General features: G+C 43.1%; 4 protein-coding genes across 7 annotated transcripts; 2 read left to right on the forward strand and 2 right to left on the reverse strand.

The window, feature by feature from the left end:
* The first annotated feature begins 2,000 nt into the window (after positions 1 to 2,000).
* Positions 2,001 to 6,066, forward strand: lysmd3 (LysM, putative peptidoglycan-binding, domain containing 3). 2 transcript variants are annotated; one of them, XM_039013163.1, is made up of 4 exons: positions 2,001 to 2,100; positions 4,264 to 4,524; positions 4,669 to 5,348; positions 5,517 to 6,066. In XM_039013163.1, the coding sequence occupies exons 2-3, from the start codon at positions 4,270 to 4,272 to the stop codon at positions 5,341 to 5,343; spliced, it is 930 nt and encodes a 309-aa protein (XP_038869091.1). In that variant the 5' UTR covers positions 2,001 to 2,100; positions 4,264 to 4,269; the 3' UTR covers positions 5,344 to 5,348; positions 5,517 to 6,066. The 2 variants fall into 2 exon arrangements, with proteins under 2 accessions (XP_038869091.1, XP_038869090.1); XM_039013162.1 differs by having other exon boundaries at positions 4,669 to 6,066.
* A 7-nt stretch (positions 6,067 to 6,073) lies between these two features.
* On the reverse strand, positions 6,074 to 17,746 carry polr3g (polymerase (RNA) III (DNA directed) polypeptide G). Of its 3 annotated transcripts, none has more exons than XM_039013165.1 (8): positions 17,643 to 17,746; positions 14,546 to 14,701; positions 14,033 to 14,162; positions 11,870 to 11,932; positions 11,130 to 11,189; positions 10,955 to 11,022; positions 10,589 to 10,708; positions 6,074 to 6,436 (listed from the first exon to the last, which is right to left on the reverse strand). In XM_039013165.1, the coding sequence occupies exons 2-8, from the start codon at positions 14,657 to 14,659 to the stop codon at positions 6,347 to 6,349; spliced, it is 645 nt and encodes a 214-aa protein (XP_038869093.1). In that variant the 5' UTR covers positions 14,660 to 14,701; positions 17,643 to 17,746; the 3' UTR covers positions 6,074 to 6,346. The 3 variants fall into 3 exon arrangements, with proteins under 3 accessions (XP_038869093.1, XP_038869094.1, XP_038869095.1); XM_039013166.1 differs by having other exon boundaries at positions 17,413 to 17,746; XM_039013167.1 differs by lacking the exon at positions 17,643 to 17,746 and adding an exon at positions 17,159 to 17,207.
* Positions 17,338 to 22,185, forward strand: mblac2 (metallo-beta-lactamase domain containing 2). The gene is made up of 2 exons (XM_039013164.1): positions 17,338 to 17,924; positions 20,593 to 22,185. The coding sequence occupies exons 1-2, from the start codon at positions 17,483 to 17,485 to the stop codon at positions 20,979 to 20,981; spliced, it is 831 nt and encodes a 276-aa protein (XP_038869092.1). The 5' UTR covers positions 17,338 to 17,482; the 3' UTR covers positions 20,982 to 22,185.
* Positions 22,186 to 25,346: 3,161 nt separating this feature from the next.
* LOC120063047 (rhotekin-like) lies at positions 25,347 to 115,616 on the reverse strand. Its single transcript, XM_039013168.1, has 12 exons — positions 114,790 to 115,616; positions 44,603 to 44,817; positions 44,340 to 44,401; positions 43,506 to 43,559; positions 39,075 to 39,192; positions 37,221 to 37,445; positions 36,851 to 36,945; positions 36,301 to 36,407; positions 31,158 to 31,289; positions 29,012 to 29,177; positions 28,577 to 28,681; positions 25,347 to 27,605 (listed from the first exon to the last, which is right to left on the reverse strand). The coding sequence occupies exons 1-12, from the start codon at positions 114,883 to 114,885 to the stop codon at positions 26,914 to 26,916; spliced, it is 2,067 nt and encodes a 688-aa protein (XP_038869096.1). The 5' UTR covers positions 114,886 to 115,616; the 3' UTR covers positions 25,347 to 26,913.
* Between the last annotated feature and the right edge of the window lie 28,563 nt (positions 115,617 to 144,179).

Consider the following 144,179-nt stretch of genomic DNA (forward strand, 5'->3'; position numbering starts at 1 on the left):
ACTGATGGCCACACTTGCACAATGCGAGCTTCTACAGTAGCATATGCGTAACTCAATGTGAGCCAAGATTACTAATGACCCCAGTGTAAGATTAGTCAACAGGGCCTTTATGAGCGGGTCCTAGCTCATGCGCACCATGTGTGGCGGTTCCCCGCGGATTGTTGTTTTATTTCAATGGAAGAGAGAGGAAACACACAAAGCACAGTGTCCACACTGACGATCCAGAGAGTAACCATGGAACCGTTTGTCTCACTCTTCAATGGGTTACCCGGCCATTCATTTAGTAATTTTACTGTATCAATATTTAGGCTTTTCAAATATATTAGCCACTCCGAGGGGATTTTGGCACTGTTAAAAAATAAATTAGTAGTGGCTCAATACTTTAATTGTATTCTTACAGTGTTAGACAATCCCTCTGCATGAGCTGTCAGGTGATGACAGTAAGGGGCACAAATTCATATAGGACTATCTCTGACCTAGGGTACTTCTGATTACTATAGAGTACTAACATAACGTAGCATTAAGAAAAACAAATACAATCTTATGTGACAAATTGAGAAATTCGAGCCCCTGCAAGATTCTATAAAATTGCCCCAATGAAAGGTGCGCGTATAAGGCCAAGAATCCTGCAGGAAAACGGTTTTATTAGTCAACTTGCGGTATAGTTAATTCAAACACCTGTTCACAAAATTATGAAACGTATCCAGACTTACCTGACACCTTGCTGGCAATCAGTCCAAGATAAATTATAGAAATACCACTACTGTTGAGGATAGCATCGATAACGCCTATTAATAATCTCCCAAAATGTCTGTTAGAAGACGTTATTGGTCAATGAATGCATTTTGATACTCGTAGCCTACTCCAATTCTTGGGGTGCTCTTGACAGCTCTCGGTACCCCCAGCGAACAACCACACATGAAGCGTCACACTCGTGACGGAATATGGCAAATAACTAACGGTATTTCCTCTGTGTACAAAACGGTGTAGTGCAATCGTTTTTTTGTTCAATCCATCTGACTGCTTAAGGGTTGGCTGAGAGAAAGAACATACGCAGCCATGTCGATCAGCCTCACTACTGTCTAAACAAAACTACTATGCGGACTCCCCGCATGTCGAGGGAAGGCGAAATGTGCTAATCCTAATCGCATTTGCCTCGGGGAGCTCGACAGAAGTAGCGGACAGCTCCACCCAGCGAACCGTTGTCCTTACACCCAGCTATTTCGATGGGCCTAGAAGTGCATGCTCAAGATGACCTGAGGTTCACCATAAAGAAAAGTGACAATTACGTTTGGGATTCAAGTTTATTGTTAGAATGATGTGTAGATTGACATGTACCGTAATTTGTCTCTTCCTATTAATTATGAAATGTTCACTAAGAAACTTCTCAAAGGTGTTCCTATAGCCTAACAGCCCCTAGTTGGCACAGTGATTGCTGCAGATCACGTTCATTAGCCTTACATCAAAATGATCCCATTTCTCCAATTGTGGACACTTGCACTTGTTCATTTTCAGAAGAAAAATAGTCAAGTATAATTTGTAGGTGTCTAGGCCTAACACTTTAAATACCATAGATAGGAATTACTATCACAAAAAGAATAGCCCTATCAATTAATGTTTTCAATTACGCTCAATAAGGCTACTATGATAGAGGCCAAACTAATTGGACCCAATCATAGGGCCTAGCCGTGGCATCTGATAAGGAACAGCACTTGCGCCATCTAGTGGTTTTAACTAGTTACCACAGCCACAACGTCAAAATGTCATATATCGTAAAAATTCATGAAAATAAAAATGTGCTTTTTAATTTGAGGTTTGGATTAGGCATAAGGTTATCAGTGTGGTTTAGGTTACGGTTAGGTTTAAAATCACTTTTTAAGAAGATAACCTGTAGAAAGTGGCGTGGTTTATGACTTCGTGGATGTGGTAACTAGTGACGACAACATCTAGTGGTCAATGCAAGAATTGGAGTTCCTATCCACGTACGTCATCACGTTAGTATTCTGTTGACGTGGCGTAGCTAAACAAACGAACGCCAGTAAACCGGGTGAAGAATGGATGTGGCTTAGGTCGTCAACGGAACAGTGCTCATGTTTTCAGGTAAAGTCTGGGTGCTTCATCGCTTATAATTTGCAAAAATTAACACGGATTTGTACCAGCAACAATAATCGCGAATGTACTATAGATAGCTAAAACACTTAGGGTACAGATGTTAGCTAAGCTAGCTCTACGTTAGCTTGACAGGCAAGCTAGCTAACTAATAGTTAGCTAACTAGAAACCTACCTAACGTAGCTATCTGGCAGCTGCTTCAGTCAGTTGGGACAACAAAGTGTTTGGTTTACTAATGTAGTTAAGTGGTGTGGTGAGAGCACAATGTACGTACCTAGCTAGCTGGCAAGTTGTTTTCCCGCAGATGGCTAACGTGTTAGGTTACATATGGATGGGATAGCCCATTCAAATAGACGGTAAACTTTATTAAACGTTAGGGAGGACTGCTGTAAACTGGGTATACCCCACTTGGGTTCTCAGAGAGCTAGTTTAAGGTTAGCCAGAGAACTAGCTAGCATTTACCTCCATGTTCCGTAACGTTATGCATTTGCATTATAAACGCAGCATGTAACTAAAAGTGCTGGTCCCATGTTTCATGAGCTGAAACAAAAGATCCCAGAAATGTTCCATACGGACAAAAAGTTTCTCTCAATCTTTGTTTACATCCCTGTTAGTGCCAAGATAATCTATCCACCTGATATCAAGAAGCTGACTAAACAGCATGATCATTACACAGGTGTACCTTGTGCTGGGGACAAAAGGCCACAATAAAATGTGCAGTTTCGTCACACAACGCCACAGATATCAAGTAGAGGGAGCGTGCAATTGCCATGCTGACTGTAGGAATGTCCACCAGAGTTGTTGCCAGAAAATGTAATGTTAATTTCTCTACCATAAGTTGCCTCAATGTAGTTTTAGAGAATTTGGTAGTACGTCCAACCGGCCTCACAACCGCCAGCCCAGGGCCTCCACATCTGGCTTCTTCACCTGCGGGATCCTGCTCAGGAGTATTTATGTCTTTAATAGAGCTCTTTTGTAGGGAAGAACAAATTCTAATTGACTGGGCCTGGCTCCCCAGTGGGTGGGCCTATGCCCACCCATGGCTGCACCTGTGCCCAGTCATGTGAAATCCAAATCAGCAAAGTCTCTGACATTGTTGCGTTTATATCTTTGGTCAGTATATTAGTGATAGCGAATTTACGTTAGTATGGTTATTTTGTTGTGACGGTTATTAACTTAGCTAGTTAGCTAACTGTGACTTCTGCTTAAACTTTAGCCAAAGATTTTTATAACTAAGTTAGACCACAGCCTGTCGTTTCCAATGGGAACAAATTAGTCATAGTGGGCAGAACCAAGCACAAGCTAGCGTGATCCTATTGGCGCGTTCTAGTAAACATTTGCATATTTCCATTAGGGAACTCCTACTTTGAAGTGGCAATAACTCAAATTACCTTTGCACTCTTAAACAACGCAATAATAAAATGAAAAAACTTTGGCAAAGAGTAAAGACTACAAAACTTTGTCCACTCTGTTCAGCACATATTTTAGTTTTGGGAACAGAAAACTGTATTGAGATGAAATGTTTCATTGAGAATTTGCAGAATGTCGGCCAAAATCCACATCGTTCCATTTTCTCCCACTGCTGGCCAATGGGCTTCCTCTCACTGCCATATTTGGTAGTGAGTGGAAAGGCCGAGTGGATGCTTCACATTTATACGTTCTGTGAAATGTCTCGTTGTTCTCTGTGCTTTAGCCCTCTGAACGTTAGCCAAAGTTTATCAAGATGTTATCTGACAAAAAGCTGTCACATCAGCAGCTGATGTTCCTCTCTGAATGTCAAATGGAAACAAATGCCAACGTTATATAAACAAGGAGCTTCAGTACACTGCTGTCTCCCAGGCATCAATCTTATCAGTCAGTACCACTGACTAAACATACAAGACTGATGGACTTTAATCACCCCTATGAAGATCATTCAACTGGAAGAGTTGGATTGAATGCTCTGTGCTTCACATGCAAGATACATTTACTATTGCACGTTTTGAAGTGTGTCAGATCTTGTCTATACATTGAATGTAAATGAATGTAGGCTAACTAGCTAGGTGTACCTTAAAAAACAAGCTGATGTAATATACTTTGCTAATGCATCTGAAACTTGTAACTGAAGCTGTTGTATAGCTATCAATAACAATGTCTCGCTCCTCTCTTTGAAGTGAAAAATGACTGGGAGAAGCCAGCACTATGGTTTCCAGTCAGCCACGACCATGCAGCCTGCCAATGGAGGACATGCCTACCTATTTGGGAACAGCGCTGAGAACGATCTCGCTGAGGATGGAGAGAGCTACGAGCTGCGCACCCGAGGCCGGGACCGGAGGAGCACCTCCAGGGAGAGGTCAGACGACATTGTCCACCTGGTCCGAGACATTAAAGAAGGGGACACTCTGAATAGCTTCTCCCTGCAGTACCACTGCTCAGTAAGTCAACCTTAATCCCTGTCTTACTCTCTAATGACAAGCCCTTTCAGACAGACCGGACATGTAGCTTTGACTTCTCACTACTTTTTTTGCAACACATAAAACACAAAGTCAACTCCTTTGTTATGTATCTGTGTATCATAGGTAACAGACATCAAGAGGGCCAACAACCTGTTGACAGAGCAGGACTTCTTTGCGCTGCGATCCATCAAGATCCCTGTGAAACGGTTCAGCGTGCTAACAGAGACCCACAACACTGCTCCTCTCAAATCTGCCTCCCCCACAGGCCACCGACGCATCCACCAGCCCCCCGTCTCCATAGAGACTTGCACAGACTCCTCCTCCTCCACAGACAGTGTGGGCAGCTTCCTGCAGGAGAAGGACAAGGACATTGAGCTGCTGGTCAAGTCCACTGGCACGTCCAGAAACAGCCTGAACGAGGTGGTCTCCTCCCTGGCCCTCCAGCAGCCCTTACTGGGGGAGCCTGACTTCAAGCCTGTCCTCAGGAAGGACCCCTACCATGGGGCAGACTGGGGCATGAGGTGGTGGATGGCGGTGGCCATCATGGTGGTGGTTGGCATCGTCACACCAGTGTTCTACCTGCTGTATTACGAGGTGCTGATGAAGGTGGACGTGAGCCACCACACCACCACGCCGTCGGCCAATCCGAATGGCATGCAGAATGCCCAGATGTCTGAGCCTGTGGCAATCAATGGAGGGCCCAACTCAAGACCTCACGCTGGAAACGTACCTAAACCAGACTCACATGGACACAATGATGTGGATGACCACCTTGGCCCCAAGAAAGAGAAAACGTAGTGAGGGTGAGTCACTGAAGGAGTGGGAGATATTTCCGAGCAGTTCTATTGGGTACAATTTCTCAGAGAATCACTTTATGGGGAACAGAATCCATAGGAAAATTTATGGAGGGGAATAATTTTCCGTATGTTTTTAAAAACGCTTTTAAAGCACTTTTCTTTTTTTCCGCACAGAGGTACCCAACTGCTTATTGTCCCCTTTGTCAGCTGATGGAACTGTTTCCGTAACGCTGTCTAAAGGGTTTGTGCTATCTGGTATCCTTGGGATGTCCCTACCCTTAACCCCTACGTTACCATATGAGGTTTCAACTTGAATGGGTTGACGTCAGAGTTGGACATCCCAATGACCCTGTCTAAAGTGAGGGTTATTTTCTTGGTCAGAAAAGTACTGATTGCTGCCACTTATCAATGACAGTAATTTGAGGAATATTGGTCTTATACTTTCAGTATTGTCTAAAATGTGTTACAAATCTTGAACATTGCTTGTATATTTTTTTGCCTGTCTAGGGAGATCTGCATTTTGACTCACAAAACCTATATTTCTACTTAGGGCATGGTGACAAAACAGGAAATGTACAATATTCCCAAACACTAGCGAAATGTTATTTTCCCTCATGTCCATTTCATAAAATCATGTGTAACAAACAGTATGTGCCTTGAACTTGTGGAACACTAAAACAGGCTGAAAAATAAGTATATTTTGAATAAATTATTGATGCTCAGACTTTGCATGTTTGTTTAATTTGTTTATACAATTATTTACAAAAGAGCCACTTACAGTATTTAAACTCAAACCACACACGCACATCTTTATAATTCTCACATTGTAAATGCAGGTTCAAACAAAATGTGAACTTGATGACAGTGTTAGTCATATAGCCAACAGCTATTCGGTAAACAATAAATCATGATTTGCGGGGGAAACACATTTGGAAGAGTGACAGTCAACATTCTTTTGGATTTTTAAATACTGTATGCTCTTGAGAACATCCATACAGTTGAGGTTAGTATGTGGCTCCTTCATCCATGTTCTCATCACTGCCTGCACCAAAATCATCACCATCTTCAAAGTAGCTGGCGATGTAGTCATTTTCCTACAAAAAAGGCGAGTGTTAATTGTGTCATTCCCCATTGGTGTGTGAATGCCCTTGCAAAAATAAAAGATTGCCATTTTGTAACTGTAGTCGGCTGGTATTTTGGACGCAGTAATTGCAGAATAACGGCAGTTACACAAATTACTGTAAACAACTTATTTTGGACACAATATTTGCAGCATATTGCAATTGGACTGCAATCTTTTTTAGTAACGGTGCTATGTGCATAGGTACTGTAGCTATTAAATTTGTCATTTATACTGAACAAAAATATAAAACGCAACATGTAAAGTGTTGGTCCCATGTTTCATGAGCTGAAATAAAAGATCACAGAAATATTCCATATGCATAAAACGCTTATTTCTCTCATTTTGTGGACAAATTTGTTTACATCCCTGTTAGTGAGCATTTCTCCTTTGCCAAGATAATCCATCCACCTGACAGGTGTGGCATGTCAAGAAGCTGATTAAACAGCGTGATCATTACACGTGCACTTTCGTAAGATTGGACATTGCTTATAACATCAGATCGGATTTAATCGATCTGGAGATGGTCTGGCTGGATATCTGCCTTCCAAAAACCAAGCCGATTTTGTTGGGGGTGTGTTACATGCCGCCCTATCAGAATGCATTCTATGAAGATCTCGAAAAAAGGTAGCCCAACCCACAATGCATCTATGCACTTCTGTAGATCACTTGCTCTGACCCAAATGATAAAATATCCCACCAGGACTGCTATCCACAGACTGCTAGCCACTGACCTCATTCAATGTCATTTTGACTACACTAGTACTTCCTGATTTGGGGGCTTATCTAAGCTGCTGAATGGGAAGCTCCAGAAAGCCCGGAATACGTTTATCAGGGTCGTTTTTGTATTTATTATGGATCCCCATTAGCTGCTGCCAAGGCAGCAGCTACTCTTCCTGGGGTCCAGTGAAATTAAGACAGTTAAACAATTTTAAAAACATTACAATACATTCATTACAGACTTCACAACACACTAAGTGTGTGCCTTCAGGCCCATACTCCACTACCACATATCTACAACACAAAATACATGTGCATGTGTGTGTATAGTGTGTATGTTATCATGTGTGTATGCATGTGTCTGTTGCTTCACAGGCCCCGCTGTTCCATAACGTGTATTTGTATTTGCTTTTTAAAATCTGATTCTACTGCTTGCATCAGTTACCTGATGTGGAATAGAGTTCCATCTAGCCATGGCTCTATGTAGTACTGTGCACCTCCCATAGTCTGTTCTGGACTGTGAAGAGACCTCTGGTGGCATGTCTTGTGGGGTATGCATGGGTGTCTGAGCTGTGTGCTAGTTGTTTAAAACAGACAGCTCGGTGCTTTCAACAGGTCAATACTTCTCACAAATACAAGTAGTGATGAAGTCAATCTCTCCTCTACTTTGAGCCAGGTGACATTTTTGCTGCCCTGTTCTGCGCCAATTGCAATTTTCTTAAGTCCTTCTTTGTGGCACCTGACCACACAACTGAACAGTAGTCCAGGTGCGACAAAACTAGGGCCTGTGGGACCTGCCTTGTTGATAGTGTTGTTAAGAAAGCAGATCAGCGCTTTATTATGGACAGACTTCTCCCCATCTTAGCTACTGTTGTATCAATACGTTTTGACCATTTACAATCCAGGGTTACTCAAGCAGTTGTCACCTCAACTTGCTCAATTTCCACATTATTTAAATACAATTATTTTAGTTTTTGAAATATTTACAACTAACTTTTCCTTGCCACCCATTCTGAAGCGAACAGCAGCTCTTTGTTAACTGTAGCAGTCATTTCAGTTGCTGTAGTAGCTGACGTGTATAGTGTTGAGTCATCTGCATACATAGACACACTGGCTTCACTCAAAGGCAGTGGCATGTCGTTAGTAGACTAAAAAAAGGGGCCTAGACAGCTGCCCTGGGGAATTCCTGATTCAACCGGTATTATGTTGGAGAGGTTTCCATTAAAGAACACCCTCTGTGTTCTGTTAGACAGGTACATCTTCATCCACAATATAGCAGGGGGTGTAAAGCCATAGCACATTCGTTTTTCCAGCAGCAGACTATGATTGATAATGTCAAAAGCCACACTGAAGTCTAACAAAACAGCCCCGACAATCTTTTTATTTTCAATTTCTCTCAGCCAATTATCAGTCATTTTTGTAAGTGCTGTGCTTGTTGAATGTCCTCAACTGGCTGCCTGTTGATGCTAAAGTGTCCCAGATTAGACTGGGTTTGGTTTACAGGAATATTTATGGTTCTGCACCCAGATATCTGACTGATTACTTTCCCCATTTTAGGGATGCACACAATCACAGTACCAGATTAGGTGTTACTAATGTGTAATAATAGTATACAGGTTCCGGAGTAATGCTGGGAAAGGTAATTTCTTGTATACTGGCGCCTCAGAGTGGAATGAGTTGCCTCTACCCATAAAAACAACGTCCTCTCTTGGCAGCTTTAAAAATAAAGTAAAAAAACTGTTTGAGGTCTTCTGTTCCCATTTGAATGTACCCTATGATATAACCGCAATGATGAGATAGATGTTCTTCTTCTTCGTGTTTATGTTTTATTATCATCATCATCTCGCTGCCATACTGTGTTTAACTGTGTCCGATCTTGTCTCAAGAGGACCACAATGGAAATAAGTCCCAGACTTTGTGTGTTATCCTTGATGATTTTACTCATGTGCATGTATGGATTTTAAGTTTTATGTGTGCTTGTTTTTTTTAAATGGTTGAATTAATATACTAAAACAATTTGTGCTGGGGACAATAAAAGGCCACTAAAAATGTGCAGTTTTGTCAAACAACAATGCCACAGATGTCTAAAGTTGAGGGAGCTTGCAGTTGGCATGCTGACTGCAGGAATATCCACCAGAGCTGTTGCTAGAGAATTGAATGTTGATTTCTCTACTATCATTTCAGAGAATTTGTCAGTACGTCCAACTTGCCTCACAACAGCAGACCTTGTGTAACCAGTCCAGTAACTCCACATCCGGCTTCTTTACCTGCGGGATCGTCTGAGATCAGCCACCCGGACAGCTGATAAAACTGTGGGTTTGCAGAACCTAACAATTTCTGCACAAACTGTCAGAAACTGTCTCAGGGAAACTCATCTGCGTGTTCGTCGTCCTCACCAGGGGCTTGACCTAACTGCAGTTCGATGTCGTAACTGACTTCAGTGGGCAAATGCTCACCTTCAATGGCCACTGGCATGCTGGAGAAGTGTGCTGTTCACAGATGAATCCCGGGTTTCAACTGTACCGGGCAGATGGCAGACAGCGTGTATGGCGTTGTGCATGGCGTTGTGCAGGCGAACAGTTTGCTGATGTCAACATTGTGAACAGAGTGCCCCATGGTGGCGGTGGGGTAATGGTTTGGGCAGGCATAAGCTACGGACAACGAACACAATTACATTTTATCTATGAAAATTTGAATGCACAGAGATACCGTGACGAGATCCCGAGGCCCATTGTCATGCTATTCATCCACCGCCATCACCTCATGTTTCAGCATGATAATGCATTGCCCCCCAAGGATCTGTACACAATTTCTGGAAGCTGAAAATGTCCCAATCCTTCCATGGCCTGCACACTCACTAGACATGTCACCCATGGCGTGTTCCAGTTCCCACCAATGTCCAGCAACTTCGTACAGCTATTGAAGAGGAGTGGGGACAAAAATTCCACCTGCCACAATCATCAGCCTGACCAAGTCTATGTGAAGGAGATGTGTCGCGCTACATTAGGCAAATGGTGGTCACACCAGATACGGACTGGTTTTCTGATCCACACACATATCTCTATTCCCAGTCATGTGAAATGCATAGATTAGGGCCTAATTTATTTATTTCAATTGACCGATTTCCTTATATGAACTTTAACTCTAACATTTTTGAAATTGTTGCATGTTTCTATTTTTGTTCAGTGTATATTGCGTATTGTGATCTTCAGACGTTACATACACGTGTCATTTATCACACCCAGAAACCATCGGAGATGTCTCAATACCAAGTTGATTGTACGGAAGTGTGTCAGTGAACAACTTGAAATACAATACATTGTGCGATAGAAGTTGACTACTAAGGATGATTTAGATCAAAATTGGGCTTTATATTACAACTAGGGGGAGTCGGGGGGGGGGTTACCTCTTCTATTTCCTCCTCCTCCAACTCCTCTCCTTCAATTTCTTCCTCCTCTCCTTCCTCTGTAGTTTTCTTTTCTTCTTTCTCCTCGTCTGATTTTACATCATCTTTCTTTTCAAGTTCCTGAAGAAATAGCCATTTTGTATGATTATCCAGCTATACAAACGGCTCTCGCACATAAAACATTATATGACGGGTATGTTCATTTTAATCATTATACAAGTCAATGTTATCAGGCTATTAGAATGTCAAATCTGAATGTACAGATAATCCCAACTAGTCCCAACCCCTCCAGAGATTGCTTGTTAAAAAAAAAAAGAATCAATTTATAAGAAGTGAAAATGAATAAAGGTGATGAAAGTGACTTACATCTAATTTACTGAGTACATCTGCTTTTTCTTTGCTTGATACCTTTATGGGTTTCTTCTTTGCGCCTACTAATATTACGTTCATTATGAAATATAGCTATTAGCATAAAATCATCATGACATAATTGTAATAAAAAATATATATGTTTGCTTATCCTTACACAAACTTTAAGTACCTGGTTTTACATTCAACTTTTTCTTTTGAGGCATCAGCTCTTTTGGAAAAAGCTGCCAGTCTGTAATGACAAACAAGTGAGAAGTTATATTAAAATAAGTTAATAATATTGGAAATCAGACTCAGGTTTTGTTTACGATATTTGTTTCCACAATGAGGTTGAAATAACACTGAAATTGTGAAAATTATGATAATGCCCTTTTAGTGCAAGAGCTTTTTGAATAAAAATAGTTTTTGGCGCACAGATCATTCTGATCTGATAATTCTGACCAATGACCAGTCATCTTTTATTTGCATATGTATCCTCCTACATTGAAGGGGTAAGCGGGGTAGGCTCTAGAGCAGGGCTCTCCAACCCTGTTCCTGGAGAGCTACCCTCCCAGTTGTAACTAACCTGATTCAGCTTTTAAACAAGCTAATTATTAGAATCAGGTACGCTAGATGAGGGTTGGAGTGAAAACCTACAGCATGATAGCTCTCCAGGAACAGGGTTGGAGAACCCTGCTCTAGACAATCCCATCTGCCAATCAGCACTGTATGTAAATATTTTCAAACTATCAACTCGCCCAAACGATCAGACTGAGCAGTTCAATAGCAAAAGGAAATAAATTACAACAAATATATTTAAGTTATTTTCATGAAATAAACCCACATCATGATTTATCAGACACAGTGATGACTTTAAAATACAATTTAAAAAAAGACTGCATGCATCTGATAATGACCAAATTGAACAATTACCTGGTGTCCACTCCTCATCCAACATGTTTTGCCTCTGATACCTCTCCTTGTATCTTTCCACATCTATTTGATATGTAAACAGTAAAGGTTATGCATGGATACTCACACAAATGGAAACTAAACACTCAATTAAGTCAGCAAGCACATTTTGTATCTGCTGGAAATATCTCTTAAATCCTTATTTCTCCTGTAGTACATTCAGCATATGACCAAGTGAACTCAAACATACAGATTAGAGGTCGACCGATTATGATTTTTCAACGCCGATACCGATTATTGGAGGACCAAAAAAAGCCGATACCGATTAATTGGCCGATTTTTTAAAATGTATTTGTAATAATGAATGATAATAATTACAACAATACTGAATGAACACTTATTTTAACTTAATATAATACATCAATAAAATCAATTTAGACTCAAATAAATAATGAAACATGTTCAATTTGGTTTAAATAATGCAAAAACAAAGTGTTGGAGAAGAAAGTAAAAGTGCAATATGTGCCATGTAAGAAAGCTAACGTTTAAGTTCCTTGCTCAGAACATGAGAACATATGAAAGCTGGTGGTTTCTTTTAACATGAGTCTTCAATATTCCCAGGTAAGAAGTTTTAGGTTGTAGTTATTATAGGAATTATAGGACTATTTCTCTCTATACGATTTGTATTTCATATACATTTGACTATTGGATGTTCTTATAGGCACTTTTGTATTGCCAGTGTAACAGTATAGCTTCCATCCCTCTCCTCGCCGCTACCTGGGCTCGAACCAGGAACACATCGACAACAGCCACCCCCGAAGCAGCGTTACCCATGCAGAGCAAGGGGAACAACTACTCCAAGTCTCAGAGCGAGTGACATTTGAAACGCTATAAGCGCTCACCCCGCTAACTAGCTAGCCATTTTACATCGGTTACACCAGCCTAATCTCGGGAGTTGATAGGCTTGAAGTCATAAACAGCGCAATGCTTGAAGCATTGCGAAGAGCTGCTGGCAAAACGCACGAAAGTGCTGTTTGAATGAATGCTTACGAGCCTGCTGGTGCCTACCACCGCTCAGTCAGACTGCTCTATCAAATCATAGACTTAATTATAACATAATAACACACAGAAATACGAGCCTTAGGTCATTAATACGGTCGAATCCGGAAACTATCATTTCGAAAACAAAACGTTTATTCTTTCAGTGAAATACGGAACAGTTCAATGAACGTGCAATGAACGCAAGAGAAGTGACACAATTTCACCTGGTTAATATTGCCTGCTAACCTGGATTTCTTTTAGCTAAATATGCAGGTTTAAAAATATATACTTCTGTGTATTAATTTTAAGAAAGGCATTGATGTTTATGGTTAGGTACACGTTGGAGCAACGACAGTCCTTTTTCGCGAATGCGCACCGCATCGATTATATGCAACGCAGGACACGCTAGATAAACTAGTAATATCATCAACCATGTGTAGTTATAACTAGTGATTATGATTGATTGATTGTTTTTTATAAGATAAGTTTAATGCTAGCTAGCAACTTACCTTGGCTTCATACTGCATTCGCGAAACAGGCAGGCTCCTCGTGAGGCAGGTGGTTAGAGTGTTGGACTAGTTAACCGTAAGGTTGCAAGATTGAACCCCTGAGCTGACAAGGTAAAAATCTGTCGTTCTGCCCCTGAACAAGGCAGTTAACCCACCGTTCCTAGGCCGTCATTGAAAATAAGAATGTGTTCTTAACTGACTTGCCTAGTTAAATAAAGGTGTAAAAAAAAAATAATAATACAAATTTTAAAAACGGCATAATCGGCGTCCAAAAATACCGATTTCCGATTGTTATGAAAACTTGAAATCGGCCCTAATTAATCGGCCATTCCGATTAATCGGTCGACCTCTAATACAGATAAAGCAGTTATTTATACTATACATCAATAAGCTATGATAAGGCTGCACTTGATACGGATACATCATCTTACCCCAGAAAATAATGTGCTCTAAATTCAAGCTTAGTCAGGCCAGGAATTTCTAACTCAATATTCTCTCCTAGATCAGCTTCTCTGTCTCCAGATAAGGTATGGTTAAATGGCTCAGTTCCTGGGTGTTACATTACCTCACCTCATGCCATTGTCTTAATGGATGATGAGATACACTCACCATTGCTGATAATGCACTCTCTCACCTCCTTTCTCAGCCAGAGGCTTGATGTTGTGGGGTAGTAGTCTCATGGTTCCCCTTATCTCCTGTTTCAGGGCTAGCATGTAGTCCTCATCTTCTCCCTCTTTCAACGGCACAGGCTTGAACTCCACATCCTGAATGGGGAAAATAACTGTTGATGTGCCCTTGAGCAAGGCACTTAACCCTAATTGCTCCTGTAAGTCCCTCTGGATAAGAGTGTCTGCTAAATCAGTGTTTCGCAACTCTAGTCCTCCAGTACCCCCAACAGCCCCGGACAAGCGCACTTGATTCAACTTAACAAATCATCAAGCCGTCAATCAGTTGAATCATGTGAGTTTTTCTGGGGCTCCAACTGAAACGTGTGCTGTTGGTGAACTGGAGGACTGGAGTTGGCAAACACTGTGCTAAATTACGTAAATGTACTAAAAAGCCCATTCTTCCCAAGACAATATCACTTACTGGTCCAGGAAACAGAGACCATAAGCCCAGTAAATGCAGTCAGTATAGTACTACTCACTGGATATAGCTTGTTGGGCCCCTCTCTGGTCTGAGGCATGTTCCCCCTGCTGAGGCCCAGGGATTCGATGTTGAAGCTGAAGGCAGCTATACCACGGCCTTTACCACCAGCCATGTCTGCACTATGAGTGGGCTGCTGCTTCCAACACGGGATAACCTATATTACAGAGGACATAGTGATGTTCACATTTTCTCACAAACACATGCACACATGTCCCCTCAGATGTCCTGTCATTTTGATACATATTTACTTTGTTGTTCTTTCGCTGTAATACTACTAGCCACCTAGCAATTTTATGAATTTGGCTTTAGCTAGCCCAGATTGGGAACCTAGAACCTTTCTCCTAACCTCATAACTAGCTACCAAGAAGCTAGCTGCTTTTAGAAATGCTAGTATTTACACACTAGCATCGCTAGGAAGTAGCTTGCAATGTTTTTTGAAAAACACATCTAATAGAAAATAAATTAAACAGACTTTCCAAACGTGGGTCTGTTGTAAGCCCTTGTACCCCTGCACATCGACTCGGTACTGGTGCTCCCTGTATATAGCAATGTTATTTTTTACTCGTTATTGTTATTCACTGTGTCTTTATTCCTCGTGCCACTATGTCTATTTTGTATCTTTAACCCTGCATTGTTGGAAAAGGACACCCGTTGTTTACGACGCATGTGACAATACAATTTTATTAAATTTTTTATTTGATTTGTAGAACCACTTCCTCTCTGCTTACCCCATGTAAAAATTAAAGTGCTTCACATGTGCCATACCTGCAACAAAAAAAGCAAGAAGTTGTGAGGGACTTTTATTTCGCCATTAGGTAAGCAGAGGAACTGACCTTGCTGAGTAACTGCATGGGTCTACAACAGACCCACGTTTGGAAATTCTGTTTAATTATATGTTCCATTAGATGTTTTATTTTATTCCCCCCTGCATAAGGATCAAGCCTACAGACAATTTACAGAGTAAGCTGAAATATAATTGTACTTAATTGTCTTTTAGTTCCAGCGGTCTATTCCGTTTTTTTACCATGTAATTGCTTGCAAATGTAGTGTGTAAATACTGGCGTTGCTAAAAGCAGCTACCAAGAAGTCCTTTCAGGCTATCAACGAAATTCGAGTAGCTAGCAAGATTGGTAGACTTTAGAAAAGCAAGCAATAAATAAATGCACTGAATAAGACTCATTTCTACCAGTCAGGAGGATACAGAGGTATGCTTAGATATGCAGATAAATTGACACATTTCGACATAGAATTAAGCATAGTGATTATGGCTAGATTGCAGGAAAAAGCTGTTTCAGGTTTTTGAAAAATTCTCAAATGTCATGGATGATGCAATATTACTTTTATTTGTCATGTCACCAGAATAAGACCCTCGATATGTATTGGAAAGGAGCATCAAGCTCATCACCTTGCACTTTCACCACCCTGTGAAGTTCATCAATTTTAATTTGTAATAAACTGGATGTTTTCCCTACACATAGTGGGAGGACCACACAACATGTCAACGCGTGTCTCCAAGTTTACTTTGATAGGATGGTTATTAGCCTATATCAATGTGTGCATAAGAGCGTTTCCACTGACATTTCTCGCATAATTCATTTTACCAACAACAAAACTTGTCTAGCGTATTTTGTTTCGTCGACATTTGGAAAGTTTACCGGAAAATGTTCTGTTTCCATCAGGCCTGACAAAAATGCATGATTTTCTTTATCCGACATGCACTTTACTCGCATAAAAAGGTTGGATGTAAACCTGGTAAATAGTGTCAGCTGTCAATGCATCACTAACTACGTTTCCATCCAACCCTTTAATTCCCATGAATTACCTGATGCATGAGAAAACTAACGCCCGAGCTGATGGAAACATGCCGGTACAAGTTTATAAATGCTGACAATTGTCGTTCGACATGGTGGGATCTTTTTGTGTCGGTAAAATTAATTTATGCTAGAAATTGCGGTGGAAACGCCTTTATGCGCAAATATTGATATAATAACCATCATATCGAAGTACACTTGGAGTCATGCGATGAGGATTATGTTGTGTGGTCCTCTGACTATGACTCGGGAAAGTAAGCAGTTTTTAGGCTACAGATGAAATACATTGATGAATTTCACAGGGTGGTGAATGTGCAAGGTGATGAGCGTGGGTCATTTTCTGGTGATATGATCATCGATGCTTTCCTGCCGTTTGACAAATAATATCGTTGATCCACAATACGCTCATAATGTAGACTAAGTAGCCTACCAGCACTGTTCTGCGAGCTGTTGGCTAGATAGAGCACATGTGCCAAGACCAGAGTGGGCACATTTGCTATATAACGCAACGGTTTTATGACAACCATCAGTAGTTGAAAAATATTTGAAATCGCGAAAGTCAGTTTGATGGAAACAAATCTCTGGTGGGAAAATGCGCATATTGTTTTAGGCAGATTTTAGAATATTCGCATGAAAAAAGCTGTCACAAATTGGATGGAGACCCAGCTACAGTCAGCCCATGTTGTGAATTGAAATCCATTGCATGTTTGTTATCTTTTTCGGTTGAACTAGAATAGCGTGTTCTGTGTGGGTTAATCAAATAGTCGAATGTCATGGAGTTATAAGTAGGACCTAATTACCACGCCACCGGTGAATTGTAGGTCCTCGTCTTTCTCCTTTGCGCACAGCTGTTACTTTGTAGCGATGCATACATTGGGCATTGTTTATATGACGACATGGGTAGGTGTGTTTTAGCCAATAGCTTTTGGTTTTCACAGTGCCGTCATACATCTATCCGTCCAGTCAACATGCGTTCCTCCCACAAGGGTGTGTCCGGTGGCCACCATTATTTTTGAGTTTTAAAATCTTAGACATTCAAATACAGTGATATTACCTGTGTGTAGCAGAAAAACGGCAATTGACAGCAGCTTTGTTATTACGCGTCGCCAAGTGCATGACCTGGCATGTCTGCCACGGACTGGTACGCGCATAAATCCCTCGGAGAAGGACTATACTGGATCCAGGAGAAGTTTTTCGAATCGTCAAACAGAGCTAATATTTGGCTCCTCCGAGGATCTCACCAAGACGTAGTGATAGACACAGGCTTGGGTTTGAGGAGCTTACCTGACTACATTAACTCCAAAAGTCTGCTTGGAGACGACCCGCAGCGAAAGAACCCCCTTTTGGCTATCGCCACCCACGCCCACTTCGACCACTCAGGTGGTCTGCATCAGTTCCAACAGGTCGGGGTCCACAGTGCAGAGGTCGATGCGTTGGCTAACGGAGACAACTTCGAGACCGTCACCTGGCTGTCCGATAGAGAGATAGTCCAGGCTCCCTGGCCGGGATGGAGGGCCAGGCAATACAGAGTCAAGGCTGTACAACCAACACATATACTACAAGAAGGTAAGAACCAAACCAAACATTCTATAGAGATACCAATGTGGTGGCATAATTGTTACAGACATCTAGAAGACCATTTGCTGTATGCTGTTGAGATAAGGATATGGTCAATATGAATGTAATAACACAGCCCTTTTAAGGATGTGTCTGCAACCCTTGTTACAGACTTTGCATTGGAATACGCTTTCACATTAGGCTGCATCCCAAGGGAAATTTATACTGCAGAGACTTGGCAGAGCACCAACACTGGCCTCCCATCACGCACGCACACGCACACACACACGTGCATTACCCCTCCCTGTTTTGTATTCCATCATACTCTCAATTGAAGTCAGAGCTTTAAAAATCTGACTGCGCATTCTCGAGATGAGGTTCCACACCCTAAATAAGTCTATTGACTCAGTTACATGAACTGTACAATGTAGTTATTTTATTTATTTTATTTAACCTTTCTTTAACTTGCCAAGTCAGTTAAGAACAAATTCCTATTTACAATGACGGCATGCCCCGGCCAAACCCTAACAACGCTGGGCCAAATGTGCGCCGACCTATGGGACTCCCAATCACGGCCGGTTGTGATATAGCCTGGAATTGAACCAGGGTCTGTAGTGATGCCTCTAGCACTGAGATGCAGTGCCTTCGACCGCTGCACCACTCGAGAGCCCTTATAATGGGTCCCATAGGAAAGATTATTTTTGGTCATGGTTCAATGTCACATACACCGGATAGGTGCAGTGAAATGTGTTGATTTTACAGGGTCAGCATAGTAGTACGGCACCCCTAGAGAAAATTAGGGTTAAGTGCCTTGCTCAAGGGCACGTCGGCAGATTTTTCACCTTGTCAGCTCAGTTATTTGAACCAGCAACTGGCCCAATGCTCTAACCACTAGGTTACCTCCCGCCCTCTTAGGATCATAAATATCCCTAGCCCTACTGTGCAGTATGCCGGTATCTGCAAAGATACAGTGCCTTCAGAAAGTATTCACACCCCTTGACCTTTTCCATATTTTGTTCTGTAACAGCCTGAATTTAAAATGGATTACATTTATGAATGATGTTTTTAGCAATAACATCAGGAGTAACAATGTGCTTAACAAGTCAGATAAGTTGTATGGACTAACTCTGTGTGCAATAATGGTGTTTAACATGATTTTTGAAGGACTACACCATCTCTGTACCCCACACATACAATTCCCTCAGTCGAGCAGTGAATTTCAAGCTCCGATTCAACAACAAAGACCAGGAAGGTTTTCCAATGGCTCGCAAAAAAGGGCATCTATTAGTAGATGGGTAAAATGAACAAAAAACAGATATTGAACATCCTTTTGAGCATTTTAGAGACAGGCGTCCTTCCTAACTCAGTTGACGGAGAGGAAGGAAACCGCTCAGTGATTTCACAATGAGGCCAATGGTGATTTTAAACCAGTTAGAGTTAAATGGCTGTGATAGGAGAACTGAGGATGGATCAACAATGTTGCAGTTACTACACAATACTAACCTAAATGACAGAGTGAAAAGAAGGAAGCCTGTACAGAATAAAAATATTCCAAAACATGCATCCTGTTAGCAATAAGGCACTAAAGTAATGCTGCCAAAAAATTGGATTTAAAAAAACCTTTTTGTCCTGAATATAAAGCATTATGTTTGGGGCAAATCCAACACATAACCTTTCATATTTTCAAGCATTGTGATGGCTGCATCATGTTATGGGTATGCTTGTCATCGGCAAGGACTAGGGAGTTTTTTTTTTTTGATAAATAGAAACGGAATAGAGCTAAGCACAGGCAAGTCCTAGAGGAAAACCTGGTTCAGTCTGCTTTCCAACAGACACTGGGAGACAAATCCACCTTTCAGCAGGACAATAACCTAAAACGCAAGGCCAATTATACACTGGAGTTACTACCAAGACGACATTGAATGTTCCTGAGTGTCCTAGTTACAGTTTTGACTTGAAAATGGCTGTCTAGCAATGATCAACAACCAACTTGGCAGAGCTTGAAGAATTAAAACAATAATAATCGGTAAATATTGTACAATCCAGGTTTGCAAAACTCTTGGAGACTTAATCAAAGACTCACAGCTGTAGTCACTGCCAAAGGTGATATTAACATGTATTGACTCAGGGGGTTGAATACTTATATTAGTTTTATTTTCCATGAATAATAAAAATACAAATAAATCCCACATTGTAATACTACAAAATGTGGAAAAAGTCAAGTGGTGTGAATACTTTCTGAAGGCACTGTGTATGCTATTTTCATACTCAGCTGATGACTTTGATGGATTTTATTTCAGCCAAGGAAATACAGCAGACTAGACCCGGCCATACTGAATTACTACAGAGCCTGAAAGGGAGAATGTACACATATTCAATCCCAGCCACAGAGATCAGACCACAACACAAGTTATATTCTTGCTATGAAGACACACACACACTCCTGATCCATATTCTTAATTATGGCAGGGTTTTGGTCCGTCTTGTCACATTTTCACGCATTGCCGCACACTTAAAAAAGTTGGCTCAAACTCCCCCAGCCAGCATCCGATTCCTGTGTAATCTAAGCACTGGTCAATACACTTCTGCTGCGTCAGTGCTGCAATGCAGTTGGAATATCTTATTGCTCAATGTGTCTGTTTTCCCCATCTTTCTTTCTCTCCTCATTCTCCCTCAGGTGATGTCATCAACCTGGGTGACAGGCAGCTGACGGTGCTGCACATGCCCGGCCACTCCCGGGGCAGCATCTGCCTGCACGATGGCGACAACAAGATGCTGTTCAGCGGGGACGTGGTCTACGACGGAGCCATGATTGACTGGCTGCCCACCAGCCAGGTCAGCGACTACATCAGCAGCTGTGAGCGCCTGGTGGGGCTGGTGGACAGCGAGCAGGTGGACCAGGTAATGCCGGGACACTATCACACATTTGGCGCGAAGCAGCTCCACCGCATCGCCTCGGGGTACATCGACAAAGCTGGCACCTGCCCGGCACGCTTCTCCACGTTCGCCTGGAGGACCTTGGCCGGATTGGCGTTACGGGCCTCCAACACACGGGGCATCTGCTAGCTATAGGGACAGGCTAGCGTTTAGAGTCGCACAGGTAGACTGAGGATATGCGGGAGATAATTTACCCCCTCAATGATCAGGAATTCTTTGTACTGTCAATCAGAAACTGCTGTGATCCAATGCATGTTATTTTACGTCATTCATTAAAATACCCCCACGCTTTACATCAGGCAACGATTGACAGAATATCAAGATTCCCATCATTATGGGATGCATTCAAGACTGGAAAATGAATATATATATATTTTAAATATAATATTAAGAATATGACAAGTTGTGTGATTGTTGGAATGTGCTTTCACATTATGCAGCATCTCTTATGACGGTGTTTTTCAACCCCATACAGTTGCATATTTTTGTATTAGCCCAGCTGATATAACTAATGAAGAGCTTGATGGTTAGTTGTCGAATCAAATATGCAACCTTGAGGCTCTTGGATCAGAGATGAGTAACACTGCCATAAGGGAAATAAGGTGACAGGCAGCACACCACCTACTGACCTCAACACAGACAGAAAGAGAGAGACAGAGACATTCACACACACAGAGCATGACCCGTCTATATCTTTGTAACCTCGTCCCCAGGCTAACAGAGAGAGAAAGGCGGCTGGTGGACGAGACTATATATTTTGTAACACTGCATAAGCCATCACGAGTATTAGCACATTCTTGAAATGAGACATTCCAGTTACTGTGTTGTTTTTCTTTTACTTTCAACACTGAGAAAAGGACATTTTCAACAGCACAAATTCCCATTGAAAGATTCATATGATAGTTTGGCTGCAAATACCAATTCTCCTCCCTTTTCCAAAGTGTGCCCTTGCACACTCCACGTCATAGATTTAACAATGGTGGAAAATCCCTCTAGCGAATGATTTCACTAATCCAATGATTTTAAATTCATGACTGGAAGTGCACAGTTTGGGAGACGGGTGGAGAATCGGCACGCAGGCTTGGATCCTGTGTGCAGAGAATGACAGGGATAACTAGGTCACCAATGGTTCTTGCAGTACATTGTCTGGATAGCTGAAATGCGCTACAGCAGTTTTCAACTTTAAATGGATAAAATATTCATTCAGTCCCTAAACTATGAAACAGAACACTGCGTTGGCATGCACTATGTCTGCATACATTTTGGGTCAACTGACAGTTTAACGGGGTAGGCCATCATTGTAAATAAGAATTTGTTCTTAATTAACTGACTTGCCTAGTTAAATAAAGGTTTAAAAAAAAACAGTGTCTAACTCAGCCTGATTTGTTATTAATCCTTTGCCTACATCAAAGCATCTTTTATTTCCAATTCTGATTATGCATAAGTGATTTGAGGTAAGGTAAATGAAACAAGGTAATTAAATGGAACGATAATGTAGTGCCCATCCCTGCAAGTTAAAAGGCCATACAATTTCAATTCTGCATAATAGCACAGCATTTTATAAACTTTACATGTTATGCTTCCATATGACTGGTTTCACATTTGTCTCCAGACATTAGAAGGTAAATATATATTTTTTAAAGTGTCATTTATATTTACAATTCCCTTAACCAAACAGATTACTCATTTACCTAGCTCTTATCAAGTTGTAAATTACAGTGCATGGAGATTGATGTTATTTCTATCAGGGGGGAAAAAGTGGATGCTTTTTCCACTTGGAACTGGTAGGTTCACTAGACCTCACTCATGGTTTACGATAACGTAAAGGTGATGGAATTATGTCAAAGTCAGAATACAGCGTATCTGTAGACACACCCCGGCCACACCTTAATTTATTCGTCTCCACCTCGAACTAATAGGTGAATAGCATGCTATTCTCATGCTTAAGTTCAAGGTCAGAATACGCAGAGAAAAGTGCATAAATGGAATAATGTTCCATTTACACGCGCTTAACTCGGGTCAGAATCGGGCCCATGTGTTGAATGGTCATATGGGGTGAAATGTGTATATATTTGAGTATGTGAGCACATAGTCCATTTGACCTGACAAAGATCCTTGTGGATCGAAACGTTGTCAATAAAAGTGGTAATTGGGAGCATATTCAGTGTGCGGGCCTTTGTTCAACATTGACAAAAAGAGCAGGGCTGTTCAATGTCGGTCCTGGAGGGCTCTCATCATACTTTCATTATAATCAGGGACTGATTCAGACCTGGGACACCAATTAACTACCAGGTAGAAACAAACCAGAATTGTTTCAGTCATCCAGGACAGGAATTGAACAGCCCTGCTCTAGTTGGCTAATAGCTTTTCTCCTCTACATATCAAATGATACTCTAATCGTTTCCACTAAAATGAGACAGACATGACAAAAAAACAATGGCTGTTCTAAATTGACAAATCATTTATTATCGTTATGTTACATATTTAAACAACACAGGACACTTGCATGGTTAACATTTAATGTTATCTACCGGATGCAGTTATAGATCTGAAATCAACTGTTAAAATAAAATCAATTGAGCTGTATTTATAACAAAATCAATAATGTAAATTATATTTTAACAAAAAGAAAGGAGAACGAGTTTTGTTAACTTACAAAAACCTTTACAGTAACAAATGCCACTTTGAAGCATTTACAGTTGTTTTAATGAGTGAGCCAGCTGTGAGCCCTTGGAACACAGTAACATATCATAGCCTACAGTCCATCATAAACAAAGTAACAGGGAGGGATTGATAGGCTTCAATGCATAGACCAGGGGGGCCAACCACATTTAGCCCTGCCCACCTTATCATAATTTAACTACTACAATCACCTGGTTGGCATTTCTTAGTAGGTAAAAGACTGCACTATCTAAAGAAAAAGCTAAACACAATATTTGCTATAGATCAGTAATTCCTGTATTGCCTACTTGCATAATCGATTGCGATGTTCTATATATACAGTACCAGTCAAAAGTTTGGACACCTACTTATTCCAAGGTTTTTCTTTATTTTTTTAAACTATTTTATACGTTGTAGAATAATAGTGAAGACATCAACTATGAAATAACACATATGGAATCATGTAGTAACCAAAAAAGTGTTAAACAAATCAAAAAATATTTTATATTCTTCAAAGTAGCCAACCTTTGCAACAGCTTTGCATTCTCTCAACCAGCTTCATGAGGTAGTCACCTGGAATGCATTTAAATTAACAGGTGTGCCTTGTTAAGTTAATTTGTGGAATTTCTTTCCTTAATACATTTGAGCCAATCAGTTGTGTTGTGACAAGTATGGGTGGTATACAGAAGATAGCCCTATTTGGTAAAAGACCAAGTCCATATTATGGCAAGAACAGCTCAAATAAGCAAAAGTCCATCATTACTTTAAGACATGGTCAGTCAATGCGGAACATTTAAGTGCAGTTGCAAAAACCATCAAGCGCTGTGATGAAACTGGCTCTCATGAGGACCGCCACAGGAAAGGAAGACCCAGAGTTACCTCTGCTGCAGAGGAAAAGTTCATTAGAGTTAACTGCACCTCAGATTCAGCCCAAGTGAATACGTCAGAGTTCAAGTAACAGACACATGTCAACATCAACTGTTCAGAGGAGACAGCGTGAATCAGGCTTTCATAGTCGAATTGCTGCAAAGAAACCACTACTAAAGGACACCAATAATAACAAGAGACTTACTTGGGCCAAGAAACACGAGCAAGGGACATTAGACCGGTGGAGATCTGTCCTTTGGTCTGATGAGTCCAAATTGTACATTTTTGGTTTCAACCGCAGTGTCTTTGTGAGATGCAGAGTAGGTGAACAGATGATCTCTTCATGTGTGGTTCCCACCGTGAAGCATGGAGGAGGTGGTGTGATGGTGTGGGGGTGCTTTGCTGGTGACACTGTCAGTGATTTTATTTAGAATTCAAGGCACACCTAACCAGGATGGCTACCACAGCATTCTGCAGCGATACACCATCCCATCTGGTTGGGACTACCATTTGTTTTTCAACAGGACAATGACCCAACAAACCTCCAGGCTGTGTAAGGGCTATTTGACCAAGAAGGTGAGTGATGAGTGCTGCATCAGATGACCTGGCCTCCACAATCACCCGACCTCAACCCAATTGAGATGGTTTGGGATTAGTTGGACCGCAGAGGGAAGGAAGGAAAAGCAGCCAACAAGTGCTCAGCATATGTGGGAACTCCTTCAAGATGGTTGAAAAAGCATTCCAGGTGAAGCTGGTTGAGAGAATGCCAAGAGTGTGCAAAGTTGTCATCAAGGCAAAGGGTGGCTACTTTGCAGAATCTAAAATATATTTTGATTTGTTTAACACTTTTTAGGTTACTACATAATTCCATGTGTTATTTAATAGTTTTTCTGTCTTCACTATTATTCGACAATGTAGAAAATAGTACAAATAAATAAAAACCCTAGAATGAGTGGACTGGTACTGTGTGTGTGTGTGTGTGTGTGTGTGTGTGTGTGTGTGTGTGTGTGTGTGTGTGTGTGTGTGTGTGAGAGAGATAATTCTGGGACCGGTTTTCAGGCCATAAGGTTATGACTGTACCACAAACTAAGCTATAAATCCACAAGGTCAAAGGTGGGATATCTAAACTCTTCACCCATGTATGTGCATTGCCAGGTTATACATTCTCAAATACATAACATTTGCCAACCTAACTGAATTGGATGATATTAAAATACCCTTGAACTGAGAAGAGCTGTAGCACGGGGCTTAAACCACCCAGCAACACTGTTCTCCATGCAGAGTATTGGTTTCATCAACAGAGTATAGTTTGTGAGGAAATCCTTGCCTGCTAGTAGGGGCATATTAAAGATTGACAAGGACATCCAAAGCGTATGCCTCTCCATTCCAAAACCATCTAGGCCTACAACTTAACTCTAGGGGATTTTGAGGGGCCGGCCCAGATTTCAAAGTCGGTACATTTGCACGCAATACCGCAACGAGGCAGTGTAACAAGTTAATATGGGTTCTCGTGATTATGTAGTACGTTACCTTTAGCTAACTTCAATTCATTATAATTACTCCATAAGTGATTAACAGAAATCTTAAATATTGGTTGGTGTGTAGTAGGCCTACAATGTGTTAATGAATGTAGGGGAGGTTCTAGGAACCTCGACGTGACCCTGTAGGAACAGTAGGAACAAGTAGTACAGTAAATTATTGGGGGAACTGTTGCGTTAAGTTGAGCTTTCAATTCATTCACCTTCTGAGCAGTTAAGATCTCCGGCAACGCATTCTTTGACTTTGAGCACAATCATGCAATAAGCAAATCGGTGCGTAAGTATACTTGCTCCTTCTAGGCATGAATTCATAAAACAGGTGACGGGTCTAGTCATTTGGATAGATCACAGTGAGTCTTTTTGGTACAGGTAACAACAACTCCATGACCACATATAGACACTAAACATTCCCATACACTTGACAGTTCACTTGGCCACATGCTCACTGCCCTGCCCAAACACTGCAAACCCAAAATACAGCACATACAGTAAGTAAATACCACAGCTGAACTAACAAGATGCTATGAAATCATGTTCATATTGAAGGGTGTATGGCTTAGATGACTGACGAGGAAGCGCTAGTCTTTGATTGACAGATGCTGCCCTTTCCAGTTGGAGATTTCAGATGCGCAGAGCCTAGAGATATTGCGTTTATATCATCAACAAAAAAACTTTTTCTTCAATTTCCTAACCAGCATTACCATTAGAACGGGAAGCAGAAGACTCCCATGTTCTGTGGACCATTGATACTGACACAGCCCAGTGAAGAGCTGGACGCAGAATGTCCTAAGTCTAAAGTAATTCCAGTTAATACCAGGACTCTTTCAACTGAGGGACTGGCTTCCTTCCCGCCAGTTCTTACCAGGACTTTGGATGATGTGGGGGTCTGAGGTGGATTATCCCTGGCTCAGTGGTTTAGATACAGTAAGTGGGGGTCTGAGGTGGGTTACCTCTTGCTCTGGAGACTGTTTAGATGAGTGGGGGTCTGAGGTGGGTTATACCTGGCTCTGGAGCCAATTTCGGGGGTCCAGTTTGGCTCTCAAGTTCATGAGGCTCCGGCGGGCCGAGGAGGGGCGTGAGAAAGGGGTACCGTCCAACGAGGAGGGGCTGTGGCTGCCCTCGCTGGAGCTGTTACTGGAGGTGGAGCTGGAGCAGGACAGGGTGGCCTGGGGGACGCATTGGGCCGGGATGGGGGCAAGGGAGGAGGAGGAAGGGGGCTGACAGGAGCACTGTAACACCCCCCCATACCCCCTGCCCCTGAGAGTGCTAAGCTTGGCATCCAGGGAGAGGGTGCGGGGGCGGAAGCGGGGGGAGGAGAGGGAGAGGGGCTCGGCCCAGCCTCGGTGGCGGAAGCGGGGGGAGGAGAGGGAGAGGGGCTCGGCCCAGCCTCGGTGGCGGGAGCAGGGGCTGGTGCTGCAGGGGCTGTCGCTGTCTGAGGTCAGGCTGGCATCTGAGGAGAGCAGGCCTGGCCAGGGGCAGCGCAGGGAGCTCAGTGGGCTGTGGGGGAGGCGGTGGGGGGAGCGGGGGCTGTGGCGGGCCAGCCGAGGGGTGCGGGGGCCACCAGGAGACTCCTCGAACAGGGACATCCAGGGAGGAGAGGTCCCCAGCTGGCTCCTCAGCTCCAGCTCCTGCATCTGCCGCGTCAGGATGTCCGTCACCGTGCTGATGTCATCAGAGGTGTCAATAACTAGAAGGAGCAGAGGAAAGTCATTACTCCACTGTGGAAGGATGCTATGCTCATAAAGTTGAGAGAAGGGTAGGCCTAGACTTGGTGGTGATAGTTGAGGGATGTCAGCTTTAACACTCCTCAGTAGGTAGGAGAGCCCAGTACGGGGGGGGGAGGGTAGTGGACCCCACTGGTACTTCACCTGTCGTTGTAATAGGAGGAGAGCAGAGCACGAATCTCAGCAGACACGGCGTTATCCTGCAGCAAGAGACCCTCGCAAGAGGGGGTGGTGAGGGGGGCTAGGATCCAGGGGGAGGGGGGCAGGTATAATGTACATTGACAGGCAGTAAAATATAATGGCGATATATCATTTGGGGAATGAAATGACGTGCGCGACAAGGTAAAAGTACGTTCATTTTGAATATATGAAGATTAGCATTCGATTGGAGTGTACAATTAATAATGAAGGATAAAGAATGATATTAGGGGGGGGGGAGGGGGTGTAATTTGATCACAGGAACAAGGGTGAGTGGCACGGAGGGGAGATGGGACAAAAATTGAGAGACACACAAGGAGAGGGAGAAAGGAAGAGAGAAAGAAAGTGAGTCAGCAGCATGTCAAAGAAAGGAACACTTCCATCCATTGTCAAGTACAGAGGTTGGCTGGTGTGCTAGTGTGGTAGCAGGTAGCTCAGAGTAGTCTGATGGAGAGCTCATGCGTATGGTGGACCACACCACTGTTAGAAGAACTAGTCAGAAACACACACATGCAGTTACGGAAAGGGGACCGTCCTCTGGATATATCGTTCATTGATTTATTTACGCTAACCTAAACATAATAGTTTGTTACCCTACTGTATGTTCTAGATTTAAAACAAACGAATAAAACCAGAAAGAGACCCTCAAGTTTCCAAAACGTCTTACTGAATCATATAAACGTATTTTGGACAATATAGTCAACCGTTTCTGAATCCATTTGGGTTGCTGTCTTACCAATTTCGTGGTAAAGAGAACCCTGTTTCGACGTGACAATGGCTGGTTTCCGGGGTGATGGCAGCTCAATCTTCATCAAGTCGTCACAGCACTGCTTCCATTGGCCTGCAGGGAAGAGGGAAGCCGTCAATCACCTTTTAACATCCAATCAAGAGCTGAGAAAACCACTAACAACACATCAGGAGCAAGAGCAAATGCATGAACAAGAGCATTTGAGAACCTAGAGTGTAAAGTGTGTATCATGTCTAAGGCCAGGAGGGTCAGGAGTTTTTTCTTACCTCCTGACCTCACCAATGAAGAACCTAGGGCCCTAATCATGTGATCAGAACCTACTTACTCGTGTAAAAAAATACAGATGTATTATTAGTTTACATTATTAAATCAAATAAAAAAATATTATTGTTAATAATAAGTCATTATTATTATTTTAATTACTCATGTCATAGAACTGTTGCCAGAAGGCTTCCATCCAGCGGTGTGTCTCTTCGCGACTGTCTGCCGAGAGTGTGTGCGTCACCTCCTCTCCCCCGTACTGGTTACTGATGCAGATGCTCTGGGCCTTACTGTGGGGGTCTTTCTCTGACGCACGTATTCTCGTCTCCTAACACACAGACACACAATAAGCTACTGATGTTGAATTAACCAAATGTTTCAATACCCACCCAAAAATAAGCATGGAATCGTGCTTTTAACGTCTGTCAACGCAGATTGTGAATGCACTTACTGACACAAAGAGCGGTCACTGACGTAGTAAAGTCCGGTAGAGTCAGCCTCAAGCATGAATCTGCCCAGTTATCAGCTACGTCCCAATTATCTCTCCGTCCTCCCAGTGTGCACTTGTTCACTACCCTTCAATGATTTGAAAGGAAATTACTGGTATAAGAGGTGGAAATGCCCTACAGCCAATACCTCCACCACTGCTTTGGGAAGTAGTGAACGAGGGTACATTTCAGGAGAAAGGCAATATTATTGGGACGCACTATAATGACTGTACTGCAATGTGTTTCCTCATCGCCACCAGTAGATGGCAGCAGCGCCCTGTTCGGGCTCACTCTGGGCTCACGTTGATCCTGATAGCAAAGCAGTCAGAGCTGTTGACTAATACATGATGCCACAGAGTTGGCTGATTTAATGGTCTCTGCCTGAAGCTAAAACAGGGCTTTGTACTGTGGGTCAAGGGTCACCACGACTCAATGAGCCCCAGCAGAAAGAATAAGGCCAACAGGGATCAACAATAGACAGGGTGGAAAGAGGAATAAGTTCTGTCCTTGAAACATTGGGGACAACTGGACTCTCTCTTATGAGAGACCGTCTGGTTGTATTAGGACTTGGCGATTTAATCAAATTAATTCGATATATGTTCATGCACAACATTCCAAATGCCTGTATCTCAAGAATCAAGAAAGGCAAAATATGTACGGAGCATTTATAGTGTATTTGGAAAGTTTTCAGACGCCTTGACTTTTTCCACATTTTGTTATGTTACAGCCTTATTCTAAAATTGATCAAATAATTCCCCCCCCCCCCCCCCTCAATCTACACACAATACCCCATAATGACAAAGTGGCATTTGGAAATTGCTCCCAAGGATGAACCAGACTTGTGGAGGTCTACAATTTTTTTTCTGAGGTCTTGGCTGATTTCTTTTGATTTTCCCATGAAGCTAAGCAAAGAGGCACTGTTTGAAGGTAGGCCTTGAAATACATCCACAGGTACACCTCCAATTGACTCAAATGATGTCAATTAGCCTATCAGAAGCTTCTAAAGCCATGACATCATTTTCTGGAATTGTCCAAGCTGTTTAAAGGCACAGTCAACTTAGTGCATGTAATCTTCTGACCCACTGGAAATGTGATACAGTGAATTATAAGTGAAATAATCTGTCTGTAAACAATTGTTGGAAAAATTACTTGTGTCATGCACAAAGTAGATTTCCTAACTGACTTGCCAAAACTATAGTTTGTAATCAAGAAATGTGTGGAGTGGTTGAAAAACGAGTTTTAAATGACTCTAACCTAAGTATGTAAACTTCCGACTTCAACTGTAACTGCCTGTAGCTCAGGACCAGGACACAGCAGGGGTTCAAACTGTAGAACCCAGTTCCTACATTTTAATATCAAAATTGATTTATCAAACAAAACTATGCAACATTATCTCTGGGATCCTCAGGATTAAAAATCAGAGCAAGATTGCTGAATGTAAGTACATTATTTACCTTCAGAGCTGAATGTATGTATCAAAGTTGTTGTTGTGCACTCTCCTCAAACAATAGCATGGTATTTTTTCACTGTAATAGTTGCTGTAAATCGGACAGTACAGTTAGATTAACAAGAATGAAAGTTTCTGCCCATATAAGAAATGTCTATGTCCTGGGAAATTGTCTTGTTACTTACAACGTCATGCTAATCACATTAGCTCAACTGTCCCGCAGGGGGACACCGATCCCATAGAGGTTAAGAAGACATCACTAATAATAATAGAGGTGGCATTAAAAGATCAGATAATCCCTATATCCGTAGCTAGCATGCTTTTTTGAGTGTGTGTCTATGTGGTAAAGTCTTTTTTTTTTTTATAGACTGACTTTGTTGATGGCGATGGTAAATGCTGGCTCGACGTTAGCCTCCATATCCTCTTGCCGGTGGTAACAGAAAAGGTTTGTCCCTTTAAGGACGCCGTAGACATTCGTCCAACTCTGAGGGTCACCTCCCAACTGCTGTGAGAGACAGAGAGAGACACAGACAGACATTTGTTTATTATAAAAAGCTAAAATGTTGATACAAATACCTGTCATTTAAATCAAGTCATTTGTGGAATATTATATTTCTACATTGTGCAAAAGCACTATTTTCCTATTGAGACGCATTACATTGAACATTTTACACTGTCTCTTTAAGAGTGTCAAGTTTGTGATGAGGACATGCAAGACATCTGTCACTGATTCATTGCTATGATCATTGATCTGAAGAAGCCACCCCTTTCCTTTCTTTCTGTACCCCTAAATGTTTGACTATACTGGTAAAGTTACCAGGTTGTTAGCTAGCTAGCTGAGGAAACAAACGTGACTTTTTGTAAAACAAAAAGGTTAACGGCCCCAAAATAGTTTTAGAATGTAAAATGCGGGCCCCCAATCCTCGACAAGAAGAAAAAACTGTTGCGCCTGTAATATGGGTCAGATCTTTGAACAGTTTTGTCACACCCTGATCTGTTTCACCTGTCTTTGTGCTTGTCTCCATCCCCCTCCAGGTGTCGCCCATCTTCCCATTATCCCCTATTTATTTATACCCGTGTTCTGTTTGTCTGTTGCCAGTTCATCTTGTCAGGTCTTACCAGCGTTCTCTCGCCTTCCTGTTTCTCTAGTTCTGTTTCCTAGTTTTTCCCGGTTCTGACCATTTTGCCCTGACCCCAAGCCTGCCGTCCTGTACCTGCCTGACTCTGACCTGATCACGAACTTCTGCCTGCCATCGACCTGCCCTGTGTTTCTAATAAATCTGAGAACTGTACTATCCGTCTCCCGTGTCTGCATCTGGGTCATATCCTGAGCCGTGATAGTACGAACTGGCCATGTCTGATCCAGCAGACTCGAACCAGCTCCACAATGCCGTCTCTTCCCAGGAAGCCACCATTGGAAGACGCGAGGAGTTACTTCAAGGTCTTATGGAAGGAGTCCACACCTTGGCGGAATGCCAGGACCGTGCCTTCAACACATTGCTGGAGAAATTCCGTGGATTGTCTGAGGCAGCCCGTCACTACAGTAACCCCCCAGACTGTCACAATTACCCCACTACCAGCGGTGTTTCTCCCCAATCTACCCCGGCTTCCCAAGAACCCCGCTTACCTCCTCTGGAGTGCTACGCTGGAGATCCCAGATCCTGCAGGGCGTTTCTCTCACAATGTTCTCTCATCTTTGAGTTACAGCCCTCTTCATTTTCTTCGGCTCGCTCGAGGATACCGTATGTGATAACGCTGATGTCCGGGAGGGCTCCTGCCTGGGCTACGGCGGTGTGGGAGCAACAATCCATTGTTTGCCTCAGATTGTGGCGGACGTACGGAAAGTGTTTGATTCTCCGTTGTCTGGGAGGGAGGCGGCTCGTATGCTGCTAAAACTACGTCAGGATTCCCGTAGTGTGGCAGACTATGTGTTGGATTTTCGAATGTTGGCGACAGAGTGCCTGGAACCCGGAAGCCCTGTTCGACAAATTCCTTCACGGGTTGTTGGAGGTGATTAAAGATGAGCTCGCAGCCCGGGAGCTACCCCTGGACCTCGACTCCCTCATAGCTTTGACCATCCGGATCGATGGGCGGCTACAGGAATGTAGGAGGGAGAGGGAGTCTGTTCCCTGTCGCCAATGCTCGTCCTCGATTTCCACCTCGCTTCCGAGGAATCCTGGAAATCCACAAAGCCAACATTTCCAAGTGGATCCGATGGCAGCCGAAGTCTCTCGGAGGACACCGAGGGCTGTCGAGTTGTCTCCTCCGGTGCCCATGCAACTGGGCAGGGCTAGATTGTTTCCTGCTGAGTGCTTACGCGGACTTAACACCTAGAACTGTCTGTATTGTGGAGTTATTCGATTTTTTATATCTACCTGCCCATTTAAGAACCAGGCTCATCAAGGAGGTACTTGTACAAGTACGCTGGTGAGACGTATGGGGAGTTTCCCATCTTCCATTGCTCGTACCCCTCTCCATGCTACCCTGTTGTGGGGTGACCGGTCCAAATCTCTCCGGGTGCTCATAGACTCTGGGGCCGACGAGAGCTTTATGGACGCTACCCTGGTGCTGGAGCTGGGAATCCCCACACAACCCCTCTCCATTCCCATGGAAGTCAGAGAGTTGGATGGGGGCTCTATTGGCAGAGTCACCCACACCAACCTGAGAGTGTCGGGTAATCACAGTGAGTTTATGCAGTTCCTGCCCATCAAATCCCATCATGCACCCATGGTTTTGGGGTTTTCCTGGCTCCAGAGGCACAATCCCCTGATCGAATGGGCTACTGGTTCGCAGCCCATTCATTGCCTGCCCCGGGACCTCTTCCTGCGGGGTGGGAAAAGCCCCGGACCTCTCCGCGGAGTACCAGGACCTCCGGGATGTTTTCAGCAAGGCCCGTGTCACTGCGCTTCCTCCGCATCGGCCCTATGACTGTGCCATTGACCTTCTCCAGGGCGTCTTTTTCCCCTGTCAGATCTGGAGACCAAGGCGATGAGGACGTATATTGAGGACTCCCTGGCTGTACGGGGTATGCGTCCTTCTGCCTCCCCCGCAGGCACAGGGTTCTTCTTTGTGGAGAAGAAGAACAAAACCCTGCGTACATGTATAGACTACCGGGGTTAAAAACCGTTACCCGCTTCCACTCATCGCCTCGGCTTTCGAGCCTCTCCAGGGGGCTACCATCTTCTCCAAGTTGGACCTCTGGAATGCCTACCATCTGGTATGGATCCGGGAAGGGATGAGTGGAAGACCCCCTTTACCATGGCTAGCGGGCACTACTAATATCTGGTGATGCCGTTCGGACTGACCATTGCTCTTGCTGTGTTTCAGGCCCTGGTAAACAAAAGTTCTCCGGGACATGTTGAACTGGTTCATATTCGTCTACCTTGATCCTTGTGCTTTTCCACTCGACATAAGAACATGTCCTCCAGTGTCTTCTGGAGAACCAGGTGTACGTCAAAGCGGAAAAAATTGAATCTCCTTGCTGGGGTACATCATAGCTGCAGGCAACATCCTGGCAACATCCTGATGAATCCTGAAAAGGTGAGAGTGCAGCAGCAACGCTTTCTGGGGTTCGCCAATTTCTACCACCGGTTCATCTGGGGCTACAGCACCCGGGCAACCCCCTCACCTCTCCAAAGGTCCCGTTTACATGGTCTCCAGGTGCAGACCAGGCGTTCTTGGACATCAAACACCAATTCAATACTGTCCCCATCCTAATCCATCCAGATCAGTCTCGACAGTTCGTGGTGGAGGTCGACGCCTCGGACCAAGACCAAAAGCTGCATCCTTCCTTTCCTCTCCCATCGTCTCAACTTCACGGAAAGGAATTACGAAATGGGTAACCGGGAACTTCTGGCGGTAAAGATGGCGTTAGAGGAGTGGAGGCACTGGTTAGCGGAACACCCATTCATAGTATGGACAGATCACAAGAACCCGGAATATCTCCGCACCGCCAAGCGCCTCAACTCCAGGCAAGCTTGATGAGCCCTGTTATTCACCCGATTTAACTTCATCATCTGATACCGCCCAGGGTCCAAGAATGTGAAGCCTGGTGCGCTGTCACGCCCCTATTGCCCCACTGCTACACCATCAGACCCCAAGACCATCCTCCTCGGCTAACCGGATGTTTGTCCCAGACTCTACCGTTCCTTGGTTCTGGAATCTGGTCATTCCTCTCGACTGGCCTGCCACCCTGGCTCCCGTCGAACCCTGGCCTTTGTACAACAAAGTTTTTGGTGGCCCACATTGGTTCCTGACCTCTCTGCATTCGTCACCGCCTGCACCGTGTGCCCAGAATAAGACTCCTCGGCAAGCTCCGGCTGGCCTCCTTCAACCACTTCCCGTCCCTGATCACATATATCCCTGGACTTCATCACTGGTCTACCCCCGTCTAATGGCAACATGGTTATCCTTACAGTGGTGGACCAGTTTCCCAAAGCCGCCCACTTCATCCTTCTCCCCAAGCTACCCTCAGCCAAGGAGACGCCACCTGCTCATGGTGTAGCACGTCTTCCAGATCCATGGACTTCCCGGTGGACATGGTCTCCGACCTTGGTCCTTAGTTCTCATCCCAGTTCTGGAAGGCGCTCTGCACGCTCATTGGGTCGTCGGCCAGCCTGTCCTCCAGGTTCCACCCCTGGTCTAACGGCCAGTCGGAGCGAGCCAATCAGGACCTGGAGACGACTCTTTGCTGCCTGGTCTCCGCCAACCCCACCACCTGGAGCCAGCAGCTCGTGTGGTAGAGTATGCCCGCAACACCGTCCTTTGCTCAGCATACACTATGCCCAGATGTTCGTCCGCCGCACCTGGAGGAGAGCCCGGTCGGCTCTTCACCTCCAGGAATCGACGACAGGCGGACCCACCACCGGACCCCGGCATCGTCTCGGGGAGAGGGCATGGCTGTACACTCGGGATCTGCCCCTCCGGGTAGAGTCCCGCAAACTGTCCCCCCGTTTTAATCGGCCTTTTCCCCATCTCCAAGATCCTTAGCCCCGTACCCTCCGTATACATCCCACTTTTCATGTGTCTAGGATTAAACCTGTCTCACAGCCCTTTGTCTCCTGTACCTGCCTGACTCTGACCTGATTACGAACCTCTGTCTGTCCTGACCCCGAGCCTGGCTGCCGTCCTGTACCTGCCTGACTCTGACCTGATCACGAACCTCTGCCTGCCCTCGACCTGCCCTTTGTTTCTAATAAATAATCTGAGAACTGTACTATCCGCCTCCCGTGTCAACATCTGGGTCATATCCCGAGTTGTGCTAAGTTTGGACTAGAAACAAGCAGTTTTTGCTGTAGTAATGGTGCAAGCATGACGCTAATGAACCTGCACCAGGGAAACAACGGTAAAGCAAAACCTTATCATTACAACAATTATTTTCTAAAACACATATACAGTAGATTGGATTTAAATGGGGGTCGCACAACAAAATATTTTGTCGCACTTTAGAGCCCTACGCACATGTCTTGCTTTCCTGCCAAACACACACACGCAAATGCACACGCACAGACACTCACCTTGACCTTCAAGCAGCCACTCATCATCTGCTGGGTCATACAGTGAGGCTGGGCAGCCAGGCGACAACACGCACTGCCGTAGAGAGGCACCCAGTACGAACACTCCTCTGAAGGGGGAGAGGGAGAAAGAAAGGGATGAATGAGGGTTGAGAAAATAAATACAATGAACATATACCACATGCACGCACACTCGCGCACACACACACCAACAATAATAGCAGGGAATAAAAGTCTCACCGCTGCAGGGAGAGCTGTGAACAACAGTGAAGTGCCCATCAAACTTTATTAGAGCCGTAAGGGGCAATGAATAAAGCAGCAGCACATGTAAGGGTGTCTAGTCCCCTGTAGCCCTCGTCATTAGAGTTTTACACGGCACTGACCCTGCTAGAGTGCTTTATTACTACGACCTTGACTCTGACTGGCTGTCTGTCAGCTAGATACCTGCTGGGAGAGAGGGAGGGAGGGAGAGACACTGAGGGAAAGAAAGAAAGAAAGACAGAAAGAAAATGAGTACTGTACATGGATAAACCACATCTAGACTGTGACCTACCGTTGCCTGAGATGCTGAGGTCGTGAGTGCGGAAGCTGTCCTGGACATGTGACAGTGACAGGGATGTGTGGGCCAGGAGGTGGTACTTAGGTCCCCTGTGGACAGAACAGAGATACTGGTGAGCTGTGTGACTGTGGGACTAAATGCACACGTGTCTCTGTGTGTCCGCCAGTGACTTTGTGTGGTTGTTTTTGGCTGTGTTTACACAGGCAGCCCAATTCTGATTATTTTTCCACTAACTGTTCTAATTGGGCAAAAGAGCAGAATTGGACTGCCTGTGTAAACGCAGCCTCAATGTATGCATGGAAATGCGTATCAGTGTGTGTGTGTGTGAATATCTAGCTGATGTGATACAACAAAACCCACTTACGCCACTGCAGGTCCAGGTAGCAGCAGTGTGGCTGCCCCTCCATGGCTGGTGGGGCTGCAGGCTCCAGGGTCCATGGCAACACGGAGCTTTTTTCCTGCCGAGCGCCCCAGAGAGCTACTCAGTTTGCTGGCTAGTTTCCTGGGCGCGCTCCCTGCCGAGTAGTCCTCCTCCGAACAGCAGCTGTATAGCTCCACTCGCAGCTCAAAGCCCGGGCTGGCCTCGCTGCTATACACAGCCAAAGACACACACATAGATATTCAAAGCATGTGTAACAGTGTAAAGGAAAAATAACGCACATGCACACACAGCAAACACATATTTATACAGTGCCTTCGGAAAGTATTCAGACCCCTTGACCTTTTCCACATATTGTTATGTTACAGCCTTATTCTAAAATGGATTAAATGAATGTTTTTCTTCTTCAATCTACACACAATACCCCATAATGACAAAGCGAAAATGTTTTTAGAATTTTTGCAAATCTATTAAAAATGTATTCAGACCCTTTGCTATGAGACTCGAAATTGAGATCAGGTGCATCCTGTTTCCATTGATCATCCTTGAGATGTTTCTACAACTTGATTAGAGTCCACCTGTGGTAAATTCAATTGACTGGACATGATTTGGAAAAGTACACACCTGTCTATATAAGGTCCCACAGTTGACAGTGCATGTCAGAGCAAAAACCAAGCCATGAGGTCAAAGAAATTGTCCGTTGAGTTCCGAGACAGGATTGTGTCGAGGCAGATATCTATGGAAGGGTACCAAAACATGTCTGCAGCATTGAATGTCCCATAGACACGGTGGCCTCCATCATTCTTAAATGGAAGAAGTTTGGAACCACCAAGACTCTTCCTAGAGCTGGCTTCCCAGCCAAACTGAAAATGGCCTTGGTCAGAGAGGTGACCAAGAACCCGATGGTCACTCTGATTGAGATCCAGAGTTCCCCTGTGAAGATGGAAGAACCTTCCAGAAGGACAACCATGACAGGCCGCTGGTTCTGTGGTCTGATGAAACCAAGATTTAACTCTTTGGCCTGAATGCCAAGCGCCACGTCTGGAGGAAACCTGGCACCATCCCTACGGTGAAGCATGGTGGTGGCAGCATCATGCTGTCGGGATATTTTTCAGCGGCAAGCACCGGGAGACTAGCAAGGATTGAGGGCCGAATGAACGGAGCAAAGTAGAGAGAGATCCTTTATGAAAACTTGGACCTCAGACTGGGGCGAAGGTTCACCTTCCAACAGGACAATGACCCCTAAGCCCACAGTCTCTGAGTATCCTTGAGTTGCCCAGCCAGAGCCCGTATTTGAACCCGATAAAACTGAAAATAGCTGTGCAGCGATGCTCCCCATCCAACCTGACAGCGCTTGAGAGGATCTGCAGAGAATGGGAGAAGCTCCCCAAATATAGGTGTACTTATGTAAATGTGATATTTCCTGTTTTGTTTTGACATTATGGGGTATTGTGTGTAGATTGATGAGGGGGAAAAACTATTGAATACATTTCTGAAGAAGGCTTTAATGTTTCAAAATGTGGAAAAAGTCAAGGGGTCTGAATACTTTCCGAATGCACTTTATTTACAGAATCAGGTACTGATAGATTTGATTTATAAACTTCTCAATACAAGCATGACCTTAAACATGCACATAAACACCAAACACTTAGCATGGGGAAAGATAAAACAATAAGGCTGCGTTTACACAGAAAACCAAATTTTGATCTTTTTCCACTAATTGATCTTTCGACCGATCAGATTAGCTCTTTTGCCAATAATTGAGCGAAAGTTCAGAATTGGGCAGCCTGTGTAAATGCAGCGCAAGACAACACAAGCCAACAGAACGAGGAGACGTACAAGACGATGGTGTTGTCAAAGCAGATGTCGGTGAGTGTCCGGTCCACCATCACCATGTCTGTGTCGTGGATCTCCCCTCCCACCTGAAGCAGACAGAACACTGCACACCGATGCAGCTCTGAGGAAGAGAGAGAGAGTATGTGTGTGAGCGTGTGAGTGTAGTGTGTGTGCGAGTGTTTGTCCATGCCCTATTGGGCTCCGTTATCTTCCCACTGCACTTAACGACCTTGACAAATTGCCTCATTAAACTTCACCTAGACTCTCCTACTACCTGTCCCTCCTGGAGTTAATTTATATGCATATAGGTCCACTAGGTCATGCAGATGAATTCATTCCAGTTGTCGGGGAGGCGCAGACCATACTAAGGATTTCTGTGTTCTTTTTTTTACCATTAGGTGGTGACTCGTGACCCTTACAGGTAGCAGTTAGGGTTGCAAAGAGTCGGAAATTTTCCATGGGAAGTTAAGCCCGGGAATTTTGGGAATTTTGCTTAAATTCATCAAAAAAGCAAGCTTATAACAGTGAACTTTTTTTGAGGGATACACATAAGGCAATTCTAGGTCTTGTGGCATATTTTGGTTAAACAATCCCCAATTCAATGGAATTGCAACCCTCTGATTGCACAGTGCATTCTTCCATCACATGTTCAAAGACTCAATCATGCACACACTGACAGTTGTGGCTGCTTTGCGTGATGTATTGTTGTCTCTACCTTCTTGCCCTTGTGCTGTTGTCTGTGCCCAATAATGTTTGTACCATGTTTTGTTCTGCTACCATGTTGTGCTGCTACCATGCTGTTGTCATGTTGTGCTGCTACCATGCTGTGTTGTCATGTGTTGCTGCCTTAGGTCTCTCCTCTCTTGTCGTGATGTGTGTTTTGTCCTATATTTATATATTTTTGAAATATTTTTAATCCCAGCCCCCGTCTCCGCAAGAGGCCTTTTGGTAGGCCATCATTGTAAATAAGAATGTGTTCTTAACTGACTTGCCTAGTTAAATAAAGGTTAAATAAAAACAGCTGATTCTCAAGATCTTGCACACTAATGAGATGCTATTGAGCTCACACTACACTGTCTGAGCCAAGGACTACATGCTTTCTGGTAAGTTTTGATTATAATACTGGGTGGGGTGAATATATTTTATATGACATACATGATTTTTGTTAACTAGTAAATAGTAGCCTACAGCAAAGTATGTTTAAATCATTTCTAACTCGTTAACAATTTCTGCTAGTTATTTTTTGCTACCATGTGGGTTTTAGCTTGCTTGAGCCTGCTAACATGTTTCATTTTAAAACATTTATCTTACAAAGGAGTTGTTTAATCTAACTGCTTAACTATTTATCTACATGGAATTGTATTTGTTTTTTCTAATCTTTACAGGAAAATGCCACGGGCACTATCTGATGTGTGGAGACATTTCACTGCAGCTAATTTAGGAGGAAAGCTGTGTACATTTGCAAATACTGTGCCAAATCATATGTGAAGAATGCAACAAAGATGCAGAATCATTTGGCCAAAGTGCATAATGTTCCCTCAGCACTCACAACAAGAAACCTCTGACAAAAGTCCCTCTACTTCTATTCGAGGTGAAAATTATGAATCAGACACTTCATCGATAGCAACAGCTCACGGTCCTCTTGGAATCAGAAGTTTCTTTGACTCAATGGAGGAACGTAGTCAGAGAAATGCTGATGAATGTCTTGCTCGAGCTGTGCAACTGGTTGACCTCTGATGCCCACAGGCAATGTGTATTGGAAGAGATTTCTGAACGTTCTTTGCCCACCATACACCCCTCCAACCAGACATGCTTTATCTACTAATTTGCTGGATGCAGAGTTCAACAGAGTTCAAGTGAAGGTCAAGCAAATCATAAAGAAAGCAGACTGTATTGCAATCATCTCTGATGGGTGGTCGAATGTTCGTGGGCAAGGAATAACTAACTACATCATCTCCACCCCTCAACCAGTATTTTACAAGAGCATAGACACAAGGGAGAACAGACACACCGGTCTCTACATTGCAGATGAGATGAAGGCAGTCATCAATGACCTTGGACCACAGAAGGTATTTGCACTGGTGACAGACAATGCTGCGAACATGAAGGCTGCTTGGTCTAAAGTGGAGGAGTCCTACCCTCACATCACATCCATTGGCTGTGCTGCTCATGCATTGAATCTGCTCCTCAACGACATCATGGCACTGAAAACAATGGATACACTCTACAAGAGAGCCAAGGAAATGGTTAGGTATGTGAAGGGTCATCAAGTTATAGCAGAAATCTACCTTACCAAGCAAAGTGAGAAGAATAAGAGCACCACATTGAAGCTGCCCAGCAACATCCATTGGGGTGGTGTTGTCATCATGTTTGACAGTCTCCTGGAGGGAAGGAGTCTCTCCAAGAAATGGCCATATCACAGTCTGCCAATATGGACAGCCCCATCAAGAGGATCCTCCTGGATGATGTATTTTGGGAGAGAGAGTGGTAAGCAGCCTGAAACCTATAGCAGTAGCCATTGCACGGATTGAGGGAGACAATGCCATCCTGTCTAATGTTCAGACTCTGCTTGCAGATGTAAGAGAAGAAATCCGTACTGCCCTGCCAACTTCACTGTTGCTCCAAGCAGAGGAAACTGCAGTTCTGAAATACATCAAAAAGTGTGAAGACTTCTACCTGAAGCCCATACCACGTCACAACGTACATGTTGGACCCCAAGTATGCTGGCAAGAGCATCCTGTCTGGTGCAGAGATCAACAAGGCCAATGTTGTCATCACTACCGTGTCTCGCCACCTTGGCCTGCATGAGGGAAAGGTTCTTGGCAGTCTGGCGAAGTACACTTCCAAGCAAGGGCTTTGGGATGGAGATGCAATATGGCAGTCTTGCCAACACATCTCATCAGCCACCTGGTGGAAGGGACTTTGTGGATCTGAGGTTCTTTCCCCTGTTGCCTCCATCATTCTCCAAATCCCACCACCATCAGCCTCCTCAGAGCGCAACTGGTCCTTGTTTGGGAACACACACATCAAAGCACACAACAGACTGACCAATACGGGTTGGAAAATTGGTGGCCATCCAGGCAAATTTGAGGCTTTTTGAGGCTGACAACGAGCCATCCTCTAGGTTGGAAAGTAACAGTGAGAGATGAGGCCTCAGAGTCTGATGTTCAAGAGGTGGACATTGAGGAGGTCCAGGGAGAAGACATGGAAACCTGAGAGGAAGACAGCCAGAGCTTTAGTTTCTAGACTATCATTTTACAGATGTATATGTTGAAAACGTTTTTGGAAGATGCGATGGATCATTGGGGATCATTCAATATTCCCTTTCTTTTGTTGTTCAGTGAAATCATCCAATGTGAATAGTCAACTCATTTAATTAAAGTTCAATTCGTAACTAAATAGTTTTTTTATTTCTATTGGAAGGATTTAATCATTTGAAATTATGTCTACTTATGATAAGGTTTCTGTCTCCCTATGACATGGTAAATATATCGAATGCAAAAAACATCTACATTTAATTGGTATTAATATTTATTTGCATATATTTCCGTTAATTCCCATATATTCCCGTTAATTCCCACGGAACGTTTCCACCTCTGAATAGATGTTCCACCTCCCCAAAAGGTGCAACCCTAGTAGCAGTCAACATAAACCATACCACAGCTCCAGCAGCACAGCCAAAGACAACAGAAAAGGGCTGTCTGTGCAGCAGATTTCTATGCCAGAGGCCATCATCCCAAATCACTCACTGTAGGAATGTCTGCTTGTCAATGAGCTGCATTGTTTCAATAGCTGTATAGTTCTTCAGATCTACAAGTCCTTTTAAAAGAGCAGAACTGTTACGCTTACATGTTCATTACGTCAGTTCTTATTCTTTAGAGTTTTTGGTCTAGGATCAGTTCCATATAATGTTATTCATTATGATGTAAAAGGCGAAACTGATCCTAGATCAGCACTTCTATAGGGCCCGGGACCATACCAATACCGCAATATTTGTTTGTATCGTGGCAAGGAAACAAAACACGAAGCGGCTTTAACTTCTTGAGGAAGACAGCGATAACGTTGGAAACAAACACCATTGTGTCGTCATCCAGAGTCACATGTATTTATTTCCCAAGCTACAGCAAACAATATTTTACACACAGCAGGTTTTAAAGGACCAAAGAGTTTGGTCTGCTTCGTGTTTTTATTTATCCCATGTAAAAAAAAATATTGTGATACTGGTATCGTCCCAGCCCTAACTCTTATACTCTGAGAGGCTTTGTGGGTATGGGCCCAGGTTGGCATAGTTATGTGCACCTGATTTCACACCACTTTACCCAAATTCAATTTGAGTCACTTCGCTTCACTCAGTCAACTCACATCACAAACTCAGAGCGATGGGTAATAGAACAGGATTTGATTCACACCAGTGCTACCACACCGATTCCTCACCTCCTTTGTTCTTGAAGTACTCGGTGTCTTTCCACATGAGTGGAATCCGCAGGTCTGTAATGGCAAAGGACAGTCAGACGAGTGAAATCCACCACAAATGTAACATATACACTCGGACAAGCATATACACACGCACGCAGGTAAGTGCATGTACGCACGCACGTACACACACACTCAGGTCGACAGGTAGAAGACCCCTGACCTTTAAAAATCCTCCCACCAGGCAGTCACTGTCATACTCAGTGTGTGATCTGTGTGTGTGTGCCTACCCTTGTGTGTGTGTGTGCTGAATTTGTGTATGCCCATGCGCTGGAGCTACTAGCTGAATGGCTTCCTGTCTACCTAGTCAATCAATGATTAATCACAACCTCTGTTTGTATGCCCTCCAGCTGTGAGCAGTCCCAGACAGACAGACAGCCCCCCTGTCCTCTTGTCCCACTGCGCCAGAGCAGTTCATCGTAATTCTTTAATTACCTCTTTCACTGAACCCCCCCTCATCCTAACCCCCCAATTCTCTCCCCCTCCGCCCCTAACTTATTCCTCTCCCCCACCCCAACCTATTCCTCCTTCATTCTACCCCCCTTTTACCCTCAACCCCTATCCCACCCTTACCCCCCCTGACGGACAGCGTCTGCAGGTCGCCATGGACGCGGCCAAGAATGAGGAAATGACACGGAGTAATAGGGGAGGAGGAGGCAGGGTGTCAGGGCCCGAGGGGGCTAGACGGAGCTCAGCTATTGGGTAGACATGGGGACCCGGTCTCTTGCTAGCTGTCTTTCGCAGACTCTCTCACTCATTCACATTTGTGCACACACGCACATCACCGGGGCCTACCTGAGATGGCCACCTTACTCTTACAGGGTAGTCTGTCGTCCATGGGCCCTGCATCTGATGACCTAGGTGAGACAGAAATGGGGGGGGGGGGGGGGGGGGGGAGAGGTGACAACAATGGAAATTCTAATTGTAAACCCTAACCGATTGCCAACCCAGACCATATTAAAGACATTTACACTATGGGTACAGTAGCATTTATGCAGCGATAAGTTCCTAAGTTCCTATACAGCCCAAAACCCGACACCCATGCCCTGTCCCCTTACCTTGTGCCATCTGACCTTCGTGCGACCCTCTGCATGACCTGGGCCTCCTTCATCCTCTGCAGCTCTGACATGTAGGCCATGATGCGGGTGTTGCAGGTGAGCAGGCTCTTGGCTGCCTCCAGGGCCTGGTCTCTCTGGGAGCAGGCAGCCAGCAGCTTACAGGCCCCGTCACGCATCCGGATCTCATGGTCTATCTTCTTCTGGATGTCACTGTCCTACAGGCAGAGAGAGAGAGAGAGAGAGAGCGGTTAGAGATGGTGCTGACTGGAACAGGTTTGGTCTTCGAGTGTGGAGTGAGACTGTAAGAAGAGGGACCAGGTAAGACATTTTATTTATAATGTAAGACAATGACTGAGGAAGAGCGTGTGTTATGTGCCATGTCTGTGTGTATGAGAGAGAAAGAGGACAAAAGTGTGTGTGTGTGTGTGTGTGTGTGTGTGTGTGTGTGTGCAGGCCAGATGAAGCCCTCTCATGGGCCCATTAGTAGGGCATGCCCTTGAAAGCATTCTGGTGTCTGTGCGGTGAGGAGTCAGTCGGTTGGGGCACAGAGGCTAGTCAGGCAGAAGCTGTAAATATGCCCTTGTGCCCTTCTGTGTCCCCCCCACCCCGGCACGCAGACACGAAGATGCTGAATCATTTAACACCTCCCTGCGTGCACAGTACACACACACACACACACCCTTTGGGAGCAGCTCACCCGGGAGAGCGTAGCGAGTGGAACTGTCAGAACAGTGGAGCCCTGTCTTCCACCATGAGAGACGCCAGACATTAACACCCAGACACACCCCTCAGTCCCAACACCCGAACCCTTTCCTGCTCCCATCTCAAGTTTGTAAAAAAACATGTGAATCTGATGTGGTTGATCTAGGACAAGGGGTCTAAAGTACGGTTGATCATGAAGGGACGAGATGAGAGAGAGAGAGACTTAGAAGATGCAACACTCAACATGGTTTAACAGAGCCTAAATCACTGCAACACACTTCATACTGCCAGCAGAATGGCAACACAGAGATGAAGAGAAAGAGCAACGTAAAAATGGAGGACAAAGCAAGCAGGAAAGAGACGAGAGAGACAAAGAAATAGGTGAAAACACAAATAGGACTTGTCTCTTTGCATGTTTAAGTTTGTACGGAGGATCCCCCATAACATTTCTTCTACCTCTCTCGGGTTTTGGAAGTAGTCCCAGCTACTGACCTCCCCTGTTGCTATGACAACAACCCACATCTCAGCTGCTGCTTTGTGTCCAATTAAACATGTTTAATATCACACACACGCACACGCTTCTGCCTCTCACAGTCAATCTCTTTGTTATACCACTCCAAAGTGATAACGGTCTTACAGACCTCCCTCTCTACTTTATTTTATTCTCCCCGCCTTCTCTGTCTCTCTCAAGCCATTTTTCACTCCACTGTCTTCAAATAGCCTCGCTCTCTTCTCCTCCCATCCATCCCAAACAGAGCACTGCAAAAGGACAGTGGGGTGGATGGGAGTGAATGTGGCTTGGACTCATTTGCCTACATGTGGAGTCATTTTGGCTCTTTGGATCCAGTGCTTTTATGCATTCTGGCCCACAGCTCTCTCGTGGCAGTAACAGAGACAGAGGGTTGTTTAGGGTAAACTAATATGCCCTTTGAACAAATAGCACAGCTTAGGACAAAACCATGGTGGGGAACGCTAAATACACTAACAGCTCTAAATCAAAACACATCCAAATACATTGTCCTCCAGCCAAACCAAGCAGAGTAAAGCTGTGGGCCTACACCAATATTGTTGTAATACAGCCATTCGGGTCAAAAGTACAGTAATACATCAATTCAATCATCTCCAAAAACAGTTACATCATTTAACGTTCAAAGGGGTTCTAAAGTCTAACAGATTTCTCCCTATGGAATACTGTCAGACCAACATGTTTAAGCCTGATAAAGAATATTGACATTGTTAAAGAGGGGACTGAGGATGCTACCCTGACCTTGGTGAATATGACGGCTAGTCACCTTTAACATGCAAAATCATATGCACAAATTGTTTTAATTGATTTTAGTTCAGCTTTCAATACAAATAAACACACTGCTGAAACGACTACTGGACCTGAATGTCAACGGAGGCCTCGCAGGTTGGACTTTTTAACTGACCAGCCACAGAGGGTTCTCATTAAAAATGGGGCCCCCTCTGATAAACTGACCCTGAACACAGGGGCGACCCAGGGGTGTGTCCTTTCACCGTTGTTGTTCTCCATCTACACTAACGAGATGAAGATCCAAGGAAACAACGTGAGGTTTTTCCAAGTACACGGATGACACAGCGTCTTAAGAAAATAGTCCCACCAGAGCAACGTCAGATGGGGACAGCTTTTGTTTTTAATATTATTATTATTTTTTTTCATTTTTAAAAATCGGGCCAATGACCGGCAAAATTCTTGAAGGTTAAGTGCCACATCAATGTGGCCAAGACAAAGGAGCTGATCATCAATGGCTACAACCTGCTAATGTCCCAACCACTCTCTCTGAACGACCAACCAGCGGAGGTGGTTGACTGTTTCAAATACCTAGGGACACAAATTGATGACAAGCTGAGTTTTACAGAGAATGCAGACAATTTTTTTTTTAAAAGCAAGCCTGCGTGTGTTTTCAAGTCAGGAAATTGAAGGGGTTTGGGGGTCAGCCAGGATGTTCTGGAGAGGATGTACCGCAGTCTGGTGGAGAGCATCCTCACGTTCAATATGACAGTCAGGTATGGCAATCTGAGCGTGAGGAGCAAAAGCAAACTGCCCAGAATAGTAAACGCAGCCAGCAAAGTAATTGGTCGGCCACAGGCACAGTTGAGCAGTCTGTTCCACAAAACAGTCAAAAAGGAAGGCACTGGCTATCGTAGGCGATCCCTCCCACCCTCTACACCCTCAGTTCGAGAGGCTTCCTGCTTCAGAATGCCCATGGCTAAGAAGAATGTGTTAAAACAATTTGTTCCTTGTGCTTTTGGACTACTAAATGCAACCTAAATTGTATCGGTATATGCACTTATCTATTTGAACAGTGCAGTTGGGGCAGCGGTCAGTTGTGAGTAAACGTATCAATGACCTATATGTTTTTAGTCTATGCGCTATGATGGACTGTTTTAAAATGTGGGACGTGAGAATGTATCCTTTTAATGTAAGGTGATGCCAAAGAAAAATGTCCATTCTGGATCGACAATAAAGTTTTATTATATTAAAGATGCCTGGGCCATGTGTGATATATATGCATGCATACAATGTTAGAGGTAAACGCAAGAGCAGAGCTGACATGAAATGAAAACAGCAACAATATCCCTTCATCTTCCTATAAGCTTTTGAACAAAGAGGGAAAGGAGAACAGCACGACAGAAGGAATTTTAGGCAGCAGTGTGTGTGTTTATGTGTGCTTTTATGTCAGTTTGTGTAGTCAAAGTGTGTGTATAAGAGTGTGTTTGTGTGTGTTTAGAGACAGGGGGGAAAGTAAATTGAGTTGTACCCGTAGGACCAAAGCAGGAAGGTTACCCATGTACACTACCGGTCAAAAGTTTTAGAAAACCTACTCATTCAAGGGTTTCTCTTTATTTTTACTATTTTCTACATTGTAGAAAAATAGTGAAGAAATCAAAACTAGGAAATAACACATATGGAATCATGTAGTAACCAAAGAAAGTGTTAAATAAAATTCGATTTTATATTTGAGATTCTTCAAAAGGACACCTTTTGCCTTGATGACAGCTTTGCTAACTTTTGGCATTCTCTCAACCAGCTTCACCTGGAAAGCTTTTCCAACAGTCTTGAAGGAGGGCATAACGGGATTTCTTTTAAGCGTCCAGATTAGTGTCCCGCTCCTTGAAAGCAGCAGCTCTAGCCTTTAGCTCAGTGCAGATACCTGCCCAGTGGTTTGTTCAGGTATTAGGTATTCTTAAGTCTGAAGCAGATATTCACCTTTTAAACATTATTTGATTAATATCCTGATAATTATCATTATCGAATGAAAAAAAGATAAAGATATGGTGATAATTTATTTGCCATATCGCCCAGCCCTACTACCCGCACAATTTATCCGCACTGGATCTGCGAGCTGTTAGCGCGCACGTGCCAAGACCAGAGTAGGCATATTTCCTACTTAAACGCAACAGTTTTTGTGACAAAGCTAAATCGATAGAGTTGAGACATACAACTGAAAATTTTATTCGGTACATTAAACTTAAGCGAAAAATAACATTTTGTGTGCACTACGTCATCACACAGATTTTTATTCGGAACAAGTCCGTTTGGTGGAAATACACCACTTTCTTTACATGGATTTAAGAATATTCTCATTAAAGTATGTCGCCAATCAGATGGAAACCTAGAAACTGAAGCACAATAAATCTTTAGCTAGATGTAAAATGGGGCGACTAAGACTCCATGACCAAAAAAACAACAACATTATTGACATATTTATTGTTTTAGCGTCGATGAATTCAAATCAGTTGAGGAAGAAATGTTCCAAATGTTATGGCAGCCCATCGTAGCCGGGCAATTTTTGATCTATCCCATTACCCTTTGCGAGATACGAGACGGAATCGAAGCGCTATCTGATGTAAAACAATGCAGGGTTAAAGGTTCCAAGCCCATTCTAATCATTCTACTTCTACGCGTGCTGCAGGGATGAGGGACGATGCATAGGCAACCGAATACTCGTTCGCTACAACACCTTGCTTGTTTCAGCAAGGAGCAACAACGTTTCATGAAGTTGTAAAGAGTCCATGTTACCGTAGAAACGGACTCAACTGCACAAAATGTCCGGCCGTCCTGTCTTCAGTCAGCTTTTCACCCCCCTCCAAAAGAGAAAGCAAAATGGTTATGATGATTATTTTAATGACAGTCTTCATCCATAACCACTGGTTATACGGTAATAGTGCCACCCCTATGTGTGTGTGTCCTTATCTTCTGCAGTACTACGTAGCACACACCAGTGAACCTGCGGATCTAGCCCATGTGTAGTACAGGAGCTGTGCTGCTGCCCTACATGCCAGTCGGGTTCACTGTATTTATAGAGAGGAAATTAGCAGCCTTCTCCTCCGGGGCTTTCCCAAAATGAGACTTTCAACCTAGTTCTGTTATTAATCCCCCTCCGTGCCACTGCCTGAGAGACACACACACGAATGCACACACCCACACAAATGTACACACAAATGAACGAATGCACACACGCACACAGCAAAACATGGTCAAGCTCTCCTCCTGGCATTCTAACAGGGATAAGGTACGTCTGTGGAGTGTGATGAAGCCTGATATCTACAGTACACGCCATATCTAAACTGTGATGCGTTTGGGCTTCAGAGATTAAGTCTGCCCACAAACAACCAATTGTTTTCCCTCACTACTGTTTCTAATATAAAACAGCTTTATCGTCATTACAAGCTGAGGCTGAATGCACAAAGGACAATATAATACACACAAAAAGGAGCAAACCTAGCACCACCAAACAGACAGAGTTATTTTTTACACCACCCCATTTTTATGCCTGGTGCCAATACAGTGCCCCATGCCAGGGTGCCAGTCAGTGGCAGTGAGAGCGAGTGCAAGATGGGAGTATGTTGGATGTGAGACAGTGAAAAAGAGCGAGAAGATGGAAGGGTGAGGGGGCAGCGGGGTTACAGGGACCGGCCTGTTCCCAGGTAATGAAGCGTGAGTGTTGAAAATGAGCCCAGATTGGAATAATTGAGGGAGATGGAATCTTCTGGTCTGTCTGGCTTAGAGGGACGGACAGGAGACACATGGATGTGTGTGTGTGTGTGTGTGTGCTGCTGATACCCTGGTGGAAGTAGGGTGTTGGCAGCCTCTCTGTGATCAGTGTGATGTGTTGGGCCTGGGTCTTCACACTGGGGATTTCACACGGCCTTGTTTACATTGTGTTGTTCTGCTTAGTTAGGCTTCCTCTCTGACCCCTGAACCCTACCCAGGATCATGGACTATGGACTCGCCAACCCCAGATGGAAGGATAGTTCAACAGCACCAGTTTAGGAGCAGGCATAGTGTGGAGCTTCTAGTCTGCTATTGATGTGATTGACAGTTCAACCAATGAATCACATGTGTGTGTTAAGCTTAGGCAGTGTACCATATACCTGGGTATTTGGAAAATGTCATGGGATGGTTTTTCAATACCGTCAATACTATTTCTTTGTTTTTCAATAAAATGTGAATATTTGTAGCTACTTTAAGTTAAAGGGCAAGGGGGATACCTTGTCAGTTGTACAACTGTATGCATTCAACTGAAATGTGTCTTTCGCATTTAACCCAACCCCTCTGAATCAGAGGTGCCGGGAGGCTGCAAAATACCTGCAGTCAACTTGTGCAATACGTTAGGAGATAAAGCAGATGGCGTTCTTCATTTTACCTGTCACATTATGAAGTTTACCGTAGTTCCCCAGAACAGTTGAGCCAGTCATGTGTTCGTTGTAAAGAGCACAACAAGCGGGAGCTGGTGAGTCAATAGCATTCTAAAATCGGCGAGTCTCTGTTGTGCTGCACACAAGGTAATGAAGTTACACTTGTATGCAATTCACTACTAAATGTTTGCCATCAGATGTCTTGCTGCTATTTTTTCCCTGTGCTTTCTACTACTAGAGTTTTTTTCCCTCCTATCTTCTCCCCTCTGCTCCTTGTGCAAATGCTGCCCTTCCTTCAGAAAAGCATGCTTCACAACTTTGTTCATTTGCACAATTTCTCTCGTTCACCTCCGCTTGTAAATGTCCACGCTCACCAAAAATGGCATTCGGTAGCTACTAGCTCCCGCTTTATGAGCCGGATTTGCCAGTCTTTGCAATTAGTTTATGTTCGTTTTTGCGCGTTAGCATTTAGCTAACAGCGTCCGTGTGATTTTTGCTATTATTTGCATTCTGGTAATAGAGGCCCAATTAGATTTTGTGTTTTTAGCGCCCCCGTGTGTGCTATGCCGGTAATACAGTAAATCTCAGAAGAACTGTATGAAGGTATGAAAATCTGGATCCCACCCAAGCCTAGTGTGTGTGCATGCGTGTGTCTTTATGTGTGTGTCTTTACGTGTGTGTGTTTATGTGTGAATGTAGTAGAGTGGTGGAAATAGAAAGGTTGTGTTTGTTTGCGAGCCTGCAGTGTCAGCGTGTCTTTAAATTTGTGACGGGGGACACGTGTTCGTGGGAGGAAATCCAGGTCCGCTGCACCTGAATAAAGACTAGTACTGTGAGGTCACTTCCTGCCCGAGTATCCTATCTGTCACATAAGCACCGACTGACTACTTAGAGCAGCCGAGATGACCAAGGAGAGGGAGAGAGAGAAAAGAGGAAAAGACAGTGAGAGAGGGAGAACAATGGAAAGAGGAGTGACAGCAGGAAAAGCAGCACCAGTATCAAGAGCCTAACCCACTGCTGTAGGGGGAGGGTTAACTTTATTATAGAGTTAATTACAGAGGCACAGGACTGGGGAGGTGTGGAAGAGACACCCCTCCACTATGAGCTACATAGACATCCTCATTCGCTGACCATCTGCACCAATCAGCATAGAGTAAACAAGCACTCCTCTTTAAAATAATGTAGTGTTAATTCTTCCCACTGCACAATCTTTCATTGACACCCAAAGGAACACACACACACAGACAAATACCATGCACACATAACACAGTGAGCTGAATTCCTGACCACTCCCATTCATCAGGGTTTTAGTGACCAAAGCTAGCTGGCTTTTAATTAGTCAGCCACAACTACGTGCCTGCCCACTCCACCCAAATCCCTTTCTCTTCTGCTTTCCCTTGCTCCCTCTCTCCCACACCCGGGGCATGTCTGCGGTGGACGGAGGGAGGGAGGGGCAGGGCCTGGAAAGGCCCAAGGGAGCTGTGGGATGTGGTCACGAGGGGCGAAAGGAACGTACATCAGCAGACTGTCATTAACACACAAAAAAGCATAGGGCCCTGTGTCTCTCTCATTCACTCACAATCACAAACACGCACACAGTCACACACTATAGTTTCATGACGTGCACAAAAACAGCCTCAGACTTTGTCGGTCTATCCATCCCTCACACAAAGATAGCCTATGCTAACACATACACTACAGAGGCACACAAACAAACACAGGTTCCACCAAATGCAAATATACAACACAAACACTAAATGAACCCACATGAATATCTTGATCAGGTGTAGGGCATACTGTAGTGGTTTGGTTCTGGTACCAGGGGTCAGGAGGCAAGGCAGTTACTGGGTGGGGTGTTTGCCTGCCTCCATTAATGAGAGCAACACGGCCACACAAAGCGGTCCAACCATGGTCCGGGCCAAGGCACATACTTCTCCCCTCCCCAGGCTACTGCCAGAGCTCTGATGTCACCAGGGCCCGAATGGACTCTGCACTGTTCTGATGGTGGAAAGCCAGAGACCTTTGTTCCAATAGAACTGAACACAACCCGTGACCATCAAATGTATTCAATTATTCACAAACAATAGGGGGGGGGGGGGGTATGATATGCAGTGTGTGACTGTGTCACTCTGCAGCCAGCTGTTCTCACACAAAGGCGCAGAGTGTTCCAGTGCAGCTGAGTGCCAGCTCGGAGGGGGGGCGGTGTGTGTGTGTGGTATGTGGAGCGGAGCTACAGCCTAGGGTTTTTACGTAGCACTGTTCATTCTTTGAAAAGAGTATGCTGCTAGCTGGGGGTGCGATTCATGGTGGTGTTGGTGGATGTGTGTGTAGGGCAGGGTTTCCGTTCGCCGGTAACAGCTAGTAATCGCCTGCTTTTGGCTGGAGCCGATGAATACATTTTAGCTTCAGCCAATAGTCCAGGAGAAGAAAGAAAAAAAATCCCATTGCGAAATCATGCTTTTTAGCCTATTCATTGATGGAAATACCAGTCGATGGAAATACATTTGACTGGTCATGCTTATTAAATTGGCTGTATCTTTGTTATGCAACTTATTCATGAGTACAGCATACAAATACAGAGCCTTTGAGCAGAAAATCTGCCAGGATCTCAAACAGAAAATGCAGGGGCAATGGCAGGCCGGCCTCATCAGCACGTCACACACAATTTTGCAATGAGTATGCATTGTGAAAATGGATACATTTAATTGTTTGAAACCAGAAAGTTGAAATGCATATTATGAGGAATGTCTTACCTTGCTTCAAAGTAGCCTAGCCAAAATCAGACCATATCCGTGGAGGATAAAATAATTATTTTATTTAAACTTTCTTTCATTGTCCAGTAGCCAAAGACACAATCCTGGTCATATTAGCAACCGATGCTAGTTGTTGCACATTAGATCTCCTGTTTTTCTAAACGGATATTTTAATCTCTGTCACATGAAGGTCACTTGGGCTCCCGAGTGGCGCAGCGGTCTAAGGCACTGTATCTCAGTGCTTGAGGCGTCACTAGAGACACCCTGGTTCGATTCCAGGGTCACAACCGGCCGTGATTGGGAGTCCCATAAGGCGGTGCACAATTGGCCCAGTGTCATCCAGGTTTGGCCGGTGTAGGCCAAATAAGTAAATAAGAATTTGTTCTAAACTGACTTGCCTAGTTAAATAAAGGTTCAATTTAAACATTTAAATTAAACTGCTGGCGTGTGCAGTGCACTTTTGACAACTGTGTGTTTTCCCGCTAATTACATTACGGAACTTTCGCACGTAGTTTACTACCTTGTCTACCTATCATCCCACAACTGTCCTAGAGTCTGTTTGGAATAGGCTAGTTCTTTATTGACAAGCTGACCAACAGAATAGGAAAACTTTTCTACTATGGGGGATGGAAGACTGACATGGGCTAGTGATTTTGCTGTTTGTTACTCGTCTTGTTGGCTGAGGAAAAGTAAAATGTGGACAGTTATTCTAAAATCTTCAAAGTGCACATCAGAGGCACAACAGCAAGGTAATTCATTAAGAGTGTAGACTGGCAGCCAAACCCAGCCTTGCTTACAGACACAATAAGACCTTCTGGCACTGACTAGCCTCACCCTAATGCACTACAGCTTGGTTTGTAGTCAATTACACAGGCCTAGTACCCCAAGTTAGCGGTGTTATGGTGACCGTATTACTGCCACACTGGCGGTCACGAGTCATGACGGCAGTCAAATTCCACGTGATCGTTTAGTCACGGTAATTAGGCTTCTCCAAGCTCTGATGCCGCTGATGGTCATTAGTAGCCTACCAAACTTGCTAACTGCCCCACACGCTATTGTCCCTCTAATCACTCTGACATCAATGCAAATGTCGTCAAAAATCGAATCAAACACTTCATGAGAGCCCATGAGCTGATGTTGTGCCACATTTCTATAGGCTATGCAATTGTGGGAGAAAACAGTGATGGCCTCTTAAAAAGAGGAGGATCCCATCAGCTTTCTATAGGTTAGACCTACTATATTTCTCAACTTTCCTAATGTTAAGCACATTGCTTCTCTTTAAACAAGAATATAGCCTACCTGGCTGGCATGAAAATTAACCAGTGAAAAGCGTCCTATTTCGCTATTTAAGTGCATAGACGACATGTATTTTTTGAAGAATCTCAAATATATTTAGATTTGTTTAACACTTTTTTGGTTACTACATGATCCAATGTGTTATTTCATAGTTTTGATGTCTTCACTATTATTCTACAATGTAGATAATAGTAAAAAGAAAAACCCTGAAATGAGTAGGTGTGTCCAAACTTTTGACTGGCACTGTATGTAAATACAAGATTAAATCAAGAACAGTGTGATGGGTGACAATATTAGCCTATCACTTGTGAATGATGCCCAGCTTGTGTGCAGTAAGGAAAAAAACAGCACTCCTTTTTTTGCGACTTTTTCAATTCAGTCTCACACCTCATGTACAGTCGTGGCCAAAAGCTTTGAGAATGACACAAATATTAATTTTCACAAAGTCTGCTGCCTCAGTAGGTATGATGGCAATTTGCATATACTCCAGAATGTTATGAAGAGTGATCAGATGAATTGCAATTAATTGCAAAGTCCCTCTTTGCCATGCAAATGAACTGAATCCCCCAAAAAACATTTCCACTGCATTTCAGCCCTGCCACAAAAGGACCAGCTGACATCATGTCAGTGATTCTCTCGTTAACACAGGTGTGAGTGTTGACGAGGACAAGGCTGGAGATCACTCTGTCATGCTGATTGAGTTCGAATAATAGACTGGAAGCTTCAAAATGAGGGTGGTGCTTGGAATCATTGTTCTTCCTCTGTCAAGCATGGTTACCTGCAAGGAAACACGTGCCGTCATCATTGCTTTGCACAAAAAGGGCTTCACAGACAAGGATATTGCTGCCAGTAAGATTGCACCTAAATCAACCATTTATCGGATCATCAAGAACTTCAAGGAGAGCGGTTCAATTGTTGTGAAGGCTTCAGGGCCTTTCCAAGAGGAAAGTCCAGCAAGCGCCAGGACCGTCTCCTAAAGTTGATTCAGCTGCGGGATCGAGGCACCCCCAGTAGAGCTTGCTCAGGAATGGCAGCAGGCAGGTGTGAGTGCATCTGCACGCACAGTGAGGCGAAGACTTTTGGAGAATGGCCTGGTGTCAAGAAGGGCAGCAAAGAAGCCACTTCTCTCCAGGAAAAACATCGGGGACAGACTGATATTCTGCAAAAGGTACAGGGATTGGACTGCTGAGGAAGTCAAGGTGAGCGCTACCATCAGTCCTGTGTCATGCCAACAGTAAGGCATCCTGAGACCATTCATGTGTGGGGTTGCTTCTCAGCCAAGGTACCAACACATCCTCCGAGAGCAACTTCTCCCAACCATCCAGGAACAGTTTGGTGACGAACAATGCCGTTTCCAGCATAATGGAGCACCTTGCCATAAGGCAAATGTGATAACTAAGTGGCTCGGGGAACAAAACACCGATATTTTGGGTCCATGGCCAGGAAACTCCCAGACATTAATTCCATTGAGAACTTGAGGTCAATCCTCAAGAGGCAGGTGGACAAACAAAAACCCACAAACTCCAAGCATTGATTATGCAAGAATGGGCTGCCATCAGTCAGGATGTGGCCCAGAAGTTAATTGACAGCATGCCAGGGCAGATTGCCTCGCCCCTAGGGATATATGTTTTGTATCTGTAGACGTAGCTGGCCAAATAACTTCTTAAAATTAAGCACAATCCGCTTTATAAACAGGTGTAGAGCCTAACTGGCATACATACACAGCGTGTGCGTTTCAAGTTTGGGGAAGAAAATGTTCACCATAAAAATGCACCTTTATAATAATAGCATTACATGCATAATCACATTTGTCACTCATTTCAGGAAACTAGACGTATGTCGCATATCACTATTTCACAGGAGAGCGAGCCATTTGAACTTAGCTAGCTGGCTGGCTCGCTAGCTAATGTTATGTGTATGATCTGTGTAGTAATGTTATTTGTATCTCAGAGCCATTTTCATTGATAGTTATAGTCTGTTAGCTAGCTAGCTAACATTGAACCTGGTTGGTTAGCTACCTGCAGATTCATGTAGGGTAGTAACGTTATGAGTTGGGATTATGGCTTATTGTTTAGCTAGATAGCTACATGTCAAAACAAAAAGACTCCACTATGCAAGTAACCATTTCAATAGAATGTTTCTGATGTCACTGCGACAACTGTCGATAGACGTAGCTGGTAAATTCACTCTGGCTATCTACTCAGATTTCAAAGCACTCTCGTCTTAGTATGCCAGAGCACAGAATAACTGACAAATTTACCCAGCTCAACACCCGTTGAATATGGCCGGTGTCAGTAAGCGTTGGCAAAAAAGTATAATTAAATTGTTGCCAGCAGCACAGTTGCAGTCACCAACGCTCTGGATAACATAAAAACAGCCAAACCAGCTCTGCTAGTGTGAGTAAAATGGTCAGTGAGCTGTTCCCTCATTTGTGTCTGGAAGTAGCTAGCAAGCTAGCCAACGTTAGCCAGTTAGCTTGGGTGCTTCAAATCAAATCTTATTTGTCACATGTGCCGAATACAATAGGTGTAGACCTTAGTGAAATGCTTACTTACAAGCCCTTAATCAACAATGCGTTTTAAGAAAATACCTAAAAAAAAGTAAGAGATAAGAATAACAAATGATTAAAGCGCAGCAGTAAATAACAATAGCGGGGCTATATACAGGGGGTACCGGTACAGAGTCAATGTGTCAATGTGCAAGCGAGGTAATTGAGGTAATATGTACATGTAGGTAGTTATTAAAGTGACTATGCATAGATAATAACAGACAGTAGCAGCACCGTGGGGTGGCAATGCAAATAGTCTGGGTAGTCATTTGATTAGCTGTTCAGGAGTCTTATGGCTTGGGTGTAGAAGCTGTTTCGAAGCCTCTTGGACCTAGTCTTGGCGCTCTGATACTGCTTGCCGTGCTCATGTTTTCAGTTGTGAGAATTGACTAAAATAAGTAGGCTCAGAGAGAAGATACTGAACCTGCCAAATTAATTCATTGGCGTTAACATTGAGGGTGTTAACTCCAGATTCTTTTAATTAGATTCCGGTTTGACTGTAAACCCGTCTCTCAGCTGGATCAGACGTCACGTCAACACACATAGCTGGAGATACGGTAGGACAAGTCAAGAAGATTCCAAAAATGATCTGTCAGAATCCAAGGGAAAGCTTTTGGTCCTTCATCAAAACCAGCTTTTAGACAAACAGAATAAGTAAAGGCATGGACTTTCAATAACGTACCATATTATTGCTAGTGTGTGTGATAGAACATTTACACTGGAGTCTGGGGCATTCTTGTGTGTGTGTGTGTGTGTGTGTGTGTGTGTGTGTGTGTGTGTGTGTGTGTGTGGTCTCAGCACACAGCAGACCCAAAGAGAGAAGATGTATGAAATGGTGGGTACAGAACAGACCATACGTGTATTTATGGCCTGGCTTGGTCTTAAGAACATTGTACATGAACTGCATGGTACTACTCTATAATGGTAACACAGAGACAGGAAGTCCAATAATACAACATTCCTACTTCTCCTGCCCCCTTGGAGAGAAAGGCTGGGTCTCAATAGTCTACACTGGCCTCCTCTCCTCGTCTCCTTCCCTTCATCAGCAATAATCTGAAATAACTGGACAGGTGAAAGGAAATAACCTACAGTATTCAACCACATTGCTTTCACCTAAGACCCAAAGAGAGGAAGCCACATTGGACTAGTGAGATGCACCCAGAGAAACCAAGCAGGATTTTAAGAATTGTGCAACCCTGGGAGAACTAGCTGCTCTGGAACATACCTCAAAAAACAGTGAGAGAATGAGTGAAAGGTGTGAGGATGAATACAATTGAGATAAGCCTGATTTTTTTTTTTGTCCAGCTCTGATCCAATGAGACGGGTGAACAGTTTGTACTCCACGACGTTCCATCATCTGCCAATCTCACAGGAATGGGAAACACCTAATGAGAGTAATTGGCGGAACTGACTGTCTGGGAGCAATTAATTACACACACACACACACACACGCTTATTATTCACATCTGAGCGCTTACACACATGCGCATAATAGACAGCAGAAGAGGCCAGATCATTGGCAGCGTTGTATTGTAGGTTGGCACAGAGCCACTGGAAGTAGAAGATGGTGCTGCAGTGGATAGCGGCCATTTTACGGGCTCCCAACCAATTCTGCTACTTCGTGTGTTTTTTTTAACTGGTCTTTACTTTTTCTGTACACAATGTCTCAGCCATCATTTCTTTTAACTGAAAACAGCTTCTGGACATCAGAACAGCGATCACTAACCTCGATTTGGACCACAACTTCTACTTCAAAGAGTCAGCTGCTGTGGATGTTTTGCCCTAATCCGCCAGACTTGAAACAGGAAGCATCTCTGCAAAAGGGGCAGATGGGCGGGCATACTGATGAACCTACATTGCAAATAAACCATCCCTAGCTTCCGTTCTTTTGGCGAACGTAGAGTCACTGGAGAACAAACTGTACGAGCTCCGTTCGAGACTATCCAACCAATGGGATCTGAATAACTGTAAAATCTTGTTTCTCAGAATCGTGGCTGAACAAGGACATGGATAATATACATCTAGCTGGTTTTTCTATGCATTATTAAAACCGTACGGCAGTGACAGATAAGGTTAAGGTGGAGGGGTGTGTATCTTTGTTAACAACAGCTGGTGCTCAATCTCTAATCTTAAGGAAGTCTCAAGGTTTTTCTCACCCAAGTTAGAATACCTTCATGATCAGCTGCAGACCACACTATTTACCAAGAGAGTTTTAAATCTATATTTTTCATAGCTGTCTATTTACCACCACAAACCGATGCTGGCACTAAGACCGCACTCAACGAGCTGTATACCGCCATAAGCAAAGAAGAAAATGCTCATCCAGAGGCAGCACTCCTAGTGGCGAGTGATTATAATGCAGGGAAACTGAAATCCGTTTTACCCCCATTTTTACCAGCATGCCACCTGTGCAACCAGAGGCAACAAAACTCTAGACCACCTTTACTCCACACAAAGAAACGTATATAAAGCTCACCTTTGGCAAATTTCACCATAGCTCCATCCTCCTGAAAAAAATTCTAAACAGTTGTCCAATGAAATGGATGCTAAGCTACCGGACTGTTTCACTAGCACAAACTGGAATATGTTCCAGGATTCATCCAATAACAATGAGGTGTTTGCCACATCAGTCAATGTTTTCATTAACAAGTGCATCGACGACGTCGTCCCCACGGTGACCATACGTACATATCCCAACCAGAAGGCATGGATTACAGGCAACATCTGCAGTGAGCTAAAGGCTAGAGCTGCCACTTTAAAAGGAGTGGGACACTAATATGGACTCCTATAAGAAATCCTGCTATGACCTCCGAAGAGCCATCAAACAGGCAAAGCATCAATACAGGACTAAGATCAAATCCTATTACGCCAGCTCCGACACTCGTCGGATGTGGCAGGGTTTGCAAACTGTCACAGATTACAAAAGGAAACCCAGCCGCGCGCTGCCAAGTGACGTGAGCCTACCAGACTAACTAAATACCTTCTATGCTTGCTTCGATGCAAGCAACACAAAACCAAGCACGAGAGCACCAGCTGTTCTGGACAACTGTGGGATCTCGTTCTCCATAGCCGATGTAAGAAAGACCGTTAAACAGGTCAACATTCACAAGGCCACGGGGCCAGACAAATCATCAGCACGCGTACTCAGAGCATGCACTGACCAGTTCTTGTCGGGGAAATATTTGGTCATTCATATTTCACAAATACCGGAGCATGTGAGTTCAAAAATACTTTTTATTACTTCATAATAAAAGCCGAGCTGGATCATGAATACAACTGCCTTCGTCTTGGCACAGACTTCTAATACATTTGTCCTCCTTACGTCACACTCATAGTAACTCCTCTTAATGGCTCATCACCTCTGGCATTTGCCTTGGTAATAGGACATGCAACCTGTAGAGTCATAGAAATAGTTTCATGCATGTAAGACCATAGCAACAGACCTTGGCACTCTACAGGATTAACCAATACATGTCATCCTGCTTTTTCCTAGTTTTGCTGACTCCTTCTGAAATAAATAATTGGCACATATGTACTGAAAAATTCACAATATTCTTCACTGACATTGTCAACCTTTCCCTGACCCAGTCTGTAATACCTACATAGCAGACCACCATAGCCCCTGTGCCCAAGATCGCCAAGGTTACCTGTCTAAATGACTATTTCCCCGTAGTACTCACATCTGTAGCCATGAAATGCTTTGAAATGCTGGTCATTGCTCATATCAATACTAGAGGTCGACCGATAATGCTTTTTCAATGCCGATAACGATTATTGGAGGACCAAAAAAAGCTGATACAGATTAAATCGGACGATTTTTAAAAATGTATTTGTAATAATGACAATTACAACAATACTGAATGAACACTTAATTTAACTTTATATAATACATAAATAAAATCAATTTAGCCTCAAATAAATAATGAAACATGTTCAATTTGGTTTAAATAATGCAAAAACAAAGTGTTGGAGAAGAAAGTAAAAGTGCAATATGTGCCATGTAAGAAAGCTAACGTTTAAGTTCCTTGCTCAGAACATGAGAACATATGAAAGCTGGTGGTTTCTTTTAACATGAGTCTTCAATATTCCCAGGTAAGAAGTTTTAGGTTGTAGTTATTATAGGAATTATAGGACTATTTCTCTCTATACCATTTGTATTTCATTAACCTTTGACTATTGGATGTTCTTATAGGCACTTTAGTATTGCCAGTGTAACAGTATAGCTTCCATCAAACTCTCCTCACTCCTACCTGGGCCAGGAACACAACGACAACAGCCACCCTCGAAACAGCGTTACCCATGCAGAGCAAGGGGAATAACTACTCCAAGTCTCAGAGCGAGTGACGTTTGAAACGCTATTAGCGCTCACCCCGCTAACTAGCTAGCCATTTCACATCGGTTACACCAGCCTAATCTCGGGAGTTGATAGGCTTGAAGCACATCGAAGAGCTTCTGGCAAAACACAGGAAAGTGCTGTTTGAATGAATGCTTACGAGCCTGCTGCTGCCTACCACTGCTCAGTCAGACTGCTCTATCAAATCATAGACTTAGTTATAACATAATAACACACAGAAATACGAGCATTAGGTCATCAATATGGTCGAATACGGAAACTATCATCTCGAAAACAAAACGGTTATTCTTTCAGTGAAATACGGAACCGTTCCGTATTTTATCTAACGGGTGGCATCCATAAGTCTAAATATTCCTGTTACATTGCACAACCTTCAATGTTATGTCATAATTACGTAAAATTCTGGCAAATTAGGCGGCCCAAACTGTTGCATATACACTGACTGCGTGCAATGAACGCAAGAGAAGTGACACAATTTCACCTGGTTAATATTGCCTGCTAACCTATATATATATATATATAAAAATACCGATTTCTGATTATGAAAACTTGAAAATCGGCCATTCCGATTAATCGGTCGACCTCTAATCAATACATTCCAGACACCCCTGACCTACTCCAATTCACATGCCGGCCCAACAGATCCACAGATGATGCTCTCTCTAATGCACTCCACACTGAGGAACACCTATGTGACAATGCTGTTCATTGACTGCAGCTCAGCGTTCAACACCATTGTGCCCTCCAAGCTCATGACAAAGCTCAGGTCCTTGGGACAGAACATCTCCCTCTCCAACTGGATCCTGGACTTATGGGCCGCCCCCCAGGTGGTGAGGGTAGGCAACAACTAATCTGCACGCTCAACACAGGGGCTCCTTTGGGGGTGCGTGCTCAGTCTCTTTCTGTAATCCCTGTTCACACATGACTGCATGGCTACACACACAACTCCAACACAATCATTGCGTTTTCTGATGACACGACGATTGTCTGGGCTGATCACCGACGACGATGAGACAGCTTATAAGGATGTCAGTGACCTGGCAGTGTGGTTCCAGATCGACAACTTCTCCCTCAACATCAGCAAGACAAAGGAGCTGGTCGTGGACTACAGGAAACGGAGGGCCGAGCACGCGCCCATCCACAGGGCTGTAGTGGAGGGGGTCGAAAGCTTCAATCTCCTGTTGTACTTTTTACCCCTTTTTCTCCCCAATTGGTAGTTACAGTCCTGTCCCATCGCTGCAACTCTGGCGCCCGAAGTCAGCGTGCAGGCGCCCGAAGTCAGCGTACAGGCGCCCGAAGTCAGCTTGCAGGCGCACAGCCCGCTACAAGGAGTCGCTAGAGTGCGATGGGACAATGAAATCCCAAACCATCCCCTAACCTGGACGTCGCTTGGCCAATTGTGTGCTGCCTCATGGGTCTCCTGGTCACGGTCGGCTGTAACACAGCCTGAGATCGAACCCGGGTCTGTAGTAATGCCTCAAGCACTGCGATGCAGTGCCTTAGACCGCTGCACCACTCTACCTGGACTATTTGTATTTACCCTTTTTGCACCAACTCTTGCGCTGACTATGCACACTCACTGGACTCTACCCACACATACTTACACTCCAACATACACACACACACACGCCCATTGAGTACACAATCTCCATAAACAAACATTGGCAGTAGAATGGCCCTTACTGAAGACCTGCCAACTTTCCAACCAGTCAGTTCGTCAAATTTCTGCCCTGCTAGAGCTGCCCTGGTCAACTGTAAGTGCTGTTATTGTGAAGTGGAAACGTCGAGGAACAACACGTCGAGGAACAACTTAGACGTAATGTTTGTCAGTGTCAGTGTAATATTGGTCAGTGTCAGTGTAATATTGGTCAGTGTCAGTGTAATGTTGGTCAGTATCATGTTGGTCAGTGTCAGTGTAATATTGGTCAGTGTCAGTGTAATATTGGTCAGTGTCAGTGTAATGTTGGTCAGTATCATGTTGGTCAGTGTCAGTGTAATATTGGTCAGTGTCAGTGTAATATTGGTCAGTGTCAGTGTAATGTTGGTCAGTATCATGTTGGTCAGTGTCAGTGTAATATTGGTCAGTGTCAGTGTAATATTGGTCAGTGTCAGTGTAATATTGGTCAGTGTCAGTGTAATATTAGTCAGTGTCAGTGTAATATTAGTCAGTGTCAGTGTAATACTGGTCAGTGTCAGTGTAATGTTGGTTAGTGTAATATTGGTCAGTGTCAGTGTAATGTTGGTCAGTATCATGTTGGTCAGTGTCAGTGTAATATTGGTCAGTGTCAGTGTAATATTAGTCAGTGTCAGTGTAATATTGGTCAGTGTCAGTGTAATGTTGGTCAGTGTCAGTGTCAGCGGCCTAGACGCAAAGTGGTAGGCCACACAAGTTCACAGAACGGGACCGCCGAACGCTGAAGCGCATAGAAATCAGTGGTCCTCAGTACTGAGTTACAAACGGACTCTGGAAGCAACGTCAGCACAAGAACTGTTTGTCTGGAGCTCCATGAAATGGGTTTCCATGGCAGCTACACACAAGCCTAAGATCACCATGCGCAATCCCAAGCGTCAGCTGGTGTGGTGTAAAGCTCGCGGCCATTGGACTCTGGAGCAGTGGAAACGCGTTCTCTGGAGTGATTAATCTGACAGACGAATCTGGGTTTGGCAGATCCCAGGAGAACGCTACCTACCCGAATGCATAGTGCCAACTGTAAAGTTTGGTGGAGGATAAATAATGGTCTGGGGACGTTTTTCATGGTTTGGGCTAGGCCCCTTAGTTCCAGTGAAGGGAAATGTTAATGCCACAGCATACAATGACATTCTAGATGATTCTGTGGTTCCAACTTTGTGGCAACAGTTTGGGGAAGGCCCTTTCCTGTTTCAGCATGACAATGCCACCATGCACAAAGAGAAGTCCATACAGAAATGATTTGTTGAGATGTGTGGTGTGGAAGAACTTGATTGGCCTGCACAGAGCCCTGACCTCAACCCCATCGAACAGCTTTGGGATGAATTGGAACCCCAACTGTGTGCCCAACCTCATTAATACTCGTGGCTTAAAAAGTTTTTGGGGATAGGGGGCAGCATTCGGAATTTTGGATGAAAAGCGTGTCCAAAGTAAACTGCCTGCTACTCAGGCCCAGAAGCTACGATATGCATATAATTGGTAGATTTGGATAGAAAACATTCTAAAGTGTTAAATAGTGTCTGTTAGTATAACAGAACAGGCAAAAACCTGAGGAAAATCCATCCAGGAAATGCTATTATTTTGAAATGGCTGTTTTTTCATTGAAAGCCTATCCACCATACAAAGACTTTTTGACCCAGTTCACGATCCCTATGACTTCCATTACATGTGGCCAGTCTTTAGGCATTGTTCCAGGCTTTTACTCTGAAAAATGAGGGAGAAATGCCACTTTCAATGAGAGGACAGTGGAAATTTCCAGACATGAGTCCTGCGTGTGACCAGGAGTGCGCCTTTCTTGCTTTTCCTTTTCTATTGACGAAGCTATTGTCCGGTTGAAATATGATCGATTAATTATGAGAAAAACAACCTGAGGATTGATTATAAACATCGTTTGACATGTTTCTACGAACTTTCATGGTACTTTTTTGATTTTATCTACCTGCTGTGACCACGCTTTGTTCCAATGGATTACTGAACAAAACGCACCAACAAAATTGAGGTTTTTGGATATAAAGAGGGACTTTATCGAAGAAAACAAACATTTAATGGGTAACTGGGAATCTTGTGAGTGCAACCATATGAAGATCATCAAAGGTAAGTGATTAATTGTATTGCTATTTTTGACTTTTGTTACTCCTCTACTTGGCTGGTTACTGTGTGTAATGTTGTGTGCCGAGTGCTGTCCTCAGATAATCGCATGGTATGCCTTCGCCGTAAAGTCTTTTTGAAATCTGACACGGCGGCTGGATTAACAACAAGATAAGCTGTATTTTTGATGTATTGCACTTGTGATTTTATGAAAGTTCAATATTTATAGTAATTTAATTTGAAATTGGCGCTCTGCAATTTCATCGGATGTTGTCGGAAGCAAGTCACAGCAGCAATGTCCCAACATGTAGTGGAAAGCCTTCCCAGAAGAGTGGAAGCTGTTATAGCAGCAAAGGGGGGGGACCAACTCCATACTAATGTCCATGATTTTGGAATGAGATGTTAGACAATACTTTTGGTCATGTAGTGTATGCTGCTGTTACTGTGTTTATTATCTAATCTTGATTGCCTAGTCACTTTTACCCCTACATATTACCTCAACTACATCGTACCCCTGCACATTGATTTGGTAGCGGTACTCCTTGTATTTAGCCTTGTTATCTATTGTGTTACTATTTTCTATTTATATTTGCAAGTTCTCATACTTTTTAACTTTGCATAGTTGGGAAAAGGCTCGTAAGTAAGCATTTCACAGTGAAGTCTACACCTGTTGTATTCGGCGCATGTGACAAGTAAAATGTTATTTCATTTGACTACTACACATGTTCAGAGCGCTGGCTCGTTAGCTGACTAGCTGGACTTTCCTGAAAGCTAACGGCTGGTTGGAGAAAAGAGAGAAACTGTTAAGACAGGTCTTTGTAACCTCTTGAACAACACTTTTCTCTGTGTTGGAATCTGGATGAGGAAATCAGGTCCAATCAGATGAGCCGGCCTAACTGGCCCTTAGGGTTAATCATCATACAGTGGGGCAAAAAAGTATTTAGTCAGCCACCAATTGTGCAAGTTCCCCCACTTAAAAAGATGAGAGAGGCCTGTAATTTTCATCATAGGTACACTTCAACTATGACAGACAAAATGAGAAAAAAAAAATCCAGAAAATCACATTGTAGGATTTTTTATGAATTTATTTGCAAATTATGGTGGAAAATAAGTATTTGGTCAACTACAAACAAGCAAGATTTCTGGCTCTCACAGACCTGTAACTTCTTCTTTAAGAGGCTCCTCTGTCCTCCACTCGTTACCTGTATTAATGGCACCTGTTTGAACTTGTTATCAGTATAAAAGACACCTGTCCACAACCTCAAACAGTCACACTCCAAACTCCACTATGGCCAAGACCAAAGAGCTGTCAAAGGACACCAGAAACAAAATTGTAGACCTGCACCAGGCTGGGAAGACTGAATCTGCAATAGGTAAGCAGCTTGGTTTGAAGAAATCAACTGTGGGAGCAATTATTAGGAAATGGAAGACATACTGATAATCTCCCTCGATCTGGGGCTCCACGCAAGATCTCACCCCGTGTGGTCAAAATGATCACAAGAACGGTGAGCAAAAATCCCAGAACCACACGGGGGGACCTAGTGAATCACCTGCAGAGAGCTGGGACCAAAGTAACAAAGCCTACCATCAGTAACACACTACGCCGCCAGGGACTCAAATCCTGCAGTGCCAGACGTGTCCCCCTGCTTAAGCCAGTACATGTCCAGGCCCGTCTGAAGTTTGCTAGAGAGCATTTGGATGATCCAGAAGAAGATTGGGAGAATGTCATATGGTCAGATGAAACCAAAATAGAACGTTTTGGTAAAAACTCAACTCTTCGTGTTTGGAGGACAAAGAATGCTGAGTTGCATCCAAAGAACACCATACCTACTGTGAAGCATGGGGGTGGAAACATCATGCTTTGGGGCTGTTTTTCTGCAAAGGGACCAGGACGACTGATCCGTGTAAAGGAAAGAATGAATGGGGCCATGTATCGTGAGATTTTCGTGAGATTTTGAGTGAAAACCTCCTTCCATCAGCAAGGGCATTGAAGATGAAACGTGGCTGGGTCTTTCAGCATGACAATGATCCCAAACACACCACCCGGGCAACGAAGGAGTGGCTTCGTAAGAAGCATTTCAAGGTCCTGGAGTGGCCTAGCCAGTCTCCAGATCTCAACCCCATAGAAAATCTTTGGAGGGAGTTGAAAGTCCGTGTTGCCCAGCAACAGCCCCAAAACATCACTGCTCTAGAGGAGATCTGCATGGAGGAATGGGCCAAAATACCAGCAACAGTGTGTGAAAACCTTGTGAAGACTTACAGAAAACTTTTGACCTCTGTCATTGCCAACAAAGGGTATATAACAAAGTATTGAGATAAACTTTTGTTATTGACCAAATACTTATTTTCCACCATAATTTGCAAATAAATTCATAAAAAATCCTAGACTTCATCAAGCAGCTAAGGGACAACTTATCCACCAGATTTGAAGCATACAGCATTTAAATATTTTTTTTATCTAACTAGGCAAGTCAGTTAAGAACAAATTCTTATTTACAATGACGGCCTACCCAGGATGACGCTGGGCCGCCCTATGGGACTCCCAATCACGGTCGGATGTGCTCACTTTGATTATGCTGTAACAACAACGTAGCACCATGACCAGGATCTCTATTCATTTAAGTGAGCAGATTAGGGCTTTCAGGAGGAATGGAAAATCTACTGGAGACATTTCAAAAATACTGGGAGACTTGGTTATTTGTCACGGGCAGTGTTATTCGCAAACACTATCATCAGATGCCTGTGTTACGCCGAACGCAAAAGACAGGGGAAATGAACAGGTACAGTAGGCTACAATACTGTAAAGTAGGCCTAATAATGCCAAAAATAATGTTAAAATAAATTCACTGCTGGTATTTACTGTACGCTGCACATTTTTACATTGTCTTCCATTTCCAGCAAGACTATTCAAGAGATCGACTCAAAGGATGAAGAGCACTCGGCAAAGGCCATCTGTAATCTGCTGGCATCACAGCACAACATTCACATCGCTCTAATCACAGTCAGAAGACAGTTGAAGAAACTTGCGTGGACTTATGGAAAGCTCGGTAAGACATTATATATTTTTTTCAGAGCATTAACCATGAGTGTGTTCTCTTGTTTTGTACTGTAGTTTCGACCCAATGATTCGTCCGACTAACAAATAACTTTGCGTCCTGCAGGCCCAGGCAAGGATCAAAGCTGGCGAGACATTCAACGACGCCATCTTCACAGATGAATCAACCATGGCCCTTGAGTAATTTGCTCAAAATTGCTACAGAAAAAAAAGGAAGAAGATTAAGCAAGCCGAGTCCCAAGCATCCCCTTAAACTCCATGTGTGGGGGGCAATTTCACCAGGTACCAGGCCCATATTTGATTTTTAAAATGGTAAGTTTAGCTATTTACAAAGCAAAAGCTACATCAAATATTGTAGCCTACACCTCACGGACTGCTATGTGTTGAACAATAATTCAATGTTGTCTCCTTTTTCAGGTATCATCGCTCGAGATTTCTTTGAGGAAGAAATCATCAAGAGATATGCTGGGCCCTATTGTCAGAGAGGTGTTTCTGGGACTACATCGTTTCTTTCAAGTTAGGATTATAGCAATATTTTGTTACGTTCAGGCCTATTTACATGTATATTTCTAGTATTGTACCTAATGTTGGCTGTTAGGCTAAATGTCTTTTATTCTTCTCCAAATGTAGACAATGAACCAAAACACACTGCCGCCCGGGTTTGCATTGCAAATGAGGGCATAAACTGGGTCAAGACGCCAGCAGAGTAAGAAGACCTTTATGTAGTAAAATAAATATAAACAAATTTAAAAAGACAACACCTGCGGTAGGCCTACAGTATATCTAAAAATATTTTTTTCATCTCAACATGTATAGGTCTCCTGATTTAATCCAGATCTAACTTCTTTGGCATCAACTGAAAACATTAACCCGTAACTCTGCCAAGTCTACGGTACAAGCAAAGATGAACTGGTGAAGGCCATCAAGACGTTTTGGCTTGAGAAATTAACGATACAACAATGCAACAAATACAAATGATCATCTCCGCAAGGTTTTACCCGTGGTCGTGGAGCTGGGGGGGAAGTGCAACTAAAATGTAGTTTAAATAAACATCTGCATTTTCAAATGTCTTTTTTCTCGTTATTTTATTCATGAAAGCATAAAGACGTTGATGAACTGTTAGGGCCAAATTGGGGGATTTTCACACCTACAGCAGCTGGACGATGAAGAGTTGCATGTCAAATCAAATCGAATTTTATTAGTCACATGCGCCGAATACAACAGGTGTAGACCTTAGTGAAATGCTTACTTACAAGCCCCTAACCAACAATGCAGTTTAAAAAACATGAATAAGATAAAGAAATAAAAGTAACAAGTAGTTAAAGAGCAGCAGTAAAATAACAATAGCGAGACATTATACAGGGGGTACCAGTGCAGAGTCAATGTGCGGTGGTATCGGTTAGTCAAGGTAATTGAGGTAATATGTACATGTAGGTAGAATTATTAAAGTGACTATGCATAGATAATAACAGCGGTGTAAAAGGGGGGCAATGCAAATAGTCTGGGTAGCCATTTGATTAGATGTTCAGGAGTCTTATGGCTTGGGTGTAGAAGCTGTTTCGAAGCCTCTTGGACCTAGACTTGGCACTCCGGTACAGCTTGCATTCTATGACTAGGGTGGCTGGCGTCTGACAATTTTTAGGGCCTTCCTCTGACACCGCCTGGTATAGAGGTCCTGGATGGCAGGAAGCTTGGCCCAGTGATGTACTGGGCCATACGCACTACTCTCTGTAGTGCCTTGCGGTCAGAGGCTGAGCAGTTGCCATACCAGGCATTGATGCAACAAGTCAGGATACTCAGGATACTGGTGCAGCTGTAGAACCTTTTGAGGATCTGAGGACCCATGCCAAATATTTTCAGTGGGCTGTGGGGGAATAGGTTATGTTGTGCCCTCCACAACTGTCTTGGTGTGCTTGGACCATGTTAGTGTGTTGGTGATGTGAACACCAAGGAACTTGAAGCTCTCAACATTCTCATCGACAGGACTGTAGTGGAGCATGGGGGCGTGCTCGGTCCTCCTTTTCCTGTATTCCACAATCATCTCCTTAGTCTTGATCACGTTGAGGGAGAGGTTGTTGTCCTGGCACCACACGGCCAGGTCTATGACCTCCTCCCTATAGGCTGTCTCGTCGTTGACGGTGATCAGGCCTACCACTGTTGTGTCATCGGCAAACTTAATGATGCTGTTGGAGTCATGCCTAGCCGTGCAGTCATGAGTGAACAGGGAGTACAGGAGGGGACTGAGCGCGCACCCCTGAGGGGCCCGTGTTGAGGATCAGCATGGCAGATGTGTTGTTACCTACCCTTACCGCCTGGGGGCAGCCCATCAGGCAGCCCGTCAAGTCCAGGATCCAGTTGCAGAGGGAGGTGTTTAGTCCCAGGGTCCTTAGTTCCCTAAAAGCTCATCAATAAGCTATGGTGTTGAACGCCTAGCTGTAGTCAATGAATAGCATTCTCACATAGGTGTTCCTTTTGTCCAGGTGGGAAAGGGCAGTGTGGAGTGAAATAGAGATTGCATCATCTGTGGATTTGTTAGGGCAGTATGCAAATTGGAGTGGGTCTAGGGTGTTGATGTGAGCCATGACCAGCCTTTCAAAGCAATTCATGGCCACAGACGTGAGTGCTATGGGTCGGTAGTCATTTAGGAAGGTTACCACAGTGTTCTTGGACACAGGGCCTATGGTGGTCTGCTTAAAACATGTTGGTATTACAGACTCAGACAGGGAGAGGTTGAAAAGGTGAAGACACAGTGAAGACACTTGCCAGTTGGTCAGCGCATGCTCGCAGTACACATCCTGGTAATTGGTCTGGCCTTGCGGCCTTGTGAATCTTGACCGTTTAAAGGTCTAACTCACATCGGCTGCGGAGAGTGTGATCACACAGTTGTCCGGAACAGTTGGTGCTCTCATGCATGTCTCAGTGTTCTTTGCCTCGAAGCGAGCTTAGAAGTAGTTTAGCTCGTCTGGTAGGCTCATGTCACTGTGCAGCTCTCGGCTGTGCTTCCCTTTGTAGTCTAATGGTTTGCAAGCCCTGTCACATCCCACGAGCATCGGAGCCCGTGTAATATGATTTGATCTGTACTGTATTGATGCTTTGCCTGTTTGATGGTTCATTGGAGGGCAAAGCGGGATTTCTTATAAGCTTCCCGGTTAGAGTCCTGCTCCTTGAAAGTGGCAGCTCCAGCCTTTAGCTCAGTGTGGATGTTGCCTGTAATCCATGGCTTCTGCTTGGGGTATGTACGTACGGTCTCTGTGTGGATGACGTCATCGATCCACTTATTGATGAAGCCAATGACTGATGTGGTGTACTCCCCAATGCCATAGGAAGAATCCCGGAACATATTCCAGTCTGTGATAGCAAAACAGTCCTGTAGCTTAGCATCTGCTTCATCTGACCTCTATTTTATTGACCGATTCACTGGTGCTTCCTGCTTTAATTTTTGCTTGTAAGCAGGTATCAGGAGGATGGAATTATGGTCAGATTTGCCAAATGGAGGGCGAGGGAGAGCTTTGTACGCATCTCTGTGTGTGAAGTAAAGGTGGTCTAGACAAAATAAACGGAAAACTTGAGCGTGCATAACTATTCACCCTCCCTCAAATCAATATTTTGTAGAGCGATCTTTTGCAGCAATTACAGCTGCCAGTATCTTGGGGTGTCTCTATAAGCTTGGCACATCTAGCCACTGGGATTTTTGCCCATTCTTCAAGGCAAAACTGCTCCAGATCTTTCAAGTTGGATGGGTTCCGCTGGTGTACAGCAATCTTTTAGTCATACCACAGATTCTCAATTGGACTGAGGTCTGGGCTTTGACTAGGCCATTCCAAGACATTAAACCACTGGAGTGTTGCTTTAGCAGTATGCTTAGGGTCATTGTCCTGCTGGAAGGTGAACCTCCGTCCCAGTCTCAAATCTCTGGAAGACTGAAACAGGTTTCATCCATCCATCATTTCTTCAATTCTGACCAGTTTCCCAGTCCCTGCCGATGAAAGACATCCCCACAGCATGATGCTGCCACCACCATGCTTCACTGCGGGGATGGTGTTCTCGGGGTGATGAGAGGTGTTGGGTTTGCACCAGACATAGCACTTTCCTTGATAGCCAAAAAGCTAAATTTTAGTCTCATCTGACCAGAGTACCTTCTTCCATATGTTTGGGGAGTTTCCCACATGCCTTTTGGCGAACACCAAACGTGTTTGCAAATTTTTTTCTTGAAGCAATGGCTTTTTTTCTGGCCACTCTTCCGTAAAGCCCAGCTCTGTGTAGTATACGGCTTATAGTGGTCCTATGGACAGATACTCCAATCTCCGCTGTGGAGCTTTGCAGCTCCTTCAGGGTTATCTTTGGTCTCTTTGTTGCCTCTCTGATTATGGCCTCCTTGCCTGGTCCGTGAGTTTTGGTGGGAGGCCCTCTCTTGGCAGATTTGTTGTGGTGCCATATTCTTTCCATTTTTTAATAATAGATTTAATGGTGCGCCGCTGGATGTTCAAAGTTTTGGATATTGTTTGATAAGAGAGCTCCTTGATATTCATGGTGCCGCTTGCTTGGTGGTGCCCCTTGCTTAGTGGTGTTGCAGACTCTGGGGCCTTTCAGAACTGGTGTATATATACTGAGATCATGTGACACTTAAATAAAGTCCACCTGTGTGCAATCTAACTAATTGTGACTTCTGAAGGTAATTGGTTGCACCAGATCTTATTTAGCGGCTTCATAGCAATGGGGGGTGAATACATATGCACGCACCACTTTTCCATTTTATTTATTTATTTTTTAAATAAGTTATTTTTTTTTATTTCACTTCACCAGTTTGGACTATTGTGTGTATGTCCATTACATGAAATCCAAATAAAAATAAATTTAAATTGCAGGTTGTAATGCAACAAAATAGGAAAAAACACAAAGGAGTATGAATACTTTTGCAAGGCACTGTAACACTTTAGAGTACTCAAGCATCGAATACATTGCAAATTGGGGGATTTTCACACCTACAGGCTATGAAGAAAACCTGTTTTCAAAATGCCTCCAGCTGTCCATCACTACTGTAAATAAAAATACAGCATCTACCTTTCCAATTACTTTTAGAGTTTGGGATTTGCAGATGTGCGCTGTGAGAATAATAATAGCTTTGTAAGTAAGGATGCAATATGAAAGTTAAGTGACACGCGCAGGAAACGGTGGTAATATTTTTCCTTTTAGAGACTATAATACTGTACATGGCATCCAGGTCCCAGTCATTTTAGTTTCTCTTAGAATAAAAACCTTAGTGTAACAACAGTTTTAATAAGTAATATGCTACAGTCCAGTTACAGCTTGTTCTGATCAAGTAGAAACAAAAAAATAAGTGTATTTTTTGGGGGTGTGCGTGCAGGACAGAGGAATAGCAATTCTTACACTATTGTTCAGGAGGAACGGAAAATTGCGTGTCAATACATAAACCACGTGCCATCGAAAATCTCTTCACAACTATTTTGCAATCGATATGGCTCTCCGCCTTTGGACCCAAAAGCATAATCAGTGCTCTAACTCCCCCTTGTGGTGGTCTGGAGCAATGAAGTGGTGACACAGGGTACCGTACTAAACCACAAATGACCTCTAAGTCCCGCAGCATAATCTCAAAACTTCTGATCTGTTCTATGTGCACTATTTCTATGCTTTCCGTTCTTAAGTTTCGTTTTTGCGTCTTTTACTTTTTTTTTTTTTTACACCAGCATCAAAACAGCTGAAAATACAACATTTTTGGTTATGTTACGGGGAAAATATTTCACAGCAGTTTAGATGGTACAATGATTCTCTACATTATACTTGATTGTTATGTCACAAACTAGGCAAACTATTAGAATTTAAGCAACCAGTAAATGGCTGAGTGATTTCTGCATAGCGCACCTTTAAAAATAAGATGCAGAACAAACTCTAGGATGAAAAATACCGGAGTGTTGGGGCATGTACAGCAGACTAGCGCTAGTTAACACTACTTCCAGTAACAAAAAAAGAAAATATGTAAGATATAACTGTATCCGTCACTAATAAAAGGTCAACATTCACATCAGTGTTTTAGGTCAAATATTGCCAAAGTATATAGTTGCAAAATGAGCTCCGTGCCACTTCAGGGCACTCAGGAACTTCTCGAGTTACTAATGGCCCACACTCTTAAGTGTGTGTGTGTGTGTGTGTGTGTGTGTGTGTGTGTGTGTGTGTGTGTGTGTGCACTTGCAAACCAATCAGTCTCCTCTTTTGTCCTCTTTTTCCTACTCCTCTCTCAATTACACATTTCACATCCTTGCAGAAAATACACATGCAAACTTGAAGGCATGCATACAAACACATTTGTCGGTCTGTCAGTGTCTGCGTCTCTTTTTGTTTACGTGTGTGCGTGTGTGAAGATAGAGAGAGAAAATAAATTGGGTCATGCGAGTCTCTTATCCCCTTTTCCGCCAACTTAACCATACATCCAACTTTTTCACGCCTTCTTTTTATATCTGAAAGGTATTGCTGGTATCAAAGTCTAAACTTTTATTGCTGCCAAATGCCCGAGTAATAATTTTGGTAAAGTTCTGCCTAGGCCTGTGGTGGTCATGACATTTTCTCAGCCGGTTATTGTCATGCAAAAGACTGCCGGTCTCATGGTAATCCACAGTTAATTAACAAACACATTTAGCATCTCTAGGTCTCAATGCCAAACAAACAAACCGCATACAAGCTGCTGATGTGCGCCATTCGAACATCTAAATTTAATATCAAATAAATAAATGTAATATACACCATCACAATAAATCCATTATGCACTACCAGTCAAAAGTTTGGACACAGCTACTCATTCAAGGGTTTTTCTTTATGTTGACTATTTTCTACATTGTAGAATAAGAGTGAAGACATCAAAACTATGAAATAACACATATCAAATCTTGTAGTAACCAAAAACAATCCAAATATATTTGAGATTGTGCAAAGTAGCCACCCTTTGCCTTGACGACAGCTTTGCACACTCTTTGCATTCTCTCAACCAACTTCATGGAGGTAGTCACCTAGAATGCATTTCAATTAACAGGTGTGCCTTGTTAAGTTAATTTGTTGATTTTCTTTCCTCCTTAATGCGTTTGAGCCAATCAGTTGTGTTGTGACAAGGTAGCGGTGGTATACAGAAGATAGCCCTATTTGGTAAAAGAACAAGTCCATATTATTGGTAAGAACAGCTCAAATAAGCAAAGAGAAATGACAGTCCTTCATTACTTTAAGACATGAAGTTTCTTCAAGTGCAGTTGCAAAAACCATCAAGCGCTATGATGAAACTGGCTCTCATGAGGACCATCACAGGAAAGGAAGACCCAGAGTTACCTCTGCTGCAGAGGATCAGTTCATTAGAGTTACCAGCCTCAGAAATTGCAGCCCAAATAAATGCTTCACAAAATTCAAGTAACAGACATCTCAACATCAACTGTTCAGAGACTATATGAATCAGGCCTTCATGATCAAATTGCTGCAAAGAAACCACTACTAAAGGACACCAATAAGAAGAAGAGACTTGATTGGGCCTAGAAACACGAGCAATGGACATTAGACCGGTTGAAATCTGTCGTTTAGTCCAAATTGGAGATTTTTGGTTCCAACGCAGTGTCTCTGTGTGATGCAGAGTAGGTGAACTGATGATCTCCGCATGTGTGTTTCCCACCGTGAAGCATGGAAAAGGATGTGTAATGGTGTGGAGTGCTTTGCTGGTGACACTGTCAGTGATTTATTTAGAATTCAAGTAGTCATACTTCAAGTAGTCATACTTAACCAGCATGACTACCACAGCATTCTGCAGCGATACGCCATCCAATCTGGTTTGTGCTAAGTGGGACTATCATTTGTTTTTCAACAGGACAATGACCCAACACACCTCCAGGCTGTGTAAGGGCTATTTGACCAAGAAGACGATTGATGGAGTGCTGCATCAGATGACCTGGCCTCCACAATAACCCGACCTAAACTCAATTGAGATGGTTTGGGATGAGTTGGACCGCAGAATGAAGGAACAGCAGCCAACAAGTGCTCAGCATATGTGGGAACTCCTTCAAGACTGAAAGCATTCCAGGTGAAGCTGGTTGAGAGAATGCCAAGAGTGTGAAAGTGGCAATTAAGGCAAAGGTGGATACTTTCAAGAATCTCATATATAAAACATTTTTATTTGTTTAACACTTTTTTGGTTACTACATGATTCCATATGTGTTATTTCATAGTTGATGTCTTCACTATTATTCTTCTATATAGAAAATAGTAAAAGTAAAGAAAAACCCTTGAATGAGTAGGTGTGTCCAAACTTTGACTGGTGCTGTATATATATATTTATTTGTATTTTATTCCGTTATATTCTTACTATAGGCTGTGTGTTGACTGTGATCGGGTAGGTGTGTCTTGTCTGTTTAATGAATAAAATAAACTATTGATTTAATGGATGGCGCAGACCAGTAACCTAGGTCTAATTAAAAATATGCTAGTCTATTATTTTGAAAATACATTTTATTAGTCTTCTGCTTCTCAGGACCTGCCTAAACTAATTAGTAATGGATTTATTTTTGATGGTGTCTATTCTCAATGGACTTATTAAAATAGATGCCCACCCACATCTGCAAACCACCACAACCACTTGTGACCGGCATGCGCACTGGAGGTATAAAAGACCTATGCAGGCAAAAATGAGGTAATGTCCTACTGCCGCCTGTTGTAACAGTAGATGACCGCTGGCTCGGATGCCTCACAGAATGTGTGTGCCATGGCTGATTCACATTCTCCGCATTGGAGCAGGCGGCGAGGCTGGCTTGGAGGGTCCCTCTGGGTCTCTCTCCTTCAGAATCACCCATGTGCGCACACACACACACACAGCCCCCACTCTCTTACTTGAATACCTCCTATGTACTGTGTAAAAGTGTGTCTCCCTCTTAAAGTGTACGAGCATATACTGTATGTATGGTCAGTGCTGTGTGTGTGTGTGTGTGTGTGTGTGTGTGTGTGTGAAGAACAGCCTGTGATAATATTAGTATTGTTTCAGTGTGGCCAGGCGTTTAATATCAGGGAGGCATAGCGCTGAAGGCCTGCACTATTGAACCTCTCCAGATTCCTATCATATCTCTGAACCGTAATAGACCCAGTGTGCTTGCTGGGTCAGGGACACCAATGACGACTTTGGTATGATGTTCGTGTGTGTGCTGACCTAATTCAGTCTACACCAGAGTGTGTGGTGTTCTCACCATTACTCAAAACAACAGTAACACAGGAGTAACTTCATTAACACACACAATCTAAATCACGGTCTGGCAGGAGAAAGGAAGGCAGCGTAACGTGTGGATTGTGGTAAAAACACACACCTTTCAAAACAGACACAGATATGTGTAACACAACTCATGTCTGCTAGCAGAGATGCATGCCGACACTGCATTACCCGTCTGTCTACAGTATACCACTGGCTGCTGGAGTCATTATCTACATACACATCAATCTATCCCCCTGCAGGTCCTCACACATCCATCACACTGGCTGTATGGCACTCTGCAGCCCAGGGAAAAACCAACCAGAATGATTGTCCACTTCTACAAGATAGGACAGAAAGCACTAAGGAAGATACATCCCAACCCCGACTCCCGTGGCGCATCTCAGGGAACAGTGCTATTTTCTGTGAGAGATGATCACCTCCCTCTCTCAAGAACAGGGAATGGAGATGTAGAGAGATTGCTAGAATGACGAGATGAAAAGAGCAGACTCACTGTTGCAGTCTCGGTGTATCAGAACGCAAGTGACCTTTCCATATTAAAGTACAAGGCATCCGTATAGGGCACACACACACACAAGTATGTCGCACGCACACACACACGCAAGCGTACACACAAAGAAATGTGCTTAAGTCACACACACCCTGCAGGAAGGAGTCTGTCAATGAGGTAAAGGCGCAATCCCAAAATGATCTGTAAAAGGGTATTTGGCTAATCAGGCATCAGATGTGGTTTCCGCAACCCTAGACAGTTGTATGCTGCTGTAGCTCTCCAGTGATGCTGGCATGTGCCTGGAGCCCAGACAACCTTGCAGATCATCGAACACCACAAGTTGACATCGAGATATGACTAGACAGGTCCAGAATACAGACGAGCGTGTCCTTGTATCACAGACAGTGTGGTCAATGAGAAATCGTGAGAGATTTCTGCCACAGCTACAAGCCTTTGCCTTTTCCGGAAGCTCAAGGCATCTAGAGAAGCTCGCCACAGTCCGGAAATGCATTGATGACTGAAATGTAGTTAAAAAAAAAAAAAAGCACAGTAGCTGCATTGTTCCACTTGAAAGAATGTCAGACAATGTCTCACTGAACACCAGAGTACCCCAATTACAACCCATATACCCTGTGACCCAACCACATGAGAGCTGTGCCACAGCCAGACTCTGTGTGTGTGTGTGTGTGTGTGTGTATATATCATTCATAGAAAATGATCTACTCTGCTATTAATGTCACCCCCGAGAACAATCGCCAATGGGGCATGGTGGTGCATGTTCTGAATGAGTCTCCGCGCCTTATGAGAGACGCACGTTCTAGTCGCAATGGGGTTTCTCCATAACATGACTTAATGGGCTTTCACTGCTGTACAATGAGCTACAACAATTGTACTTGCCACTTGTATTTATGTAATGACGGGACTGTTGTCATTGATTGTATGGCAGAAGGACAGACAATGGTGGAGCCTCTATCAAGTATTCTAAAACAAAGCATTGCAACATTTCCTCTAGAAACACCTATGAAATTATAACCATATATGGTTATTATGTTGCCTGACTATTTAGGTTAACATAAAGCCACTACACTTACCCGCAGATTCTTATTCACGCTGGCCATGGTAGTTCAAAGACGAAGACTCTCCAAACAAGCAACACACTTATGCAATACCAGGTTACAAGCAACGTCCCAAACAGCCCGCACACCCAGAACTCTTTGATTCCTCAAGAGATAATAAATCCATTGACAGAATATCCAATCATCTTCACAAAGGTTGTAGCCTAGGCTACTACAGTTTATGTTTTTGTATTATTGTGGTCCGTTCCCCCAAAAAACGGATACCCCTGGCTTGCGAAGGACCAGCGGAGAATGTGGCGGTCATCTGCCCGACCTCATCTCGGCGCTGTCATCCGTAGCCCCTCCGACTCGCTCTTCAGCACCGGACGGGTAAAGACTGACTGCCGGGAGGACTAACCGGAGAGGCGGCTGAGGAGGCGGGTGTGCTGTGTGCGCACACCGGCAAAGAAGGCTGGAGCGTGGGCAAGGTTTGAAAATAAGGTAAGTATGTATGTCAAATCCGTTGCTGACTCTGCCTATATCCGTCCACTATGGAAAATGACATCCAAACTAAAAGAGACTGCATGTGCTGTTTTCGAAAGTGTGACACTTGAAACAGTCAAGTCACTTTTCCCGAGCAATACCAAATTACTCAAATCGTATCTGTGTTAAAGGTAGGCTTGCATTGTTTTCTTACGGCGCATTAGTCCACAGCTAAACTACTGCCACGACAGTACCGTAAATCCCTAAAGTCTCTCGTCAAATTTCTATCGCTCAATCAAATACATTTCGAGATTACATCATCGTCTGTTTGCCATTTGGAGACTTGGTGTGGCAGCTGTGAGAGTTTCTGGACCCGACATTGCCTGGAATGTGTCTAAAAATGATCAGCCTGTGGTAGGTTATGTTTGGAAAATATGACACTTACTATAATATCCAAATCAAAATCCGTATTTAAATTTAGGCACTGTGACAACATTTCACCTCAATACCATGCGAAATATGCAAATAGAAAAATCTAAATAGTTGATGTTTGACATTTCAAACAAATAACTATATTTAAACCAACCCTACTCTAGAAATAAAACATCCGCCTGAATTCCCTGGTCTTTGCTAAATTGCATGGCCTTGTGGGTGCACTGGGAAGTTGGTGTGCGCTGATGCACATCGCGCGGTGGCTGGTGATGGATGGACGCGTTTTGCAGCCTGCTGAAAATGAGAGCAGAGTAAACGGATGAGCCCTACATAATTAAATGTGAGAACAAACAAGCTTCAAATACAGCGACTGCATGCTCTGACATACGTTTAGGGCAAATCCATTTGAATTCAATCACTTTTTGACAGCATCCCTTTTGATTTAAACAAAAGTTTCAATACATGTTTACCCAAGGAAGAAGTGGTCAGAAACTGACTTTTTGGACCTGAATGCCAATAAGGTGATAAAAGGTGCTCAAAGTTAATACACTTTGCATAACCCACCATAGGAAATCCATGTCTTCGCCAGAAAAGATAAAACGGATGAGTATGATACAATTTAAAAGCTTAAAGTTAACAATTTTATTATTTCTTGATTTTTTTATAACAAATATTACATTTTTAAACCTTTAAAAAAAAGGTGCAATATGCAGAAATCGTTCAGCCATTTCCTGGTTGCTAGAATTCTAATAGTTCCCCTAATTTCAATTTGTGACAAAACAAGCAATGCGTAGTGTAGAGAATGCTTGTACCAACTAAACCGCTGTGAAATATATTGTCAATAACCAAAAATATTGTATTTTCAGCTGTTTGAAGCTGGTGTTTGAAGCATAGAAATAACACACATAGAACATGTCTACTGCTTCTTAGACTTGCCTTGAATGAGACGGACAGATATAACTCACATTTCTATGTGAATTTGATCAGGTTCGCCCAAAAAGTTACATATTGCAGCTTTCACATCAATTATCTAAAAGCCTCTGACTTGTTTTCAGGAAACTAGGTGTATGTTGCGCATTACTACTTCATAGGGGAGACATTTGATCGTAAACTTGTATTTTTATCAAAATGTGTTGTTTGACAGAAATGCCTTCTGCAACATGTGAACTTTCATGTGCCTTAATAACAAACTTGTATGCCATCTGTTAATATGAAAACAATTGTTAAATTACGAGCCTAGTTGGTTTAGCCAAGGGAAAAGGCAGGAACCTTCCTGCTAGCCATGATTGGCTGAAATAATGGATGGGCTGGACATGCCGAGAGAGGAGTTCGGATTGGTCTGCCATGTAGCACGCTTCTGTCTATAAGATGAGCTGCTCAGTACGTGTAGGTAATCATTTCTAACGTGGCTTTAAAGAAAAAAGATATCACGAAGAACTGCAAAAGTGTTGATAATGCTCTCCACTTTCTGGAGGACCGAGTTTTGACATCAGTGGAATGCCCGGTGGAAGCAGAGTATGACAGCTAAGGAGACGGAGAAAATTCTGGTGTTTGATTGCAAATACGCGGAGAGAGTCGAAAATAAAAGGCTGTTGTATAAAAAGATCTGTCTTCGGGTAGATCTTCAAACTAAGGGCAACCATGCCAGTAAGTCATTTTCATTTCCAGTTAAAGTGTCATGTTAGCTAGCTAGCTAACGTTACTGTGTTGTAATATTATTCGTATCTCAAGGCCATTTGCATTGCTAGTTATAGCCTAATGTTAGCTAGCTAACATTGAACCTGGTTGGTTAGCTACCTGCAGATTCATGCAGGGTAGTAACGTTATGAGTTGGGTTTATGGTTTATTGTTTAGCTAGCTAGCTACATGTCAAAACAAAAGACTCCACTATGCAAGTAACCATTTCAATAGAATGTTTCTGATGTCACTGCGACAACTGTCGATAGACGTAGCTGGTAAATTCACTCTGGCTATCTACTCAGATTTCAAAGCACTCTCGTCTTAGTGTGCCAGAGTGCAGAATAACTGATGAATTTACCCAGCTTAACACCCGTTGAATATGGCCGGTGTCAGTAAGCTTTGGCAAAAAAAGCATAATTAAATTGTTGCCAGCAGCACAGTTGCAGTCACCAACGTTCTGGATAACATCAAAACAGCCTAACCAGCTCTGCTAGTGTGAGTAAAATGGTCAGAGTGAGCTGTTCAATCAAGTTTATTTTATATAGCCCTTCGTACATCAGCTAATATCTCGAAGTGCTGTACAGAAACCCAGCCTAAAACCCCAAACAGCTAGCAATGCAGGTGTAGAAGCACGGTGGCTAGGAAAAACTCCCTAGAAAGGCCAAAACCTAGGAAGAAACCTAGAGAGGAACCAGGCTATGAGGGGTGGCCAGTCCTCTTCTGGCTGTGCCGGGTGGAGATTATAACAGAACTATGCCAAGATGTTCAAAATGTTCATAAGTGACAAGCATGGTCAAATAATAATCATGAATAATTTTCAGTTGGCTTTTCATAGCCGATCATTAAGAGTTGAAAAACAACAGGTCTGGGACAGGTGGCGGTTCCATAACCGCAGCTGTTCCCTCATTTGTGTCTGGAAGTAGATAGCAAGCTAGCCAACGTTAGCCAGACAGCAGTAGTCAAGCACCCAAGCCGTTAGGTCAGAACCCTCAGATCAACCCTACCTTTCGGCCAGAGCGTCCAGTGTGCGAAACACTCAATTTACGAACGGCCAATCTGACAACACAGTTTCCGAACACCCAGTGCACACTCTGGCACTCCAGATTAAATTTAATAAACACACGCGTAGATTAAACCAACCTTTAGTCTTAATCTTTGGTTGTTTAGTACACAGCCTCACATGTGAATCCTTAAAGAGATGGGTGGGGCTAAAGTTTAAGAGGGTGTGAACGATGCTGAATGGGTGTAGACAAAATTAGAGCTCTCCTGTAGGTACCAAAACAAGGGCCATTTTCTCAAAAGTGAGGTTACAAGTTTATCAATTTTCAAAGCAGAATTACTTTCCCATTGTTCCTCAACTGTAGTGTACATATCATTTTCTAGCTCCGAGTCTGTACTTTTATCCAATATAAAAAACAGTTTCATAATTTTGCTACATAAGACCGAATCGAGCCGGTTGGTCAAGGGGTCTGAATACTTTCCGAATGCACTGTATACTAAGAGTGACAATCAAATCAAACAGATTGGAGATCTTACAACTAGACAAAAGGAAATGTTCATTTGAGAACACAACACAGAAACATTAGAGACAGAACCCCTTCCCCTCCTTATTGCAGGATTGTGACAACGATGTGATTTTGGAGGTATGGCAACCTGAGACTAGTCCAAAACATGACAACCACCCTGTACTCAAGAGCATGTTGTATCTCAACCGATGGTGGACACAACGCAACAACCTTAGATGATGTAAAATAGGGTCTAAGCTACAGCAGTTGTGAATATGAAAAAAAGTTTAAGCGATTTTAGATCATCGATGTTAACAAAAAAAAGGACCATTTTGATAAAAAAAAAAAAAAAAAATCTAAAGAATTATACAATATTTGTAAAACCCAGTTTGATACCATTTTAAAGTCTTACAATCTCAACCATTTATCTTTTTCAGTGAGGAAGACATGGATGTCTCATGGTATGGTGCGGTATGCAAAATGGGTAAACTTTGAGCACCTTCATCTCTTGAATGTTTTGGCATTCAGGTCCAAAAAGTCACTTTCTGAGCACTAAGTATGGAAGGTTTCATTCAAATCAAAAGGGGTGCTGTCAAAAAGTGACTTATTTCAAATGGATTTACCCATTCAATAGAGGCAGGTGTTTAACTTCTTATGGCTGAAGGGGCAGTATTGAGTAGCTTGGATGAATGGTGCCCATTGTAAACGGCCAGCTCCTCAGTCGCTAATATATGCATATTATTATTAATATTGGATAGAAAACACTCTGAAGTTTCTAAAACTGTATGAATTAAGTCTGAGATGAACAGAACTCATATGGCAGGCAAAAACCTGAGAAGTTCCACTTCCTGTTTGTATTTTTTCTGGGGGTGCCATATTTTCAACCAAGCTCTTATTCAAAATACAGAGACATATGGATGAGTTTCCACTTCCTACGGCTTCCACTAGATGTCAGCAGTCAATAGAACTAAGTCTGATGACTCTAATGTGAAGGGGGGTCGAAGGAGACAGAATTTTGTATGAGGTGCCATGAGGTGACCATGCATTCAACAGGCGCGTTCGTGTGAGAGGCAGCTCTGTTCCATCTCTCAATTGAAGTCGATGTAGTTCTCCGATTGGAGAGTTATTCAAGATGTATGTTAAAAACATCCTAATGATTGATTATGTACTTAGTTTGAAATGTTTCTTCGACCGGTAATATCACTTTTTGACGTTTTTGTCCGATATAACGCTGACCAGAATTAGCGTTTGGATATGTAAACCAGACGCGCTAACAAAAGAAGGTATTTGGACATAAATAACTGATTTTTTCGAACAAAACAAACATTTATTGTGGACCTGGGATTCCTGGTGTGCTTTCTGATGTAGATCATCAAAGGTAAGGGAATATTTATCATATATTTTCTTGTTTATATGTTGACGCCATCTTTGCGGCTGTGGTGTTTTACTTTTGAGCACCGTCTCAGATTATAGCGTGGGTTTCTTTTTCCGTAAAGTTTTTTTGAAATCTGACATAGCGGTTGCATTAAGGAGAGGTATATCTATAATTCCATGTGTATAACTTCTATTATCATCTATATTTATGATGAGTATTTCTGTTGAAACGATGTGGCTATGCAAAGTCTTGATGTTTTTGCAACTAGTGAATCTAGTCGCCTCAATGTAAACTCAGATTTTTTTATATAAATATGAATTTAATCAAACATGCATGTATTGTGTAACATGAAGTCCTATGAGTGTCATCTGATGAAAATAATCGAAGGTTAGTGATTCATTTTATCTCTGTTCTGGTTTTTGTGAAGCTATCTTTAGCTGGAAAAAATGGCTGTGATTATTGTGGTTTTGTGGTGACCTACATAATCGTTTGTAGTGCTGTCGCTGAAAAGCCTATTTGAAATCAGACACTTGTGGGATTAACAACAAGATTACCTTTAAAATGATATAAGACACATGAATGTCTGAGGAATTTTAATTATGAGATTTCTGTTTTTTGAATTTGGCACTTCGACTGGCTGTTGTCATATCGATCCCGTTAATGGGACTTCAGCCATAAGAAGTTAACAAATCAACAGCCTAATGAACTTACTTAGGCCTAGGGCTGACCCCATTTAGTCGACTGGTCGATTGTTTGGTCAAGGCTGTTGGTCGACCGAGAATTTTTTAGTCTAGCAGTTACAAATAAATTCAAATGTAGGGTTACGTCTTGATTGATGCCCGTCTCAGTGGACTATTCCATTGCGGAGGTCGTGGGGATGACACCAGTATTACCAGTAGTACATTTACCTTTAATTCACATAATTTCTAATCTACAATCTTTGTTTGGTTACCATCATTTCTGTTAATGCATTCAAAATATTATTATTACAGTATTTTACATTTCTCATTGTCGGAGTGGACACGTTGTTAGCAGAGCACACAACCTACAGTAGGCTACACTTATTTCATTCCATTTACCAGTTGTCAATTTATTCATTGTGTTTTATTTGGAGCCCTCTTGTCAATGTTGAGTAAGGACGTGCACCTGATTATGCACAGAAGTAGGCCTAGGCAGCCTGGCCTGCGCGCAAATGTAGGCTTATAAATGTGCCCATTTAGGGATCTGATAGTATTTCTGATTTACTTAATTCACCACCACTAATGAGTTGTGGAGCTTCTCAAATAATTTCTCTTCACATCAAAACAGCAAGTAAACAAAGTGTGTTTTTACATCCACTAAGAATGACAACAGTTCCTCAATGTAGCCTATTTGAACAAATCTTTCCAGCTTTCTCCCCTTCGACAACCACGGGTTGAAAGGTGAAAAAAAGTCATGCTCTGATCAGGTGGAAACATAATAAAATAGGCCTACCTGATTACTTCTTATCCCTTGCGCAGGAAACTTGGAGGGTCCAGAATATTTTATACAATGTTGCAAGTTTGTTAGCATCTGGGCTGGACCAAGTTAATACAATGTTTCAAGTTCCTTGCAAACAGGCCATGCATAGCCAATGTGATTTATTTTCTACCTGTAGGCTGCAATTGTTTTATTTGTTGGCTTTATGTAGGCTAGTTGGCAATGGCATAGTTGGCAATGGAAGTTACTATTAGATTTGTATAATTTATATTTTGAGATACGACAAATTTATTATAAATAAATTAAACTGTTCCATGAAAATGTGCATATGAAAATCATAACTGACACGTAGAAATGGTAAGATAAATTAGCACTCCAAATGGAAAAGGTTGCTGACCCCTGGTGTAGTCTATTACCGACAACTTCGGGAGTGTAATTGAAAAATCTGTGACGGCCAGCGGCAGTGGGAGGTGGTGGATTGGGACAAGTTTTTGTTCTTCTGGTTAAGCTATCTTGATCTCTGGCTCCCTCTTGAATAATGTGTGCATCTTAATTATTTAATCAGTGTGCTTAAAGCATCAGACAAGCTCAGTAGCTTACATATAGTTTATTTTATTAAAACACATAGGGTGTGTCTACAGTATATGGAAAAATACACGTTTAAGAATTTCGACCAGGCGATTGGTCGAAAGACTCTTGGTCGACCAAGATGATTTTTTTTTTTTTTTTTTATGTAATAGGGGACAGCCCTCCTTAGGCCTAATCATAAATTAATGTCTATGAGCCTATACACACCTAAAGGCGATGGCGTCTCCAGTGCCCATCATCAACTAGCAATATTTCTAATTGATTATGTGCACTGGTAAACTGATTAATTGTTGGATCAGTCAGGAAGCATATCAGATTGGCCATTTATTTAAATGTATTTTTATATATTCAGGGGAACCCAATTGAGACCAGTGTCTCATTTACAAATGGTGCCCTGAAGACAAAAAAACATTCCATCTATACAATACTTTAGGTATTGCCTATATAATAATGTTTTATATAACTTGTTCTAAGCATACATATGGCTCATAATAGGCTGTAAATTCAGGATCATTATGAGATAAAACTTAGTCATACATGCTAAAGACAAGTCTTACAATGCATTATAACTGCATTATAGCCTACCTGCAGCCTTTAAGTAAAGTATTACCATCAGATTTAAGCAGCTATTAAGTAAATCAGAGGTTCTAGTTTTATAGCCAATCCAACAGGTCTTAATTACTACAAGCTTGGATCAGGGGAGGCCTGGCCTGACTTCCACCTGTCAGTCACACTGTTCCTTCCGTCTTTAACCAGACAGACAGACAAACAAAATGGCCCTGGGAGGAGAGGTGGAAGGATGGCAACATGGATGGATGGGGTGGGATAGGATGGGAGAGAATAGGAGACGGAGAGGAGAGCCGGGGTTGAGTAAGTATATGGTTGAGTGTAACGGATGAGAAATGGCTAGCTAGTTAGCGGGTACGCGCTAGTAGCGTTTCAATCAGTTACGCCACTTGCTCTGAAACCTAGATGTAGTGTTGCCCCTTGCTCTGCAAGGGCCGCGGCTTTTGTGGAGCGATGGGTAACGACGCTTCGTGGGTGACTGTTGTTGATGTGTGCAGAGGGTCCCTGGTTCGCGCCCGTGTCGGGCAGAGGGGACGGTTTAAAGTTATACTATTACATGAGCAAAGAAAGGGAATGAAAAACAGATTAAGATATTAATGATGAGGTGTAGAAAGGATAGGACGGAACAAGAGTGTGCCTGTTTTGGCTTTGCTTCTACACAAATACACTCGCGCATAACCCATCTCCACATCTATTTTGTCAACAGAGCACTTCACCTCCGGCTAAAGACTGAGGAGGAGGCTGTCCTATGACGGTTTGTTATGGTAACCGCTTCACTTTGAGTACTATGACGACTCCCACACACAGCTAAGAGCCAGGGGCAGCATGGTCAAGCAGCCGTCGACAACGAGTCTGCTGTAGCATCATCAACAACACAGAAGGATGCTTTTGGATTGCATGTAGGATTAAAGACAGTTAACCTCTTTGGGCTGCAGGGGCAGTATTGAGTAGCCTGGATAAAAGGTGCCCATTTCAAACGGCCTCGTACTCAATTCTTGCTTGTACAATATGCATATTATTATTACTATTGGATAGAAAACACTCTCTAGTTTCTAAAACCGTTTGAATTATATCTGTGAGTAAAACAGAACTCATTTTGCAGCAAACTTCCTGACAGGAAGTGGAAAATCTGAAATCGATGCTCTGTTCTAGGGCCTGCCTATAAATGTGCTTGATATATATTAGTATACATGCACTTCATACGCCTTCCACTAGATGTCAACAGGCAGTGAGAGAAGAAATGGAGTGTATAACATGATCTGAGGTCGAATAAAAGCTCTTGGCATGACGTGACCCCAATTTCCTGTTTTCTGGAACGCGCGAGAAGGGACCTGGTATTGCCTTCTGTAAAGCTGTCGTTATAGACGACTAATATCTCCGGCTTTGATTTTATTTGATACATGTGACAATATCATCGTAAAGTATGTTTTTTCAATATAGTTTTATTAGATTATTGAAATTTTTTCGGGACGTTAGGCGTGTTGCTTTGTCTGCGTTTGTTCACGAAGGAGAGCTTCGCGCCACTTTGCTAGCTTTCCGTGCTAATTGACTGGAGAAGAGGACATTCTAAAACCAAACAACGATTGTTCCCGACAAAGGACCCCTTGTACAACATTCTGATGGAAGATCATCAAAAGTAGGACCCATTTTATGATGCTATTTCATATATCTGTCGAACATGTGTACTAGTAGTTTGCGCCCAGATTTTGGGCACTCTCTCGCTATAACTAAGCTGGATGTCGTAATGAAGTTATTTTTAGAATTCTAACACGGCGATTGCATTAAGAACTAGTGTATCTATCATTTCCTATACAACATGTATTTTTTAGTAACGTTTATGAATAGTTATTTGGTCAGAATAGTTGTGTCATAAAAATATCCGCACATTCTGGGAAAAAGATGCTACGTTAGCACAATGTATAACCACTGATTTCAGCTCTAAATATGCACATTTTCGAACAAAACATAAGTGTATGTATAACCTGATGTTATAGGACTGTCATCTGATGAAGCTTATCAAGGTTAGTCAAAAATTATATATCTTTTGGTGGTTTGTTACGATCGCTAACTTTTGCTGCTGGGGAATGGCTTGTGTTTCTGGCTATTGTGGTAAGCTAATATAATGCTATATTGTGTTTTCGCTGTAAAACACTTAAGAAATCGGAAATATTGGCTGGAATCACAAGATGCCTGTCTTTCATTTGCTGTACACCATGTATTTTTCAGAAATGTTTTATGATGAGTATTTAGGTATTTGACGTTGGTGTCTGTAATTACTCTGGCTGCTTCGGTGCCATTTCTGACGGTAGCTGTGATGGTAGCTGCAATGTAAAACTGATTTATAGCTCAAATATGCACATTTTTCGAACAAAACATAGATTTATTGTATAACATGTTATAAGACTGTCATCTGATGAAGTTGTTTCTTGGTTAGTTTGGTTGGTTCTTGGTTAGGTTGGTTTTGTGCATGCTACCTGTGCTGTGAAAAATGTCTGTCCTTTTTTGTATTTGGTGGTGAGCTAACATAAATATACGTGGTGTTTTCGCTGTAAAACATTTTAAAAATCGAACATGTTGGCTGGATTCACAAGATGTTTATCTTTCATTTGCTGTATTGGACTTGTTAATGTGTGAAAGTTAAATATTTCAAAAAAATATATTTTGAATTTCGCGCCCTGCACTTGAGCTGGCTGTTGTCATAAGTGTACCGACATCGGGCTTGCAGCCCAAAGTTAACAACAAGAGACAGAAGACCGGTCATAAAAAGCTCGTTACCTCCCGAGTGGAGCAGAGGTCTAAGGCTACAGACCCAGGTTCGATCCCGAGCTCTATCACAACCGGACGTGATCTGGAGTCCCATAGGGGCGGCGCACAATTGGCCCAGCATCGTCTGGGTTAGGGGAGGGTTTGGCCGGGGGTGGCTTTACTTGGCTCATTGCGTTCTAGCAACTCCTTGTGGCGGGCCAGGCACCTGCAGGCTGACCTCGGTCGTCAGTTGAACGGTGTTTCCTCCTCCGACACATTGGTGCGGCTGGCTTCCGGGTTAAGCGGGCAAGTGTTAAGAGGCGCTATTTGGAGGGTCATGTTTCGGAGGACGCATGACTCGACCTTTGCCTCCGAGCCCATTGGGGAGTTGCAGCGATGAGACAAGATCGAAATGGGGAGAAAAAGAAAATAAATCAAATAAACATTGTTACTCTGTGTGTGTGTGTGTGTGTGTGTGTGTGTGTGTGTGTAGATAGGCCAGGACAACTGTGTTAGAGCAGTAAATATCTTCTAGTTAATAGGATTAGAGTTCCAGGAGGCGGTGGGCACGTGGCCAGAGAGGGCAACCTACCAAGCATTAGCCTCACTTCCCTTCACCCTCGTAGCACTGAGGTACTGAGAACCAGACTACACTGCCATACACACTAAATGACAACAATCAGACAAACCATGTATGGTCACACACACAAACTCACACACAGGGACTCCCACACACACACAGACTCCCACAAAAAAAAACACACATAAGAGAAACAGATACATAAAACAAATAACTGCACACCGACAGCATACAGTAAGTGATAAAATGGAGTGCCTAACCAAAGGATCACGAATGAGTTTCAAACATCCCAACTGTGATCCTCAAATGACTAATGATACCATATTATGTCAATACTGAATAAATGGTCACGTTTGATGTGCTCAAATGTCAACAACAGAGGACCTAAGTTGCATCCCAAATGGAACCCTATATAGGGCACTACATTTGATCAGGGCCCTATGGAACCCTAGTGCACTATAAAAAAAATAGGGTGCCATTTGGGACGCGAACATAGTCTGATGCCTTGCATTCCACTGTGGGCATTCCATTGGTCTGCCTAAACTCTCTAGCTGGGTCCCACTGAGACCTCTTCCTTCCTATTTACTCTCTCACTGGCAAAAATGCTTTCCAAACAAACAACCATCTCTCTTCCTATCTAAGCAGTTAGTCCCTAGAGTTCCCTTCCTTCCTTCCTCGTCATACACATCAAGAGCCAAGTCTCCCGTCTTACTTCTCTCCGTCCTGCTTTCTGTCCGTCCATCCACCGTTCTCCAACGCTCTGTGCTTGTGCAACTTTAGATGGATTTCGTCTTTGATAGTCAATTTTATTACGAGACATGACGTGGCCTATTTCCTTCCTAGTGGCAAGGGCACATTTCAGTCAGGATTTTTTATATTTTTAACAACACTCATTGTGAGTGTACGAACAGTAAATCAGAACACCAAATGGCAGGCTGTGTTCGGTTTATTTAAGTAACAAAATGGGAGGTTTTGGTTTTCAACTGTCCCGCTTGGACTGCAAGAAGTGAATTTGACATTTTACACAATGACACATACTGTATCTGATATTATTCAACTATTGTAGTACATGGAATCCTAAATGGATCCTTCTAGATTCTCTCAGCAACAGGCATTAGACAGCCGTGGTCAACAACTGTGGATTCAAGGGGGCTTAAATTCAGACTAAGTGTCCCTGACACATTATCTAACCAACATGACCGGTGACCTGACACACTGACCAATGACACTTTGAGAGGGTCTTGGCTGAGCAGGGGTTAACAAGGGGTCTTTGTGACAGACAAGTGTCCTGCTCAGCCAATGGGGACTGAGCTGTGTGCTTCCCAGAGCCAATGAAAAGGCCTGCTGGGCTCCTTCCTCTGCCCCGCTGCTTCTTTCCTCCAGCACTACAGTAAACTGGCTTAACCTTTGTCTCTCAGTGATGAAGAGATTAGACGCCCATACGGTTCCCCTGCTGGAGGAAGGCTATGGCAATCTGCTTCTTCACACAAGGAAGACTTTTGTGCAGTGCCTGTGGGGTACTTTTCCTCTTTTCTGCTGTACATTCTGCACATCTCTCGGTCTCCCTCTTCCCCTCCCTCTCCAGCCGAGTGTTAACTGGGCTGTCGTCCATCGGCAGCCCAAAGCAGCAAATTTCATTCGAAAGTGAAAAATGTCCAGAAGCCAAAAGGGGGAGATTCCAATAGCTTTTTCACAGCTTTGAGAGGAATGATCCACAAGAGAGAGTGGGAGAGAGAAAACGTGCCTGCATGCAGCAGGACAAGAGTTTCACAACAAAACAAGCAGACAGGCAGCCTTATGGGAAGCAGTCCCAGAGTCAAAGTCAGCCAACTTAAAAAAGGGCACCGTTTCAGCACCACAGACCCCCACTCCTTCTGTGACCCTGTGCTAGTGACCCCTAATCACGAGCTGGTGGGTAAAGGGGTAGCATGACATCACCCTGTCTGAGGGTTTGTTCCACTGACATCATCGTCCGGAGGCAGAGGGGAGAACAGGCTGTCCAGGCCTTTCAGTACCTCTCTCAGCAAGAGGCCCCTTTCAACAGCCGGCCCGGCCAACCTCAGTCCAGTCCAGCCCTGCCCAGCCCAGCCCAGAGCCTCTGACAGTCTCAGCTCCCATCAACAGGAATCAGCCAGACCCTCCAGTATAACCTTAAACCTTTACACTTGTGGGAATTGTCCTATATGGATAATGCTACATTTAAAATGTTTCTTACAGAAGAAATATGCAATGCATAAGCATGGTAGCAATTGAAAGGCAACAGTTTGGAGAATATGGGAAAATTATTAGTCCAAAGTTGATGACACACAACAGTTCACCTGACACAATACTGAATCCAAACGTTATGTTATGAAAATGTGGGGAAGGTGCAACATAAGACAAAAAAAAAATGACACGGGTTTGTGTGAGAGGACTATGGCCCGTGTGTAGACTTTACAGTTCATGCAGCTTTAGTATTCTGATCATAGAGTTCTGCTCATGGAATTCCCGAATGCGTCCTGCGTCTACACCTACATTTAAACGTGTCTACCATGTGCGCTCTATATATACATACATACATACAACTATGCATTCTACAAACAGTGGAATAGGCAAAATATGATAACACGTCAGTAGCCAACTACTGTAGCTAACACGCCAGCAAACCGCTGTAGATAGCCAGCAAGCAACACTAAAATAATTGCAAACAGGTTAGAATAACTCTAGCCAAACAAAAAAAACTAAAATTATTATAAATATCAGCTAGCATTTATGAGGCCAGCAAACCCATCCCTCACACGCTAGGAACGCATTTCCTCCAACATTATAATGAAAAGGTGCCTCTCAGTTTTCTGGAGACTTGTGGGAGGAGTGCTGCTGACGTCGGGTAGCCTCATTGCGTCCAGATTGAGACGAGATCCACATACATCCCTGACCACGTCCTGAAGTGGTCCGTCTAGACCAAGTGTTGTTCGTCTAGACCAGTCTTTTCAATGTGATCTTCGTATTCTGATAGAAGTCGCGTGTACGTATCAAAATGTAGAGACAATCTAACATCTCCAAAGTGTGCACAGTTCCTAATTAATTTCAATGCACGTGTATGACTCAAAGAAGAGTTTAACTATACGTTGCTGTTATTCGCTCTCCTAGATGTGCTGTTGAGTAACTAGAGCAAGCACACTTGTAGTTATTTTTTGGTTTGGAACACAACCCTGCATCCATCCCCGCCATCACACAATGTTGTTTACGCAATCCAAAAACGGCCCATTATAGATCGCAATCTGGGTCAGGTGGGCATCATTTGAAAGCTTGTTCTATTGCTAACATGACTAGCTAAGTTATAAAATACGATCTTACGGTGTTATGCATTCACAGGGCAATTCAGAGAATCCGAATTGTTGAGCGCATAGAAAGGAGTCGTCGTGCGCATTCAGGTACGCGAGCAGCAGCAAAAAAAAAATGTGAAGCGCCTTACGCGTACGTGTGTTTGGCTTGCTTGTATGACATCAAAGCGGTATTTATTATCATCCTCAATGTCACATCTTTCAAAATACATAGAGAGTCTTCTTAAATTTACAGCATTTCCCCTCACTCGGACAACCAAAAATGTGCAAAAGTTTCCCAAGTAGCGGGAGGGAAGAGGCAACTTCTTGTCACGTGCAGAGCTCGAGTTCAAAACGTCCGTCAGTCAGACCCATAGAGCGCTGCGAAGCACAGAACCTGAGCTCTGACGTCATTTACAGCGTGTTACTGTATCGCCACTGCGTTCCAATTTAGGCGCTTATCAGTGCTCAAATATGCAATTGTCAACCCATATATGGGTACAAGTATAAACGGTTAAGAGGGACTCACCGGGTCTTCTACAACTGCAATAGTCTGAGAACCACAGAGAGCAGTGTACAATTTTTGCTATGACCTAGGGAAATTGTGCTGAGACATGTACACATCTATTGGTATGTCATTAATTGAACAGTACCAATACAAAAGCTGAAATACATGTTTTTTTGCAGCAGCAAGAGGTCCAGAGGTCAACCTTTCGGAGTGTGAATTTACTGGCCTGTGAAAAAAGACATGGACGTTAAAGCCACTTACTTCGGAAGACATCCAACTGAGAGCCAAAAAAGTAATCAGATTCAAAGCATCTGAACACCCTCAATGTACACGCCAATGAAATCATTTGGCAAGTTCAGTATCTTCCCGCTTAGCCTACTGATTTTAGTCTATCCTCACAACTGAAGACCTGAGCAATGAGCTTTTTTGTTGTTGTACTATGCCTGTGTAATGGACTACAAACACACACACATATATACAAAGGTTTGGACACGCCTACTCATTCAAGGGTTTTTCTTTATTTTTACTAATTTTCTACATTGTAGAATAATAGTGAAGACATCAACACTACGAAATAACACATATGGAATCATATAGTAACCAAAAGTGTTAAACACAGCAAAATATATTTTCTGGATCAACTGATCTTCATGTCTTAAAGTAATCCCTCCACATGTCTTATTTACCCCTCTTCAGAGGACAAATATCTTTGAGCTTATTTTTTTAACAGCTTTTTTTGCTACATATACATTTTGCATACATGGTACTTTTCTATAAAGCAGTCACATAACAGTAATACATTACCAAACATGAGCTCTTTAATCCCAGCCCTCAGCCAATCCCACCTATCACCATAGATCACCCTCGTTTGGTTTCCATGTGCCATATATTTTTCAATTGTGCTGTGATGTTTAACATACTTTAACCTTTCTAATCGTATAGCATCCACAGATTGTGAGCTAAAGATGAAAATCTTTCCTACGAGTATCATTTATTGACTGACGATGGCTGTCCCAATTCGCCCAACACTGCTATTTGTAAGGTTAATTAAAGTGCATGTTGTGATTTTTTTTTTTACCATTCCTGAACCTGTGACCACAAGCAAGCTACATAGATCATTTATTTTGGTATTGCCCCTATTGAGCTACAGAGCTGAGAATGTTGTATGCCCCATATATAAAGCATTTTGTTGGTGGCAAGAATGTTATATCATTGAAAAACTCAAGTGTTGAAGCAAGTGCTTTTTTGAACAGTTCATAAACCATGTGCCATGGAATCGTATGGCGCAGCTGTCAACATTTGTCCTCAGATGAAACTGGTATATTTTTCTTTTTATGCCAATTTCTTTTCAGCCAATTTGTATCTTTAATATATGGCAGGCAAACAAGTTCCCTACCTACTTCCCTTTTCCACTTGCCTCCTCCATAATTGTGGTAGTGCTGCAATCAGTTGGTTGTAAGTTGGATTGTGCAGACAATCCCATATATTTTCTATTTCTAACTGCATGTGTGACATAACTCCTCCGTTTTTATTCAGAATATCATATGTATATACACACAGTTGAAGTCATTAGTTTACATACACTTAGGTTGGAGTCATTAAAAAAATTGTTTTTCAACCACTCCAAATTTCTTGTTAACAAATTATAGTTTTGGCACGTCGGTTAGGACATCTACTTTGTGCATGACAAGTAATTTTTCCAACAATTGTTTACAGACAGATTATTTTACTGTATCACAATTCCAGTGGATCAGAAGTTTACATGCACTAAGTTGACTGTGCCTTTAAACAGCTTGGAAAATTCCAGACAATTATGTCATGCTTTAGAAGCTTCTGATAAGCTAATTGACATCATTTGAGTCAATTGGAGGTGTACCTGTGGATGTATTTCAAGGCCTACCTTCAAACAGTGCCTCTTTGCTTGACATCATGGGAAAATCAAAAGAAATCAGCCAAGACCTCAGAAAAACAATTGTAGACCTCCACAAGTCTGGTTCATCCTTGGGAGCAATTTCCAAACATCTGAAGGTACCATGTTCATCTGTACAAACAATAGTACGCAAATAAACACCATGGGACCACGCAGCTGTCATACCGCTCAGGAAGTAGTCGCGTTCTGTCTCCTAGAGATAAACGTACTTTGGTGCGAAAATAGCAAATCAATCCCAGAACAGCAGCAAAGGACCTTGTGAAGATGCTGGAGGAAACCGGTACAAAAGTATCTATATCCACAGTAAAACGAGTCCTATATCATAACCTGAAAGGCCGCTGATAAAATTATTTATATGTCTAAAGATGATTAAATAATTCCACTCTGAAACCATATAATTGTATGAAATTTATTAGAATCATAAAACTATAATCTGATGTGTGTAATTTTAGTCAGAATTAGAACAAGGACCTTTTGTTCCTTTTTAGTATGTAAGCAGGGTGCAAGTGTGAAACAAATGATAAGAGGAGCTGTCGACAGACAAGCTGGACTACTGTGTTCCTTACTGGACATTCTGTCTCCACCTGTGGAGGGGAGAAACTTTTAGGCTTGCAGAAAATTATGAAACATGTTGCAGATTAAACAATGTATCTGTGTAGTGGAAAAACACTGACTGTCTGAGCAAGGCTTAGTTTAAGATTTGAACTTGTTTGTGTGTGTTATAAAGACTGGGTTTGCATTTTTGATGTTAGAACGTTCTCGTGAATAAATGTTTTGACTATTGTAAACTGGGAAATCTGTCTGTTTCATTCAACCAGAATCTTACAAACTCTGGGTTGCAGACTGAGTAGATTAACTGGAGTTAATGAACATTGATAACAACATTCTCATAACAGTCGCTCAGCAAGGAAGAAGCCACTGCTCCAAAACCGCCATAAAAAAGCCAGACTACGGTTTGCAACTGCACATGGGGACAAAGATCGTACTTTTTGGAAAAATGTCCTCTGGTCTGATGAAACAAAATTAGAACTGTTTGGCCATAATGACCATCGTTATGTTTGGAGGAAAAAGGGGGAGACGTGCAAGCCGAAGAACACCATCCCAACCGTGAAGCACGGGCGTGGCAGCATCATGTTGTGGGGGTGCTTTGCTGCAGGAGGGACTGGTGCACTTCACAAAATAGATGGCATCATGAGGCATGAAAATTATGTGGATATATTGAAGCAACATCAAGACATCAGTCAGGAAGTTAAAGCTTGGTCGCAAATGGGTCTTCCAAATGGACAATGACCCCAAGCATACTTCCAAAGTTGTGGCAAAATGGCTTAAGGACAACAAAGTAAAGATATTGGAGTGGCCACCACAAAGCCCTTACCTCAATCCTATAGAAAATTTGTGGGCAGAACTGAAAAAGCGTGTGCGAGCAAGGAGGCCTACAAACCTGACTCAGTTACACCAGCTCTGTCAGGAGGAATTGGCCAAAATTCACCCAACTTACTGTGGGAAGTTTGTGGAAGGCTACCCGAAACGTTTGACCCAAGTTTAAATTGTTTAAGGCAATGCTACCAAATACTAATTGCATACACTCAAACTTCTGACCCACTGGGAATGTGATGAAAGAAAAAAAACTGAAATAAATCATTCTCTCTACTATTATTCAGACATTTCACATTCTTAAAAGAAAGCGGTGATCCTAACTGACCTAAGAAGGAATTTGTAATAGGATTAAATGTCAGGAATTGTGAAAAACAGAGTTTAAATGTATTTGGCTCAGGTGTATGTAAACTTCTGACTTCAACTGTATGTATGTATGTATGTATGTATGTATATATATATATATATACATACATCACAAGCTAAATATTAAAGAGCCCTAGATTTGGGCCACTTGGGGCTCAGTGACTGGTAAGGTTTAGAGTCATTTATGAGCATTGACAGCTTTTCTCTCCTTCCGAGCCTCAGAACTGTAGTGCGCACACAAACACACAACCTGGCCGTGACTCCACTCTCCGAGGTTGTCTCAGCGGGAGTTAGGATTAGGGAGCAACCTGACTGGTTGCATCACTGCCGGGTATGGCAACTGCTCGGCCTCTGACCGCAAGGCACTACAGAGGGTAGTGGGTACAGCCCAGAAAATCATTGGGGCCAAGCGTCCCGCCATCCAGGACCTCTATACCAGGCGGTGTCAGAGGAAGGCCCTAAAAATTGTCAAACGCTCGAGCCACCCTTGTCATAGACTGTTCTCTCTGCTACCGCACGGCCAGCGGTACCGGAGCGCCATGTCAAGGTCCAAAAGGCTTCTTAACAGCTTCTACCCCCAAGCTATAATACTTCTGAACAGCTAATCAAAGGGCTACCCAGACCCCTCTTTTACACTGCTGCTACTCTGTTTATCTATGCATGATCACTCTACCCTACATTTACATATTACCTTCACTAACCGGAGCCCCCGCACATTGACTCTGTACTGTTACCCCCTGTATATAGCCTCGCTATTGCTGTTGTTATTTTACTGCTGCTGTTTAAATATGTTACGTTTATTTCTTACTTTACACGTTTTTCTTCGTAACTTCTTAAAGCATTGTTGGTTGAGGGCTTGTAAGTAAGCATTTCACCTGTTGTATTCGGCACGTGACAAATACAACTTGATTTGATCATGCAGCCTTATGTCTAAAAAAATGATAGGCCAACATTTGTATTACAACTAAAGTTACATAAATAACTCAATTAAGCATATAGGAAGACAGGTTTCTTTGTTAACGGCTCAACACAAAATAGCCGTGTGCACACTTGTCACGTCTACTCCCGTTCTCCCTCTCCAGCGCTCGATGTCGCCGGCCTACTAACCGTCGGTCCTGGCTACCCATCTTTACGCACACCTGGCAACCTTCATAACACACACCTGCGCCTCATCATTAGGCACACCTGGACATCATCACCTCCCTGATTACTTCCCCTTTATCTAGTACGCCGTTGTCATCACCCACCAGGCAGATGCCAAATAGGGCTAAAAAAAAAACAAGTCCATATTATGGCAAGAACAGCTCAAATAAGCAAAGAGAAATGATAGTCCATCATTATTTTAAGACATGAAGGTCAGTCAATACGGAACATTTCAATAACTTTGAACGTTTCTAAAAGTGCAGTCGCAAAAACCATCAAGCGCTATGATGAAACTGGCTCTCATGAGGACCGCCACAGGAAAGGAAGAGCAGCGTTACCTCTGCTGCAGAGGATAAGTTCATTAGAGTTACAGGCCTCAGAATTTGCAGCCCAAATAAGTGATTCACAGAGTTCAAGAAACAGACATCACCATCAATTGTTCAAAGGAGACTGTGTGAAATCAGGCCCTCATGGTCGAATTATTGCAAGGAAACCAATAAGAAGAGACTTGCTTGGGCCAAGAAACACGAGCAATGGACATTAGACCGGTGGAAATCTGTCCTTTGGTCTGATGAGTACAACTTTTAGATTTTTGGTTCCAACCGCCGTGTCTTTGTGAGACGCAGAGTAGGTGAACGGATGATCACCGCATGTGTAGTTCCCACCGTGAAGCATGGAGGAGGTGGTGGGATGGTGTTTTGCTGGTGACACTGTCTGTGATTTATTTAGAATTCAAGGCACACTTAACCAGCATGGCTACCATAGCATTCTGCAGCGATATGCCATCCCATCTGGTTTGTGCTTAGTGGGACTATCATTTGTTTTTTAACAGGACAATGACTCAACATACATCCAGGCTGTGTAAGGGCTATTTGACCAAAAAGGAGAGTGATGGAGTGCTGCATCAGATGACCTGGCCTCCACAATCACCTGACAACTCAATTGAGATGGTTTGGGATGAGTTGGATGCAGAGTGAAGAAAAAGCAGCCAACAAGTGCTCAGCATATATGGGGACTCCTTCAAGACTGTTGGAAAAGCATTCCAGGTGAAGCTGGTTGAGAGAATGCCAAGTGTGCAAAGCTGGCATCAAGGCAAAGAGTGGCTACTTTGAAGAATCTAAAATATATTGATGTTGAACACTTTTTTGGTTACCACATGATTCAATGTGTTATTTCAGTTTGTCTTCACTATTATTCCACAACGTAGAAAATAGTTAAAAAAAATTAAAACTAGAATGAGTAGGTGTGTCCAAACTTTTGACTGGTACTGTACTTTGCCCACTCCACGATCAGCTGGCGCAACTAGGGACGTCGAAGGATGAGGTCCTTCCCATTCTTCAACGTCTAGATCTTCAAGGTGCGTCTCCCCCAACGAGCGGAGGATCCTCTACCATGAGTCGACCTAGCACCCCAGCCCATTCAGCAGTCTGCCCAGGTCAGCGATGCCCATTTGTCCCTTACAGATAAATATGACAGAATTCCATCCAAATGCCGTGGCTTCCTCCTCCAGTGCTCCCTCTACTTTGCTCATCAAACGGGAGCTCCACCACCGAGAGGTCCAAGGTTGCCACGGTTATTTCCCTGTTGACCCTGCAGGCATTGGAATGGGCTACGGCCGTCTGGGAGAGAGGAGGAGCTGGGTGCCTATGGGAGGTTCATGGCTCTGTTCAGAGTCGTCGTCGTCGATCATTCACTGGAGGGCAGAGAGGGGGGTGAGCGCCTACTCAAACTACGGCTGGAGGACCAGACTGCTGCGAAGAACGCCCTTAGATTTTGTACAGTGGGAGCATCCAGCGGATGGAATGAGCCGGCGCTCCGCACCTTATTCAGAAGAGGATTGTGGAGCTGGCATGCCACGACGACACTCTCTCATTGAGCCCACTCAAAGCGATGAACATCCGTCTGGATAACCTCCTTCAGAAGCACTCCCATTGCCTCTCTCCCTTCGTTGACTGATCTGAGTCATGAACCTATGGAGGTAGGGGCCACACGCTGAGCGACGCCGTCAGAGACAACTGGGGCTCTGTCCCTATTGTGGCCAGGAGGGAGACCAGCTTCAAAGGTGTCCGCTACGTTCTAACCCAAGAGTCATTTGAGCAGATGGACGGTCCAGTGATCATCCATCTTCACCAAACCCTTTTTGGTACCGATTTCACTAGCTGGCTGTCTATAATATGTTGTTTCCACAGCTCTAGTGGATTAAGGTGGCGCAGGGAATTTTATTGACCAGGCCTTTGCCTCCTCCCTGAAGACAACATCATACCCGTTCTCCTCTCGGTTTCCGGTTCAAGCACTGGATAACCGACCACTGGGATCTGGCACAGTCACACACATCACTATCACCGTGGGACCCCTGCACCAAGAAAGCCTCCCCTTGCTTATCATCCAGGCACCCGTACACAAGTTGTCCTCGGCTTCCCATGGCTCCAAAGCCATGACCCCAACATCTCCTGACCGAGGATGGAGATTACAGCCTGGGCACCAGGAAGACCTGCTTTCCCTAACCCTGTTCCACGTCGGTTGAGAGTCCTGTGGTTACCCTCCAGGCCAACATCCCGGAGGTTTACCAGGATCTCTTTTCATCCGCCCATCCACCTCCCCTGCATCGGCAGGTTTCTGCGTGGCCAAGGAGGAGGGGAGGGGGTCTTCATCCGTGTATTGACTACAGAGGTCTCAATGCCATCACCACCAAGTACTGCTACCTGCTTCTCCAAATTAAGCCGTTTTATCCCTCTCTCTGGTCTCCCTACCACTCTCCAGGTCGCTGAGGTCACAGTTTCAGCAGGTCTTCCGGCACTATGGCCTTCCGGAGGACATGGTCAGAGACTGTGGTCCCCAATTCATGTTGCATGTATGGAGAGCCTTCATGGAGAAGCTGGGGGTCACGGTCAGCCTGAAATCCAGATACCAGCCTCAGTCCAACAGGCAGGTGGAGAGGACCAACCAGGAGATGGGGAGGTTCCTGAGGAGTTACTGCCAGGACCAGCAGAGGGAGTGGACCCGGTTCCTTCCCTGGGCAGAGTACGCCCAGAACTCACTTCATCACTCCTCCACCGGGTTGTCTCCCTTCCAGTGCGTCCTGGGGTACCAGCCGGCCCTGGCCCGTGGAACCCGAGCCAGACCGAAGCCCCTGCGGTGGATGAGTGGTTCCGGCGTACAGAGGATGTTTGGGAAGCTGCCCACGTGAGGCACCCGTTTTCCAACCTGGTGATCGCGTCTGGCTCTCCACCAGGAACCTCCCGCCTGCCCTGTCGGAAGCTGAGTCCCCGGTTTGTGGGACCATTCAAAGTCCTCCGAATGGGATGAGGAAACTTACCGCTTCTCAATAACTACCGGATCTCACCCTCTTTTCACTTTTCTCTCCTCAGGCCGGTGATTCTTTGTCCCCTGGCTGATGCCTTCCCCAATGTATAAATTCCCACACAACACAGAGATACACAGATAAAAATACACAAATAATAACATGGACATGGATTTCTGTTCTATGCCAAAATTCACTTATATAAATCACAAAAGATACAAACACATTCATGTGCATATGTACAAATACGGTAATCTCAAAGTACACAAACAGAATAACCAAATACAGTGGGGCAAAAAAGTATTTAGTCAGCCACCAATTGTGCAAGTTCTCCCACTTAAAAAGATGAGAGAGGCCTGTAATTTTCATCATAGGTACACTTCAACTATGACAGACAAAATGAGAAAAAAAAATCCAGAAAATCACATTGTAGGATTTTTAATGAATTTATTTGCAAATTATGGTGGAAAATAAGTATTTGGTCAATAACAAAAGTTTCTCAATACTTTGTTATATACCCTTTGTTGGCAATGACAGAGGTCAAACGTTTTCTGTAAGTCTTCACAAGGTTTTCACACACTGTTGCTGGTATTTTGGCCCATTCCTCCATGCAGATCTCCTCTAGAGCAGTGATGTTTTGGGGCTGTTGCTGGGCAACACAGACTTTCAACTCCCTCCAAAGATTTTCTATGGGGTTGAGATCTGGAGACCTCCAGGACCTTGAAATCTGGAGACCTCCAGGACCTTGAAATGCTTCTTACGAAGCCACTCCTTCGTTGCCCGGGCGGTGTGTTTGGGATCATTGTCATGCTGAAAGACCCAGCCACGTTTCATCTTCAATGCCCTTGCTGATGGAAGGAGGTTTTCACTCAAAATCTCACGATACATGGCCCCATTCATTCTTTCCTTTACACGGATCAGTCGTCCTGGTCCCTTTGCAGAAAAACAGCCCCAAAGCATGATGTTTCCACCCCCATGCTTGACAGTAGGTATGGTGTTCTTTGGATGCAACTCAGCATTCTTTGTCCTCCAAACATGACGAGTTTAGTTTTTACCAAAAAGTTATATTTTGGTTTCATCTGACCATATGACATTCTCCCAATCTTCTTCTGGATCATCCAAATGCTCTCTAGCAAACTTCAGACGGGCCTGGACATGTACTGGCTTAAGCAGGGGGACACGTCTGGCACTGCAGGATTTGAGTCCCTGGCGGCGTAGTGTGTTACTGATGGTAGGCTTTGTTACTTTGGTCCCAGCTCTCTGCAGGTGATTCACTAGGTCCCCCCGTGTGGTTCTGGGATTTTTGCTCACCGTTCTTGTGATCATTTTGACCCCACGGGGTGAGATCTTGCGTGGAGCCCCAGATCGAGGGGGATTATCAGTGGTCTTGTATGTCTTCCATTTCCTAATAATTGCTCCCACAGTTGATTTCTTCAAACCAAGCTGCTTACCTATTGCAGATTCAGTCTTCCCAGCCTGGTGCAGGTCTACAATTTTGTTTCTGGTGTCCTTTGACAGCGCTTTGGTCTTGGCCATAGTGGAGTTTGGAGTGTGACTGTTTGAGGTTGTGGACAGGTGTCTTTTATACTGATAACAAGTTCAAACAGGTGCCATTAATACAGGTAACGAGTGGAGGACAGAGGAGCCTCTTCAAGAAGAAGTTACAGGTCTGTGAGAGCCAGAAATCTTGCTTGTTTGTAGGTGACCAAATACTTATTTTCCACCATAATTTGCAAATAAATTCATTAAAAATCCTACAATGTGATTTTCTGGATTTTTTTTTCTCATTTTGTCTGTCATAGTTGAAGTGTACCTATGATGAAAATTACAGGCCTCTCTCATCTTTTTAAGTGGGAAAACTTGCACAATAGGTGGCTGACTAAATACTTTTTTGCCCCACTGTATGTAAATTACATGTACAAATAGAAAAGCAAACATCTATGAGCAATGAAAAGCTTTTTCCCCACACACAATCAGTACATTTATATACATTCAAAGATGTATATCCACCATCTGTAAAAACAACATCCACAGTCAGCTGCATCTCCAGAGTATCTTTTGAGGTTTTTATGGCTTGTGTTTCAATTTCACCGCCTGCACAATCCAGTTACTTATGAGGTTGTTGACACTATAAAAGTGTGCTTTTTTTTGGAGGGATTGAATGTACAACTTTCTACTCAGTGCCAATTTGAATCCGGTTGATTTGATTTGCTCTGGCACTATATTGATGTACATCATGCCATAGTGCTAAGCTTGTGTGAGGTGTGCTAGGCTAGGTAGAAAAGAGAGAAAGAAGAGGAGTGAAAGCAAGGTCATGGTAGAGATTTGCCAAAGGAGCGTGGACAAGAATAGAGGGAATTACACTTGTTAGAGAGTGCATGGAAGGCCAGAGCAGGACATTCGAGTGGAAGGAGAGAGTGGGCGGCAGGGCAAAAGAGGGGAGAGAAAGAGGGGTTGGAGAGGCTGGGTCGGGCCCAGCTACTGTTGCTGGGCTGGCGGTCTCCTCCTGCATCCTCCTGGCTAGTGTTTATCAAAGGAAGCTGGCTCAAGCCGAGGCATTTCACTGGTTCCTGCACACACAGAGTGCCCATTGAGGCGAGGCCTGCTCCTAGTCCTAACCAAACCCGGACCCAAGCTGAGGCCAGTGGAGGGCTGGGCGACCATATACAATGCCCCCTTTTTTTCCACCACCTCCCCCATGCCCACTCCCTCTCCACAACTGCAGGGAATATTGGTGGCACAGCCATGCAGGGCACAGTTACAAAGAGAGGCACACAAAGAGAGAAAGTGACAGTCACAAAGAGACAGATGCAAAGACAGAGTCCCATTTACGATAGAACCCAGAGAGATCAGGATGAGGATACAGACATGTAGTGTCCCTCACCAAAACAACATGAAACTGTATAAAAGGCTTACTGACATAGCTACTACTCCTCAAAAACATACACACACACACACTAGGGAGTGGTGGCGTGACGCAGGGAGATGAAGTGACCCGTTGTGTAGGAATGTTTTGGCCTCATGCCGGACTGTATATTCAGCTACACAACAGGCCTATCTGCGTTGGCTTGCACACCTTCTCTGTGGAAGGCAGGTCTGGGATCAGTTAGGCTACTTCAACAACCTTACAGCTGAACCAACAGTGGGAGAGGAGACCCTGGATCTCCCTGCTGACTTAATGAATGGGTGGATGGACCGTTGCAGTACCTTCGAATGTACACTATTTCTTCTGGTCATCTGTGCCTTAAAACAAGTAAATGAGCAAAATCAGATTTGACCTAAGTATGTGATGGCGGCCTGTCTGAAGTAGGCAGTAGGTACTCAGGCGGTTTAACTTGTTCCATTCACCTTTCAAGACCCAGAACAGTGGAACTAAAACGGACTCTGACCATGGCTAGTTTAGGGTTGTGCGAGAGGTCAAACTAGACCGTCTGGCAGCATCCCAACATTGACCCTATGGAGGTCATGGCCAAGGGGGTCAGAAGCTCGGTTACCATGGCAATCGGCGTGCCAGGATCAGCAGCACGTTACTCAAGCAGTGATGGCATTCACATCTGCCTTCTCAGTCGACATTACTGTACAGGTACAATGAGGAGCCTACATGCCTTTCGCGACCACACATTCAAACCAAAACATATAATTGAAATAAACTGGGTCTTCAATCTCTTTGATGCTTTTGCACACAACAGGTTGTTAGTATCGTCACTGTGGATTTAAAAGAAGCCATAACAGTGTTGTTGTTCAGTCTGGGTCTTACTTGTTGGATTAACTAATCCTGAGCAGATGATCTGTGATCTGTCTAATCACTCGCCAATCAGAGGCAGCAGAGCGCCGGCGGCGTCAGGCGCAACAAGAGGGGAGGGGTTCAGCAGCCTGGTAGCATCCTGCCGTGTTCCAGTCTGGACCCCTGCTGAGTGGGAAAGGGCACCCCCGGTGTCAGAGCTGGCTGTAGGATGACGTACAGACACACACAGAATATGCGAGTGGAGTCGGAAATCGCTCACATCCTTTCCAACCACTCTGCTAAAAAACGCTTCGCGCTCACAGGGGGAAAAAAAATAAGAAATAAAAATAAACTGCCTCCAAATTAGCTCCATTTATTAAAAATCACAATTTATGCTTCACCATCTGGCAGTCCAACAGACGTATCTGGGTTTGGTGGATGCCAGGAAAACGCTACCTGCCCCAATGCATAGTGACAACTATAAAGTCTGATAGAGGATGAATAATGGTCTGTGGCTGTTTTTCATGGTTCGGGCTAGGTTCCTTAGTTCCAGTGAAGGGAAATCTTAACGCTACAGCATACAATGACATTCTAGACAATTCTGTGCTTACAACTTTGTGACAACAGTTTGGGGAAGGCCCTTTCCTGTTTCAGCATGACAATGCCCCTGTGCACAAAGCGAGGTCCATACAGAAATGGTTTGTCAAAAGTGTGGAAGAACTTGACTGGCCTGCACCGAGCCCTGATCTCAACCCCATCGAACACCTTTGGGATGAATTGAAACGCCAACTGCAAGACAGGCCTAAATCGCCCAACATCAGTGCCCGACTCACTAATGCTCTTGTGGCTGAATGGAAGCAAATCACTAAAGGAATGTTCCAACATCTAGTGGTGTGGAGGCTGTTACAGCAGCAGGGGGGGACCAACTGATATTAATGCCCGTTATTTTGGAATGAGATGTTTGACGATCAGATGTCCACATACTTTTGGTCATGTAGTGTAGGTCAGGAGCCAGACAGAGTCTAAGGAAAGCAAATGATTTATTTAGGCTATAACCAACAAAGAAATACATTGTGAAGCATTTGCGAGTGCGACACACAGGGAGTCAGGGTCATTAAGCTCTCAACATTTAAACAACGTTTTGTTGTAAATCCTTATTAGTCTATAAATTGTGCATATACACTGACAGAATGAAAGACAAATTAAACAGTGCCTTTGAATTCATTTTTAGAAACGAGTCTGTAGCTTCAGGCTCATGTGATGGTGCCTGGAGAGCGCTTGCAGAGCCACTGGAGATATTAAACACCCTTTTGGTAACTCTTGCCAGGCTGGTCAGAGATGCAGTTGGTTTTTTTCTAAAAGTAGGCAAGTTTAGGCAAAATAACCCAATCAAAACGGAAAGCTCCTTGAAAGTTGGATAATGCCAGGAATATTGGGCTAAAAACAATTATGGCCTATTGTACAGATAATAGAACAAAAATGAAGGAAACTTTTAAGAGATCGGATTTTTTGTTTATAAGTACTTTGCTACAATGACACACCTCGTTCCTTTCTTTTGGCATAGGCACCTAGTAAGTACACCATCATGCTTTCGGGATACATGTCTTTTCAGATTCCACAATGTTTCTTCAGCTGTGGACACTATGTCGCCGCACTCCCTCGCTTGCTCCTCATCTTTTGCATCTGTGTGTTTTATTGGTTTCTTCATAATATTCTTCAAATATTTTGCGACCTCCATGACAGTAGCAAGGGGCTATAGCAGCACACAAGTAGACAACAAATGCATGCTGGGCCGGGCATGCCCTGAGCTCATTAAGTGAGCGCTACTGAAGCAAAATTGGTAGCGGCCAGGAAGGCCAAGGCTCCAGCCTTTGGGAATCTCGCTATGAGCACCAGTCAAATTGGGCACGCTCCTCTCCACACTCCGCTCACTTACACCAGTGGTAAGTAACACAGTATTGTTACTGTAGCTTCATCAATACATGATCAATGCACATTGGTACATAATCTTAGACAGCCCTCTGGGCCACTCTCCAGACTAATTATAGACATGGGTGAGAGTGGCCATCTAGGGCCCTCCCTTCTGCCTGTGACCTCTCAGTAAGAGGACAGAGAGCACAGAGCCTGGAGAGCACTACTCAGTCACTCAGACATGAGGCACATCTACTATATCAGTCAATAATATACAGTTAAGTGTGTAAGTAGTGTGTGTGCGCATGTGTATGTGCTCGTGCATGTGTCCGTCCAGGCTGTGCTGTGACATCATGCTGACCCTCTATTGGGAACCACTAATTTCACTGGACTGTTTCCTGTTCCCATCAGCCAGCAGCAGCGTGGGCTGGGAATTCCTGCATTCCAGAGACAAAAGTGTTTCACAGCGCAGTCACTGATGAGGCGTTTTACTGTGGCCCTAATGAGCGTCGTAACGGAGGTGAGCGACAGCCATGAAAAAAAGGAAAACAAGAAACACAGCTCAAAGAGGAGCCAAGAATGTGGTCACTACTATTCAAAAGGGACGTGTTAAAACCTGAACAAACAGGGAAGTTAGGAGGAGTAGAAGAAAGTCGTTCTAGATGACTGAAAACCAACCAAGGAGTTAGGGACCTGTGCTTCCTCTAGGATTTCTTTTCAGCAGCAGTGACATTTTGTCATGGGGCTGAGAGAAAATGTCCAGTTAAAACATAATTTCCTGCAATTCTACACATTTTGCCATGGCTTATGCTGTGTTCTTATGCTACCCGAGTGACTCAAACATAACAAAACCATGCCATGACATTTAGGAAATGTTGGATTCTCCTCAACAGTTTGCATTTTATTTTGAAGATTATCTTTGAGATCTAACAATCTTATTTAAAAAAATGTTTTATAATAATTACACACACACTTGAAGTCGTAAGTTTACATACACCTAACTCAAATACATTTAAACTCAGTTTTTCCACAATTCCTGACATTTAAGTCCAGTAAAATTTCCCAGTCTTAGGTCAGTTAGGATCACCCCTTAATTTTAAGAATGTGAAATGTCAGAATAATAGTAGAGAGAATTATTTATTTCAGCTTTTATTTCTTTCATCACATTCCCAGTGGGTCAGAAGTTTACATACACTCAATTAGTACGTGGTAGCATTGCCTTAAAATTGTTTCACTTGGGTCAACCATTTTGGTTAGCCTTCCACAAGCTTCCCACAATAAGTTGGGTGAATGTTGGCCCATTCCTCCTGACAGAGCTGGTGTAACTGAGTCAGGTTTGTAGGCCTCCTTGCTTGCACACGCTTTTTCAGATCTGCCCACAAATTCTATATAGGATTGAGGTCAGGAAATCACGCACCGCACGAGCAGTATGGCTGGTGGCATCGTCATGCTGGAGGGTCATGACAGGATGAGCCTGCAGGAAGGGTACCACATGAGGAGGATGTCTTCCCTGTAACGCACAGCGTTGAGATTGCCTGCAATGACAACAAGCTCAGTCCGATGATGCTGTGACAACGCACCAGACCATGACGGACCCTCCACCTCCAAATCGATCCCGCTCCAGAGTACAGGCCTCGGTGTAACGGTCATTCCGTCGACGATAAACGCGAATCCCACCATCACCCCTGGTGAGACAAAACCGTGACTCGTCAGTGAAGAGCACTTTTTGCCAGTCCTGTCTGGTCCAGCGACGGTGGGTTTATGCCCATAGGCGATATTGTTGCCGGTGATGTCTGGTGAGGACCTGCCTTACAACAGACCTACAAGCCCTCAGTCCAGCCTCTCTCAGCCTATTGTGGACAGTCTGAGCACTGATGGGGGGATTGTGCGTACCTGGTGTACCTCGGGCAGTTGTTGTTGCCATCCTGTACCTGTCCTGCAGGTGTGATGTTCGGATGTACCGATCCTGTGCAGGTGTTGTTACACATGGTCTGCCACTGCGTGGATGATCAGCTGTCCGTCCGTCTCCCTGTAGCGCCGTCTTAGGCGTCTCACAGTACGGACATGGCAATTTATTGCCCTGGCCACATCTGCAGTCCTCATGCCTCCTTGCAGCATGCCTAAGGCACGTTCACACAGATGAGCAGGTATCCTGGGCATCTTTCTTTTGGTGTTTTTCAGAGTCAGTAGAAAGGCCTCTTTAGTATCCCAAGTTTATTACTGTGACCTTAATTGCCGACCGTTCCACAGGTGCATGTTCATTAATTGTTTATGGTTCATTAAACATGCATTAAACAGTGTTTAAACCCTTTACAATGAAGATCTGTGAAGTTATTTGGATTGTTACGATGTATCTTTGAAAGACCGGGTCCTGAAAAAGGGACGATTTTTTGTTGTTGTTTACCTACTCATTCAAGGATTTCTTTATTTTTACATTGTAGAATAATAGTGAATAAATCAAAACTATGAAATAACACATATCGAATCATGTATTAACCAAAAAAACAGCTTTGCACACTCTTGCCATTCTCTCAACCAGCTGCACCTGGAATGCTTTTCCAACAGTCTTGAAGGAGTTCCCACATATGCTGAGCACTTGTTGGCTGCTTTTCCTTCACTCTGCGGTCCAACTCATCCCATACCATCTCAATTGGGTTGAGGTCGGGTGATTGTGGAGGCCAGGTCATCTGGTGCAGCACTCCATCAAACATCTTCTTGGTCAAATAGCCTTTACACAGCCTGGCGGTGTGTTGGGTCATTGTCCTGTTGAAAAACAAATGATAGTCCCACTAAGCGCAAAACAGATGGGATAGCGTATTGCTGCAGAATGCTGTGGTAGCCATGCTGGTTAAGTGTGCCTTGAATTCTAAATAAATCACAGACAGTGTCACCAGCAAAGCACCCCAACGCTTCACGGTGGGAACCACACATGAGATCATCCGATTAATCTACTCTGCGTCTCACAAAGACAGAGCTGTTGGAACCAGAAATCTCACATTTGGACTCAAATCAGACCAAAGGACAGATTTTCACCAGTCTAATGTCCATTGCTCATGTTTCTTGGCCCAAGCAAGTCTTCTTATTGGTGTCCTTTAGTAGTTGTTTCTTTGCAGAAATTTGACCATGAAGGCCTGATTCATGCAGTCTCCTCTGAACAGTTGATGTTGACATGTGTCTGTTACTTTACTCTGTGAAGCATTTATTTGGGCTGCAATCTGAGGTGCAGTTAACTCGAATGAACTTATCCTCTGCAGCAGAGGTAACTCTGGGTCTTCCTTTCCTGTGGTGGTCCTCATGAGAGCCAGTTTCATCATAACGCTTGATGGTTTTTGCAACTGCACTTTTAGAAACGTTCAAAGTTCTTGACATTTTCCAGATTGACTGACCTTCATGTTTTAAAGTAATGATGGACTGTCGTTTCTATTTGCTTATTTGAGCTGTTCTTGCCATAATATGGATTTGGTCTTTTACCAAAATCGGGCTTTCTTCTGTATACCCCTGCTACCTTGTCACAACACAACTGATTGGCTAAAACACATTAAGGAAAGAAATTCCACAAATTAACTTTTAACAAGCCACACAAGTTAATTGAAATGCAGTCCAGGTGACGACCTCATGAAGCTGGTTGAGGGAATGCCAAGTGTGTGTAAAGCGGTCATCAAGGCAAAGGGTGGTTACTCTCAAATATATTTTAATTTGTTTAACACTTTTTTGGTTACTATATGATTCCATATGTGTTATTTCATAGTTTTGATGTCTTCACCATTATTCTACAATGTAGAAATTAGTAAAAAATAAATTAAAACCATGGAAGGAGTAGGTGTGTCCAAACTTTGACTGGTACTGTATGTAATCATATATTTTGGGGTGGCGGTGACCCTCACTAAATGAATAGAAGAGAAATACTGAGGAACTATAATTCTGTGAGTGGTGCACTGACACTTATGTGTCTGGAATGCTGGCTCTGCTGCTTCCTCGCCAGGGTTATTCTATGTAACCACATGAGCTCAGAACAGCTGCCGCTCTATGAGCAAATGGACGTCTTACCTGTAGAGCTCAGGAGGAACTAAGCTGAGAACTCACGTTTGCCCACTGGACAGGCACAGTCCTCCCAGTTAGCAAAAGTAACAACAAAGGGGAAGTTGGCAGTGTTTTTAGACCATAGCAACTGGATCATCTACAGCACTCTTGTAAATGACCTTTAGGGCAAAAGATAAATGATGCTATGACTGAATGGAGGCCTCTCTGCAGCAGACAGAGAAGTCGTCATCCTGGAGTTCCAGTGGGTCGCACAGCTCCATCACATACAAAGAATCGCTGTTCCAGCAACCCACCCAGGCAGGAAAGGAGGGGGGGAACACTGAAGAGAAACAAGCCTGTTTACTGAGATATTACATAGACTGACAACCCAATTAGGATCTCTTCGTTGAGAGAGTATCTGCCACCGTTCTCTGCCAGCATAGAACACAGATTCAGCATGTACATTGACTGGCTTCTTCCAGTTTGTCAGTGCAGTAAACAAGTCAGTGAAAGCAAGCTCTTTCATGGAGTGTAATTGAATGGTTTGAGACTGACTGACATTTGGTGGCTGGAATTAAATGTTACAACTCATGAGAGAGTGTCTATGATGATTCTGTAATATCTGAGCGGTTGATAGGTTAGGGGTTCAACAGGGAGGCAGGGAACGCCAGGGGCAAAGACAGCGTTCTAAACTCGGTTCTGGTTAGGGGGTACTATAGCTCCCGAGTGGCGCAGCGATCTAAGGCACTGCATCTCAGTGCACGAGGCGTCACTACAGACCCTGGTTTGATCCCGGACTGTATCACAACCGTCCGGAATCGGGAGTCCCAATTCAATTGGCCCAGCGTTGTCCGGGTTAGGGGAAGGTTTGGCCGGGGTAGGCAGTCATTGTGAAAATAAATATTTGTTCTTAACTGACTTGCCTAGTTAAATGAAAAACACACAGTGGAGACGCATCTAGTTTCTGTCTAAATGCCAGAGTGCTAGCTGGTGAAACCTGGTGTCTTAATTCTAGAGAGAGGAGCCAGCTCCACTCTGAGTATGTGTATTGGGTCTGAAAAGGGGTTGGCACATTGTGTGTGTGTGTATGCGTGCATCCATTAGACATTCATTGCTATATTACCAAGCCAAGTTGCCCATTAGACAGCCACATGGACCACCTAGCTGTCTGTTTGGAACAGATGAACTAAGACACTTCCGTGTGTATACTGGAAGTGAGCTGCCAACCTGTGCCATGGTGACATTACTGCCCAACACAGTGCCCAGCAGTGGCAGAGGCTGGCACTCCCATTGTCACTTAGATAACACGCCCCCAACACCCTTACACACAACAGCTGCAGAGCACAGAGCCGACATAGTTTTACAACAGAGCGGCCAAAAGCCCAAGAAATGAAGCATTAAATATGTCCTTTTGATATATTTCCTGTATGACTTCCAATGACCATGTGTCTCCCGCCTCTCTCCCCAGACTAAGACATTGATGCTCGAGCTATTTCCTCTGCTCATCAAAGGAACAGAGATGTCGTTTTCTCTTTGAGGTGGACTATGTTATGCTCAGATCAGTACCAAATTGACTGAATTGTTAAGAATAATGTTCACATCAACGACACCACACTTTGTTAGGTATTGATATAAGTATTGCGTCATTATTTCTTCCTCCCTCTGACACACACACACACACACTTTTGCCCCTTTGGGGACTTGCGAGTCCCACATGTGCAGCTGGAGACAATGTTAGTTACTCTCTAACCCGACTTCACTTAAGATGGCGTGTTGTTTTCTATTTTCTCTCACTGAGAGCTAGCTCGGCCATAAGGAGACCACGACTGAGTAGGCATTACCCCTTTGTCAGAGACATTCTTCAGCCACATCCGCTCAACTTTTAACATAACATGTAAAAAAAAATTTAAAAAAAGCAGCACGGCTGTGAACTCACTCAGTAAACCGGCTCATGTGCTCTACACAGTTGTAACAGCTCAGCGGGAAGTGAGAGCCTGTACACCTTACCTGGTTCCTGCCACATCATACACTCAGACTGCATGCCAAACAGCTTTACAGCTCTCCCCGACTTTTGACACCCTATGATTTGTGCACTTAAGCTTGAAAATGTCACTTCACTGACATGCACTGCAAAGATATGACATGACAACACTGCACATTGAATGGCCGGTGAAAGAAGAGAGGATATCAGACAAAGCCCGTGAGAGTGTCTGGAGGGACTTAATGATGACTGACAGTTAGAGCTTCCATAAGGTACATTACCTGTAAACTGAGGGCGATCTGGCGGATGTACATCATGTTCAGGTCCTCCAAAATGCGCAGTTTGTCCTCCATGTCTGCGTATCTGTCCATTGGCATCCCTCGAAGTAGTATCCACAAATTGAGGTAGCCTATGCTTGAAAATGTTCACTTCCACCCCTCAAATTAACTTAATTTGTTGCAAATTAAAAGCGTTTATTGGAGCTGAAAACTCAAATTACCCATGAAAAAATGCCAAGAACGCTCATGGTGGCAGATGAAAACAAACATAAAGAGACTGTACTGTAGATCCGTTTAGATAATTTGCTGTTAGATAAAGTACAGGTGGCGCGTTACGCACAAGTCTCCAAAAACAATGCGCAAAATAGCATACACCGTAACCTTTTCGTCTACTGAAGTATATCCAAACCAGTTTCGCTGTGTTAAAACTTCCAAAGTCCCCAATACACTGACTTTTCCGAACGCAAGAAGAGACGTGTGCGAGCGCCCTAACAGCATACAGTAACACTGTTCATAAAACATACAGCTAGTCCACAGTGCATATTCTTGGCTACCTTTCTTTTTTTTCTTTTTTCAAGCAACAAAGGGCTTCTCAAACACCCACAGTGAACACCCCTCCTTGGCAGTATGGGAAAGAATGGTCCTTTTTGAAATGCAATTCTTCTCTTTGTGTCTTTGCGTCCTGATTGAGAGTGCTGTCTGTCGGCTGTGTTAAGACCTCTCCACAAAAGGGCATTGCCTCCGCGGGAGCGAACACCACAACAACTCAAATGTGCGCAATACTTGCCACGGTAGCCGAGGGACGTTACGCTAAATTAACCCATACAATGCTCCTCTCGCAACCGAGCATTAAATATAAAATAAAAATACAAAGTACGTGAAGGGGAGAATGTTGTTGTCTCCATGCCCTTAAAAAATAAATAATAGGTCTTCGAAATGACAGACAAACGGGCATTTAAAAGGGAATTGTGGCGGGTCAGATAGCATTGATCTATTCAGACACTTGATAACAAATGACGAAATAAACTGTGTCAGACAGCGCATTATCACGGTTTGAAAAGATGGCTAACCTAACAGCAAATTAAAGATTAACCCCGAAAACCTCGGTCCCACAAAGTAAAACGCTGACAAGGAATGAGATCAGAACACAATCTGAATTATTACAGTGAACAACAAAAATAAATGCAACATTTAAAGTGTTGGTCTCATGTTTCATGAGCTGAAATAAAATATCCATGAAATGTTCCATACACACATAAAACGCTTATTTCTTAAAAATGTTGTGCACAAATTTGTTTACATCCCTGTTAGTGAGCATTTTTCCTTTGCCAAGATAATCCATCCACTTGACAGGTGCATATCAAGAAGCTGGTTAAACAGCACTATCACTACACAGGTGCACCTTGTGCCGGGGACAATAAACTGTTACTCTAAAATGTGCAGTTTTGTCACACAACACAATGAAACAGATGTCTCAAGTATTGAGGGAGCATGTAATGTACACCAGAGCTGTTGCCAGAGAATGTATTGTGAATTTATCTACCATAAACCACCTCCAACATCATTTAAGAGAATATGGCAGTAAGTCCAACCGGCCTCACAACCGCAGACCACGTGTATGGCGTTGTGTGGGTGAGCAGTTTGCTGATATGAACGTTGTGAACAGAGTGCCTGATGGTGGCGGTGGGGTAATGGTATGGGCAGGCATAAGCTAGGGACAACGATCACAATTGCATTTGATCTATGGCAATTTGAATGCACAGATACCGTGACGAGATTCTGAGGCCCATTGTCGTGCCATTCATCCGCCGCCATCACCTCATGTTTCAGCATGATAATGCACAGCCCCATGTCACAAGGGTCTGTATACCATTCCTGGAAGCTGAAAATGTCCCAGTTCTTCTAATGGATAGAGTTCTCCAATTTAAGTAAAACAAAAAATAAGCGACTATCAGTATAGAATTTTGAAAACTATTCGACCTATTACTGTTTTTAAAACTCTGAAAAATAGGCTACAATTTAGAGCTTGCAATCGAAGGGAGGATATTTCCAAGTTGTAGCCTAATAAAGATGGTAAACCTATATGTTTTCAACAAACAATTGTGTTTTCCAAGCATCGCTGAATTTATCAACAGTAGGCTAAACAGTTAAACTTTCCAACGTTGTCTCAGTTGACACAGCCAAATGTTGGTCCCCATTCTTCAACTCTCAAAGCACTGGCTCTCTAACTTGCCATTTCTAGTTATTTATTGTATTGTGTGTTTCCTCTTCACCAGTGTCTCTTCAGAGTCCTGAGACAGAGACAATCCCAAAGCTAAGCGTTCCAGTGTCTGATTCATGCCAAAGGTTCCTCTCACTTTCCTCTGAGAAACTTCTGGGTTTAAAAGATGCACACCGGGATCTTGAGCACAACAAATGTGTAACATATTGCACAATTAGATTTGTAACATTTGGCGGGAATTGCAACATGACATCATATGAATTGCAGAATTCCTAACATATCACATAAAAAAGAAAGTGAACAAAGCCCTCCCCACACAGAGCACAGGAGCAGGACTAAGGGAGAGAAGTAGCTCACCAAGTCATTTCCCCCAAGAAAAGCCTCCATCCTGAAGTTTGAATTACCCAACTAATCGACCTCAGACACTGGGTTAGCCTGCACACAGTAAGAAAATAGATTTATTGTTCTAGTGGAGGTGTAAAGACAAATAATGGAGGGGAATACTCTCTGGGACGGTGTTCAGTGTTTATGAAAACAGTCTGACTGGTTCAGAGGTTCAGCCTCCCCAATCCCCAGAAGTCCCCTCTGAAAGTCTCTGACATGTGGAACTCCGCAACAGGATGGGCAAAATCCCCTGTGAGATAGCTGGCTGATTCCCTCTCACATTGATGAGACAGATGGTGATAGCATGACAAATAGCTTGATTTTGTTCAAACTTGCAGACATACCAGCTGTCCCTCACACACTGAATGTCATCCTCTATTTAAACAAACTGAAGTGCTTCAGGCAGGAGGCCACGGGTGAGCTATCAGCTAAGACTTGCAACAGGTCAGCTCACTGGAAGGTTGTCACAATCAATGGATAATTTAAGATCTTTAATTTAAATAGATACACAATAAAAACATTCATACAAATCACAGTGAAGGCTACTCCATGTGCCACTTCATCAAAACTTCAAAACCACTGAACATTACAATGTTAAAACAAAAATACATAGGGATATCCAAGGCAGGAAAGAACAGCTATTCTCATCTCTCAATGCTTCTTTCTGCTGAGAAGAGACACATGGTGGATTCTGCGTTTATATGGAATGAGCCACAGAGCAATGCTGGTTTCCCCCATGTCAGTCGGACCATACATTTCTCATGAATCTACATCCAATTCGAACACTTCCAACAATAACATCTCCATTACCAAACCAATTGCAGCCAGACAACGGACTGTGAAACCAGGTTGGAGAGCAATCTGGTCCCATTCCGGACTGTCCAAACTGGTCTAAGAGCATTTCGTATTATTCTGTACGTAAACACAAGACACTCTATTTAGTATGATATGCTACGTTTGGTATGGTTACATAAGACAGATTGGACTGTCTTATGAACTATACGAAATGCTCTGAGACCAGGTTGGACTGTCATTGGACTGAACAATGCACTAGAGTTCCAGTGTAAACACATCCACGACTACCTATTAGGTCAGCTACAATAGACTGAAGGCAGAGCCAGGGCGAAAGACAACTACCAAAACTGTCCCGCAATCTATATTTTCAACAAAAAAAAGATATATATATATCGTAATTATGTTCCGGACCCCGACAATCCGCTCCAGCAAAAATCGTCCCACGGCTGAATCTAGCTGCCTACCCCTGACCTAAATGATAGGGTGCGCTAGGGGGCGGCTAGTTGAAATACAGTGTTATAATTATACCTGGACACGCCAGTGACGCCACAGAGCTCAGGTATTTAGGGAGTGCGAATTAGCTGTTGGCGTAGTGCTGACTGTGGTGTCGCCCGATATGCTAATCAGCTAACGGGAGGTGTGTGTGAAGTCACTCCATTATCCATTCAGGCATTAGCGTGAGTCCTTATCCTGGAATAATGTGATTCTAGGGCTATGAGGCAGTGAGATCTATAGACTCTGCTTTGTTGAGGTAGTAGGCCAACTACACAGAGCCAAGAACCGTTCTAGAATTGTGGCAGTAGAACCATTCTGTTTCTTCTTTATAGAGCCCTTCTATTATACCTGCATCTACATTCACCATCTTTGATCAAATAGGAGAACATGTGGAAAATATGATGACAATGTCCCTGGGTGGGATGTGCAGAGAGAGAGAGAGAGGGAGAGAGAGTCTGTGCTTTTCTTTCAAAAACAAGGACATTTCTAAGTGACCCCAAACTTTTGACCGGTAGTGTAAGTATTCAGACCCTTTACACAGTACTTTGTTGAAGCACCTTTGCAGCGATAACAGCATCCAGTCTTCTTGGGTATGACGCTACAAGATTTGCACACCTGTATTTGGGGTGTTTCTTCTGTTCTTCTCTGCAGATCCTCTCAAGCTCTGACAGGTTGGATGGGGAGCGTCGCTACACAGCTATTTTCAGGTCTCTCCAGAGATGTTCGATCGTGTTCAAGTCTGGGCTCTGGTTGGCCACTCAAGGACATTCAGAGAATTGTCCGAAAGCCACTCGTGTTGTCTTGGCTGTGTGCTTAGGGCCGTTGTCCTGTTGGAAGGTGAACCTTCGACCCAGTCTGAAGTCCTGAGTGCTCTGGAGCAGGTTTTCATCAAGGATCTCTGTACTTTGTGCCGTTCATCTTTCCCTTGATCCTGACTAGTCTCCCAGTCCCTGCCGCTGAAAAACATCCCCACAGCATGACGCTGCCACCACAATGCTTCACCGTAGGGATGGTGCCAGGTTTCCTACAGACATGACGCTTGGCATTCAAGCCAAAAAGAGTTCAATCTTGGTTTCATCAGACCAGAGAATCTTGTTTCTCATGGTCTGAGAGTCCTTTTGGCAAACTCCAAGTGGGCTGTCATGTGCCTTTTACTGAGGAGTGGCTTCCGTCTGGCCACTCTCCCATAAAGACCTGATTGGTGGAGTACTGCAGAGACGGTTGTCCTTCTGGAAGATTTTCCCATCTCCACAGAGGAACTCTGGAGCTCTGTCAGAGTGACCATCGGGTTCTTGGTCACCTTCCTGACCAAGGCCCTTCTACCCCGGTTGCTCAGTTTGGCCGGGCGGCCAGCTCTAGGAAGAGTCTTGGTGGTTCCAAACTTCTTCCATTTAAGAATGATGGAGACCACTGTGTTCTTGGAGACCTTCAATGCTGCAGAAATGTTTTGGTACACTTCCCCAGATTTGTGCCTTGACACAATCCTGTCTTGGAACTCTACGTACAATTCCTTCGACCTCCTGGCTTCGTTTTTGCTCTGACATGCACTGTCAACTGTGGAACTTTATATAGACAGGTGTGTGCCTTTCCAAATCATGTCCAATCAATTGAATTCATCACAGGTGGACTCCATTCAAGTTGTAGAAAGCTCTCAAGGATGATCAATGGAAACAAGATGGACCTGAGCTCAATTTCGTGTCTCATAGCAAAGGGTCTGAATACTTATGTAAATAAGGTACGTTTTTTTGGTTTTATACATTTGCTAAAAACCTGTTTTTCTCTTTGTCATTATGGGGTATTGTATGTAGATTGATGAGGAAAATATGTAATTTAAACTATTTCAGAATAAGGCTGTAACGTAACAAAATGTGGAAAAAGTCAAGGGGTCTGAAAAGTTGGTTGTTGATCATTGCTAGACAGCCATTTTCAAGTCTTGCCATAGATTTTCAAGTCAAAATGGTAAGTAGGCCACTCAGGAACATTCAATGTAATATTGGTAAGCAACTCCAGTGTATATTTGGCCTTGTGTTTTAGGTTATTGTCCTGCTGAAAGGTGAATTTGTCTTCCAGTGTCTGTTGGAAAGCAGACTGAACCAGGTTTTTGCCTGTGGTTAGCTCTATTCCGTTTCTTTTATCCTAAAAAACTCCCTATTCCTTGCTGATGACAAGCATACCCATAACATGATGCAGCCACCACCTTGCTTGAAAATATGAAGAGTGGTACTCAGTGATGTGTTTAGTTGGATTTGCCCCAAACATAATGCTTTGTATTCAGGACAAAAAGTACATTTCTTTGGCAATCTTTTGACAATTTTACTTTAATGCCTTATTGAAAACAGGATGCATGTTTTGGAATATTTGTATTCTGTACAGGCTTCCTTCTTTTCATTCTGTCATTTAGGTTAGTATTGTGGAGTAACTACAATGTTGTTGATCCATCCTCAGTTCTCCTATCACAGCCATTCAACTCTAACTTTTAAAGTCACCACTTGCCTCGTGGTTAAATCTCTGAAAGGTTTCCTTCCTCTCCTGCAACTGAGTTAGGAAGGACACATGTATCTTGTAGTGACTGGGTGTATTTATACACCATCCAACGTGTAATTAATAACTTCACCATGCTCAAAGGGATACTCAATGTCTGCTATTTAATTTTTTACCCATCTACCAATAGGTGCCCTTCTTTGAGAGGCATTAGAAAATCTCCCTGATCTTTGTGATTGAACCTGTATTTGAAATGAACTGCTCGACTGAGAGACCTTACAGATGTGTTGGGTGCAGAGATGAGGTAGTCATTAAAAAATCATGATAAACACTATTGCACACAGTGTGAGTCCATGCAACTTATTATGAGACTTGTTAAACACATTATTACTCCTGAACCTATTTAGACTTGCCATAACAAAGCGGTTGAACACTCATTGACCCATCTATCGCACCTTCACAAAAAAACAAGGTCATGGCTAAAGGACAAACAGACTCGTGAACATAATGCCTAGCTGCTTATTGCCGCTTTCCATGTTATCTGTTGTCTGTAGCTTGTGAGGTGTGAAAATACTTTGTTGCTTTTATGTATTTTTTGCTTTGTAGAATTTTGTGCTTACGTGTTGCTTGTCCTATGTTGCTCTGCGTGTGCTCACTGCTCATTGTTTGTCTGTATTGTTATTTTAATTGTTTTTAATAACCTGCCCAGGGACTGCGGTTTAAATTTGATTAGTTATACTGAATACTGTTGGGTATGGCTTGCACGTTTATTAAGCATTTCACTATACTTGTGCACGTGACAAATACAACTTGAGAAACCATGTCACACAGGTATGGTGCACAGTCTGCTGTGATTCAGTGTGTTGTCGTTCTGGTGAGAGTCAGTCGGCGGGCTACCATGCAACACACCTGTTTCACCTGATGAGCTGTAAAACCAGACGGCAGTCGTACGGAAAACCCCTGGAGGAAAACACACACACAGACTGAGACAGACAGATGCCAGAGCACATTCAGTCAGGTCTGATTTGTTTTCTGTTCTCTTCCTGTACGTGACTTCATAGCAGACTTGAATACTGTAAACATGTGACATTGTTTTCTCTCATCAGTGTGCGGTTAGAGGGAGTACAGTGAACCACACACTTGGAGAGGTACGGGGGAGTACACACACAAACACATATATATAGTGTCAAATAAGGTTTATTTGGCTTGTAACTATAGCAGATACCTTTTGGTGCTACATATAACCTTTTTTATAAGGTTCTATAAAGAACCATGCACAAATGGTTCTAAATGGAACCTTTATGGTGCTATAAAGAACCATTAATAAAACGTTCTATATAGCACCAAAAAAGGGTTCTGCTATGGTAGAGAACCAAAGAGTTTTTTATTCCGGGTTTGCCATTTTATCTTGTTAAAATTCCAGAGGTGTTATTGGTCTAGTTGAGAAGTTGAATTAGGTGTGCTAGCTCTGGAATTGCTGGGGGTCCCTGAGGAGAGAATTCAGAACCACTGATTTAGTCAACTGCTCTCAATTCACAGAAGGCCATACCGTGAGTCTTTCACAAGACACCATCACTGGGCATAGTCGTGTTTAACATGTAATCGCATAAAACAACAGATTATATCAACTGAAAGGACACACCCCACTGGGCTTAGATGTCAGTTCAACGTCTAGTTTTGACGTGAATTCAACGTAAAATCCACAAAAAAATGTCACCATGTCATTTGATTTAAGTGTAAAGTTTGGTGAAAAAAAAGACAAAATTTCCCTTTATGTTTATGACTGTTTGCAAATCCAATCAGTTTTCCACGTTGATCCAACGTAAACGCTTACATTTTTGTTGTTGTTGTTGAAACTACATGGAAATAACGTTGAATCAACGAGTTTTGCCCAGTGGGTCTCACACGCGGTCGCACAAAAAGACCCGCGAGCAAACCACGCCGCAAAATATAGAGCCACTGCCCCACATTTTAATTATCACCAAAAGAGAAAATAAAAAACTTTTCTGAACTGCAAAGAACTATTGAAGGGCTCAAGGGATTCTTTGAGTCATTATGGTTCCACATAGAACCATCACACTTCCCAAAGACCCCTTGAGGAATACTCTTAGTGTGTAGTTGTAGCCTCTGTCCCTTTTTCCCAGCATCAGTAACATAAGGAGAGAGCTAGCAGCAACATTCTTGGCTGAGAACTAGGAGAGAAATAGAGAATAACACACACACACACACACACACACACACACACACACACACACACACACACACACACACACACACACACACACACACACACACACACACACAGTTTGCACCACTGAGCTAAAAGGCTACACATATTCACTGACACAGGCATTTCCTCTACACTCATCTCTCTGGAGACACTTCAACACCACGTCAGCTGGAGCTTGACGGAACGTTCTGGCAGTCTCCCAGCAACTCCTCTTAGCCTCTGCACAATCACATACACTATATGGTATGATCTCATCACTCTGCACCTCAATTAAATCTTTATGAGCACATTAGCCAATTCAACTCCATTGATTTCCATATTCTTCAGCCTTCAACACCATAGTACCCTCCAAACTCATCATTAAGCTCAGGGGCCCTGGGTCTGAACCCTGCCCTGTGCAACTGGGTCCTGGACTTCCTGACAGGCTGCCACCAGGTGGTGAAGGTAGGAAACAAAACCTCCACCATGCTGATACTCAACACAGGGGCCCCACAAGGGTGCATGCTCAGCCCCCTCCTGTACTCCCTGTTCACCCATGACTGCGTGGCCTCCAACTTAATCAAGTCTGCAGATGACACAGCAGTAGTAGGCCTGATTACCAACAATGACGAGACAGCCCACAGGGAGGAGGTGAGGACCCTGGCGGAGTCGTCCCAGGAAAATAACCTCTCCCCCAACGCCAACAAAACAAAGGAACTGATCGTGGACTTCAACTAGTCTAAAGAAGGCCAGTTTTATTGCTTCTTTAAATCAGGACAACAGTTTTCAGCTGTGCTAACATAATCGCATAAAAGGTTTTCTAATGATCAATTAGCCTTTTAAAATGATAAACTTGGATTAGCTAACATAACGTGCCATTGGAACACAGGAATGCTGGTTGCTGATAATGGGCCTCTGTACACCTATGTAGATATTCTGTTAAAAATCAGCCGTTTCCAACTACAATAGTCATTTACAACATGAACAATGTCTACACTGTATTTCTGATCAATTTGATGTTATTTTAATGGACAAAAAAAATGTGGTTCTCTTTAAAAAACAAGGACATTTCTAAGTGACTCCAAACTTTTGAATGGTAGTGTAAGTATGTATATATATGTACTCCGGACTCCAACATTGCTCGTCCTTGTAACGGCAGCCTTCCTTCTCTTCAAGAGAAGAGGAGGTGTAGCAGGGATCGGACCAAGACGCAGCGTAGTTGGTGCTCAACATATTTAATAATGCTAAACAGTGAACACTTAACAATTACAAAAATAACAAAATGTGGCAAACCGATACAGTCCTAGCTGGTGCAGAGAAAACACAGAGATAGGAAACAACCACCCACAAACCCCAACACAAAACAAGCCACCTATATATATGATTCCCAATCAGAGACAACACAAAACACCTGCCTCTGATTGAGAACCATATTAGGCCAAACATAGAAACAGACAAACTAGACACACAACATAGAATGCCCACCCAGCTCACGTCCTGACCAACACTAAAACAAGCAAAACACACAAGAACTATAGTCAGAACGTGACAGTCCTAATATTTATTAATTCCATTCTTCTACTTTTAGATGTGTGCATTGTTGTGAATTGTTAGATATTACGGCACTGTTGGAGCTAGGAACACAATAATTTTGCTACACCCACAACAACATCTGCTAAATATGTGTATGCAACCAATAAAATGTGATTTGATTTTCATGAAGGTTTCATCTATATTGGGACAATTCATTGTTTTGGCTCTTTTTGATGAAACGGCTCATCATTTGGTCTCTAGAGACTCATTTTGATGGATACTAAGAGAGATGTATCCTAGATTGACATGTATAGACATTATACATTCATTAGTTACATAGACAATAGTTAGGCTGAATGAGAAGTTTTTGCTGTGCGCTACATCAGGACATCATACAATGGAACAATGGCTCCCCCTACAGGAAAAACTGCAAACAGCGCATTCTCTTTCCATACTGGTGCCGGTGTGAAACTCGCATTTCACAATGAAGTGAACTCTTAGCATACACAGAGGCTGTAAGTAGTAAGTGAATCCACAACAAACCATGAATCAATGTGTTAGTCCAAACAAAGCAATCAAGAGTTGACACGTTTATTGAGGACGGAGAGGCTGAGCTGAAAGACATCAGTGTTCAGTGGCTCCTTTTAGTCTTGTTTCCTTCTTCAAGAAGGGAAAGACAACCACAGCAGAGGAATGCCACATGCTTATTACTGGCACTACCACAGACCTATGACTGTCACTAACTGCCTCTGAGGCCACTGGCAGTGTTCCTAAAGGGGGCAGTAGGGCTGGGAACTGGGTCAGTGCACTGGAAAAATATCCTATCTGTAGCTATTACCTGAAGAGGGGTGGAAATGAATGAGCAATGGGCATTAAGTTAACAATAAAGAGACAGAAACTCAATAGCAACTACGGGCTAAAAGGGTACTCAAAGACAACTGAAAATACACAGTTACAGGTACATGTACAGGTACATGCATTGGTGCGCAAACCAGTGGTGGAAAAAGTAGCTAATTGTCATACTTGAGTAAAAGTAATGATACCTTAATAAAAAATTACTCAAGTAAAAGGGAAAGTCACCCAGTAAAATACCACTTGAGTAAAAGTCTAAAAGCATTTGGTTTTTAATATACTCAAGTATCAAAGTAGATATAATTACTCAAATACACCTAAGTATCAAAAGCACAAGTTAAATATTTTCAAATTCCTTATATTAAGCAAACCAGGCAACACCATTTTCTTTTCTGTTTTTTATTTACAGATAGCCAGGGGCCAAGGGCCAACACTCAGACATATTTTACAAAAGGGATGTTCTCTTGGTAAGTGTGTGAATTTACAATTTTTCTGTCCTGTTAAGCTTTCAAAATGTAGTACTTTTGGGAGTCAGAGAAAAAGTATGGAGTAAAAAGCACAATTGTCTTTAGGAATGTAGTGAAGGAAAAGTTGTCAAAAAATATAAATAGTAAAAAATGACTTATGTAAATAAAGGACTTTTGTAGTACTATAAAGTTTTTTTATTTTATTTATTTTTATTTCACCTTTATTTAACCAGGTGGGCCAGTTGAGAACAAGTTCTCATTTACAACTGCGACCTGGCCAAAACAAAGCAAAGCCGTGCGTCAAAAACAACAACACAGGTTTACACATAAACAAACACAAAAGAAAAGAACAATATATATATATTCTTTGAAAAATCCATGTACATTGTGTGCAAATGTAGAAGAGTAGGGAGGTCAAAGGAAATGTTGGCTTTGGGGATGACCAGTGCAATACACCTGCTGGAGCGCGTGCTACGGGTGGGTGTTGCTATGATGACCAGTGAGCTGAGATAAGGCGGGGATTTACCTAGCAAAGACTTCTAGATGACCTGGAGCCAGTGGGTCTGGCGATGGATATGTAGTGAGGGCCAGCCAACGAGAGCATACAGGTCGCAGCGGTGGGTAGTATATGGGGCTTTGGTGATAAAACGGATGGCACTGTGATAGACTACATCCAGTTTGCTGAGTATTTGGGGCTATTTTGTAAATGACATCGCCGAAGTCGAGGATTGGTAGGATAGTCAGTTTTACGAGGGTATGTTTGGCAGCATGAGTGAAGGAGGCTTTTGAACTTGTTCTCAACTGGCCTACCTGGTTAAATAAAGGTGAAATAAAAATAAATAAAATAAAAACTTTATAGTACTACATAAGCCATTTTTGGGGGTGTCTGTACTTTACTATTCATATTTTTGACAACTAAAGAAAATGAGGAATACTTTTAGAGAGGGTCCAGATTGTCTAGCCCAGCTGATTTGTAGGGATCCAGATTTTGCAGTTCTTTCAGAACATCAGCTGTCTGGATTTGGGTGAAGGAGAAGTGGGGGGAGGGGGGGGCTGAGATGTTGCCAGCATGGCCAGCCGTGGAAAAATGCTTATTGAAATTAACGATTATCGTAGATCTATCGGTGGTGACAGTGTTTCCTACCCTCAGTGCAGTGGGCAGCTGGGAGGAGGTGCTCTTATTCTCCATGGACTTTACAGTGTCCCAAAAACTTTTTGGAATTAGTGCTACAGGAAGCAAATTTCTGTTTTAAAAAGCTAGCCTTACTTAGCTTTCCTAACTGACTGAGTATATTGGTTCCTGACTTCCCTGAAAGTTGCATATCACGGGGGCTATTCGATGCTAATGCAGAACGACACAGGATGTTTTTATGCTGGTCAAGGGCAGTCAAGTCTGGGGTGAACCAAGGGCTATATCTGTTCTTAGTTCTACATTTTTGAATGGGGCATGCTTAATTAAGATGGAGAGGAAAGCACTTTTGAAGAGCATACCAGGCATCCTCTACTGTCGGGATGAGGTCAATATTCTTCCAGGATACCTGGGCCAAGTCGATTAGAAAGGCCTGCTCGCTGAAGTGTTTTAGGGAGCGTTTGACAGTGATGAGGGGTGTTCGTTTTGACCGCGGACCCAGTACGCACGCAGGCAATGAAGCAGTGATCGCTGAGATCCTGGTTGAAGACAGCAGAGGTGTATTTAGGGGGCAGGTTGGTCAGGATGATATCTAAGAGGGTGCCCATGGTTACAGATTTAGGGTTGTACCTGGTAGGTTCCTTGATGATTTGTGTGAGATTGAGGGCATCAAGCATAGATTGTAGGACGGTCGGGGTGTTAAGCATGTCCCAGTTTAGGTCCCCTAACAGTATGAACTCTGAAGATAGATGGGGGCGATCAATTCACATATGGTGTCCAGGGCACAACTGGGGGCAGAGGGGGGTCTATAACAAGCGGCAACGGTGAGCGAAAGTATTTTTACTTACGTACTTTACACCCCTAGCCCAACCACACACTCACTCTTCCAAGCTGACAATTACTAGTGACCTCAGACCTTCCAAAATCAACACCTGTCAAGCATAAAAAAGCCAATTTCACAATAGCGAGTGACATCATTGTTTTCTGTTTTGGCCCCCGCTGACCTCCTACGGGGTTAAAACATCCCACACACTGCCTGGAGGAGCGCAGTTCTAAACACAACACTGACTTCAATCAGTCACCCACCTACACACACACACACACACACACACACACACACACACACACACACACACACACACACACACAAAGCACACACACACGTGAGCGTACGCACACACACACACAGACTCACACCACACAAAATCATCTAGAGCCTTTTACATTATATTTTGGTTACAATATGTACTGTGAAATTAGACAACACAACTATAAATCTGCCCCAAGCATACAGTGCCTTCAGAAAGTATTCATACCCCTTGACATATTCCACATTTTGTTGTGATACAGCCTGAATTCAAAATGGATTAAATAAAACATTTCTCACAATACCCCATAATGACAAAGTGAAAACATGTTTTTGGAATTTTTTGTTCATTTATTGAAAATGAAATACAGAAATATTTCATTTACATAACTATACACAGCAGGGGTTGGTACCAGTTCAGGGGACAGAACCAAAAACGGAAAAGAAGGAACAGAAATGGAACCTGGAACGAAAGTGATCCATATTGTTCCGGAACAGAACCATTACTTTAAGAGCATGGGAACCGGTTAATAACGTTCTTTTACGTTCCAGGAAACAAACAAAAAAAACGCAACAAAGCGCCTATGCAAAGCACTCACTGTGTCACTCGGAAACATATTCCAGTGTCTGCCTGCAAGCTTAAAATCTTTGCCAGCGCGTGTAGGCAACCTGCCCCTCCCCCCTCCAGTAGCACTATCGTGCTTCAGAAGATAGGGAGAGAGATTAGCTAGAGAAGAATAGATTAACTTTTTCAATGCTAGTCAATGATACTATTGGCCTGTTATCACATTTCACATTGGATTTATTAACTACAAAAAGCTAAGACGTGTTTTTCATTCTGGTGCTGCTCTGCACACACAAGCATGTTAGTTGGCTAGCTCAAAGGAGATTAAAATCTCCTCCATAAAAGGCGCTCCTCCTAGGTATAATTCTGTGGATCTAATTAAGAGAACGCATGTCATAAGATGCCCAGCACTTTAATCCTCCTTCTCAACCCTCTCTCGCTCTCTCCCCACGCGTAAAATGTCAGTCACATCTTGCGCCATAGGCTACACTTGTCTGTCCATCACGCATGTAAACAACTAGCTTGCCTGCTTTATCTGCACTGATTGGTGAAGTAATTTAATGAGCTAAATGTACAAAAGCGGTTGATTTCACAGGTTAGGGCAGAACCGCTTCAGAACTTTATTTTGCTGGTCTGAAAAGTGGAGCGGAACGAATAAAATAGTGGTTCTGTTCAGAATGAAACAATTGGAAAATAATTTAGCTTCCAACCCCTGATCCACACCCGAGTCAATACTTTGTAGAAGCACCTTTGGCAGCGATTAAAGCTGTGAGTCTAGCCTTCCACACCTGGATTGTGTAACATTTGCGCATTATTCTTTTCAAAATTCTTCAAATTGGTTGTTGATCATTGCTAGACAACCCTTTTCAAGATTTGCCATGGATTTTCAAGTTGATTTAAGTCCAAACTGTAACTCGGCCACTCAGAAACATTCATTGTCTTCTTGGTAAGCAACTCCAGCAGAGATTTGGCCTTGTGTTGTAGGTTATTGTCCTGCTGAAAGGTGAATTCATCTCCCAGTGTCTGTTGGAAGCATACTGAATCAGGTTTTCCTCCAAGATTTTGTGCTTAGCTTCATTCCATTTCTTTTTTATCTTGAAAAACTCCCCAGTCATTAACGATTACAAGCATACCTCTGGCAGTCTCTATGGGGGTACCACAGGGTTCAATTCTCGGGCCAACTCTTTTCTATCTATATATCAACGATGTCGCTCTTGCTGCGGGTGATTCCCTGATCCACCTATACGCAGATGACACCATTCTGTATACATCTGGCCCTTCTTTGACAAAACTCCAAACGAGCTTCAATTCCATACAACACTCCTTCCGTGGCCTCCAACTGCTCTTAAACGCTAGTAAAACTAAATGCATGCTTTCCAACCGATCACTGCCCGCACCCGCCCGACTAGCATCACTACTCTGGACGGTTCTGACATAGAATATGTGAACAACTACAAATACCTAGGTGTCTGGCTAGACTGTAAACTCTCCTTCCAGACTCATATTAAACATCTCCAATCCAAAAATAAATCTAGAATTGGCTTCCTATTTTGCAACAAAGCCTCCTTCACTCACGTCGCCAAACATACCCTCGTAAAACTGACTGTCCTACTGATCCTCGACTTCAGCAATGTAATTTACAAAATAGCCTCCAACACTCTACTCAGCAAACTGAATGCAGTCTATCACAGTGCCATCCGTTTTGTCACCAAATCCCCATATACCACACACCACTGCGACCTGTATGCTCTCGTCGGCTGGCCCTCGATACATATTTGTCGCCAGACCCACTGGCTCCATGTCATCTATAAGTCTTTGCTATGTAAAGCTCTGCCTTATCTCAGCTCACTGGTCACGATAACAACACCCACCCGTAGCAGGTATATCTCACTGGTCATCCCCAAAGCCAACACCCCCTTTGGCTGCCTTTCCTTCCAGTTCTCTGCTGTCATTGACTGGAACGAATTGCAAAAATCGCTGAAGTTGGAGACTTTAATCTCTCTCACTAACTTTAACATCAGCTATCTGAGCAGCTAACTGATCGCTGCAGCTGTACACAGCCCATCTGTAAATAGCCCATCCAATCTACCTACCTCATCCCGATATTGTTTTTATTTACTTTTTTGCTCTTTTGCACACCAGTATTTCTACTTGCACATCATCTGCACATCTAATACTCCAGTGTTAATTTGCTCAATTGTAATTACTTCGCCACTATGGCCTATTTATTGCCTTACCTCCTCACGCAATTTGCACACACTGTATATAGACTTTTTTTCTATTGTGTTATTGACTGTGCGTTTGTTTATTCCATGTGTAACTCTGTGTTGTTGTTTGTGTCACACTGCTTTGCTTTATCTTGGCCAGGTCGCAGTTATAAATGAGAACTTGTTCTCAACTGGCCTATCTGGTTAAATAAAGGTGATTTTTTTTTTTAAATACCCATAACATGATGCAGCCACCACTGCACTTGAAAATATGGAGAGTGGTACTCAGTAATGTGTTGTATTGGATTTGCCCCAAACATAACACTCTGTATTTAGGACTAAAAGTTAATTACTTTGCCACATTTTTTGCAGTATTACTTTAGTGCCTTGTTGCAAACAGGATGCATGTTTTGGAATATTTGTATTCTGTACAGGCTTTCTTCTTTTCATTCTGTCAATAACGTTAGTATAAAGGAGTAACTACAATGTTGATGTCACGCCCTGACCTTAGTATTCTTTGTTTTCTTTATTATTTTGGTTAGGTCAGGGTGTGACGGGTGGTATGTGTGTTTTTTGTCTTGTCTAGGGTTTTTGTATGTCTAGGTGTGTGTGTCTAGTCTAGACTTATGTAGGTCTATGGTGGCCTGGATTGGTTCCCAATCAGAGGCAGCTGTTTATCGTTGTCTCTGATTGGGGATCCTATTTAGGTTGCCATTTCCAGTTTGGTTTGTGGGTTATTGTCTATGTGAAGTTGCATGTCTGCACTCGTTGTTTATAGCGTTCACGTTTGTTTTGTTATTTTGTTAGTTTGTTTAGTGTTCTTCGTGTTTAGTCGTCTTGTATTAAAAATATGTATTCACATCACGCTGCGCTTTGGTCTCCTCACTACAACGAACGTGACAATTGATCCATCCTCAGTTCTCCTATCACAGCCATTAAACTCTGTAACTGTTTTAAAGTCACCATTAGCCTCATGGTGAAATCCCTGAGTGGTTTCCTTCCTCTCCGGCAACTGAGTTAGGAAAGACGCCTATACCTTTGTAGTGACTGGGTGTATTTATACACCTTCCAAAGTGTAATTAATAACTTTACCATGCTCAACTGGATATTCAATGTCTGCTTTTTTCATTTTTACCCTTCTACCAATAGGTGCCCTTATTTGCTAGGCATTAGAAAACCTCCCTGGTCTTTGTGGTTGAATCTGTGTTTGAAATTCACTGCTCGACTGAGGGACCTTACAGATAATTGTATGTGTGGGGTACAGAGATGAAGTAGTCATTCAAAATTCATGTTAAACACTATTATTGCACACAGAGTCCATGCAATTTATTAGGTGACTTGTTAAGGAAATGTTAACTCCTGAAATTATTTAAAGGCGTTGAATACTTATTGACTAAAGACATTTCAGCTTTTCAGTTTAAATTCATTTGTAAACATTTCTAAAAACAGAATTCCACTTTGACATTATGGGGTATTGTGTATGTAGGCCAGTGACACAAAATCTCAATTGAATCCATTTTAAATTCAGGCTGTAACAGAACAAAATGTGGAAAAAGTCAAGGGGTGTGAATCATTTCTGAAGGCGCTGTACATGTGTACAAACACACAGAGGGAGTGAGTATGCTTGGACAGGTTTCTCTATGAGGGGGGCCCAGGCTCCCTCCTCTCACAATGGCCAGGTGCTGGTGTGATGTTTGTGGGAGAGAGCGGGATGAACAGATCCTTTGTCCAAAGGCGAGGAGAGGGGGATGGAGAGAAGAGGTGATATAAGTGAACTGACATGGACTGGGCTCTGGTTCCCCTGTTCCAGAGGCTTAGGGAGCATCCCAAATAACACCGTATTCTATATACACTAAGTGCAGAAAACATTAAGAACACCTGCTCTTTCCATGACAGACTGACCAGGTGAAAGCTATGATCCCTTATTGATGTCACTTGTTAAATCCACTTCAAAATCAGTGTAGATGAAGGGGAGGGGACATGTTAAAAATGATTTTTAAACCTAGAGACAAGGATTGTGTATATGTGCCATTCAGGGGGTGAATGGGAAAGGCAAAATATTTAACATGATTAGTTTAATCAGGTTATAATTAAACCTAGAGAATTGATTTGATAATATACAGTCTTCACATTTAATGATAGTCCAGACACGACATCAGGTAAAGACTACATATATGATACATTTCTTAAAGTATATGGATTCGTTCATGCCTAAGTATAAAGACTTAGATATGTCAGCATGTTGACACATACCCTTTTCTGAAGTTAAAATATTCGACAAATATGTAAGCGGGTGCACTTGCATCAGGGGCATATCTTGAAGGCATCTCCCCCCAGATATCTCCCTGGATTCATACAGTAGCAGGTAGATTTCTGCAGTCCGGATTGCATGTAGAAATCTGTCCAATTACGGGGAATATCCTAGCTCCGTATATTAAATTAAGGACATGTGTATCTGGAGCATGTCTACTCCTTATATCGAATAAAATGTCAGATATCCGCATATACTGTAGATAAAGATATCCCCTGATATTTACCCTTTTCGCCCAGTGCTTTGTTTCAGAGAGACAGCCTGAGAGTGGGGCAGAACTCTGCCTGGCATCTCTAATGTACCCCTGTCACTGCTGACACATGCATTATGCCAGGGAAAACTAAGAGGGATCCTTTGGCCCCCTGGACTCCCTCAAGGCCCTTAAGGCACTAAGCCTGGCATTTTTTATCCAGACAAGAGTCTTGTTTTGGGCCTGAGCACTCAGTGATAGATAACCAATTGTTCTCCCGGCCCTGGGCTGCCTTGAGAAGAGCACAGGGGAAGATTTTGTATTCCTTGACACGACTCTCCCTGTGTTCATGACTCAAGGTGCTTCCTCTCCTTGGGCAAAAGTGCCAGCGTTGCCCTAGCAACAACCTCACATGGGTCGCAGAGGTAAGCAAGCCCAGCACTGGTATGAATCTGAGTTGAGCAAGTAAGTTAGAGAGTGAGTGACAAAGAGAGAGAGACAGTGAGAGACAGACAGAGAGAGAGACAGAGAGAGAGAGAGAACGATAAGACAGTGAACCGTGTAGGATATAGGGCCTAAGTTTATATGCTTTTGCACAGGCAGGCTAAAATAAATAATCTGGAAAAAAATATTTTGTAGTTTACAGTCATGTAATCTCTGCCAAACCACATGAAACGTTTTAACAGTGCTTCCATGCTGGGAATAGTGCAAGTCTGGGAACAGTGAAAGTCTACGCAAGGTCTCAACAAAACTTCTGGAGCAGAATTGAAGTGAACGTTGCAAAATGTAGAGCGAAACAACTTTGTGATGAAAATAAACAGGGAAGTAGTTTATTGTGGTGTAGAGCCTGCAGGAACCACTTCCACAGCACCACAGGCCCGGCCAGACCAAACTGTCACATTTCAAAAAGAGAGACGTCCTTCCTTCCTTGACATTCCCACTGATTAGAGATGGTCGGATTGGTGAATGCAATAGGATTGTACTAACCTTGCTCTCACTCGTCCATTCACTTATTCGATCATTTATAACTTTCAGGAAGGAAGGAATGAAGGATGCATTTTTATATTGGAACGGGGCCCATGGCTCTCTATGCTCCATAGCAGCAGCACGATCCAGGCTCAGACCCAAGCTCTGCCACATGCTCCGGGTGGCTGCCTGACACTGGGATAGAGTGGGTGGATGGCTGCGTCTGGGTGTGCCCATCACACAACATCACATGATCCAACCACTTCCTGAACCAAAGCATAGCTGCTGGTGGTCATGGTGGTCAGGTGGGTAGTCTCTGAAATGAAACCGTAGGGCTGAGTTTTTACTCTTAGCGTTTAATTTCTCTCCCACTATGCACATTGTCTTTCGCTGCTGCAGCAAAACAACATAGACTGAATAGCATGCAGTTAGGATGGCGTTTTTTTACGGGGTGATTGAAAAGGCAGATGTCAACTCCCACAGAGAGAGGAGCTGAACTAAAGGGAATATACTACATGTGGCGCACACAGACAGACACAGACACACGCATATGGAAAACCAGACAGGCTGCCATCCGTGCGGATTCAGCAGTAGCCCCCCATACTCCCAGGTAGGGTCAGGACAATACCAGTATCGCGATACTCGTTAGTATCGTGGCAAGGAAACAAAACACAAAGCGGATTTAAACAAACACCATTGTGTCGTCATCCAGAGTCACATGTATTTATTTCCCAAGCTACAGCAAACAATATTTTACACACAGCAGGTTTTAAAGGACCAAAGAGTTTGGTCTGCTTCATGTTTTATTTTTTCTATGGGAAAAAATTGTAATGCTGGTATCGTCACAGCCCTACTCTCAGGGCCTGGTAGCAGTCAGACTTACTGTAGATCAATCCATCAATAACCCGAGAGAGATAGCAACCAGGAAGACCCAGAGGAATACTGCTATACTGGATTTAGCAGATGTGCACCTACCCATTCATGAATGCTCACAGGTGTATAGATTCATCTATACACACAGCAGGTCATACTATCCAATAACAGGACAACGACCCTAAGCACACAGCCAAGTGAACCCATGAGTGGCTTCGGGACAAGTCTCTTAATGTCCTTGAGTGGACCAGCCAGAGTCCGGACATGAACCCGATCGAACATCTCTGGAGAGACCTGAAAATAGCTGTGCAGCAACGCTCTCCATCCATCCTGACAGAGTATGAGAGGATCTGCAGAGAAGAATGAGAGAAACTCCCCAAATACATGTGTGCCAAGCATGTAGCGTCATGCCCAAGAAGAGTCAAGGCTGTAATTGCTGCCAAAGGTGCTTCAACAAAGTCATGTGTAAAGGGTCTGAATACTTATGAAAATGTGATTTCAGTTTTTTATTTTCAAAACATTTCTAAAAACCTGTTTTTGCTTTGTCGTTATGGCATATTGTGTGTAGATTGATGAGGGAAAAAATCTATATAATCAATTTTAGAATAAGACTGTAGCGTAACAAAATGTGGAAAAAGTCAAGGGGTCTGAATACTTTACGAATGCGCTGTATATACAGTACCAGTCAAAGTTTGGACACACCTACTCACTCAAGGGTTTTTCTTTATTTTGAAAATGTTCTACATTGTAGAAAAATAGTGAAGAAATCAAAACTATGAAATAACATATGGAATCGTGTAGTAAGCAAAAAAGTGTTAAACAAATCAAAATATATTTTAGATTCTTCAAAGTAGCAAGCATTTGCCTTGATGACAACTTTGCACACTCTTGGCATTCTCTCAACCAGTTGCACCTGGAATGCTTTTCCAACAGTCTTGAAGGAGTTCCCACATATGCTGAGCACTTGCTGGCTGCTTTTCCTTCACTATACTGTCAAACTCATCCCAAACCATCTCAATTGGGTTGAGGTCGGGTGATTGTGGAGGCCAGGTCATCTGATGCAGCACTCCATCACTCTCCTTCTTGGTCAAATAGCCTTTACACAGCCTGGATGTGTATTGGGTCATTGTCCTGTTGAAAAACAAATTATATTCCCACTAAGCGCAATCCAGATGCAGAATGCTATGGTAGCCATGCTGGTAAAGTGTGCCATGAATTCTAAATAAATCACTGTGTCACCAGCAAAGCACCCCCACACCATAACACCTCCTCCATGCTTCATGGTGGAAACCACACTTGCGGAGATCATCCGTTCACCTTCTCTGCATCTCACAAAGACACGGCGGTTGGAACCAAAAATCTCACATTTGGACTTATCAGACCAAAGGATAGATTTCCACCGGTCTAAATGTCCCTTGCTCATGTTTCTTGGCCCAAGCAAGTCTCTTGTTATTATTGGTGTCCTTTAATAGTGGTTTCTTTGCAGCAATTTGACCATGAAGGCCTGATTCACATAGTCTCCTCTGAACAGTTGATGTTGAGAAGTGTCTGTTACTTGAACTCTGTGAAGCATTTATTTGGGCTGCAATTTCTGAGGCTGGTAACTCGAATTGACTTATCCTCTGCAGCAGAGATAACTCTGGGACTTCCTTTCCTGTGGAGGTCCTAATGAGAGCCAGTTTCATCATAAACTGCTTGATGGTTTTTGTCACTTGAAGAAACTTTCCTGAAAAGTTCTTGAAATTTTCCGGATTGACTGATCTTCATGTCTTAAACTAATGATGGACTGTCGTTTCTCTTTGCTTATTTGAGCTGTTCTTGCCATTATATAGATTTGGTCTTTTACCAAATAGGGCTATCTTCTATATACCACCCCTACCTTGTCGCAACACAACTGATTGGCTCAAACGCATTAAGAAGGAAAGAAATTCCACAAATTAACTTTTAGCACGGCACACCTGTTAATTGAAATGCATTCCAGGTGACTACCTCATGAAGCTGGTTTAGAGAATGCCAAGAGTGTGCAAAGCTTAACATTGTTTTGGTTACTACATGATTCCATATGTGTTACTTCATAGTTTTGATGTCTTCACTATTATTCTAGAATGTAGAATATAGTAAAAATTAAGAAAAACCCTGGAATAAGTAGGTGTGTCCAAACTTTTTACTGGTAGTGTATATGAAAATATATGTGGGTTTTTGATTTCGGAATTACAAGGCACAAAGCAATTATTCTTAATCTTACCCAAGGCAAATCATTTCTCCAAAAGTAAATAAAAGTGTTGATATTAGTTGGCGGTGGTCTTTACTTCAACATAAGTGTTTTGATATTTAAGTTCTTCGTTGTACACATCACAGACAAACTAAAAATGGTCCACCCACACAGACAGCGTGGTAAAGAAGGTGCAACAGCGCCTCTTCAACCTCAGGAGGCTGAAGAGATTTGGCTTGTCATCTAAAACACTCACATACTTTTACAGATGCACAATCGAGAGCATCCTGACGCCCTGTATCCGCAAGGCTCTCCAGAGGGTAGTGCGGTCTGCACAATGCATCACCGAGGGCAAACTACCTGCCCTCCAGGACACCTACAGCACCCGATGTCAAAGGAAGGCCAAAAAGATCATCAAGGACAACAACCACCCGAGCCACTGCCTGTTCACCCCGCTACCATCCAGAAGGCGAGGTCAGTACAGGTGCATCAAAGCTGGGACCGAGAGACTGAAAAACAGCTTCTATCTCAAGGCCATCAGACTGTTAAACAGCCATCACTAACATAGAGAGGCTGCTGCCAACATACAGACTCAAATCTCTGGCTATTTAGTAAATGGACTTAATAAATATATCACTAGTCACTTTAAATAACGCCACTTTAATAATGTTTACATATCCTACATTACTCATCTCATATGTACATACTGTATTCTATACCATCTACTGCATCTTGCCTATGCCACACGGCCATCGCTCATCCATATATTTATATGTACACATTCTTATTCACCCCTTTACATTTATGTGTATAAGGTAGTTGTTGTGAATTTGTTAGATTACTTGTTCGATATTACTGCATTGTCGGAACTAGAAGCACAAGCATTTCGCTACACTCGCATTAACATCTGCTAACCATGTGTATGTGACCAATAACATTAGATTTGATGCATTTCTAATACCCTTTAAGACTTTTTACTGGTAGATGTTTTCTAAGACCCCTTTTCCATCTTTTTGACCAGAAATCAAATTGATTACTTATGCCTTATTTGTAAGATGTAAAATGGTTGAAAAACGTATCTCTCCCTTCATTTCCCCAAAATATAGACTCTTAGCTTTCATTTGACATCCAATTTGATATGTTCCTATGGACTTCATGCTGGTGCTCATGGGTCCTTTTACAAGGAAATGACCCAGGGCAAGTAACAAATCAATACAATTATAGTGTGCCGCTCGTGCCATTTATTAAACTTCCTGTGATATGAATTATAAACAACCACACCAGAGAGAGAGAGAGCAGGAGAGAGAGAGAGAGCAGGAGAGAGAGAGATAGGGAAAGAGAGCAGGAGAGAGAGAGAGCAGGAGAGAGAGAGAGAGAGAGAGCAGGAGAGAGAGAGAGAGAGAGAGAGAGAGAGAGAGAGAGAGAGAGAGAGAGAGCAGGAGAGAGAGAGAGAGAGAGAGCAGGAGAGAGAGAGAGAGAGAGAGAGAGAGAGAGAGAGAGAGAGAGAGAGAGAGAGAGAGAGAGAGAGAGAGAGAGAGAGAGAGAGAGAGAGAGAGAGAGAGAGAGAGAGATAGATAGATAGATAGATAGATAGATAGATAGATAGATAGATAGATAGATATCAATTCTCTGAACTATGGCATCATTAAGATTCCCTCTAGTGTCCTTTTTACATGTCACTGCTACAGGGACAGGGGCAGGACGACATTGTCTTGTATGACTAGACACAACTGCATGGCATTTTAACTCTATTGACCTTATTTTCAACATTTCAGCACCAAGCCTGACAAAGATTTGATGTGGCACATTCAAACACCCGTAAAACCAGAGCAAGTTACTGGTAGACCATGCCAAGAGTCCAAAAATAAATCACATTTGATGATGGAACTGCTCAGCTCACCAACAAACAGTATGTGTGTGTGTGAGATACTTTCCATCAAAACACTGGTAATAACATGGACTGTGTGTAAACATAATGAGGAGGTTAGAATGAAACCTAACCTTTAAGCCTGTCTGCTCCCCAAATAACAGTGGATAATTGAGTGCAGATGTTGTAATGGACTGAACAGTTAGAGACTTTTTAAATTGTTTACATTTTAGTCACTTAGCAGACACTCTTATCCAGAGGAATTTACAGTAGTGAGTGAATACATTTTCAATATTTTCTTCCCATACTAGTCCCCCATGGGAATCAAACCCACAACCCTGGTGTCACAAGCAGCATTCTCTACCAACTGAGCCACACGGGACCACTTGATGCAAGCCTCTACAGTTGACCATAATGGATTGTAAAAAACCTATAATGGAGATTAATAAATGCTTGCATTGTAGTCAGAAGCTAGATTTCCACACAATTGGCGTCAGATTTATGCAAATATTCTAAAAACCGAAAATCTGAATTTTCCCATCAGTGGTGTTTGCACCAAATGGACAAAAATCTGGTCTAGCCAACAGCTCATGGATTTTTATTTTTTTAAAACCTTTATTTAACTAGGCAAGTCATTTAAGAACAAATTCTTATTTTCAATGAAGGCCTAGGAACAGTGGGTTAACAGCCTTGTTCAGGGGCAGGACGACAGATTTGTACCTTGTCAGCTGGAGGATTTGAACTTGCAACCTTTCAGTTACCAGCCCAATTTTCTAACCACTAGGCTACCCTGCAGCACTGTATCCATGAGCTACTAGGCTGTGTGGGTAGGCTAGTCTAAATGACGAGATCATTATGGATAAGAGCGAGAATATTTGTATTTGTCAAATGGCAGTCAAGCATCGATGATCATGTCACTGGAATAAGACCCTCCATATTTATTGGAAAGCCGCATCAAGATCACCGTGCACTAGTGGGAGTCGTAGTGAGAGGACCACACACACCATCTCATAGCGTGACTACAAGTTTAGGCCTACTTCGATACGATGGTTATTATATCAATATTTACGCACAAAGGCATTTCCACCGCAATTTCGAGAATAATACATCTTACCACACAAAAATATCCCACCGTGTCAAACGAACAAATTATCTGTTGGCATTTATAAAATTGTACGGAAACTTCCTGCTTCCATCACAGCTGTCATTTTTTTTTCATATAGTATGACTTTGGGATGGAAATGTGGTTAGTGGGTATAATTTTGACAAAAACCTCCACTTGAAAGACTCGAAAGACACTTGAAAGACTTGAAAGACACTTGAAAGTTTGACAATAGCTAGGTTTTCAGCCAAAAGGCAACAGATTTTATTGCGTATAACAAAAACATTTGCATAAATAAAATATGCGCATTTCCCCACCAGTGTTGTGTTTCCACCAAACGGACTTGTTGTGTATAAAAATCACTAAGATATGATGTAGTGCACACAAAAATATATTTTTTCGCTTAAGATTTCATGTACCAAATAAAAATCTAAAGTTCAATGTGTTTCCATCGCATTTTCAATTCTACTGGTAGTTTTTGCCCCAAAACTAGCCAACAGCTGGCAGATACAATGCGGGAAGGCTGTAGGCTAGTTTACATGATGACATTATTATGGATAGACTAAGAGAGCGAGAATATTTGTATTTGTTCAATGGCAGTCAAGCATTTATTGGAAAGGAGCATCAAGCTCATTGTGCACTTTCACCACCCTGTGAAGTTCATAAGTTATTTCATCTGTAGCTTTATAAACAGCATGGCTTCCGAGTAAGCTTTCTGCAGCGATACGCCATCCCATCTGGTTCGCGCTTAGTGGGACTATCATTTTTTTTTTAACAGGACAATGACCCAAAACACACCTCCAGGCTGTGTCAGGGCTATTTGACCAAGAAGGAGAGTGATGGAGTGCTGCGTCAGATGACCTGGCCTCCACAATCACCCAACCTCCACCAAATTGAAATGGTTTGGGATGAGTTGGACCGCAGAGTGAAGGAAAAGCAGCCAATGAGCGCTCAGCATATGTGGGAACTCCTTCAAGACTGTTGGAAAAGTATTCCAGGTGAAGCTGGTTGAGAGAATGTCAAGAGTGTGCAAAGCTGTCATCAAGGCAAAGGGTGGCTACTTTTAAGAATTTCAAATATATTTTGATTTGTTTAACACTTTTTTGGTTACTACATGATTCCATATGTGTTATTTCATAGTTTTGATGTCTTCACTGTTATGGTTGCTCAGTTGCGCACTGGGCTCTCCCAATCCTCTTTCTATTCTAGAGCCAGTTTGCGCTGTTCTGTGAAGGAAGTAGTACACAGCGTTGTACGAGATCTTCAGTTTCTTGGCAATTCCTCGCATGGAATAGCCTTCATTTCTCAGAACAAGAATAGACTGACGAGTTTCAATAGAAAGGTATTTGTTTCTGGCCATTTTGAGCCTGTAATCGAACCCACAAATGCTGATGCTCCAGATACTCATCTAGTCTAAAGAAGGCCAGTTTTATTGCTTCTTTAATCATGACAACAGTTTTCAGCTGTGCTAACAATTGCAAAAAGGTTTTCTAATAATCAATTAGCCTTTTAAAATTATAAACATGGATTAGCTAACAACATGCCATTAGAACACAGCAGTGATGGTTGCTGATAATGGGCCTCTGTACACCTATGTAGATATTCCATTAAAAATCAGCCGTTTCCAACTACAATAGTCATTTACAACACTAACAATGTCTACACTATTTCTGATCAATTTTATGTTATTTTAAATGGACAAAAAAAAGGATTTTCTTTCAAAAACAAGGACATTTCTAAGTGACACCAAACTTTTGAACGGTGGTGTACCTGTACACAATGTTCCCTCAAATATTTTGGGGAACTGAGCAAATGTTAGGTCTTGTGAGCAGAAACTTTTGTATTGTATGTAATTTTGTACAACTTCCAGCGCGGGTTTACAGTGAACACTGAGGCTGTACCCTTACAGTTTTAGACCGTAGCCAACAGGCTATTGTGGCTATTTGTGACCAACCGCCTCAATTCTGTCTTATGTAGCAACATTTGAAATTGTTTTTTACATTGGATAAAAGTAGAGACTGAGGTAGAAAATGGTATATCACACACAGCAGTTGAGGATCAATGGTAAAGTAATTATGCTTTGAAAGTGAATACATTTGTAACCCCACTTTTGAGAAAATGGCCATTGAATATTTTAGTACCCCTACAGGAGAGCTCTTCTTTGTCTACACCCATTCGGCATCGTGCACACCCTCTTAAGCCGTAGCCCCACCCATCTCTTTAAGGATTTACGTGTGAGGCCATGTGCTAAACAGAGTGAGTAGTTTAGTATACAACAAAAGATTTCAAGACTAAAAGTGGTAAAAGTAGCAGCCTACAATAAGGAAAACTCCAGGTAAAAATACACTTTGTATTTGGCCTATTTCCTAATCTGACTTTGGTGCAGGTCATGTTGTTCTTCACATTACCTTTGCTGGTAAACACACAGTATATCAAATAAAATCTGTTTATTTGTCACATGCACAGGATACAGGTGTACAGTGAAATGGTTACTTGCATAGTAGCAATATCAAAAACAAATATTTGATCATTATTAGATTACTCTTACCCAACACACTTGTCTAAATTGATGGGTCATGTGAAGGAAATGCTATAACCACCCCCAGCCACATCTAGCTAAGTGGATGGGTCACTATTGTCTAGACATGTACACATGTTCATGAAATACAATAGATGACCGTAATCACCCCTAGACACACCTGGCTAACTTGATGAGTCATGTAATCATCTGATGAAGTGGAGTCTTTTGTTTAGACATGTAGCTAGCTAGCTAAACAATGAACCGGAATAATCCCAACTCATACTACTATCAATACAAACATTGCCATAGTTGTAGTATGAATCTGCAGGTAGCTAAAGCTAACCAACTAGGTTCAATGTTAGCTAGCAAACATTAGGCTATAACTAGCAATGCAAATTAATTTCTGATTTGAATAATATTACTGCACAGATCATACACTTAACGTTAGCTAGCGAGCCAGCAAGCTAACGTATGCCAGCTATCTGACAGTATGCTTTAACTTGCAATGACAACGACTTTCAGACAAATTTATAAACGCATTATATCTGAAAATGTAACCAGACTCTTACCCGTATACAAGGATGAACTCGTCACGGCAGAATGAAACCAATCCAAACTCATCTCCCGGCATGTCCAGCCCATCCATTATCTCAGCCAATCATGGCTCACGGCAAGGTTCATGTCTTTTTCCATGGCTGTAATTGAACAATTTTATTTGTATTTACGGATGGAATACACGTTTGTTAAGGCACATGAAAGTTCACGTTCCAGAAGGCATTTCTGCAAAAAAAAAAACATTTAGTAAAAAAAAAGGTTTACGTTCAAATGCCTCCTCATCTGTGACATGCGACATTCACCTAGTTTCCTGATACGAGTAACATTTGAGCATAATGTAGGCCTACCAACAAACCAATGAAGCAAATCCC

This window comes from Salvelinus namaycush, chromosome 18 (genome assembly GCF_016432855.1).
Source record: "Salvelinus namaycush isolate Seneca chromosome 18, SaNama_1.0, whole genome shotgun sequence".
Classification (NCBI taxonomy): Eukaryota; Metazoa; Chordata; class Actinopteri; order Salmoniformes; family Salmonidae; genus Salvelinus; species Salvelinus namaycush.

What these genes read in the sequence shown, in the direction of transcription:
- mblac2 (XM_039013164.1), top strand. Translation starts at nt 17,483, where the DNA reads ATGTCTGCCACGGACTGGTACGCGCATAAATCCCTCGGAGAAGGACTA. An exon ending in AACACATATACTACAAGAAG is followed by an intron (nt 17,925 to 20,592) that starts GTAAGAACCAAA and finishes ATTCTCCCTCAG; the next exon opens with GTGATGTCATCAACCTGGGT.
- LOC120063047 (XM_039013168.1), bottom strand. Translation starts at nt 114,885, where the DNA reads ATGCCAATGGACAGATACGCAGACATGGAGGACAAACTGCGCATTTTG. An exon ending in CCTCAGCATCTCAGGCAACG is followed by an intron (nt 36,408 to 36,850) that starts GTAGGTCACAGT and finishes CTCCCCCTTCAG; the next exon opens with AGGAGTGTTCGTACTGGGTG. An exon ending in GCAACAGTTCTATGACATGA is followed by an intron (nt 28,682 to 29,011) that starts GTAATTAAAATA and finishes TCTTCCCTGCAG; the next exon opens with GCCAATGGAAGCAGTGCTGT.
- polr3g (XM_039013165.1), bottom strand. Translation starts at nt 14,659, where the DNA reads ATGGCTGGTGGTAAAGGCCGTGGTATAGCTGCCTTCAGCTTCAACATC. An exon ending in GCCTCTGGCTGAGAAAGGAG is followed by an intron (nt 11,933 to 14,032) that starts GTGAGAGAGTGC and finishes CATATCAAATAG; the next exon opens with ATGTGGAAAGATACAAGGAG. An exon ending in AAAGTTGAATGTAAAACCAG is followed by an intron (nt 11,023 to 11,129) that starts GTACTTAAAGTT and finishes ACGTAATATTAG; the next exon opens with TAGGCGCAAAGAAGAAACCC.
- lysmd3 (XM_039013162.1), top strand. Translation starts at nt 4,270, where the DNA reads ATGACTGGGAGAAGCCAGCACTATGGTTTCCAGTCAGCCACGACCATG. An exon ending in CCCTGCAGTACCACTGCTCA is followed by an intron (nt 4,525 to 4,668) that starts GTAAGTCAACCT and finishes TGTGTATCATAG; the next exon opens with GTAACAGACATCAAGAGGGC.